The sequence below is a fragment of the Coffea arabica genome, chromosome 9e (assembly GCF_036785885.1).
Source record: "Coffea arabica cultivar ET-39 chromosome 9e, Coffea Arabica ET-39 HiFi, whole genome shotgun sequence".
Taxonomy (NCBI): Eukaryota; Viridiplantae; Streptophyta; class Magnoliopsida; order Gentianales; family Rubiaceae; genus Coffea; species Coffea arabica.
The window spans coordinates 37436923-37541761 of record NC_092327.1 but is presented as its reverse complement, the minus strand read 5'-3'; the positions used below and the strand labels follow the sequence as shown (position 1 = coordinate 37541761).

Sequence of the window (104839 nt, the reverse complement as noted above, 5' to 3'; positions counted from 1 at the left end):
ATTTTCAGGCTTGCCCAGAAGCATCCTGTTATTCAAATTAAAATATTAATTATAAAAAGTAAAATCTTTGCAACATTTACTAAAAGGACATCAATTAACCCATCTTATTTTGTAATAAAAAGATGGCTTCAGAGTTCAAATTATTATTTTACTGAATGAAATAAAAAAGTAAAGTTAAAGACAGTGACAAAATATTCATCCAATCAAACAAGAAAATTTCACGAAGAAATGCCATTGAAGTTGGCAATATAAAACTACATCCTCTAATAAACCATCAAAAAGTCAGAAAATTTGATTTATTGATGTCCTTGATGTCCTTTAAGGATCATCATCATTACAAAGAACTAAAAAATAGCTATATTACCAGTGGGAATAATGTAAATTACCTAGCAACAAGCACTCCTACCAAACCTGTGTGAATTCAATTTTCGTAAATATCCCCATTTTTTGTTTAAACAATTTGCTAGATGGGATTCCAGTAGCTGGCTCGTGGCCCTTTGGGTATTTGACCGGTTCATTCTGTCGTCTCTCAAATGATTGTTGCGACAAGAAGTGGTGCTCCCGTTACTGTCTGTACAACGATGTTTACGGCTCAGTTCTGGTGGTAAAATCTGCTTTACTTCGCCTCTTATGGCTTCGAACTAAAAGCAAGATTAATGAAGAAAGTAAGTTCCTTGATTATCAAAATGTCAAAGAAAGAATGAGATGAAGAAAGTTAATAACTTTCTCAGACTTGAACTTTTGTGCTAAACACACACTCACGCACACGCACTCTGACAGCTCCAACATCTTATATTCTCATTTCTCCCTCATAAAAAATATGCACATTGCAAGAGGTCAGAAATTGATCACAGCTTAAGAAAGCATTTATATGTTAAGAATCAGAGTTTACAACAGAAAGATCATGTTAGAAAATGAAAGAAATTACCTCTTGAAGCAGCAGATCAACGAACATATGAACCTCTCTTGGCTCCTTGTGCTATCATAAAAGGAGAAGCTCAAAACATTAGCCAAACTTATGAAGGGTATAGATTTTGAACTATTCACTGCAAAAATTTTACAGAATTAACTAACCTTAACCCAGTTTGGTGTTGTAAACTTCGTCCGCAACAGAACTGATATCTTTTGAGTTCTTAACCTTACATACTGAAAGAAAAAAATAAAGTACTTAATGGCTACTTTTTACATCAGATTCAGAAATTTATATTTACTTTAAGCAAGGATTCCACTTCCATCTTCCATTCTCTTAGGCAAGATATGGCCTCAAAGGATCTGATTGTGTCCATAATCTAGTGAGCTAGGGTAATAGTCCTCCAAAATTCACTACACAAATGTGAAAAGTAGAGATTTTGCATGTAGAAACTAAAGTTTTGAATGAGAACAAGAAATTTGGCTTCTTTGAAATAATAATATGAGATAGATTTTGAGTCTCGAATCTAGCGAGCTAGGCTAATAGCCCTCCAAATTTCACTACACAAATGTAACAATTTTGCACATAGAAAGTGAGTTTTTGAGCAAGAACAAGCAGTGCAAAAGATGATCCAAAAATCCATACATGGTCCAAGCACTTCTCCCCAGCTACCCGGAAGGTGCGACAAATCACTGCAGGGATGAAAGCAGGGCCATACTCGTAACCCCGAGCACCACCAGAAGAAAAGGAAGAAGCTATTTCTTGACACCGTTAAAGATAGAATTTTTTAGAAAGTTTTCAGAATCTAATGGACATTACATATTCTCTAGTAGAATGCAGAAACAAACACAATAAAAACACAGAACAGAAAGTGACCTCGGTAATTCTTGGGATAGCACTTTGCTCAATGAAAAGAGATAGTTGAGCGAGCAGAAGAACAATCCCAGGAAGGACCTTTTCTCCTTGCACTCCCTGCGTCAAACTTAGATCTTGGCTACTTGACTTACTCTTGCCTGAAAGAAAAAGGAATCACTCATTGAGTTTTCTGAAGAATTCTTGAAATCCTTCTTGTACCCAGTGAATAGTTAAGTCTCTCAACTTCAATGATAGTTCAAGTTTTTCATCAAGAAGCTGACGGAAATCCTGAAATATGAAATCCATGGAAAAGACTGAGAACTAATCAAGAAGAACATAACAGGTAATCTTCCATTCAACGGAATCAGTATCATGCATTGCAGAATAAAGAACGAAGCCTCCTTTGCCACCCAAAAAAGAGAAACATGTCAAGAATTATGCAAATACGAACTTATGGGACATGTTAAGCAACAACAATTGGTCACTGCCTACACAGTGTAGGACATCAATAGACTTCAAGATGTGGCTTTACAATATTGCAAGCATATTCATTACAATAAGCAATTCATTTAACACAAATCAACTAAGCATCAATACAAAATAAGTTTGTCTTCCTACATATGACAAAAGTTGTTCCTCGTGATGCATAAATCCCTAAACTTGTTAAACTTAATGAGTTTGAATCAATGTAATCTGGGTAGGAACACATTACCAGCATATGGCATTCATAAAATAGTGAATTGTATTTTATACAAAGAGAATCCACATTGTAGCATTTCTGTTTTCTCCTCATAATTGGCAATTGATGGCAGGATTTGTGGTTGTTCAAGCTAGCAGGTGAAGGTATATTTACTTAAAAAATGGAACAACAAAACCTACTCCTCACCCCTACCTACAACACACACATACAAGCACAAAGGGGGAAAACAAAAAGAAACAGAGTTTCACAATGAAGTATAGCAGCACAGGCATTCATGAAAACAACCTTGATCATTACCCGCCATCCTCGAAACAATCTTAGTTATTGATGTCCTACAACACTCTGTAGGCAGTGACATCAAGAGACTTCAACCTTGTTACACAGTGTAGGGGCAAGCAGAAAATGTAGAAAATCAGAGCATAGGCATTCTAGAAGACAACCTTGTTCATTACCCCTCATCCCTGCCCCTCCTATTCCTTTTGATCCCCATATTTTAAAATTTTATTGAGAGACTTTCAAAGGAAATATGACATGCAATTTCAGAAGTCCTGGCTTTACCGAAAGCCACAAGCTACCAGCTCTTATCAGCAAGACATTCATACAGCCTTGAATCTGCTATACAAATTTTTCATACATTATTCCCAAATTTTTAAGCTGTTTTTTAACTGGCTAGGTTGACATTGCCAACCAAAATAAAGTTCCAACAAAAGGCAAACTACAAATTACCTAAGAAAACAACTTAATTTACTCTCCTTGCCACTACTGAGTTGATAAACAAAAAGAAAAGTAAATTATCAATAAGGTTGACAAATAAACAAAAACTAAAAAAACAAAAACAAGACATATCTCTAGAAAAAGGGAACAAGTAAAGCTACAAGCCAAACAGCAAATGTACAAGCAATAACATGTCTGAGTTGAATTCTGCAAAAAAAGAAATTGAGCTTAAGGTTCTGGCAATGTATGATTCTCAAATAGAGAACTCAAAACAATAAAAATGGAGCAAGTAAAACAAGTAAAAGAAAATAACTTTGGATCTAGAGGAAATAGGATGCCGTCACAAATTGTCACCCTTCACTTTTTTAAAGACCAATAACAAGATAAAGAGAGCAGAAAGTTACAGTAAGTTACAATGAAAAAAAATCTGTTCACAAAAAAAAAAGGAAATTAAAACATATCGTCAAGGCTTATTGAAGAAAAGTAGCATCCATTATCTTTTCTTCGTTTATCTAAGAAAGACTAAGAATAAGCAATGCTGGCAATAGCAAATTTATTAGGGGGACAAAAACGAAGAAGACAAAACCTTGGATCTACACTAAACAGATTAACATAGTCGAGACCAGCATGAACAATATTGGATTTTCTCATATTATAGTTGAAGAAAGAAACGAGTAAAAAAAAACACCATATTATCACAACCAAATAACCCAAAAAAATGAAAGGGCAAGAAACTAACTGTAATTCCTCCTTCAGTGGCCTTCCTTGTATTTTTTTACCTGAGATAATCACACAAAAATTCCATAAGAACAAAATAATCATAGTCAAAAAAGTCACGAGAAAAATAAACATCATGTGAGTTTTTTTACCTGGCGGGTTCTGTAGAGATTGAGGATACCAGATAATAACATGCAAACCTTAAACTTGCACCCTGAAACAAACATGAAAAAAATCAGTCAAAATAAAGGAAAATTTTAAAACTAAAAAATGCCGAGATCAGCGGGGAGAAAATAAATCAGATAAGAAAGATCTCCAAGGTAATTATATACAAATAAAGAGAAAAATAACTGAGAGAAAATATAAACTTTTCTGCGTAGAAAGAGGGAAAAATCATAAGTTTATGAGGAAAAGGGATGGATAAAAATCAGAAACGGAAAAAGAAAAATCAAACGTGAGCAGTTGAGCAAACAAGATCGACCAAATCTTCAAGGTTCTCCTATTTCAGGATAAGAAGGAGACAAAACGGAAAAAAACAGAGAGAATAAAAATGTGGGTTTTAAGTGTCATTTTTTTGAATAATCTTTAAAAGAGGGGAAGAGGGGAAAAATGAAGAAGAAAGAGAGAATAGAAGCTGTGTGCCGTTATTCTGTTTCTTTTCTTAGGAAATCCATGGAAGGAATGGAGGAGAGAAAGGAACCAGAGAGGCAAGAGACAAAATGGCTCGGAGAAGAAGAGATACAGTAAGCGGCGTAAATGAATTCTCAACAACCCTATCAATCCAACGAGGAGGCGAAATCTACAGAAGAGAAAGACTAAAGAATGGATAGGACTGAGTGGTCATCTCAAGTCCATTGCTTCTAGCAAAAGTCATAGATGATTGATTGATTAAGAAAGGAAAAGGAGAAACAAAGGGGAGAAGACGTCTGGAATGGTTGGGGTTGGTGGAGCTTTCTAGTGAAGAGTCTGAAGATCATTGCATGAAAGAATGAAAGAAAGAGCAAAAAAGGTCACGTGCAGGACATGTTCAAGGGAACCAAACTTGCCACCAATCACCGTGCGCTACGTCACCATCCAGCCAATCCCATGGCGCCACGCGGAGGACGACCACGTCCGACGTGGACACCGGGCTTCCGTCCTTAGTCTATATGGTTAATAATAATAATAAGTAGTCTTCCGGTCCCCATCCATTTCAAGGGTTCTCAGGAATAGTCAACTAAGGTCTGTTAATCTCTATTTGGATTTTAGCACAAAATAACCTTTTTTTTAGATGAAGACAAAAGTATTTACCCAAAAAAAAATCACAAGTAAAATTAAAAGAAATTGGATGTGCTATGTTGCAAAGAGCCTAAGCATCACCAAATGGAAATTTAGAAACTACCCTCTTACTCTTTGTTGTCCCTAAGTAAAACAAAATATTTTATGTTATTGTAACATGCATAAATATTCTCATATTGAATTTAGATTTTTCACCTTATTTACACACACTGATCTGCTTACATCATCAACACATTTTTCAATCACCTTTTTATCTCATATACATCACATCCAAAAAGTACTACAGTATTTTTTCATAAAATTATCTCAAATAATTTACTATCCAAACACATATGTAAAATAACACTTACTTGGTAAATGGTACTATATAAGTTGCTAATGTTTACATGAGTAAATGGTGCATAGATTTTGTCACATATCACTAATTAGCAAATATTTTATTCTCTACCGCAAATATGTGAGATTCCTAGTATCCGCATGCAAGTTGTTTATTTTAAAAGGAAAAAAAAAAAGGTGAAAAGAAAGTGGGATATTTATTCTATGTGGAAACGAAGAGATTTGGATTCTTGCTTTAATTTAAAAACTTTATCTTTAAGTTCCATTTAACTCCCAAATGGAGATGCAAAGGAACTTATGTGATTACTATTTTTTTAATTACTTTATTTATTTATTTGCAGAATCTAAAAAAAAATAATTCTTTTTCTCTTCTACATCCAGAGACCAAAATTTCCAGACTAAACATATGGCGAAAAGGGGAAAAAATAAAAGAAAAACATTAATCACATCTCAGTTTTTATTACTTGCACCCTTACTATTTATTAAATCATATAATATATATATTTTATCATATAATCTAATAAATAAAAATTATATTTTATTTGATCATATAGTTTAATAAATAAAAATCATATAATAAAAATAGTGAGAGTGCGAGTAATAAAAAGAAAGTGTAATTAACAATTTTCAAATTATAAAACATCGGGAAATCTGAAAGATGTACAAGAGACATGACAACGGCATATGCACCCTTTGTCAGTTTGTCCATCACAAAAAATTGAATAAGTGGAGAATAATCGTGGCGCATATCACCTTTTCTATTTTCTTATATATTCTGTTCGCCAATTTTGATTAGAATAAAAAATAAAAAGTCAAAAACCCAATCCCTCAGAATTAGACGTCCCCCTCCCAGGTACCATCTCCCAGCTCCTAGCCTCTGCCTCTCTCTTCATTTCCTCTCCCCAGCTGCCGAAGAGGAAGAGCATAGCATCAAAACTCACAAGAATCATGCAGATCTTCGTCAAAACCCTAACCGGAAAAACTATAACTCTCGAAGTCGAGAGCAGCGACACCATCGACAATGTCAAGGCTAAGATTCAGGTCCATCTATGATTCTCCTTATCTCTTTCTTCATATGCGTTTGCACTTCTTTTTTCTTTTTAATTTTTATTTTGGATATTGTTTATTCTCAGTTTTATCGGCGATTCTATCATTCTATGCGAGATTATCAATTTGTGCTTCGTACGTGTTATCTTTTTTTTTTCCTTCTTCAATTTTTTTGTCTAAATAGATATCGGCGGTGTTGCATGCTTATCTGACTGTTGATGAAATTAATGTGGATTGACTTTGTTATGCGGCTGGAGAAGCTTTAGTGGAGTTATGGAAGATTCTGAGGATTATGATGCATCTTAAATTTCCTGTTTATTTTATCTTGCACTGAAAAGTTTAGGGAAAAGCTGTTATGAGACTTTTTTTTTTTTTTTTAACTATGATTTGTATAAATTCCTTCCGAAATTTATTTTATGTGTTGGGGTCGGACAGTTTTTAGCTTGCCCCGGAGCTGTCTTCTAGTTTTGTGTCTAGTCTGATGTCTTTAGATTTGGAAATTATGGGGCTCTTGATGTTTGTTTAAAGACTTTTTGGGCTTGCTTTTGCGTGGATAATGATGGATGTACTGATCTTATTTATGAAGTTTCCCTTGCTTCATGATGATACGTAGGGAAAAATTGTGTGATGGTCTTGCCTTGATCAACATTAAATTGCATGGAAAATGTGGCACTTGAAATACGTTATTTACGTGGTCGTTGACATCGCAGCTTTGGATCTTTGTATTCTATGAAATTGAGTGCAGGAACATAGTGCCTTTTAACTGTTATTGATAGGAAAAGCATTTTCACTATGATACCATCTATTTTTTAAGCTGATCTTTTGACACACTAGAGTAAAAAAGAGGTGAACTCATTTGAAGAGGTCTAAAATGGTAATTTTTGTGCTGCTACCAGGAGAAAGAGGGTATCCCCCCCGACCAGCAGAGGCTGATTTTTGCTGGAAAGCAGTTAGAGGATGGACGTACTTTGGCCGATTACAATATTCAGAAAGAATCTACCCTTCATTTGGTTTTGAGGCTCAGAGGAGGAACTATGATTAAGGTGAAGACTCTTACTGGGAAGGAAATTGAAATTGATATTGAACCAACTGATACCATTGACCGAATTAAGGAACGAGTGGAAGAGAAGGAAGGAATTCCCCCGGTGCAGCAGAGGTTTGCACTCTAACTCTCTAGTATAACATGGTTTCTAGTCACTTTTGTTCTAAATCTGTTCTTGACTTGATAAATTCCGCATCTGTCTTGGCAATAAATTAATGGCAAAAAATTTTTAATTTCCTGCCAGAGTGTGCTTTTCTATATTTTGATAAACTTTGTGTTTCTCAATGTTCCCGGTTGCTATTTTAACTGTTTATATGGAATCATTTGTGATGCTGTTGCCACTCTCAGTTTGTGGATTGTGCATTGTTTGGGTTAAATATTAAGCAAATACTTGGGCGAACCCAGTCTATGTTCCCACATATAGACCCTGTGGTGTTTATAGCCACGTCATCCCTCTCAACTAGGGTTAGCACATTTCCCTTTCATACATGTTTTCTTTTTGCCTTCCACAATGAATGATTGTGATAAATGAGAAAGGACAGCAAAAAGAGAAAAAAAAAGAAATAGCGAACCCTATGTTTCCCGAATCAAAAGTAAGTCTCTTGCTCTTCAAAGTTCAAATGACTTTTTCTGAAATTGGGCTCGAACTGGACGATCCACAGAATCCCAGTAAAGAAAAAGCTTGTCTAATGGAGAAGATTAATTATTGTGAGGACAGAGTAAAAGTTTTGAAAGATAGATAAAGGGACAAAATTCTCAAAATGAGGATCATTTCAGAAGATCGGGTAAGTTTTGCATAAGAAAAATACTTCACATGCAATTAGTACTTAATTCCTTTTTAGAAGAACTCCTAAATCTTGGCCAAAACATCAAATTTGTTCCACTCCCTCAAGAATCCTCTGCTTTAAACATGGCAGAGAGGCAGTGGGTCAAGGGTGAAGATTCCCATGATGGCAATGATAATGAGATCCCTTGCTGTAAATAAAATTACTTCCAGCAATTACAAGATTACAAGAGTAGAGATGGGCATTGAGAAAGGGTGGAAGAAAAGTTGAGACTCATCAGACAACGAGGAGGAGAATGAGACTTGAGAAGAGACACGAAGATGATCTAAGGTATAGGCGGCGCAATGTTCTTCGGCTTGGGCTCTGGCTCCAGCTCTAGACTTTGCTGCGCCAGCCGCAAATTGTTGTAAACGAACTCTTGACTGTGAGAAAATTCTATTGGCACTGAGGACAACTCGCTTAAGAGCGGATGGGCCATGCCTGATACCAGTGGCCGGCGACAAACTGTCTGGCATCAAAATTCTCTGCCTTACATTTTGAGAGAAAATTGAGGCAATGTTAAACCTTGGCTAACTAGCCGGCATAAAGAAATTAATTTTGACCATTAATAATGCAAGAGAGTGACATGGCTCCTTAGACACCACAGGGTCTATAAGTGCGCGGTCATAGATCGGGTTCATCCAAGATTTTGCCTATATATTAGTATTTGCATTTTACATGTTTTTATACATGTATGGGTGCGTGTGTGCGTAATCTCATGTAAGATGGGTTAAAGCTTTGAAATCTAAGACTGGGCATATTGAGCGTTTATAAGGTTTTTGGGTGCTATTAGAAAGTTAATTTGACATTTTTGACAATAACAAGGGTAAGATCTCTGGGGATAAAGGCGCATCGGCGGTAGCTAGAATTTTAGGGGTTTATGATGGAGTTGAACATGTGAAAAAGGCTCAGAGAGGACAAGATGTGGATATAGAACCTTTGATAGATGCAAGAGCTTGAATCCTGGGTGCGATTAGTGTAAAATCTTAGATATAAAAAGTGCAAGAGCCGAAACAGTTCTTTTCTTGAATCCTGGGTGCCATTAGTGCAAAACTTGCAGGACCTCTGCATTGCAAGTCTTTGAAGTAAAATTTGGCCCTAGAGTATTAATGTTTGAATATTTATTCTGTTTGAATTTATTCATGAAGCAGACTTAAGTAGCATATCTTTTTTGACTTTTTCTTTCTTGTATTGATTGAAATCTGGAAGTTTTGCTTGTACTACTGTGGTGCCGCAGGCTCATTTATGCTGGCAAGCAGCTTGGGGATGACAAAACAGCAAAAGATTACAATATTGAGGGTGGTTCTGTTCTTCATCTTGTACTTGCTCTGAGAGGTGGTGCTTTTTAAATTGCAAATTTGCCAGTTCAGCCCTTGTTAAATGCCATAATGCTCATCAAGTACTATGAATCTGAATTGAATTTGTGGCACTAGAAAATTGTGCTTCAAGATTTTCAGTTAATGTGTTAGTTGTGCTCCTAGTTTGATTGCATTAGTACTCTCTCTCTCTCTCTCTCTCTCAAGCGCGCACACACTCAAGCGACAAATGGTCCTGGTTTAGCTTGTATTCTCTTAAAAATTTTAGAAAAGTTAGGAGAACAATACTCTCGTCATGGCTGTCCAGATGAAAGTATTGTGCTGACTGCAAATCTATTTAAATCGATCTGCGAAATGAACCTTTAATTGTTCTGAACAAGGTTCATAATATTGAACGAGCAACAAATGATTACTCGCTAAGGTTCTGAACAATTGTTCTGAACAGGGTGTTGTGATGTACACCATTAAGAAAGTCTCTAATCTACCGAACTCTCTAACACCTCAGATGGAAAGGATGCCTAAATTAGTTTAATGCTATAATTATCTATCGACTAGTTAATGTCAATCATGCAGTTTAATCCAAAAGGAAAAAGCCTTGATGGTGATTAGCATAGTTGGTCAAGCCTTTCACTATTTGCTGCTCAATCCATCTGTTGGCGCTATTGAGCGGATGGAAAGCATTCCAGGTAAGGGATGAGGGGCTTGGGAACTCCAGAGCACAATCCACCGCCAGATCTGAGCTGAGCTTGGTTAGATCTGGATCATCTGATTAAAAAATAAAAAATAGTTTAGAAAATTTAAATTGCCCAGATCTGAGACGCGAAGCCCCTGATTCCCAAGAATGTATGCTTGTCTATGTTGGAGCGCAGAGCAGATTGTAACAGGGGGTGCAAAGCCTAATGCTATTATGAAGGGATCTGTGCGGGCTATAGAGTTGTTATGCTTTAACATTCGTTTCTGTCAAGGAACTAGATATCATACCAGGGTTGATACCTTGTAACTATTTGGTTCTCATTTCACAACCAAACTTCATCTCTTTACAGAGAAATGTATTATTTGTGTTTGAGATGTCAATTGCTCCATCAAATTCATTCCACTCCTGAATCTGTAAAATTAATGAAAGCGAAAACTGCAGCATAATGTACTCCCATGAAGAGATACGGACTTCTTGATATCATGCTGTCTACAAGCAACTGACATGCATCAGAAGAGAGTCAAATCTATCATTGGCAGAAACAGCAAACTAGTGTAACAAATGAAAGGCAAGTCCAGATTAATGATAAACACAACGCCAAATGCTGAAATGTAATTTGAAGGTCGGATCAAATCATCATATCATGGCTATGGATCCAAAATCTTGATGGTGCTAATGTTCATGGGATTCATGTAAAATGTTGAGCCATTGAACATCTGCTGCACAATCAACCTGTTGGCCCTTTCAGTTGGATGAAAAGCATCCCAGAATACATATGTGTCTCTGTTGGGGCACAAGTTGGAAAAAGGTGTGCAAAGTCCAATCCCATTATAAGGGCCTTGTCCACAACATGCTATCTTAGCTGTCTCAAAACCTGTCCATTCACCATTTGACATCCATTTGTTAAGCTGCAGAACTATATATCTTAGAGAGAACAATGGCAATAGTTTTATATTCCAATTGATTTAAGTTACCAAATGCTTGAGGGTTGGCAATGAAATCCATGTGTGCTCGATTGGTGTTTGCAGCAACAAAGACATCACTGCCTATCTCTTTGTTTAGTCCAGTGAGCATTTCGGCTAGTTGGGGATTGAAAAGTGATGCGGCAGTTTGCAGTTCATCTGCACATTCACCATTGCTGCTCCGCATGGCTAATTCTGCTGGGACACATCCCAATGGTCCTGTTCCCGTCACTATTACCCTTTCCGCTCCTACTTCATGTAGTCTCTGCATGTAATATTTCCCAAATTTTTTTAATTAAAAAAAAAAAGATTTTTGCTTGTACAATCTACCAAAAAGCACAAAGAGTTCGAGAAAAAAAAAGGTGCTGTTATTTTGTTTGAAATCGTGAGTGCGAGAAACAAAGAAAAGTGGAAAAGTAAAGGCTGCATTTACCTGTAAAATTTTTCGATATTCAGAGATGAGGTAATTACAGTAGTCTTGGAGATTGAATTGCTGAGACCTTGGAGAGTAAGGTATCAAGTAATAGTTGTTGACGAAATCGTTGCCACCCAAAGTGATCAGAACAAGGGACTCCTTGACGAGTTTCGTAGCATTTTCAGCTCCAATTTGATCGCTCAGTCGCTTCTGGTACTGCAGAAAGTATGCTATTTGATCGTACATCCCAATGATATTAATCTGCAAATGCAGAAATTCCATCAAGTTTTTAGTTTCCTAGCCAGATTAGGGCTTTACGAAACAGTCGAGAGAAAAACATAATGGGACATGTCGGCTAGTTTCAAGAGGCTAGGCATGCTCTATGATGGCGAAGAATAACGGACATGAAAGCGATAATAGTTTTCAAGAAACACACACACACACAAAGGTCAAGGACCCATCCAATATTTGTCGAATACAAAATACTATGAGGATCCAAAGTCTGAAACAAAGAATATTTAAAAATGAAATAAAAAACATAAAAATTAGGATATTAATGGATCGACAACTGTCCAAGCGGTAGCTTACAAATTGGACTCCAGTGTCATTAAGGATGCCGACTCCAGCAGAGGCAAAGTTAGCCCCATGAAGCAGCTTATCCCCAGAAAGCTCCGGACTCAAGTATGGCAATGTTGCTTCCAAGCCATAGTATTGACCTGAAACGAAAAGAAAAAGAAAAAAAAAAACTACCAACTGCTAATTAAATTGCACCAGATGGACAAAGAACAGAAAAATTTAACCCCTACTTCATGCGTATGATCATAATTAAATCTTCTGTCATAAATTTATCTATTTGTCTGCATGCATGGATCTATTTTGTGTGTGTGTAGTTTCCTCATTCAAGAAGTACAGATATAGGCACGCTATACTAAAAATTTAATTGCTAACTGAATGAATGGAATAACAAAATCATGAACAACCGGAATTTTCACTAATCCAATGCAATGAGATGATAAAATTTTGGTGGAGGTGGAGACAGGTTCTCAAAATTAAGAATCGAGTTTAGAAACGGTGATGATACATAAACAGCAAATTTTAGTCAAGAATCACGTAAAGGAAATATAAGTGAAAGCTGATCAACCTATCAAGTCAGGGAGGTTATAGCCATTTGAGAAACGACCGGTGGGACTGTGCGTCGGAAAATCAATTCCATACGGTGGTGTGTCGGCGCGAGCAGTGGTGACCAAGTAGTTGTTGTTTCCATTATCGACCAAAGAATCACCGAACACAAAAAATGCCCGAGCTTCTGCTTGAGGAATTATTTTTGCACTGCCCAGTACTAATGAAAGGAGGACCAGCATTGTACCCAATGGAGCCATAACTCTTGAAAATTCTTTCTAGAGCAATGCTGCTGCTAATTTTTTTCCCTGATAGCTAGTAATTAACCCTGTAGAAAAGAAGAGCAAAATTTTGCTATTGCTTGGAGGAAGAAGACAGGGGGTGTCTGAAGAGGCTGGGGATAGAGATGTATTTATATATACACGTCCACAAGGTTGGGTGAAGGGGTTGGGTAATGCGGTCAATGGCTTTGATTCAAGAGAACAAATTCCTGGTGGTGATACTGATACCAGAGAGAAGACTTCCACCAAGGCACGTAACAATATTTAATTTGTACAGTTGTTTGTGAATATATATTGTTAGTAGGATGCAGTATTGCAATCATAATTGGCTTTGGTTTGTAGTGGTAAAAAGCAAAGCTCTTTCGAAATTGGATTCATACCGTACGTCTTCCTTACTTGCTTTTGCTGATAATAACGAAGGGAAAATGGATCCTCAGACTTACTTGGGGCTTGATCAGCACAAGTAATTGTCCCATTTGTCTTTCCATTCTTGCTTCAATTTACAATAAAGATGTATTTATAGGAGCATTTACTCTCTACTTAGGAGCGATTTAGAGGAGGAAAATGTATTGTAGCAAATGGCTAAAGTATGCAGAAGGAAAAGAAAAAATTAATGTCAACAAAATAAATATGGAAGGGTAATCTCATCTTGACCTAGTTAAGAGTGCAGATTATGTATCTGGATCTGATAATGTAAAAGTAAGAACTAATTAAGCTCTTTGCTTCTCGAATTCAACACTTAGTAAATGGCTAAAGTAAAAAATGGCTCAATAGATTGCCCAACTATATTTGTATGAATTCAATTACAAGAACATCAAGAGCTTCTTGTACACACACACACTCACTTAGTAGGTTGACAATGCAGACTTGGATATGTGCATCATTAATAGCTTCCTAAACTGTTTCCTTCTTTGCTTGAAAAAGATCAGAAGCATTTATTCAGAAAATTCCATGGCATTGATTGCTGGTTGATATACATGACCGAATTTTCTTTCATCCAAGTTCCAACACACAGCTAGCTCTCTACTGATAGAAAGAAAAAGAAAAAGAAAATCTTTTATATTACTGAAAATTACTCTCAAGTGACGCAGCAGCTACGCTCACATGACATTTGAAGATTAGTTTTTTTTTTTTTTTTTTTTTAGTCAAGTGAATTTGAAGTACAAAGTACTAATGTAGAGTTACTAATGGCTGGTGAGTAAAAATAAAAGCCTAAGCTACAAAAGTGCTTTGGGATGGACTGGAGATCATCGTGGTTAAAGACAATAACTAACATAGAGAGACAGAAAATTCTTCAAAGTAATCAATTTATTGGAAAATTATGAAAAAAAACTCCATATTTCACATTGGAAAAGACGTGTTTACGTGTAACGCACACAATAAATATTTGGCAAGAAAGTTGGATAATTTTTTTTAAACACTGTCAGTACATAATTTTTATTACATTAGTGGGTTTAAATTATGTCGCATAATATAAATATAAATTTGAATTTTAAATCATGAGCACGTGACACACATCCAAAGTTGCTAGTATAAAAAAATCACTATATTAAAAGGTAATTCAAGAAAGTTTTACTGAAGGTGAAAGTCTATGTGGGCTTATGTTGGAATCATTAAGCCGATAACTTTTTTGTCATAAAGAAGCGAGATGGGAATAGAGGCTAGTTGTCAAAAAATTTGAAGAAAAAGACGTTCCTTAAAGTTAGTCCAAATTGATCCCTGAAAGCTATCACTTAAATATGTGCTCATTACTGTTCGTTTAACAGAGGTAGAACACAAGAAAGTTTGAAAAAGTGATGGTATCAATTACCGAAGTGCCAATAATTAAGTATGCCATAAAAGAGAAACCCTATACATATATATATACACACACATATATACATATATATGTATGTATATGCACAGGGTGATGTGTGTATAAACAAATACATCATATATACTAAATAAAAAATCACATTTAAGTAGATGAATATGTTTTGCTTAAGTCGAGATTTAGAATGTGAAATTCTTAAATGAATGCCAAACTCAAGTTTCTCCAACACAAATGAAGCATGTATGATGTATGGGAACGCTTACCTTCTGATTTCTTGGAAGCTAGATGTCATAAAATGGTTGCTTTGCTTTGCCAAGGAAAAGAAGGACTGCTACCAGATGAAATGCAAAAAGCAAAATTTGGGGGCCTCTTTAAGCAGAAAAGAGGCCCCAAAATAAAAAAAAAAAAATTTAGAACTGTTTTTGCTCCCACCGAAAATTTTTTCTGGTTGTGTTATTCTTACCTGGATGGCGGCAATGCATAAGCCATCACCAAGAAACCAGTCAATGACGAACCCTAGAGCAATTCCGTATAAAGATGCACTAATATCACAGGCTATAATCCTTGGTTGCAATGCCATGAAAAGCCCTGTAAGAATCCCACCAAAAATTTGGATTTAGAACTAGCAGGAGAGATCTTGATCACCAATAAAATCTGAGAGTTTTGTAGGACAATTTGAGTCGTTCTCAGTTCTGACCCATGCTAATTAAACATGGCTAGACCAGCCCCGGCTTTTGACATGATCAGGATTGATCCTTCAAGAATTTCCGGCATTTGAAAATGCCACCTTGATAAGCATTTCATCAATCGTTATGATCAGTACCCATATGGAACCGAAATTAAAATTTTTTTAAAAAAATGTTGCATCTGCCTGTGCATACGAATATCTTCTTTGTGCAAGTTCCACACCTGTTAGCAAGAAAGAGTCCATATGGGGCGAAGAACACAAGCACAAGCATTGGGATTCTTAGCAAGTTTAATGCAAACAATCTCATTTACAGACTTGAAGGACAGAGATTTGCACGCCATATTGGTTTTCGTGGTAGTTCCTTCCAAATCACTTTCTGCCTGTGAATCGCCATTCATGAACTTGCTTTTCAATTTGATTGATTTCAAGCGGAGTATGTGAATGATCACCACTGATGGACTTGGAAATCAATGCATCGGAGACTGCATGTCTCAATTCTAGCGTAAATAGCAGAGTAGTGAACGACAAGGGAGCTTGAACTGGAAATGACTGAAGAACAAGATCGTGTCCTTCGTCTCCATTTCAATAGTGGTACTGTCCAAGGCAAGCCATAGTTGGCAACTGTTTTTGAAACTAGAGTAGAGGAAACCAAATAATTAACTGGGAGGCGCCTTTCAATCTCGATTCAGCAATATTAACAGATTTCAAGATATGAAGATAAATGGACACACATGATGGGAAAGGGTCAATCCCAGCCGGCTGGTCCATAGATAGGAAAGTACAGGGTGAATTCCAACATTTATCTCAAATTACAGGGAAGCATTTAGCTTCCAAGAAAGTTTTTTCACTAATAAGTTTCCTGAAATGCTGGAATCAGAGGACCACTAGAATCTTTAACTTATACTACTAATATTCATGTCTAGACTAGTTACTAGTATAGTACTTCGCCATGCTCCTACAATATGGATGGTATATTACCCATCTGTTAATCATGGAATTGACTACTTATCCTAGCTCCTCCGCCATAAATAAATTAAGACTCGGAGCCTTAATTTTTTAAGAGTGCACAAATCACCCCTATGCTACTGATTCCGTAATTGCGCATGCATTACAAATAATGATGTTAAAAAAAATGAAAAAGCTTACGGAGTAAAAGTAGCACTGAAAAATAAATCAAACTACTCGATACTCAAATTGCGTTCAAGTCCGTTCGAGTTTTGTTCATCAACTAATTAAATCTTACATTTGATATATTTTCAAATTCGGCTCGAGTTTAGTTCGATTAGCATATATGTAAAATTTACATGTAAAAAGTACAATCTGTCGGAGTTATACTCGATAAAAACTCATTTGAATTTAATTCGAGAAGTAAACAAGTCAAATTAAACAAAATTTTAAATTCGTTAAAATAATCAAGTTTGAATAGTAGGATGTTGGATTCATCTATACTCGTTTCCGTCCTAAGAAAAAGCGAATTATCCCTCTAGCTATTGGGTGGGCTTTTAGGCCCAAACTGTAAGCAAAAGAAACTCTGAGTGGCTTCAACGAAACCCATTAAGGGAGAAATTGGCGGTCAAACCGCGCTCAAGCCCACCAAAACAGGCCGCTCAAATTAATCCACTGGTTGTTGGCATATATGAATCCAAATATTGTCAAGAAAATATATATTTTTCCCCCCTCTGGTCTTGACAAATCATGCAAGTAATTATATGTCCCAAATCGCAGTTCACACAAAATAGAGTCCGCTAAGAAACCAAAAAAATTATCATCGCTGTCAAGAATATTCAAACATTCTGACACAGATTCTGCTTATATACAGGCTAATAAAAGATTAGTCCACCAAATTAAGCATAATTATCTCCTAATCACCCCTATGATTGTAAATGGCAAAATCTTAATAAAGTTTGATAAACTAACTCAGCCCATTAGTAATACAAACGTTAATTCGTTACCAACACACACACACACATACATATACATACATACATACATATATATATATATATATATATTTCTTCTGCAATTCTCAACTGCATGGCCTTGTGCAATTCATTATAGCTAACTGCATGTATTCTGTTATTTCTCCTCTTCATAGTTTTAAACAGCTAAGGTTGTGTAAGCAGGAATTACTGTCTTCAACACCATCCAACTAACTGTTCTTTTCTCTTGAACCAATATTAATTTTCTCCTCTACCTCTCTTCAATGTGTCCCATAGACCTCTTCAATTAGTACCTGAGATTCCATTTACACCTTTCTGGCATTCTCATTAGGATCATGGAACTTTCAATGACAGGAAACCATAATATTGTGCTGTCAATTGGGCACTATTATTAAATCAGTTGGAGGCCATTCCTTTGCATGTGCTGGTACATTCTAACTTTCCTTTTTTTAAAAATATTTTTCTTAAAATTCTGGATTGGTTGATTACTATAACCAATTTTTTTATATTAATTTTTTTTTGTGTAAGTGGAAGATCCTGAATTCAGCACCTTTCACTTACATTCCCTTCCCCGATACCATCCAACCTATTTCTTTCCCTAGTTAGTAGTACTAGAAGGAATCAGGTTGAGAAAAATTAGGATGGAAGAAAAGAAAAAGGGAAAAAGCAAAATATTGAATTAGAGAGTTAAAATTGATGGAAGAAAAAGTGACTGTATAAATCAGTTGATTGTTGCGATATCTCTCCGTGGGTCAACAGTGTATTAATTATAAAGAAAAAATTGAAGGGAAAAAAACAAAGATGAAGAAAAAAGAGGGAGATAAGGGTTGAATGCAGAGGCAGAAAGAGGAAGAAGAGAAGAATTGGGAGGGGAGCTATTTATGACTTTTGACTAACCAAACTACAGTAACATCTCTTTCTTTTAATATACAAAGGTAGATATTCAACTTTCACTCTCAACCACAGTGTTAAAAAAAAAACCAGTGTTAATTAATGAATTTATGAGTCAGGGCTATTTTATATCAATTTATTACTTCATTAATGTAGAATTTTCAAAATTACACTCCAATGTTGTGATATACCACTATAGTAACTGGTAAAAAATAGAAAAAGGAAAAGAAAAACAGCATACACAGCCACAGGTGCTCTGACTAAACAAAACAAACCACAGGAGACAGAACATTGTAATAATTCAGTTTTAGGTCCTGCTGGTGTCCATTGCCAGTGCAGCACTGAGATTCATTGGTTGCATGTATTGGGGGGAGCCTGAGAATATCTGCTGAACAATGATCCTGTTGGCCCTCTCTGAGGGATGGAATGGATCCCAGAATGCATAGATGTCTCTGTTGGGGCACAAGTTGGATAAGGGTGTGCAAAGGCCAATGCCATTGTATGGACCTTGTCCACAACATGCTATCTTTGATGTAACAAATCCTGCAAAAATTTGTCAGATCAGAGATATATTATACGCCATTGCTGTTCTCTTCAATTTACTCTTCTGTTTATAACTAGATATGGCTACCAATCTTCTCGGTAGAAGGTAATGCTACAAACTGTGTTAGTTAATGTCCATGGGCAAGATTTTAGGCCACCCTTTCTTTTTTACCCTCAAGAGGGACCAATTTAGTAAATCTCGTAAAGGCTAGGAGGAGTATTGCCATCAATGTGTGATACCTCCCTACCATATTTTATCCAAGTGGTCCTCGATTATTTCCCATACTTGCCATAAATGTCTGGCAATTCTTTAGCCTTGGCAATCATGTTTACCATTAGCTGGCTCTATTTCAAGTGGTTGAGAATTTAACTCTCTCATAAAGTTGCCTGAACCAGAGAAGCACGTACTGCAAGATGTAACTGAGAGGTACTAATGCTTATATTATTGAGTTTTGACTTACCAAATGCCTGAGGATTAGAGACAAAGTCCATGTGCATTGCCATGGTATTTGCAGCCATAAACACATTAGATCCAAGTTCACTGTTTATATCACTTATCAGTTGTGCCAATTGTGGGTTGAACAAAGAAGCAGCATGTTGCAATTCAGCTGAGCATTCACCATTTCTACTTCTCTGGGCCAATTCAGCTGGTACACAACCTATTGGACCTGTACCTGTTACAATGACCTTCCTGGATCCCAATTCATACAGCCTCTGCACAATGGTGAAGTTAAAATGGCTTTATGGGTCTCTCAAATATGAAAACCAAACTATAATATTCTAGTAGTACATAATTCATTCATTTTGGATCTTGATAGGTGGGGTGCAGAAAAATACGAGTCCACAATCCATCTTTTGTGAACAATAACAAATAATAATAGCTCCATAATTTCCAGCCTTTCTCTCCGTCACTTTTTCCTGTTTCCCATAAGAAACATGCATGTACTGCTACGAATAGGGAAAGAGCCCTTTCAAGTTTTAATATAAATTCTCATCCACCGGTCAATTTTTATGGTCAAGTAAAAGCTCATCAAAATGCCTCTGTCCCACAGTTGCCTGCACCAACTTGGCATGCATTTTATGACCATTCAACAACTGCCACAACATTCACGTTTGCATGAACTTAAATTCTACTGAAATATGGTGCAATAGTAAGCTAGCTAAAGTCAGGAAGCTTCAATTGTTCTAGTCAATGCTAGGGCTATTGCCATTCCGCCCTGTGAAATAACCTTATTATGCCCCCAAATAGAGGGAACTGCCAAAAGTAGAGCAAAAGAAGTTACCATCAGAATTTTGCGATACTCGGAAATGAGATAGCGGACGTAATCAGGCAGGGCAAATTGGCGGGATCGTGCTGAAAAGGGCACCAAATAGTAGTTGTTGACGAAATCATTACCACCAAGAGTGATGAGAACGAGTCCTTGATTAATAAGTTGTGTGGTCTGTGCTTCTCCAATAAGGCTACCCACTCGGGTCTGGAATTGTTGGTAATACTCCAACTGCTTGGTAATGCGGATTATGTTCATCTGCAGAACGCAGAGAAGTAGTTAATTTTGTTTCTTTCCTTGTCTTTACACCAAGCCATAGTAAATACACATTATCAGTTCCAGAGAGGGAAAAAAGAAAAAGAAAGGGTTCCAAATCAGCTGATTTGTCCCACAACTAGACGTACAAATTGAAAGCCAGTGTCATTAAGGATTCCGACTCCTGCAGAAGCAAAGTTGGCACCATTAAGCAGCTGCTGCCCCGTATTCTCTGGAGCTAAATACGGCAACGGGGATTGCATGCCCATTCGCTCACCTAAATATGCATAATGTGTCAACATTATTCAACATATGTAGTGGTAATACAGTACGTAATTAGTACGTACCATGCAATAAATTTCTAACGTACCATCAATTGCCAGTATTGCTAACAAAAGAAGGGAAATTTCATACCCCATTAAACATCTAAGGTACCATACTTGTTCTTTACGATACCTTAGAGGTGCCTCTCTGAATGACATACAATAGTGAATAATCAATCAAGTAGAAGCTCAAGTAGTACGTACTAATGATATCAGGTATATTCAGGCCATTTGAGAAACGGCCAGTCGGGCGGTGAGTCGGATAGTCAATGCCATAGGGCGGTGCATCGGCGCGGGCACTGGTGAGCAAATAGTTGTTGTTGCCATTGTCAACTAGGGAGTCACCGAAAATGAAAAATGCTCGGGCATCAGCTCGAGGGGTTATTGAGGCAACACCCAGTACTAGTAGCAAAGCTACAAAAATGGATGAGCTGAACGAGAACGATTGCCTCATTGTTGGATGGAAAATGTCCTGCAAAGAAATGGCGACTAGCTTTGCAGAAGAAGCTGATAGAATGCAGTAGTTGCAGTGAGCTGGTTGCAGTGGTGAAGGTTGGGGGGATTTATATAATATTAGTTCTGCTTGAGAGATCATTGAACCCTCATAAATTGCTCGTCTACCAGTACTGGTGGAGGAGTAGGACTTGAACTCAAGGACCACTGAAACAGGAAATGGAGCTATTGGCACTTGGCAGCAATCAATATGCCTTTCTACAGCCCAAGAAATAATGCACCTTTTAAACATTTACCAATTTGATTGAAAGAAAAAGGAATAGTTGAGTTACTCTGTTAATCAATCTTGCCAAATAATTACTTGTGTTGTTTGGGAGTTTGTCCTTTTAAATTATAAGATCTACTCCTTAAAAAAAAAAAAAAAAAAGGTTACGTGGAAGAATGGGAAATTGACAGTTGAATTCCGTCATGAATGTCAAAATAGTATATATGCTTATTTTGATCACAAAATCTGACCAATTTGAGTCTACTCTATATAAACAAGAATTTCAAGCTGTTGTAAACTGTACACTTTTACCACTTGATACGTTAATTAAAAAGCAGTCATTTTTGTGTTGATATTAATTGTATTTTATGTATTGGGATAAGATAAGGGAAACCGGCAAAGCAAACTTCCCTTTTATTACTACTTCTTTTAACCTTAAATCTTTTAGTTTTGAAATCTTAATTTATCTCCAGAAGTCGGATTAATTATATTCTTTATTACTTTGCAAAAATTTTTAAAAAATTAGCCACAGTTAGAACCTCTAAAATTGGACAATTGTGGTTCTCCAAGCAACCAAAAAAAAGGTGCAAGTTAAAAAAAAATAGTCAGTTTTAGAAGCAAAAAAAAAAAAAAAAGACACAGAGAGAGAGAGAGAGCAACAAGTTGCCAGTCAAACCAGTTACATCAAGTTGACACAAACCCTATGTGTGTTTTTTTTGAACCTAGCAAAGCCCTTTTGTTGTTTGTTCCAATCCCTGCTGGTTGAATCATTAGGCTGCTTTCCTTGTCGTTATGAGTCAGTTTAATTGTTGAATCATTACGCTGCAGCCCTATGTTTGTTGTGACTAATCAGTTTTCGAGGGTGATCGATTATTGAAAGAAAAACTATTAGATTGAGGCACTGACGGAGAACTTGCATGTGTTTGATTTGGCCAAAAACGACCCTCTAATTAAACGTGGTTTTCAGAGAAAATTGAAAAGCTTTCCTGATTAACACGTCTGATTTGCTACTACAAAGTCTTTTTCCAAGATCTTCAGATTTGCTAGTAACACTGGCCAATGATTTGCTGATTCAGTGTCCCTAACAAATCTTAATCAGCAAACAAAAGGGAAGCCAATGATTGTCTATACTGTATTACAGATTGTTCTGGTCTGACAGGAGGAAACAACATTATGATTTCTTTTTTTTGATAAAACAGAAGCTAATATTATTAATGAATTAGTTGGAGATCGTCTAATACGATACGATTTGCTTGACGAAAAAAACTGCACTAATGGCAAAAAATATATAGAAAAATACAAGGGAGGGTGATAATTATTAGTAAATAAATATATATATATGGTAGGTTATGTGAATTTTAAATGTGTTAACGGCCACTAGAAAAATACTACAACAATTTTGGAGTACAGTAATTTCATGATTGGACTACTAATTGTCCCATAAATCTAGAAGCATTATATTACAGCAATTTTGGAGTACATGAATTTCATGTTTGGACTCTTAATTGTCCCATAAGTCTAGAAGCATTATATTTTCAGAAAATTGTGTCGATTTCAAATAATTCGGACTTTTTTATTTTTTGATAAAGGGTTTTTATAATGAGTGCATTTTAGGCACACATTAATACATCTAAAATTCACCTAACCTACCATATATATATATATATATATATATATATATACACACACACACATATACTAACAATTATTACATTCCTTTGCATTTATATACTTTTTTCTATTTAATCTTTTCTACCCTCCATTGTATTTATTTACTTTTTCTAATTAATCTTGCATTTCCAAAGATACGATACCTGAAATATATTTTAACGATTGCTCACCTGTTAGAAAGACCCTTTGATTAAAAAAAAGTGTGACGGTAAATGTTCTACTTTAATAGTAGTATTTGGTGAACATGCACCTTAAATATTAAAAACAAAAAAGTATGTGACAAAACTATATCAAAAGTAGTACGAATTCCTATGCCTCCCACTATTCAAAAGTAGTACAATTGGAACCAAAACGAAATTACTTTACTGCTGATATGCTTAGATGTCAGTTGATCATTAAGCTAACGATATCAAGGGTAAACAGGAGGATTTCTTATAGGTCACAGTGAAATGCAATAAATAACGTAGTTTATTGTTTTTTAATAGCAAAATTTGAGTCAAAATACGAAAAATACTTTGTGGTTCAGCACAGATTTAAGAAGAAATTATTGAGCTAGACAAGGGGAGACTTGAGAGCAATGATGCCATGTGATTAAAATAAATGAGGTGGGGTAGTATTCCAGCTACTCAATTTGAGGGCCTATTCCATATTTAATCATATCATCTCCTCCTAATCTTATCATACATCTACAAAATCCTAAGCAATTCAATTCCTTCAACTACCACATGTCCATGGTTTAAGCTCAGTGGTGAGTTTAAAGTTTTATACCATTGCGAGCAATATAACCATTGTTATGTCGTTAGAACTTGGGTTAATTCCACTTTGTACCCTCTAAACTTCAAAATGGGACACTTAAGTCCCTAAAACTTATAAATTGGGATACTTAAGTCCCTAAACTTATAAAATGGGACACTTCGACCACCAACGGCATTCAGGATTCTGTCAATAATTTTCCTTAATTGGGAAGTATTATAAGTTTAGGGACTTAAGTGTCCCATTTTGAAGTTTAGGGACTGAAGTGGGTAATCGTCCAAAGTTTGGGGGACAAAGTGGAATTAACCATTAGAACTTTCATTTACACTATCTGGGATGGAATGTTAAATTATGCCTAAACCTAAATAGATCCCACATGCTAAGAAATTAAATACACTAGGACATTGGAGTTTAAAATACTAGCAAGATAGTTTAGATGAGATCAAGTTTAGTATCCTCAAAAATTAAATGGAAAACACATGTAAAGGAAGCAATTAAAATTGGGTTTACAAGTATTACACGGCGAAATTATCTGTGTGGTACGTAATACTACTATCATTCTTTGAGAAAGAAATATTCCATTTTAAGAAAGTAGGCAGAATTATCTTTAAAAAGGTTTATAAAGAAGTTGAGCATATAACATCAGAGACGTACTTTCCAGCCAATGTAAGCAAAGTAATTTCTATTACCCGCATCCATTTCCTTTTTTGGCATTTTTTTTACAAAAAAAAAATAAACTTTTACTGATGGAACTTACCATTTTCGTTCCAAATTAACGGACAAGAAAAACTGAACAAAAAGCAATAAATGCATGAGTTTGTTTGGATAGGAGTTTATTTGAGATAATTATTGTAGCATTTTTTGTGATGCGATATATGTGAGATAAAAAGGTGATTGAGATTTGTGAAGCAAATTATTTTTTTCAAATCATGTCAATCCAAACACACTCATTAATGTCTTTTCACCCTCTATGTAGGCTTGATCGGTTAAGTTTGGAAATGCCATATCGTCAATTTTTGGCCATCAAGGTCGTTTTGCAGTTTGCGAGTGAAGTTAGGTGATAAGATAGGAGAAATTGTAAATAAGAGGTTTTATGTTCAAATTCTAAAAAAAAAAAAAAAAAAAATGGTGGTTTGCAATTCTCACCCAATCATTCAGGCTCTTAAATCCTCTTGTACTACAAGGGAATTGATATCACATGATTCGGGCCCTATTAAGTAGCAAGTACTTGAGTTGTTGCACCTGGTTGACGACAAAATGATTTGTATGAAAAGTCATAGTATCATTTTCAATTATAAACACCAAATGCCCTAATTATTTGTTCAAAGCTCAAAAAAGACCTACTCAATTTGTGTCTTCACTAATTAGTAATACTACTTTCACCTAATTAACGCACACAAGTTGCTAGCTAGCTTGGAATTTAACCGAAGCCATTTTGATCACTATGGCCGACAAAAAATGAATAGGATAGGCATAATTTGAAGTTCTGAACACAGAGATTGTCTGTTCTTGAAATTATGGATGAGTCTCCTTTTCCTGTTCTCCAAGAATAAATCACATGCTGCAATAAGTTATTGAAGTTTTGAGGTTTTCTACTCAAAAGTAGCGCTACTGAGAAATTTTGACCCTTCTTCCAACCATACCTAGCTAGTTTGGAATTCTATTAGCAAGCCACAAAATAAGACACAATTATTATACTACGTACCCAACTTCTTTACATGTCCAAACGGCTTTCGTTTTCATTATCTGCACTAACAAAACTATTACAACATAAAATTAAGACGAAATTGTACATATATCTTGATTGCAAGAACTTCGTACGTGAACACAATGATGCTTGGGAAAAAGTACCACTTTGCTTTTGTATGCTTTTTTTAAAAAAAATGAATTCATGATCAAGGGAACTAGCTAGTGGCTCACTGCTAAGTTGTACATGGATATGATTATCTTTCTAAGGTAATTTTCGATGGAAAAGGGAAGAAATGAATGAGTCCCTATACCAATCAATAACCAACGACTAAAACAGCTAGATGTATATGATAAATCCAAAAAAAAATATCTGAGTAAATGAAAAGGAAAGCTAAAGAGAAGACATTAATTCAGCATAGTTGCCGGCAATTCAATAACTGTCAATGTTCGTTGATCATTTACTCACCAACTCATACTCAACTGGCCATGGAGTTTTGATTGCAGTATATATAATGCAATGAATGGGTAGATAGGGTCTCGATCGCTCTCTCATGCAAATGGCAGAGGAATAGAAGACCATAATTAGATTCATATTTTCATTCTTTCTTTCCGTTTTCGGGTTGAAGTTTGCACATCCATGTCTTTTTTTCTGAATTTGGGAACCCCAAAATATTTTAAATTTTTTTTGGTTTTTCAAAGAAATGAAATCAAACCTGTAAATCTTCTGTTACAGATGATAAGTATACTATGAAATTGTAAATTTAGTCTACTTGCTCAGTTTTGGCTAGTTGAATTTGTGTTTGTTGATTACAGATTGGTAAGTAGTAGCTTGGTTCTACTAGAGACCTGTTCCTGCTATAACATTCATTAGAAGTTAACAGTTTACCTAAAAAGAAAAAATGGTAAGCATATACTCTATAAAAATTTTCCATTTCTTCGACGAGTACTTGACCTGTGTCCTGCAGACGACTATTTATTAGAGGTTTAAAGCAAGTATGCCTGAGTTGGTGTGGGTAGAGAACTTTACGAACGCAACTACCCTAAGAACCCTAAGAGGGAGAGCTTTCTATTGATGAAAACATAAAAGTTTTGTAAAGACTTCGAAGCACTATGTCATGCATGATGTCCTATTCAATCAAAGGCAAACTACCTCTACGAAGTGACAAAATTAAAAAAAATAATATATATATATAAGATAGTATAGGGACGAATTGAATTTATAGATACATACGTAGAGTCCAACACAACAGGCACATGATACTTGAGAAGACACGTTACAATTGACGGGGGTACTTTTAACGGTTTTATTTAAGCAAATATGTGTGTTAAATTTAGGAAAAATAGTTTAAAATGTCTCTCGCATTTCATCAAATGAATTTTTTCATTCTTCACTTTTAAAATGAAAAATTTACGTCCCTTATAAAATCAAGTCGATAAAATTTAGTTCTAATTTAGATTTTCGACCACTTTTATCCTAAATCCATTAAGAGACCCACCCATGGTCATTTTTTAAGGGCAAAAATGGTTAGATTTTATTTATAGTTAAATAAATGACTTGATCCATATTTACGTTTACTCCTAAAAAAAAAGGATCTGACTTGAACCGTATTCATTTTTTCTTTAAAAAAATGGCATCTGACGCACAATCGATATTTATTTTTGCTACTAAAAAAGTAGAATCTAACTTTTTTGTACATAAAAAATGATTGTATGTGGATTATGCAGTAATTTCCGGTTAAAAAATAGTCAAAAATTTAGGTTGAGACCAAAGTTTACTAATTTAAATTTGTAAGGGACATAAAATTAATATTTAAAAAGTGAAGACGAAAAAATTCATTTGGCGAAATGTGACGAACTTTTTGAACGATTTCTCCTTAAATTCAACCAACAAATTTAGATTTGAAAACTAGTTAGTCAACCTCTTAATTAATTGTTAAGCAGTAGCCCAAGTGCAGTGAAGATGTTTTTAAGATTTTTCATTCCATTTTCATGTAAATAAGCCAAATATAAATTAATAATAGCTGTCATGCCTGGTATTTCTGGTGTTTGAATAAATTTTTTTAAAAGAAAATCTTCGAATTTACAACCACCTAGACTAATTAAAGACTACAAAATATCACGAATAATTTTTGTCTCCATAAATGCTATTTTTGTTGTGACTAAATTTGGGTGATAGGTCATTTTATCCAAGAGTGTTCTAACATGATGGAACTGACACGACCATGAATCGAATCACCATGCATAGTGGTGTATTGCACTATCTTTATTGCAAGGTTGGGGCCTTGATTCATCACTGGCAAAGCCAAGAAAGTGGCAATGACAGAAGCTTTATTTGGCAGCATAAACATGCATTTATTCAAGTTGTTCGGCCGACAACGTACAATTCAAACCGCAGGATGTAAATGTAAGAGCAATGCGCACACTCAAGTTGGTAGAGACTAATATTACGTTTTTGGGTTAAAAGGCCTTAAAATTTTTTTCCTGAAAGTAATATTTAAGTACAGTGTAAATTAGATGATGCATAAAAAAGGTTCATTTACATTATTATCATTTCCTTCTTTCTTAAAATATATTGTTACCACATCCTTATAACACTCATAATATATAAGATTTAGAAGTTTTTTGGTTCGGATTCTAGATTTGGTATCATAATTGAAATTAGAATTATAGACCCTACTAAAGCTACAAACGAATCGAACCGCTCGCAAGCGGCTCGAGTCCAAACTCGAGTCGAACTCAGTCAACATCGATCTCGAGTCGAGATCGAGTTGACCAAGTCGAATTCGAGTTCAAAAATACTAAACTCGTTAGTTCGCGAGCTGGCTCGAACTCGATTATATATATATTATTTTATTATTTTAATAGTAAAATTACATAAACATCTCTAATATTTTATTATTTATTAAGAAAAATAATTATTTTATTTATTTTTAAAAATAAAATAATTATTTTATTTTATTTTTTTAAACTCGAGCTCGAGTTTGACATTTTGAGCAACTCAAGCTCGAGCTCGAACTTTGTAAAATTATGTCAAGATTCGGCTGGTTTGCATCCCTAGACCCTACTATACGTTATAATAATTCCCTCTTATGGGTGTGGTTTGGAAGTGGGATGAGTTCCATTATATTAAAGAATTAATTGAATTGAAACCCAAGTCATACGTGGGGAATGATAAAAGATAAGACCTAATACTTTCATTCCCATCAAATAATTTATCTAGTGATTTATCAAACAATAAATATGAGTATCATTAACTCTAGCCCTCGTTCCTATCCCTCGTACCGATTTATCAAAGAGTCCCTTAATTAGTTTTTGCAGCAGAAAGTACACAGAATTTACACATAATGCAAAATCCAAAGTGGCCTCTCGTACATGCTACTCGTTTTCCTTTTCTGGGCTTTGATTAAAATTTTCTTAGAGTTGCATTTGAACTTTCATCAACAAAGATGTACATGGCACTAACACTTAGATGATCTAGGGGAAGGGGGAGTATGATGGGAAAGGGGGAGGGGGAGTATAATCGATGCTAACAGTTATATAACAGTTGTATAATCTACTCTAACCTAATTTATGGAAGTATAGTCGATGAAAAATCCTGTCGAGAGAAGCCACCCGAAGGTGACAGCCACAATTAAGTGACAAGTATGATGGAAGGCAAACCAAGACTTTAACCAACAGCCCAAGAGGCTGTTGGCTCCTTACGTGCATATCAGTTCAGCAGTTTCTGGCCAATTTAGCTTCAACTTCTGGACTTCTGGTAATGGACGCTACTTCCACGTGTACTTGCCAATGTCATTTTTTGACTCGTTAAAAGATATACGTACTAGTGACAGAATAAGAGATAGAACATTAGTTAGACAAATTTTTGGACGAATTATTTCCGTTTCTAGAGAACAAAATCGTGGGATTCATTTCCACATATGATATGCAAATCAACTGTATATCATGAAAGGGAGAGGGTTTCGCAATTGCTTTTGAATCAGTTCCATGGCTATAGGAGATGTGTGTGGGATATCAATTAAGACTATTTATTGCAGTTCATTTCAGGTTCAAGCAAAAAGTTTGAGTCATTTAAGTAGACTTACAGGCGAATTTCATTTATACCAATGTTTTGAAACTCGCATCAAGTAACGACTCAATCAAATTCAAGGGTTAGGGGTCAATGGTTGAATTAGGATAAAAAAAAAATCAAAGAACCAAATGACGTAATAATAATGCCATAATTATATCTCAATTATATGTAAAATAAAATAATATGAAAAAATTCCCTTAAGTTGGAATATTTAATGAGTTTATAACAGAGAAATGTCAATGGGTGGATTTACAGTTTCCTAAAACTAAAGGATCATAATAGAATATCAAAAAGTATTAAGATAGTAAAAGCAAATTGAATAAGATAAACCTGATCCCTTCCTTATACTTTCTCAGCCATTAGGCCCATCACTGTTGTTTCATATTTGACTTTCATTCATTCAAGGCTCACACAAACACACAAGCATGTGAATCCTCTCTCTCTATCCTCCCTTCTTTTCTTTTCTTTTCTTTTCTTTTTCTCCAAAACTTGATTTTAAAGCTGTTAAGAGCCTGGCAGCCATGGTAGATTGGTGATGGCAATCAGGCAAGTTGACGGGGGAAAAAAAAAGAGCAAAGAGTGAGAGTTCAACCGGAGTTTTGATCGAGTCATTTACCTTCCGGGTTTTAGCAACAACCCGGAGTGGTGGCATTGTCGGTTCAACTGACCGAATCAGTAGCTCTAGTTTGAGTTTAACAACACTAGACTTTATATGACTAAAGAAATTAGGACAATCATGTTAAGCAAAAAAATGGTACTCGGTACCTTAATACAAAGCATTTGCAATAAAACGCACTATATAGAAACGAAAATGATACTAAAGAAGTTTATTGGTTTGTTCTTGGCCTGCTCGGTTTGGATTGTAAATTATTTGAAATATTTTTACTGTAGCACTTTTTGTGATGTGATGTATGTGAGATAAAAAAGTAATTGGAAAGATAAAAAGGCGTGTTGGAAATTGTAATGATGATGTAAGCAAATAAATTTTGGCAAATAATCCTCAATCCAAACAAATCCGATCGCATTTCATTTTTTTTATAATAGCAGTTCTACAATCATTTTCATTATATAATTTTCATTCCTTGGAGTATATAATAAAAAAGATAGCAAGGGAGCCATTATGAAATAAATGGAGTGCAATTAATATTTCTTTGTTTTTTTCCTTCAAATGTCATGGTTGAGAAAACATTAGAAGAGAGAAATGTCATTTATCTCCAAGATTTAATTTAATTGATAGAAACATTAGTCCAGTAATCATGAATTTTCTGATTCGACCTTTCAATCTTCCCCTTTCTCTTTTCTCCCATTATAAAGGTAAGAGTCTCCCCTTGGACTAAAATAACAATGGTTATCTCATGCAAGATAACCTGAGCAAAGTACAAGCCCTCGACCTAGCAAAGACTTGCAAGTTATCTATCAACCAGGATTTCTTGACAATAGACTTTGTTTTCGTTTTATTCATTTCCAACCATGGCCACATTCAAAGCACAATAATTGAGAAAGGACTGTAGCATCTCTGTAAAAAGTTTGGCTAGGAAAATTAGACAAATTTACGAAAACTATGGGCCATTCGAAACAAAGGGCTTTAAAACCAAGTAAACCAGGATAAGGAATCAAAGTTGGTTTATCAAGGTGAACTTACGTTGAACCTGGGTCTTTATGTCGGTTACGGAGGCCCCATGTTGCAAGTCCCAACCCGGCCACATAATTACACGAGCACGATGCCAAGAGGCTTTTCTATAATATTGTTAACTGAAGCGCTAAGCTGGGATTGCATTATGCAATTTTAGACCAACACTCCTACTCACAAATACATGCATGGCTGGTTTGGATGGAAGAAAGACAAGAGAAGGATTCAAGAGAAAACGAGAGGAAAAAAAGGAACAGCAGAAATGGGATTGCTTGGGAGCAGGGCTGCAAATAAATCGAGCTGCTCGCGCTCAAAATATTAAATTCGTTAGCTCACGAGCCGGCTCGTGAGGTTGAGTATATATATATATATATTTTTTTTTTATTTTATTAGTAAAATTACATATATATTCTTAATATTTTATTATTTATTAAGAAAAAATATTATTTTATTTATTTATTTTTTAAATAAAATAATTATTTTTTATTTTTTCGAGCTCAAACTCGACTCGAGTTTTAAATTGTCAGCTAGTCGAGCTCGAGCTCGAGTTCGAGTTCGAGTTCAATAAAAATAAATTAAGGCTCGGCTCGATTAGGTCAAAATTCAACTCAACTCGACTCGGCTCGTTTGCTGCTCTACTTGGGAGGAATTATAACCCTTGTTGGATTTGGATAGGCTACAGATGTTCGCTTGGACATTGAAAATGCGTTCTTGTCTGTAAAATGGCTAAGCTAAACACTAACATTATGCTATATTTGATGCTACCGCTTTTGGAGATTTAGGATTTGCTTTTGCATCATGGAAAGCAATGTTGTTAATCTCGAACAGAATAGTGGCTCGGCTAAACTATTGACCCCGTTTGGCAAGTGAGTTTTTTGGATATTTGTTTAAAAGTTTACTGCAGTTTACTGTAAAAGTTTTTAAAATTTTTTTTTGAAATATGTTTTTTTTTTTTGAATATTTTGAAGTGTATAGTTTAAAATTTTTGAGAAGTTTTTTGAAATTACTATAGTTAAAGTTTTTAAAAAACTTGTAGCAAACAAACTTGGCAAAAAACTTGTCTGCCAAACAAGGCCATTGAGTCAGGTTTCAACTAATCGAATTGGTCGGATCGTTCTCCAAAACCCGCTGACATCAGTATGATATCATAACTATTTAATATTTCTATAAGTTTCAAAAATATTGAAATTAAGTTCTTGATTATATTCAGCCAACTATACAAAATGTTTCAAAAATATTAGATTTGCAAAAAAAATGAAAAACTAAATTAAAACAAGTTATGCAAGTTGGAATCATTGATGCTAAATTGATAAGATGATAGGAATGAAAATCATTTAGAGAAGCGAATGATATTTGTATTTACACTAGGCGTGTGGCTTTTTTTTGTTCCTATTAATAAATGAAAACTTTACAATTTAGATAATTTAAATTATATTTGAAAAAAATAGAAAAAAAATTTGAGAACCAGGTTATTAATTGAATTGGACCACTAGTTCGACCGATTTTTTGATGGTTTTAACTGATTTTTTGCCAAATCAGTTTGGAAAGAAAATTGATTCACAATCGATCGGTTCGATTCGATCCGGATCTAACAACACTGATGGAAAAGCACTTAGAAAATTTGTCTTAGACACATAATAGGGGAATGCCTCGTCGTGGCATGGATTAGCCGTGATGCCGCCATGTTGCATATATTGGCTCGACAGGTGGATAAGGTCAAAAGATATATACTACAAGGTTTTGGATATTAATTGTCATGCGTTTAAACAAGAATTGGAGTCAAATGGTATAGTGTGAAAAGTAGAAGAAGAATTCATAAACGTTCATAACCAGACCTATAAACGACTCTTCAAATGCTCTAATGTTAAAAAACATTCATAACGAGAGATAGATGTGGAAGCTGTTTTTTTTTTTTTTTTTTTTTTGGGGTTGTTTAAGAATTAAAATTTATATAGCTCATCTAATTATCATTTCCACTTTCCACGAAGCAACATCAAAGTCCATCGATCATCCAAACCAAAAAATTCAATGTATTTGAAACAGAATATTCTTGTCAAAATCATTCCATCACTACACCTCTCAAACCCATAGGATGGGAAAACATTGAAGGGAAGGACCAAAAAAAACCACACCAATCCACCCAAAGAATGAAAAACAAATCCAGCAGCCTTCGACCGTCCCGAAGAAGAGGCTAGAACAATTTTGTTGCAAAAAGGCCTCCGTTCGACACAGGAAAATTGCCCAAATAAAAAAGGAAGAAAGAGAAATCAATACCAGCAAAACACAAGCAAAAACTAAAGCATTTCTTCAGTCTTCATCAGAACGAATATTTCTACTTCTTTTTTTTTGTTTTTGGTTTTGCTGTTGATGAACGATATTACCCTACTAGCTAGTACTAGTCATATGTACACACTCCAACACACATTTATTATACACATACATGATGATTGAGGACAGTTTCCTATCAATTATGTACTAATTAGGAGGTCCGAGGAACTTGTAAACCACAGCATGATCAATCAATCCACCAACACTAATTCCACCATCATTTGACCAATGAAAACCATTATCAAATGGATATTCAGGCCAATTCAGAATCTGCTCCTCACCAAGCAGGCTGGGAGCGGGAGTTTCGTCAAAGGCAAACTCTCCATTTATATCCTTAAAAATGGACACTTCATCAAGAACAGAAGTCCCATTTTTCTTGTCTTCGAGTTCAGGAGATTGATGTTCATTGGTCAAGTCTTGGCCGTTTTTATACCCCGTATTATTGCTGTACGCTGCTGAAGCAACTGATGAACTACTGGGAGGGGATGGGGGTTGATCTTCTTCTGGTAAATTCAGCTTAGCACATTTGCCATAAAGCCTTTTGGCTGCGTCATCGTAGGCTCTGGCGGCTTCATAAGAGGTGTTGAAAGTGCCTAGCCAAACTCTTGCACCGTGATTTGGCTCACGAATTTCAGCTACCCATTTCCCCCAGGTTCTTTGCCTAACACCCCTGTAGGTGCAAAATGCATTTTCTGGCCCGCCTTTGCCTCTCATGCACCCTTTTCTTGAACCCCCAACGGTGATTTTCTTCATCGAAGTACTGATTGTTGCTTCTTTCTTGGGCTTTTTATCTACTGGAATTCCTACATTCACACCCTCATTCTCCACTCTTTCCATCATGCATGATTGTGACAAGGTTTATCTTTTTAGTGATATGAAAGGAGTTTTGGGCGGTGATATTTGCCTGTTTGGGATGCTTTATATTATACGAGGGAGGAAAGAATTGACCAAATTGATCGAATCCCAATTGATACTTGGTTTAGACGACATGTGTAACCTAGGAGGAGCTTGCTCGTCATGATACAACTGGGTAATATGACAAGTGGCACCATGTTGTGTCTGAGGCTGTCGAACATGAATGTTTAACTAGTTAACGAACCAAAAATCGAAGGAGTTCTTATCAAACTTGATTCAAATATCGAGTAGATTGTTTTATCTTTCACCTCTACTCCTATCTAGTTGAACAATTCATTTAACTAAAAGAGTTCACAAAAAAAACTATGTACAGAAAATTACGTTTAATAAGATGATGGATTATTGAACACCCCAAATCATTAAATCGGTTGTAGCAATCAGGAGGATGAATCGGGACAAGAGACCTGAGAGAGAGGGTTTTCGGCCCAAAATATCTTCTATCCTACTTTCTATCTCACATATTATTATATTGTCCCCTGGTGGAGAGCTCGTGGCAAAGCGGGATTGTGTTTTGTGGGATGATGCAGGAGGAACTATGGCTGCGTCCGAGCGTTCATGTGTCAAACTGCAACGAACGAGGGAGCCAGGTGTTGAATGGAAAGGCATATGGGATCTGCATGGATTTGTGTCTTCTTTTGTTATTTCTTGTGGCGACAAAACTACCACGATGCTAATTAGATCATAGTTGTTACGTGGTCATTAATGCATATGTATTCACTTCTTCTTGTAATCCCATTTCTTGTCCTTTCGCTCCAGGTCTTCTTTGGCATCTGATGGCGTTATCCCATTTAGTTTCAACAATTTGTTCAGATTCCAACAGCAACAGGTTCAAGCACAATTCTGGGAGCCAGTATTATATAAAGAGTAGTATTTATTACACTTATAACTGAGTCCGCTAGTTGATAGAGAGTAGTATTTATTTTTCTTGCAGAACCATTAAGTGCTTGCAGGAACTGGGATATACTTCCAAGTTCCAACCGTAGGTTACATACAGAGAACTCTGTAATCCTGGCTAGACATTTCGATTCAATGTATCTTGGCCAAGGACAGACTAGACTACTGATTGCTTAGACCATCAACTTCGTGCATCCGAAATGCAGATATTTGGAAATTGACTAGTTAATCTATGGGGATAATTTCAGAAACCACCTCTGAGGCTTCTGACAATTTCATCAGCCTCTCCTGAAGTTTGTAAAATTACACAACTTCTCCTGAGGTTAAGGTTTTGATAATAAAGTTAGTCCAATTAGAAAAAGTAACATTAAAAAAGTATTTTAAAGAGAGAAATGAAACTTTTATTTCATAAATACCTCTTATGCATGTACATAAGTCGTATTAGTAAAAGAATAAAAATAATTAATACTCAAATTTAACCACTCAAAAAGTTCACATTTAATAAATCATATATATATATAATAAAGTCGTATTCTCATTCTTATCGCTTCATGTTTTTTCTTTCCTACGTGGCTTAACGAGACGGCAAATAATTTCTTACGTGGCTTGCTCCTTTTTTGTTTGAATTTATATCAATTCTTATTTCCTATATTATATGATTGGTCCGATAAGATATATCAATTCTTAGTCCGATAAGAATTGTTTGTCCGATAAGATATATCAATCATACTAAGATATATCAATTCTTAGTCCGATGAGAATTGTTATCACTACAAGAAGTAGAAAAGTAACTAATTTCAATTAATAAATCATCTTTTCTTCGAAAAAAACAGTTATTTGGACGATTGTGGTTTATTTCCTATAAGAATTCTTAATATTATAGGATTCTTATTTTCTACCCAAAGTTATGTACTTTAAGCAACTTAAATCAAGATAAACCTACTTTTAATGTTCTTATCAATATCTCTTTATATCCTTATCAATTCTTATTTCTTATGCCTACACTACATATAACCTCTAATATATTGATTTCAAGCATCAAATTCATGGTTAGGTATTTTCAGTGCAAGCGGTTGGTACATTAAAGTATCGATTTTGAGTTTCTACTCCTCTTGATTATCAGGTTCATTTTCTTTCAATACATATTTTTTTAATAAAAGGCATGTTGATCTTTAATTGTAAGAGTTTAGTAACATATCTTGAATTTTTTTTTGTTTTATTTTCTGTTTGTTTTGTATGAAGACATAGGAATTGATTTAACATGCACATTTTCAGTCCCAAAATGTAATTGATTTAATGTTATATATTTTAATTGGTTCAAAGACCACTTTGGGTAAAATAAATTTTTTACTGTCCCAAGTAGATAACTCTAAATAATTGAGTGATAAAATTATGACACCTGCTCTTTGTAAGTAGAACATGACAAAACGAGCAAGATCCATTGAAAAATTATCAAATGGAATTTCCATCGAATTTCTTTAATTGGTCACATGCATTGAATCAGAAATAAGTTTTAAGGGAAACGCACATGCAGTCATGCACACGTCAGTACATTGAAATGGGTGCACCCGTTCTGTGGATAGCTTTGGAGTCTTTCTTTTGAATGATTAATGCGAAGATCAATCTTATGACATTGACTAAAACGGAATCCTATTGGGCCGTTTCAAATGCATGATAATTTTCATTTTATAAACATGTCAAAAAAATGAGAACAAACAATTGCTGAAGATTCAAGTTTACAAGATGAATGAAAAGTTTAAAAAGGATGCTACTATGCTAAGTAAAAACTAAATAAATAGTTGTTGATTCGGTAGACGAACAACTTCCTTGACTAACGAGGTTTTGCATGGATTGCCATTTTTTTTTTTCAAAAATTATGTATTTTTTTCGTAAATATTTTTTAATCAAATTTGCACCTCATATATATAAATTTTCATGGGTTTTGTTGTCCAAAATTTTTGTAATGAAATTATTTTCAGCGAGCCAAAAGATTCTTTTTAAAAAAAAATGTTCATCTTCAGATGTAAGAATTTTATGGACGTAAATGCTATTGTTGATTACGTCCCGTGTTGTTCTTAAATTTTTAATAATCAATTGACTAAGATATTTCTTCATGAAATTTGTGTCTTTAGCTATTATTACTGTTAGTTACTTTAGTTGAATTTTTTTTGCTATGTCTGACATTGCTGTTAAATATTCATATTATAAGCATTTGGCCTATGCCTCTTGAGTGATCATGAACTCAAAGGGGAAAATTTATTTTGGTTTCTTTTGCAAAATTTATGTATGTTGGTGTTCAAGGGTCAATGCAACAAAATTGTCATGGGCATAATATATAGTCAACTAAGTCTACCAATACAATTTACTATAAAATTATTACCCACTTTAATACATCAAATACCATAAATAGTGTGGCTAATTAAATCCTGCTTTGCTATCATGCAGTGATAATAGAAAATCAATAAATGCTGAGTTGCATGGACAAATCGAGGAGAATGTTCAAACAGAAGAAAAACAAAACAAGTTTCTGAAGAGTAGAATATTATTTTATACTATTTACTGCACTTTTTATTTATTTTCAAATTTTTGAATGTTATGGTATTGTTGAATGTTATTTTTTTCATTTTTGAATTATTATTCACTGAATTAGATGTTCAAATTTATATTATAAGAATACTTTATATTACAATGCGCACATAGTAATATACTTAAGACAAGTTATAATAGATTATACATTAAATTTGTATTTTATATCGACATTTTTATAAAATTGACTAAATAGTTTATTTTTTTTTCGACGATTCCAGTTCAACGAATGGGTACAAAACTAGTTAGACAATATAGATAAGTAACAAAACTACACTAATGATTATAAGATTCAACAAAAATCTTTTTTAACATAATATTTGGTGTGATTCTTGTAATTTTAAACAAAAAAAATTTCGAATTTTGCTCCATATGGTGCCCAAGTTGTTCTTCAAATCAATGACATGGCAGTTAGACAGATTAATTCGTGATCATTTTTCAAAATTTGGTTTATAATAGCAATATTTCACCAATCGACTAAGTTTATACCCTCTCTAACAAACTACTAGATCTTTTATGTACATGAAACTAGATCTAAACATCAAATTACTAGCTCTTTTGTGTACACACAACTAGGTGTTTTGATGTTAAACATGCAAGTAGGTTAATTCATTTGGATTACGTATAATTCTGTACCTAACTTGCCTAGGATTTTGATATGATTTTCTATTTTAATTTCTCTATCATTCTCTTTTTCATTATTGGAATGTTTTATGATGTCAAAATTTGAATTTTGCTTTAGACACGGTGTGTGCCAAAACATGTACGTTAGAGGTTAGAGGTTAAACAAAAATTCTTGAAGATTTGATTGTAAATTATGGTAGTATTGGAATAAAAAGTGTTTTTCAGTGACATCCCAAACTCTATACATCACTTTTATTTTGGGTTTTGAGGCATCATTTTAGAAAAGTTATCATTAAACTCTATGCATCACTTTTATCTTAGTTTAATTTCAAAAAAAAAAAATCTTAGCTTAAGGGATAATTTCAAAAAAAAAATTTCAAACAGATATATTTTGCCACAAGTACACATTCTATTTTCCACTATGCTACAAGGATGTAGGGAATATTGGCACTGTTTTTAAACTGGACCTGGCTGATTTGACCAGTTGAACTGAAAATCGACTTGTTCTCCTATCCGAGTTAGTATACAAAACAGGCTGAAAGAAAACTCGATCAAACCGGTCAAAAGACCAGTTTGATCGTGAACCGGTAAAACTCAAAGAATCCGGGTTATTTTGCTATTCTCTATTTTTGTTTAAATTTTAATTTTTTTTCTTGGACTTTTTATATTTTTCTAAATGACTAACAGTAACACATCAACTCTAAAAGCTGAAAATTTGGTCAAATTTTTAACAAATCTGAAATCAAACAAAAAAATAAAAGAAAACATGTATGAAAGGATGAGAAGAAAAGAGGAAGAGATCAAGAAATCCCATATGAGAAATGGTGAAAAGATCTAAAATAAAAAATGGTAGAAGGGAATATAAGAGAAAGAGAAGAGGAAGAGAGTATAGAAGAAATAAAAAGAAACCATTAGAAAAAGGGAAAAAAAAAAAGCACAAAGCAAACACATGATCTGGACACTGTTATGGGGAACTGGAAGGCGGAAAGCTTTGACGGCGAACTGGCAAAGAAGAAGCAACGAGAGGAAGAAACAAGAAGAATCCTTTATAAGTAAAATTTTTTTTTTATATTATACTTTGACCCCTCAATATTTTAAATAATCATAATTACACACATAGAATCCTTTTATTACTCATTTGCTGCCTTACTTTTTGCATTTTTACAATGATGCATATTTTCATTCTGGATTCATCATCTTATGGAATTAGAGATTCATTAATGTTATTATATCTAACTTAAAAAAGTTTCATCAAAGTACTTTGTATACTTTATCATTAATTTGGCCCCTTATTATCTAGGACATATAGGGAAAGATTGAAATCACTATGAGTACATATTTATTCTATTTATTTTATTTTATATAATTAAAACATATATTTATGACATCATCCAGTTCGACCCCGAGCTTAACCGATCGAATCCATTAACCCCTGACCTCTAAACTTTGCCGAGTCGTTATCGAGTCCGAGTTTCAAAACACAGAATATTGGTTCTTGGTTGAACACAGATATCAAGATCACTTACAACCTTCCTAACTTTCCTAGTCCTAGTAATAGCACTTACCAGTTTGATCGTAATTCCATGACATCTCTTGCAAGTTATTAATACACAATTGTTATGAGAATTCGAGCACAACTACAATTGGTGTGTTCCAGTATGATTGTTCCTCTGAATGAGAGAAGAAACTCTAAATAGGAGAAGAAACTGAGTGCTGCAACTGCCCAACCCATAAATAAGGCCCATGTTATGCTTCAATTTCTTGTGCTAAAATTCACTAAAAGAAGGAAAAGCTTTTAATTTTTTTTCTGGCAACGATAATAATTATATAATCTATTCTATCCTATTCTATATGGGAAGGAGAGTCTAAGGAGACTTGTGTGTTAGGGACTAGTAGGTATGCAGACCTAACTAAATCAAATGAGTGCTTTGACACCACCGTTGGATTTTTTTTTCACTATAAGTGGAGTTTGAACCCTCACCTACAACCCAGTGAGGGACTTAAGTCCTTCCCTGGTGGTCACTAACCCAAACTCAATGGTTAGGAAAAACTTTGGGTAAAATATATTAAACCCCCTTGTGGTTTGGGTTATTGTCATAAAATCTCCTTATTGTTTGAAAACTCCCATATAAACTCCTTGTGCTTTGGACTTCTTTGGAAAATGGATGGAAATCATCCAAATTGACGGAAAGACGTAAAATTCCAATGCTAACCCCGTTTTCAAAATGTACCAATAGTTAATTTAGGATTTAGCTATTATTTTACTAAATTTCTTAATTCATTTGAGAACAAAAAGTAAACTAAGGAGCTAAATTGAAATTTTAAAAAGATTTCATCTTCTCCAACCTACCTTCCTTCACGCTGCAAACACTAATGCCTTTTCCATTGTCATCATCTCTAGGTTCAACCATCAATCATTTATACCAGGCCTCTTTTTTTTTGCATTTTTCTTCCTTTTCCTTTTCCTTTTCTTTTCTTCCTTCATACTAAAATGGATCAAATCAAATTAATATCAACACCAAGAATCTCAATACTAAATTAAGCAGAAATCGCTCAAATTAAAGTCAACTTGTATTAGATTTGGACAATGAGAAATCAAAATTCAACTAAAACCCACAAAATTTCTTCACGAAAATCACTAGATCAAAAATGTCTACACATTAAAATTCACTACTTTAAGAATTACCCCCGATAACCCATTTCACATGTTCATATAAACTTTGCCGGCAGTGGCTTCGCTGAAAGCTCCGGGAACACCTTGGTGGGCAATATGGAGCTTCAAGCCACGCATCGGAGTTGGAGAGGCGTCTGCAATGGTGAGTGGCTTGGGCAGATTGTCTATCGAAATGAGATCTAGACTGGCCTTGTGGTAGTTGACGGACTTGGCGATGCGACCCACACCATGAAATCTAAGCAGTAGTGTCGATGGCAACAGAAGCAAAGCAAAATTGGTGGTGGCGGTGGATGAGGACGAAGGGGAAAGGGATCACCTGAAGGCTATGAGATGGTGGTGTCTGGCTTCAAGAATCGAGTGAATTGTATGTTTAAGGGAGATTTTGAGTTGGTGAGAGAAATTCAAGTCCAATTTGAGGGGGTTTATCAAAGGTCATGGAGCTTTGGGTTTCTACTTGTAGTTGCACTAGAAGGGAAAGGAGAAAAAATGAAAAAAACAAGAAGAAAAAGAAGAAGGAAGGAAAGAAGAAAAAAAGAAAAGTAAGATTAACAAAGGTTGGTGTTGATTTTGCTTCTATTTTTCTACTCCAGATGGTTCAGAAGAAAGAAAAAAAGGAAGAACAAGGAAAAAAAGAAAAGAAAAGAAAATGTAAAATTACCACATTACCCTTGATGTATTGTTATCACACTCGCTTGTCAAGCGTATGTAATTCACTTTCCGTCAAATTGGACGATTTCCGTTCGTTGCTCAAATTAGTCCAAACTAGGAGGGGGTTTTTTTGGAGATTTTTAAACAATGAGGAGGCTTTATGACAATAACCCAAATCACAAGGGGGTTTTATATATTTTACCCAAAAACTTATAAAGTGAAGCAGTAAGTCCAAAATAGCAGTTTCAAAACGTCATGTGATACAAACGCATCATCTTTTTCGGACACAAGCGGCTTTATGTTATCCATATGTTTTAGCGGTTTTATATCATCCATTTTGTTGTGGATTCGATTCGATGACATCTTCTCAACCTTACATAATTAGCATCCATTATGCCATCTACCATTCAACATCAGCAAACTCCTCAATAGTAAAAATTTCCTCAAAAAGTACTCCATGTTGATTTTTGCTAACGTTCGGTCCTCGTTCTCATTTTTGAGAATGATGTCTCTTACATTAGTCATATCCTAATTTTGTGCTTTAATGGCCAACCATTCATGGTTGAATGACTCAGAGTTCCACAATAATAAACAAAATTGAGATAGTAACAGTATGAGGATCGTAACCAGGTTTATCGACTGCTTGAAGCTGGTGATATAATTGATCAATGGGTTGATCCAGATTAGTGAAAATTCAGAATAGATTTTGGATTTGAATTCCATTGACTTGGTTTGGAAGGATTTCGAGTTGGGTTATCATTGTTTTGTAGGTTGTTAGATTATAAATAGGACGAGGACAATTTGGTTGTTTTGTGGGTTAGTCTTAGGCTATAAATAGAAGGGATAATTTCGGAAACCTCCCCTGAGATTTCTAATAATTTCACTTGGCTTTCCTAAGGTTTCAACAATTACACCTACCTCTCTTGTCCATTTAAAATGACAATAATAACCTTAATATTTTTAATAAAACTCTCTTATTGCCTTGTTTATGCAGAGGATGGATTTTATAATTTTTTTTTACCATTTTTCTTCTTATTCATTTCTCTTATATTTTATTAGAAGTATAGAAGAACTATCAATGTTGTCCCCAATACATATCCAAATTAAATGTTAAACTAGTAATATTTTTTTTATAACTTTTAATATCCTCCAATTTTTTTGTAGCTCTTTTTTTTTGGGTATCAAAATCAAGGATAAGTCAACAATGATTAAAAACAAATGGCCCAAAATCATTACCAAATTATGATAGTTCCACCACTAAACTAGTCCATAAATTTTATTCAAAAAATAGTTCATAAACTTTAAAAGAAACAAAATAGCACTTTTTTTTCTATCTTAAAAAGAATTTATATTTCCAGTAAAGCACTATGAAAAATACTCTATTATAGCAAAAGATTTATTATTATAGTTGATTATTAAATAACAAATATTAGCACGAAAAACTTGATACTCTTTTTGTTTAGAAGAACAAATTGAACTTTGTAAAATAAAGGCATTTTAGGGTATTCATTAAATTTTTTACTCTATTTTAAAGTTGGGTTACCAAAGTGTCAAATCAAGGGAAGCAAGAGTATTTTCTAAAATATCAAGGGAACTAAGTTAAATAGTAAGAAACCTCAAGGGAGGTTTCTGAAATTATCTCCAAATAGAATGAGAACCATTTGGAGAGGTGGATTAAAGGGTTGGAAATAGTTGTAGGGTATTCAAATAATTTGATTGGAGCAAAGAGATTGGGTAGTGGTGTGGTAAATGGGTGAGGCTTTAGATAGTATTGGAAAGCGATGAATATGTGTAATAGTATAATTATAAATCTCTTCTTTCCCTTCCTTGCTTCCTTCATCCATTATAAACATCTACAACATATCTCAATTTGCTTCTTTACTTTAAACTTTTTGTAACATTTGAAACCCATTTCAAAAAATATAATATTAAAAACTCGTTTTGGGAGAGAGAATAAAATTTCATTCCAAATTTAACCTTTTCTTGTGATTTCTTAATTGTCATAACACACTAAATTTATCTCTTAATTTTTGTTAATTGATAGATATTAGTTCTTTAATAAATTAAAAGTTGAGAACAAGATAAAAAAGTCTTTAGTAGTTTTTTGTGTCATTGGTTCAAATAAAAAATATTAGATTACTTGAAATTATGAATGATTTACAATATTCTTTAAAATAACTTGCAATAGATTATAACTATGAGAATACATTTTTGCACCAGTTTAAAAACAATACAAACAAGTTTATATATAACTTTTAGCATATTGTATCTTTTTACTTTTCAAGCCACCGATTTGGGTTCTTCAACCCAAATCGCTTGTGTGTGGATTCTTCAATCTAGACTTAAGTTCCATGAGGGTCTTGTCCTGTCATCAATTGGCTGGACGTGGGTTCTCTGTGGATCCCGCTTAGGTTTAATAGGGGTTAATTTTTGAGTGTTTCTAATCTAATTGTGTGTGTGTGTTTCTACCGTTTCTGGGAAAAAAAACCACCGATTTGGAAAAAAATTAGAAAATTCAAAAATATGTAAAAGATTTATAAAACATCTTAAATTAACTCAAAACACTTGGTAACTTGCAAAAACTTCAAATAAAATTTCAAATATTAACTTTTGATATTTAAAATATTTTTCCAGCTAGAATAAATCTTCATACCTTTTGTTTTTGTTTTTCATTTGTTATTAATATACTCATCATTTTGGTAATAAAAGTAAGACAACAAAACGGCAAATTTGGAATGAGATCATATTTATCTCTCCCAGAATAAATTTTTTAATGTTATATTTTAAAATGCGTTGTAAATGATACAAAAAAAGTCTAAAGTAAGAGAAGAAGGCAAGTAAGATTTTTTTAATTTCAAAGATACCAAGTAAAACTGTGAGAAACATCAGGGGGGATTTTTGAAATTATCTCTAATATTTAATGATCTTTAAGATGGTTGACTAGAACATAATCTGATCTAATTTTGCTGCAATCTTCTTTCCTTAGGAAGATGTAGAAAATATTCATTACTATCGACTTCAAAAACACTTTCGTTTTTGAAATGCTTGGCATTGAGAATTCGACTTAACAACTAGTACTTTTCATTGAATTACAAGAGCTTCCAATTAAAATGACAAATGTAGTCACTTCATTTGTTTTAAACACAATAGCAAATCTTTGAGAATTGGATCAAAATATATAAGTGTCAAATAAGCTCAGAAAAATGTATTAACAGAAGTTAAAAGTACAAAAAAGCATGGGACTCGGTTTATCGGTGCACATGAAATTAGTCCTGCAATTTAATTTATGTCAAGAAATTAAAGTACCACATTACTAGCAGAAAGTACTACTACAAACCGATTTCAAGCCACCACGCCCCTAATATAACCACATTTGACTCTACCGGCCGAACCCGCCACAAGTCTTCCCCAAAGATGAACCCGCCACCTCCTTTCCCTCCTTTTCACCCTCTGCCGCCACCTCCCCCACCTTTCACCACCACCGCAGCTCCCGACCTCCCCACCGCCCTCTCCAATCTCACTTCTCTCCTCCACAACACTCAAGCCACCCTAAACTCCCTCTCTTCTCTCCTGCCATCTTCACCTCCATCCGCCGCCCTAATCCCTTGCCCTTTTAACACTAACCACCGCCTTCCCGCTTCCTCCACCTTCTCGCACTACCTCTCTTGCCCCTCCTCCCTGAGCCCCCTGGACCCCCAAGCTCTCCTTCACTCTCTGAACTACCCCAAAACCCTCCATTCTTCGTCGGAGAACTCCTTCACCCAGCCCCTCCAGAATCCTAGCTCTACCGAACTCTGCTTTTCGCTAGAAAACTATTTGAATTCACCTCAAGAAAGTCATTTTTATTCTAATTGTCCTGGGGCAGTTGTCATTACTCCTTATAAATATGATTTTTCATCCTCTCCACCTCCTATGCTCACATTGCCCGGGTTTTTATCCGCGGAATGTGCTAATTTTACACACGCTAATGGGCGTTTAGATGATAAGGGTTTTGATGTGTGGCCCATTAGGCTTCTCCCTTCGGAGATTTGGGCTGTTAGGAATGAAATTGAGGCTTGGGTTGGTTATCCTAGCTCGTATTCATATAGAGTGCTTATATGTATTTTGAGGTCGTGGAAGAGTAATTTGTCATTTTTGCACCCATGGATTATCGCGAATTCACCCAAATATGGCGTGGTTATTGATTTGGCAATGGTCCCTCATATACTCTTATTGTTTAGGTTTTGTTTGAAAGCTGTCACTAGGGAAGCTATTGGTTTTTTGGATTCTTTAATTAGTAGCAAAAGGGAGGATAAGATTCATTGTCCGGTTTTAAGTAAAGTAATGATGTGGTTAGGGTCCCAACTTGCTCTGTTGTATGGTGAAACTAATGGAAAGTTTTTGGCTATTGACATGTTCAAACAATGTGTTTTGGATTCAGCATTGAGCTCTTCATTTTTCCCTGTGGCAGAGATATCCAATGAATCCGCTAAATTGAATGAACTGGATGATAAACTTGAAGGGCCAGTTGAAAAGTGTGGGAAGAATGAGAGAAATAGCATGGTGCATGAGACTGTTCAAAGCAGCATGATTTTTGCTTCCCAGGTAGCTGCTGCTGTTGCTTCATTGTACGAGAGGTCTTGGCTTGAAGAGAAAATTAAGATGTTAAGGGATACACGGCCACTTACTGCATATCAACGGTATGCTGCTGTGAATTTGCTTGAAATAATTAGCTTTTCTATTTTGTCAAACTTATGATGCTGGAGCTGTAAATGTGTTAGAGTGTTGGTTAATTTGGACCATGGCTGTAGATGTGTGTTTTAGCTACTTAAGATTTTGCTGTATTTGCTGGTTCTTTGCCTCTTTCTCGAATATATAACTAGGAAATTACATGGTTTATTTACTTGGGAGGTGGCAGACAGTTATTCACTTTGGTTATTCAAATGGGTTATTTATTTTGGTTGTTTTTGATAGACGTATTTGTCAAGTGAGACACCATGGAAATTTGTTAGCACTTAGTAGCTAATGGATCTTGACGTTAGGCGGAAAGAGGCTTGAGAACCTTTGTTCTTGACTTGATGTTTCTTAAAATCCTTGAGACTTGACTTTGTAGCGGAACTATTTTCAATTCTTTCAGATCTCAAATTTTCTCTTGGTAGTTTATGATTGTGGTGATAGAAAATATTGTTGTATGATTAGATAACTACTTTGTAGAAGCTGTCTATATAGTTGCTAATTTGTGCCCTGTGGTTTTTACAGTATGTGCTAGTAAATACTGTAAATTTCATTCCAATTTTCATTTTATTTCATCATCTTCTTCTTTTTTCTTTGTGTCTTCTTTGAATGAATCTATTCATAGAACTGCATATGGAAGCTTCTTAAGGAGCTGATTTGTTTTGTAGAGCTGTAGAACATGAACACATATCTAGGAGAGCTGATGAGGAGCTGCTGAAACGTTCTGACTATAGACCTGTAATTGAACATGATGGGGTACTCTGGCAACAGGCACATAGCGAGGTAAGTTGGCTAAATGAGCCTATCAGTTAACATAACTGTGGTAGATTGAATTTAAATTGTTTTAAGTTGCAACTATAGTAATATAAATATTGACAAGTGAAGGATGAATCTTTCAGAATTAAAAGATGAATTTCAAATAACATATTGTCTTTGATGGCCAAGACAACTTCTTTTGCATATGGAACCTCATTTTAGTTTATCTCATGAAAAACTTTAAGCATAGGAGTTCTGTTTTAAATGAAATTTTGAATCCATTTGGGAGTCTGATAATTTTTGTGCTGTTATTTGCATTATTCTTTGTTCTGGGAGTGGGAAGTGACTTTTTTTTTTTTTTTTTTTCAAATACTGCTTTTTCTCAAGTCAAATTTAGAAAATTTTCAACTTGACTACAAATGATGCTGCAATATCCCTTAAGCCCCGCGCATTTTATTGGTTCTTCCCTACTGGTGATGAGGCAAGTTAAATTTATCTTTTAAAACAAAAAGTTTGCTAACCATTTGGATTTCTGCTGGTACTTTGGCAAAGAGTGTCATGGCAACATGATGCCTTTCTGTGTGTGCTTATTGATAACAAGCTATTCTGTTCTTTATATGCATTCTTCTTCTTAATATTCTCAGTATATATGCAGGAGCCAAATAGAGTAAAAACAAGAGAAGAGTTGCTGGCTGAGGAAAGAGATTATAAACGACGTAGAATGTCTTACCGTGGCAAAAAGATGAAACGAACAACAACGCAGGTAAAACACAGTTTAGGTCCAGCATGATGGTAGTTTTGGTTTAGATTTCTTTGATAAAATATCTTAGATAGACTCTTTTGTCATTACATGATGCATTTTGAGGCTCACTACCTCCCTCATTAAAAGTCTATGGAGATCCTGGTGTTCATGACCTGAGGGTTAATGTTTACAATCCTTTAGCAGGATTTAATTAATATTTCCAAACATTCCTCGTTTGAATTGAAATCGTCAATCAAGTTAGTTTGTGTTGTAGTTATTGCATTATCATTAATGGAAAATTGATAGGTTCCTCGTTTGAATTGAAACCGTCAATCAAGTTCGTTTGTGTTGTAGTTACTGCATTATCCTTAATGAACAATTGATAGGTTTGTCTTTGTGAGCTTAAGTTATTCTACTAGGGTGGCTTATGCGTGTTGACATGACACAGACTGTGATGGTTGCTTTTCTACTTGTACTGCCTTCTTGGTGGTGTTTCTTTTTACAGTATTCCATTTGCACGCATTCCATCTTTGACGATGCCAAATTGGTTATCCTTCCTTCAGGTGATGAGAGATATAATAGATGAATTCATGGATAAAATTAAGCAAGCCAGTGGTCATAGTTTTCCAAAAGACGGTGAAAACACAGAAGCAAGGGCTTTCGAAGGTTCTTCTCTGCACAACAGTTCTTCAGATGCTCTTAAGCCTAGGAAAAGTGAAACAAAACTTGAGCTGATCGGAAATGAACAACATGTTTATGGAGCATCTTTACATTCTAATCATGCTCATGGATCCATACATTCTGAAGATAAGTATATTGAACATTATAAGCAACACAAACGTACTTCTCAGCGGCATGGTGAAAGTTTAGATGACAACAGAAGTACTAAAAGGTCAAGACATGACAGAAAGAGTTATTCCAGAAGCCCAGATCGACAGCGAAGTGGCTACCATTTGCATGGTTATACAAGGAATAGAGGGAGCCGAGATGATCCTGAAAGTTCTAGGGCAGCTATCTCCAGAAGCTCAGATACAAGTCGCAGCAAGTCAACTGAGCGAAAGACTCGCCGAAGAGAGGATGATGGGCGTAATTCAGAACTTAGAAATAGAGACAAAAGGAAGAAGCACAATGATATCACATCAGGTTCAGAGTTTGAGGACAGATATAATCCCTTGGAATCGCATGATGATTATGATGATGATGCTTAAACCTTGCAGCTATTTTATTGATTCACATCTGCAATGCTTGGATAATTTGAAGCAGTTCAATGTCTTCCATGATGGCTTTCCTGAACTATCTTTGAGATATTGAGTGGCTCTCTTGGTATTTTGGTAAGTTATTGTTAACAAAAGATAATTTCCTGTTTAGTGTTTCAGGCAGCCAGTTAGATTTTTCATTTCCTCTTTGGCTTTTCAATGATGGGGCAGTACGATTTCTGACAGGTGTTGCAGTTTATCCACTCCTGTATCCTCTTCTGTATCCTTAGTTGTTAAAAGCTTTCTGGACATCAATTTTCTTCTGAATGCATGGCTTTAGTTTTTCCACATGCATTAAAGCAAATATTGTATTTCCTTGCTTCTTGGTCTATGCGTTCTGTTCATTTGTGCGTGCTTATCTGTCATATCTATTTATCTCAGTATGATATGCTTCTGTTATTGCGAATTTGGCTAATTACAGGTTGGCAATATCTTTAGTTGGATGAAAAGGTGCAGAGTATTGTGTGCGCTATGAATGTGTAGCATTAGCATGCTGGTTTCTGAGGTTTGCAGGGGAAGAAAGTGAGGTCTTTCTTCTAAGCAAGCAAAGCTTGCATGGTTTGCGCTACTTGTTTATCGTTGTCTTGCCATCCTTGATTGGTTGCATGATGTTTACCAGCCTTGTTGTATTTACTGCAAAGATCTTGATTGTATATTTAAAAGTTCTGAGCCTCATTTAGATCCTTAGGTTACATAGGCTGAGTCCTCGTTTTTTATTTTTTTTAGTTAAATTGTTTTGGTTTATATTCATTCCAATCCGAGGGATAATTGACAAAGCGACTTGATTACTAAGGGACGTGTATATTCACAACTGTGGTGCTCTTAAGAAAATCCTGTGTCTCAGCAGCCCTTCACGCCAAAATATGAACGAACTAAGCCATATTCTTTCCCCTCTTTTTTGACTTCTAAATCTCTAATTCTGTGAACGATCTGATGCAACTGATAAGCCTTCCAAATCTTGTACAATCTGGAAAATATCCGTTCTCATGGTAGTCTCAATGGATGGAGTAACATTCTTCCTCAATTAACCAAACCAGTCATCTCCCTCCTCCTCCTCCTCCTCGCTCGTCTGTTGCGCTGTTTCATCTTCAATAAACCTCGGAACCTCCTCGGACTCTGCATTCCTCTGATCTTGCCTTCTTCTTTCCTCTCTGATGTTTTGACAAGAACGATGACCACTGCTTCTCCACAGCTATATAAATAATAATCCTTGAGGGCATTGTAAAGTGTGCAGGCACACCAGTGGTTGAGTCCCTTGAAACTGTCATGGTACACAAAAAGATATTCAGTTTTCTGTAGTAGACAAGCAAACTGGGGAGTGGTAAATGCAATTTTCATATTCTCCCTCAATAGCACGATCCGACACCCCAAATATCAACAAATTATCCTCCTCCAACCATAAATTATCCACCATTCGCTGGCTTACCTCTTTTGGCCCACAGGCAGCTCCTGCGAATGCCGGCGTTAGAGGGATGAGGAGGATATCGTGCAGCGACGCTTGAGCTGATTCAGTTCCCTGCCCCTCTCAGAAAGCTTATCTGAGCCATAGATTATTGGAAGTAGAACTCTTATGTGTATTAATGTTCAACGTTCCTGAATGGAATAAAAAAAAATTCTGCATGTATTTATTGTACAGAATCTGTGTAGCATTAATAGCTTTCTTTGCACAGATCAAGATGGAACCGTTGCGCAAATAGATGATCTAATTAAAGTTTGGCGAATTCAGATATAAATCAAAGAATAAAACATATTCCCGAGAAAGAGTTAATCAAGAAGAACCAAATCTAGTTAGTTTGTGTTTCAAGTGCATGCATGCACGCCAAGAAGTTGACCGACACAGACACTTGTTCATTCTGTATCAGTATCACTTCTGGTAGCATCACGTAGAGCTCGAATTCACAGTTCCAAGGAAGAATTACACAACGCAATCAATCAATCATATGCAGGCACATTAATTAACACGTCAATAGAACATTAGGTTATATACTCATAATTATGTAATATGCATGTGTAAGTGGTGAGATCCAATATTTCAAGTAGGACTGCAAACAAATTGAGCCACTCGCGAGCGGCTCGAGTCGAGTATGAGCTCGAACTCAAGCTCAAAATATTAAGTTCCGGCTCGCGAGCTCGAGTATATATATATAATATATATATATTATTTTAAGTATATTTTTTTTTATTTTTTATTTTAAGTATATATATTTTTTTTATTTTTTAATTTTAATAGTAAAATTACATATATATCCTTAATATTTTATTATTTATTAAGAAAAAAAATTTTATTTTATTTATTTTTTAAAAAATGAAATAATTATTATTTTTTATTTTTTTCGAGCTTGAGCTCGACTCGAATCAAGTCGAGCTCGAGCTCTAACTTGAAATTGTCAGCTCGTCGAGCTCGAGCTCGAGTTCGAGTTCAATGAAATTATGTCGAAACTCGACTCGGCTCGGCTCGTTTGCAGTCCTAATTTCAAGTGTTTCGGTGTCATATGTAAATTCGAATACAAATCCAAAGATCAAGACACCTGCAATTTGAGAATAATAAACAGTAATAACTGCACGTTACAATTGATGGTTCAAATGGGGTCGTAGTTCAGCCCCAATCCATGCCATCTATTTACATTGGATGGCTAGATCGGGCCGAGCAAATGTACCCTTGTTCGAGTCATAAAAAACACAGTGCACTAGCCGATCTTATAGATATATATATCGGTTTGGCGTCTCACAAAAAGGTGAGCTTCACAATGAGGTCCATAATTCTGCTTCTATGGTAGAAGTCTTGGTGTGACAGTAGGAGGATCTGTAAATTCAATGGTGGAAAATGGTGCTTGTGAATTGTGACTAATTAATTTGGAGAGAAAGGTGTAAGAATACACACACCTAACACCATTTAAATTTAAAGAGGAGGAGGAGGAGGAGTAAGCCCCACGATAAGGTCCACATCTACGAAAGGACAAGACCCAAGCTATAACTAAAAGTGCACCAGTATTGTAGGACCTGTATAGTTAATGGCGTTTCTGACTGATTGGGAGTTCACTTCGTGGATTGCTGCCGCCCAAGTTGGAGGAGGATGGGGGTTTTCTGGTTCAATCTCCAATGAGAATGATTGGGCAGCTTTGGAAAGGCAGCATCAAAAAATTGCAAAAATCGTCCACTGATGCTGATGATGATAGGTAGAATCTTCTTAGCATCAAGAGACAGCAAAATACCTTTTTTGCTTCTGACACTGGTGTCCACTCTGTCTGGCGCTGTGAACTGTCTTTTTTCTAAATTCTGCTTATCTGCTACGTGTAAGCCCTGTGTTAAAGTTGGAAGAAGTCGGGAGATGTCACCATCTCCGAGAAGACTAATGTCCATATAAGCACGTGTAGAGCTGCACCCCAACGCAACGAAAATAGTAAACTCTTGCCTTGTTCTATTATCACCACGTTTGCTTGTCGATCTATCTAATATCTGTCTGTTGCTGTAGTTTGATTTCTATTCTCAGATGATCATTAAGCTTAATTAACCTCCTGGAGGTCGACAAGAACAAAAGGCAACGAGGGACGGGGATTTCCTCCCCATCACTTTGATACCGAAATTGAGAGGAGAATTGAGATGACATCCATCGTTTGTAATAGAGGGCGAAGTTATTAGTCATTGAATCCAGGATGTGTCCGTAGATTGTAAACATTCGTTGTTTGTTTGTTCAGCACTACTTATTATCATAGCGCATCAGATTGATTTAGGTCACATCAATCAGTCGCATCATATCTATCTTTTTTGGACATCTCAAATCTATTCCGTATACGTACAGGAACTAAATCTACTCGATACAATTCGAGTCCAAGGTGTTTGTCGAGGTTGCAGATTGATTTAGGTCACATCAATCAGTCGCATCATATCTATCTTTTTTGGACATCTCAAATCTATTCCGTATACGTACAGGAACTAAATCTATTCGATACAATTCGAATCCAAGGTATTTGTCGAGGTTGCAGATTGATTTAGGTCACATCAATCAGTCGCATCATATCTTTTTTAGACATCTCAAATCTATTCCGTATATGTACACAAACTAAATCTACTCGATACAATTCGAGTCCAAAGTATCTGTCGAGGTTGCAGTTTGGGTCCCACATCTAGTATAATTAAGGTTTCGTTTGAGCATTTTTCTTTTGCGATTTCTGAAAAATATTCTATATACATATTTCTAGCCACATTTTTATTTCATATACATAACATATTAAAAAAAAATTTATAAATTTTATTTCTAAACTAGTGTTATATACACACACGCATACATGCAAGAAGTGAAGTTTAAATTTGAATTAAAATTACATGCCATGCATCCATACTCGGTTAGCACATACACTAACTTCAGCGCGTACAGCATTAAGTCAGTAGCGGATCTAAAGTTGGTTAGACGTTAAAATGAGAAGCCGTCCTAGAACCGAATGTTACACGCGTTTGGAAACCAAAATAACTTTTTAATTATATAAGCCGAGTACCAAATCAGGGTCAGTTGGGGTTGGTTGCGTTACAGGCGTAGCGACAATATAATAATTTGTATCACGCGGCATGGGTCGCTCCCTCATTCGCGGACGTCCGTTCACCACCGTCACGAAAGGACGCATGCCATTGCCAAGTGCCAATTGCCGTGCATAGGGATTTCGTTCGTCCATCTGATTCTGTGTCCTTCTTTGTTGAGTTTCTCTTTTACATGGTCAATCGAGCAATTTAAATTAGAACAAGGCCGATCTTCACACTTTTAGTAACCACCAAGCTTTGGCTCAATGCCCGCTAAAAAAAAATGATTTTATCTCTCTTTAAATTGTAGGTCGTAAGTTCGAATCTCATTTATAGCGAAAAATTTCTTTTGTCCAGTCGAATCTATATACTTGCTAATCCTTTTTTTTTTTTCCTAAAATATGATAGATTAGGTTATAGAAATAAATTCAAAAGAGATGTCAAAACATCCATTTAGGTTATAGAATAAGATAGATTAAATTATGGTTGCAAAGGAGGGGGTTCAAACCTCACATGCTTTGAAAAAAATTTAAAAGAGATGGCAGAGCAGCCTTCTAGTTTAATCAAATCTGCATACTTACCAATCCATTGTATAGTCTCTTTATCCTCCTCCTCCCTGTAGAATAAAATAGATTAGGTTATAAGTCTCTTGTACAGGTTCTTTAGACTCCTCCTTCCTGTAGAATAAATAGATTGGATTATAAAAATATTATCGTTGTGCGGAAGAGGAGGGTTTGAACCTTACCTACTTTGAATTTACTTTGAAAAAAATTCAAGGAGGTGTAAAGGAAGCCTATTAATCCATCGAATCTATATATTTGTTAGTATCTTATACAGTCTCTTTAAACTTCACCTCCAACCCTTTATACAGGTTCTTTAGATTCTCTCTTTCTGTAAAATATGATATATTAGGTTATAAGAATGTTATCATTACAATTAAAAATATATATATATATATATCTTGACAGCTCTGCTAAGGATGATGGTAATATAATATGCTAGTAATCCTCTCGTTTCATGTGGCTTTCTCATGGAATATAAGTTTGGCCAATTTCGTGTTTGCTTCATTTTATGATTACAAAAAGTGTCACTTCAAAGTACTTTTGTTTGTCTTCCACTCACATTATGACTCCCATGATGATTCTTTGACTCACATCCGAGTAAGGATGACAAATTTCAGCCATGGGATTTCCGCAAGAAGTTGTTTTTAAGAACAGTAAGAACATGACAAAGATCCAATTTCGTAATCATTCATTTTTTTTTTTGCTAAATTTAAAAAGAAAGGAATTTTGTCTTTGCTATCCATTTCGAGTTACTAATTCATATTACTTTCAATAATTGGAAGGGAAACAAAAAAAAAAATTGTAAGCCACTAAATATGCTCTGTGTTGAAAGGTTAATTTGTGCTCTAGAATTATTAGAAAAGGACAGCACCATTCAGTAGTATTGTAGCTTTCAAGTCCATGCATATAAAATATGAAAAGAAGACAATAATATAGAGGCACATCCTTTTCTACGTTTCCTAAAATTACATTAGTGTTAAGAGACATAAAAGAAGCATAATATCCAGTTTTCATGATAAAAGAAATTTTATCATTCAATTGTTTGGATAGGGTATTATTTGAAATAATTACTGTAGCACTTTTTGTGATGTGATGTATGTGAGATAAAAAGGTAATTGGGAAGATAAAAAGTTGTATTGAAAATTGTAATGGTGATGTCAGCAAATATATTTGACCAAATAATCTGCTGTCCAAACAAATATTTATCCACGAAAGCTTTTTTTTAATTCATAAAAAAAACAAAAAATGAAAAAGAAAGAGGGGGTAGGAGGGCAGTCTTCTTCCTTTGATAATGAGAGTGAGGTATAGGACTGGGGTATGGTCACTTTTTTATTCTTTAATTCTTCAATCAAATAGTAGACAATTAGTAAAGTTAACAGACCAATTTTTGACCAATCAAATCCCATGATGACCACTACATTAGTCTAGAACTTCTCATTAAAAAAAAAAACTCTCAGCAAGAAATTGACTCGTATAATCCAATTATCATGCACTAAAATAACCAATCAACTGTTGAACAATCCACTTCTGAGTTAAAATGTTCAAATTAATTACCAATGCCTTGAAGAGATGCAATTAAGGTATATGACTCAGTCAATTGATATTACATTTCTTTGCTTCACATGACATGATAGTAACATTTGTCATATAAAAAGGAGATTTTGGAGCTGGTTACTGTGGATGTTGCATGGTAGTAAATGATATCTTGTAGTTGTAGATAGCTTTGTATGTACTGAGCAATGCCAATTTAATAATGAACCCTTTTTTTAGAGTAATACATATCATTACCATCTGATTTAGCCAATTTAATATCACATTTTTTTTTATAAAAAAAAGGGCTTAACAGATATGTGCTTACTTAGACACTCTTTAAGAGAGACCTCAGTTTTATTTATTTATTTATTTTTGGTAGAGGAATGCTTAATTGAAGAGAGTGTCCAAATGGAAGAATACGATAAATGCAGGTTGCAAGTTAATTCTTTTAGGAATCTGTAATTCATTTGAAAAAAAAATCTAAATGGAGACGGTACAATTATTGTAACTAGCTATTGAGACACATTCGATGCATGTGCAACTTGTCAAAAAATATTTTTAATTGAAAGAATCACAAAAATAGTGCAAGCAAATATAACTATTTTATGTAATATGTAATAAAAAAAAGTGTATTATACAAAAATATGTACAATTGAAAATAAAATTTAAAAAAAAAACCATCTGTAAGGGACAACGTGAGAATTGGAGGAAGATAGTTTACAAAAAAAACTGGATGTAATTTAAGTATGAGTATCCACTGACCATCCGTTAGAAAAATCTTTAGAAAAAAAGAATAAAAAATGCATCTAATGGGTGGTTCATTTATCAAAAGGTTTTGTTCATAAATGTAAATGTTAACATCATAAGATAATTATATCGTGTGTAATTTACCAATAACATTATTATTAACCTTTACAAGAACCCACCACCACTTCACCCAGGGCCATAGCAATTTTATATACACTTTATATTAGGACTGTCAGTGGGATCGGACCAATCCGAGTTCGGCTCGTTTGGGCCGAAAAATGTCCGATGAGTTCGAGCTTTTAATGAGTTAATCTAAGGTTGAGTCTAAAAAATAAGCCCGAATTAAATATGAGTCGAACTTGAATCTCATTAGGCTCACACCTGATATAGGTCCGGCCCGATTTATATAATATTTATATTTTGATATTACGTATAATTATATATCCAAATATATTATTACTAAATACTAAATATATACATATTACAAAATACAAAAATACATCTGAAAACTCTTCTACGAGCTTTCTTGAGAGATAATATTAGTAATACATAACTGAATCTCCAACTTTTTTTATTGGTTGATTTCTTTTTGATCTATAAATACAAATCATCAAGCATGTTTGGATTCAAATCACAACACTATAAAGAAGTTCCAACTTTTGAAAATGTATTAACTTATGACTGCATGTTTTATTATTATTTTTCATGTATTTTGAACGAATTAGATATAAATATTGTTGAAAATTTTTTGGTTTATATACTTTTTAAGAACTATTACTTGTTCATGTTTAGTTTTAATGTTATAGTTTTATAAATGTTAAATTAGTTTTACAACTTAATAGTTATAGTAATTATATTCAGAAAATTCAGGTGTAATAAGTGAAATTGGGCTAAACTCAAATAAGACTCACAACCTAAATATTACGTGAGTTGAATAGGAGTTTCACATTTATTAATCTAAAACTCATAACTCAAAACTCAAAAATATTACAAATTAAATGAGTTGAATTCGAACTTACGAAAGTCCGGCTCATTAGGCCGGATTGACAGGTCTACTTTATACAGCAGCAAGAGCCGATTCAGATGAATGTAAACTCATAATGCATTTTTCACCGCTCACCAAATCATTCACTAATTAGTAATTAATTTGGGGTTATCCCCCAACCAGAGATTATCTGTCTATTAATAGAAATGTACACCTTCCTTTAGAAACCTTGTTCCCCTGTTTATTCTACCGACACATGGTGAAGAGTAAAAGTCAAGTAGGAATAATAGTCGTATTTGTTTCGTAATTCCCCGAGTAAAGTCCAGGAGGCGCCGACGACCTCATCCCATCGAGCCATCTCCACAATTTCAAAATCCACCAACAAAAGGGGTTCTTTTATAAAAGACGACAAAGCAAGAAAAGAGAGTATGGAAGAAGAACTAGTTGTTGTTGTCCTAGTAGAGTAGGCTTATGCTGGGCACCACCAACTTTCTTCTTCTTGTTTATTCTTGAATTCCAACTGCAGTTTCCATTCTTCTTTTTGCTTAAATCCCTGTTCCCAATTTGTATTTTCATATTTTGTGGTGTAGATAAGATGGCCAAGACAACAACAGAAAAAGGGGCGGTTTTGGAAGTAAAAACTACAGCAGAACAGCTCAAGAGGGAACTGCAGATATTGGTACAGAGTATTGTGGAAGAAGATGATTATGCATTGGAAGCCGCTGATCGTGCCATGCAGGCTCTGTCTTGTTTGAAAGAATTGAAGCTGAAGCATTCCAACCCACAAAGCCTTTTGCTTACTCTTCCACCTCCTGAATTTAGATGTCCTCTTTCTGGACAACTCATGATTGACCCTGTTGTCATAGCCTCTGGCCAGGTTGGTAGATTCCCTATTAATCTTCTGTTCAAGATTGAAACTTTTTCTTGGTGTCTTTGATATTTCTTGAAACTTTTTCTTGGTGTCTTTGATATTTCTGTCTTTTCATTCAATTTTCTTGTTAATTCTCCCCTTTTCTTGTGATTATTTGGTGTTCAAAGGTTCAAAATTCTCTTTTTTCTTGTCAATGCCAGTGTCTTCTTCTTTGATTCTGAGATAACTAGAAATGTATAAAGTAATCAACCAACAAAAACTTATTTCTTCTAGTAAGACTCTTGCGGATCATTGGTCACCACTTGTGCCTTGTCTGCAGGATATTAAGTGTTTGATTAAAATTTCATGTTTTAAAGACTTTCAATAGCTTTCACCGTTCTGGCAAAAGAACGTACAGGTTTGTGACCAAGTGTAAATAGTTAATTAATTAGTGAACAGTGACATGAGGTTGGGGTTATGCACTTCTTTATTAAAGTACGGTTGATGTGACAATGGAGGAAAATCTGATAGGGTTATGCCTCTTTTTTTTTTTTTTTTAAATAATTGTCTTGTTAAAGTCTCGTAGATCATGAAGTAAACATGGACCAACAAAACCAGTGGCGCAGAAATATCTGTGGTCATCCCCCAGAAGTCTTTTTTTTTTTTTTTTTTGGAGTCATCCCCTAGAAGTTGTTGAACAGATGCAAAGGGCACATTTTCCTTTCCATGCATTATTGTAGTAGTGTAGGTCCATGAACATTGTGACCTTACTGGCAGAATTTTCTAGGCTGGCGAAATTTTCAAAAAGTCAGGTTGAATCCTTTCAGTGATGTTTGAATTTGATGAAAGTAAATTTTCAATTATTACCGATTATGCATTGTGAATAGTCAGAAGCTAAGCAAATTTGTTGGGATAGGAAAAGTTAAAATTGCGGGTCAAATTGAATTTCGTCACTGTAGTTCAGCAATTGGATTTCCAGATTTTAGGCTGTGCTGAAATGTTGTGTCATTTTCAAGAGAACCAACATTTGTGATCTGTTCTGCAGACGTTTGATCGGCCATTCATCCAAAACTGGCTGAATGAGGGAAATCGGACCTGCCCTCAAACAGAACAAGTTCTTTCGCATATGATTCTGGTTCCTAATGTCCTGCTCAAGGATATGATTTCTAGATGGAGCAGAGAACATGGAATTCAGCTTCCTACCCCTGTACAAGATGTTGATGAAGAAAAAGCAATTGCAAATGCTGATCGAGGACGTTTGAGTTCGCTGCTTGAGAAACTTTCCTCGTCTGCTGTTTCTGATCAGAAGATTGCTGCAAAAGAGATTAGGCAACTAACAAAGCGGTCGCCATCTTTCCGAGTTCTTTTTGGGGAGATTACTAATGCCATTTCCTATTTGATTGAACCACTTGCATCAGGGAAGCCTGATATTGATCCTGATTTAGAAGAGGATTTGATCACAACAATTTTGAATCTGTCAATACTTGACACTAACAAAAAGTTATTTGCTGAGAATCCAGCAGGGATTCCTCTTCTTATTGAGGCCCTCAAATTTGAAAGGATTGAGACAAGGAGCAATGCTGCTGCAGCTCTTTTCACCCTATCAGCCATTGATTCAAATAAATACATGATTGGCGAATTGGGCGCTCTCAAGCCTTTGATTGAGCTTCTGGAAGAAGGACATCCACCAGCAATGAAGGATGCAGCTTCAGCAATCTTCAGTTTATGCGTTGTTCTTGAGAACAAGAGTAGGGCGGTGTCTGATGGAGCAGTTGGGGTCATTATGAAGAAGATCGTTGACCATTTGCTCATGGATGAGCTCTTGGCTATTCTTGCAATGCTGGCCAGCCATCAGAAGGCGATTGAGGAGATGGCGGAACTCGGTGCGCTGTCTTTCCTGCTCAATGTCATCAGGGAGAAAACAAGCGAACGCAACAAAGAGAACTGCATTGCAATCCTCTATACAATGTGTTTTTACGACAGAGCAAAATTGAGAGAGATCAGAAAAGAGGAGGATGCAAATGGGACTATTTCTCAGCTTGCACTGAATGGAACTTCCAGAGCCAAAAGGAAGGCGCTCGGCCTTCTTGAGCGAATAAATCGATATGCTGCCATTTCCAACACTGCTTGAAATAGATCTTCTTAGGCCATTGTACATTCCTTTCACCCATCGTAAGTAACCATGCTTCATTCTATACCTACACCTATCATAAGTTTTGTGTAAACTATACAAATAAATTCACCTTAGTTTCCTATCCATTTTAGAAAGTCCCGTACCTTGCTGTTTTCACTGCGCCATGTGCATACAGGAATGTGGGAAACTGTAGATCCCCCATATGACAATTCTTTCATGGGACTTAACATGACATGCACAGTGTTTCTTGATTTTGTCATATTGCTTCATTAATCACATTGCTGGTCTAACATTTACAGCAATAGGATAGAATTTGCAAGAATGAAGGATATTTCTCCTCCACCCTATTTGGTCTTGGGCATTTGAATCAATTTGGTAGAGAATCAAATCAACGTCTCTTCTATAGTGCTGCCAGAATCGCTCCAATAAAGCAATTGTGCTTTAACTGCTCTGATCACGCGGAATTTTGTCTGGGTTCACTTAACTGCTGATGATGCTATCGCACCTAATTTCACTTGGCTTTTTGATATAAGCTCACAAATCCATCTATAGATTGATACAGAAGCTAGCTTACAGTGGAATGACAAATTGAGGGAACGTTGTACCTACATTCATGTCATAGAGATGGTAATCTTGTTTTGTGTCTGAGGTTGGTTTTAGGTGGAAGTGGAATCATTTTCAAAGACAGAAGTTTTTACTTTTGGACTTTTGCAAAAGCCTCCAAATATCATCAATACTGACCAATGGAAAATAATAATAATATGTGTTTAAAAGGGAGAATAATTCCGGTTAGAAAGCATCCCCTGTTGGCTTTAACTATGTAAAGTACCAAATCCAGCACAAAAACAAGGAGAATAACATTTGTACAGTTTCTGTGAAGGTTTTTTTTTTGTTAAATTTTTTTATCTTTTGTTCTTGGTGAGAAAGGAGGAGGATAAGGTAGCCTTTTAGAAAGGCATGATAGAATAATGGGAGCAGCCAAGTGCTCAAGTGCCCTTTTTTTTTCTTCCTCTGTGTGTGTGTGTGTGATGTAAATAGCTACTACATAAAGAAAACAAGCCTTTTCTTGTTTCTACTACTTGCTTTTGGTTGGGTGGTCCTTAATAAGCGGAATCCTTCTAGGAATTTGACAAGCAATACCTATTTTTTTAAGATATGATTAGGACATTTTGGGAGTACTTTTGAAAATGCTTTTCATCATAGCAATCAAACTATAGCAAGCCCTTGAAATTATTTGCTAGAACATGGATTGATTATATATACTAGGTGGTGAAAATTTTATTAGCACTACCATGGCCCTCTCATAACTGCAAAAAAATAATAATAATAATAAAAAGATGGGACCATGAGATTTTTTTTTTTTTTTTGGCAATAGTAAAAAAAATTTCGTGGATTCAAGTATTCTAACAACACCTTCAACCATTTCTCACATTAAACTTTGTGCTTTGTCGAGGATTTGGAGTAAAAAAGAGAGCAAAGTTAAAGAAACAAGAACCTACGTTACCATGGGGATTAGGCAATATTTTCATGGTTATCTCCATGTTAAACAAGCTCATATTCTTTTACTGCAGGCCAACTCAGTCCTCTCTTATCAATAACTTTTTTTGACATTTTATGACTCCTATATTCTTCCCCAAAAAAAAAAAAAAAAAGGAAAGTGTCTCTTTCTTGGCAATGCTAGAAGATGTTTATGATTTTTTTTTCTTTTGGTCAAAAAGATTTTTATAGTGTTGAGATGGAGGAATGAGGCCCAGGGAGGGACAGGCCCAAAAGAGGGATCTTCGAACCAGTCGTACTATAACTAGGGCTGTCAATTGGGTCATCTGTGCCAGATTTTGATATGCATAGACTCAACTCATATAGTTAGCAAAACATTCGGATTTTGGGTCATGAGTTTCGGGCTGATATTTGTAAAACTCATACTTAATTCATAATACATTCGAACTTTGAGCCTAATGCAGATTTAATCCAAAACTCATTTATTACTCCTTAATTTTCTTAATATAATTACCGTAACTATTAAATAGTAAAGTTAATTTACAATCTACAATATTATAATTACACATAAATCACTAGAAAACTCATTCAAAGTACATTACATATTGAAAAATAATACATTTATAATTATATCCATTAGGGTGTGTGTATATACATATACACACATCAATAATATAAATAATATATAAATAAGGGGCAAGATTTTAATGTAGTTGACCTATAAAGGTCCAAACCCGATTCATATTCAATCAAGCCTCGTATCTAGATTCATGCTCTGTCTGACCTGGAATTATAATAGGCCTCGCCTCTTTTCTTTTGTGCCGAATAAGCCGAGTTCGTGTCGGCCCAACCCTATTAAAATCTCTAACTGCAAATTAATTATAGACGCTATATACGGGATGGGTGGGATTTCAAAGCTTGCAATTTGATTCCCAAAAAAGGAAAAAAGAGCTTTTAATTTGATCTCAAGGACAAATTAACCTTCACTTTCAAGAACAGAAGTGGACAAATTTGTACAGAGCATGACCCCAAAATCATACTACTGTTTTGGCATTTATGTGACAGAACAAGCAAGTTTGGTCATTGCGATTGCGCTCCATTTTGGTGAGATTTTGTGGCCATCATCCCGTAGGGATACAACACCTGGCTACAAATTTCAGAGGCTCTAATTCACGACAGCATTAGAAGTTGGTATCCAGCGAACATGACCCCCCCCCCCCCCCCCCCCCCAAAAAAAAAAAGAAAGATACATATCTTAGAGCGGGTTCATAAATGATCTGGGGTTAGCAAATCCCTAACATGTTCACCAAATCTCAGGGTTATGATGATAGCTTCAACAGACAAGTTCCAAGAAACATTTTTGAAAAACCCAAGAAATTTGAACCTTGTTCGAATTGTAATCTTTTATAAAAAAAAATTTATTTTTTTCATGAATAGCTTTCTCAATCATTTCTTTACCTCGCAAAAGTGAATTCAGCTCAACAAGTTAGACATTACTTTAGACATTTTGCACACTCAACACTCAACTAAGTTTGCCTCAAGAGTTGCCGGCTTTTGGGGTTAAATTTGGGATTAGATTTAATTAACTAACTTCAAAAGTCTGATAAAAAAAAAACTAATTTTGTCCAAGTAAATTTGGTCCTCCTGCAAAGTTGAAGAAGGGTCCAACTTGAGAAATCAAAGCTTCCTACAAATGCAATGCTCTGGAAATGAGAATTCACGTGGAAGTTGTACCCATTAAGATAATGAGTCAAGATGTACCAAACTATTCAGAGCAAAGTCATAAAAGAGATGGGAAAAACTTTCAATTCTTGCACCACTTTTTGCGTAGAAAGGTTTTGTCAAATGGGCAGTGACCAGTGAGTGAGCCACCGACTCTGCGTTTTAACTGACGAGATGAAGGAAGCACAGTGTCCACAGTGTCCCATTCCCAGCTGCCGTTGGAAATGGAAACTAGTAAATATAGAGACAGCTAAATTAACCAACCCACAAGGAAAGGAGTCAAGGGCCACGTTCTGGCGCAGCGGAAATCAAGGGAAATGACTCTGTTTTTCGACATGGAAGGAATGGGGATGGGCACAGCATTCCTTCCTTCCTTCCTTCCACGGTCTGTGCATTCGTCAACGACAGCTAACCCATGAGAAGTGGCTTTACCTTATAATTTACTCCATGAAATGGAAATCTGGGTAATCCCGAAGTTGACTTTGATGTCCAAGTTCGGCTCCATTCCATCCTTAGTCCAGTCTTATAGTCTACACCTACCATTGACTATGAATACTGTTGTTCTTTTGGCTGTGTTTGGAAGTTCTTGCCAACACTTGGAATGTCTGGTTCTCGAGTCTGAATCGATGCCATTAATTAATAACTGGGAATCTTGACTTTAATTATACTTTGATTCCAAAGTTTTTTTTTACAAGTTTAATTGTATTCTTTAACTCCCTTAAACAATTGCTTATTTTGTGATTTGTGAACTAAAAGTATCTTTCATTATGCAGTAATGTTTGGATAAATTGTAGTTTTTCGTAAAAATATATTTTTCGTGAACACATTTTTTTTTTTAATTTTATATACATCAATTCGTTACGATATATTTTTTCTTTTACTAAAACTTCTAAAAATAGCAATCAAAACGGTAAAAGTCTTATTAGATGTTTATGGGCAACAACAACTTATGACTGTGGAGATTTCAGATTACTAAATGTTTATGGTACATTGATGGCCATGTAGAACTCGTGTGTTTAGTTGGTCCAATTTACAAGATGACCATTCATATATGAAATTGAACATGTCTTCTTGTTGAACTATAACAAACTAAGCTATAAACAAGCCTTTGTCCACCCGCGATTGGCAATGGCGGTCGACGGTGGGGCGAGACTGAGGAGGAAGAGCAGTGGCAGGGTAGGGGAGAAAGAAAATGAGAAAGAAAAAGAAAAAAGAAAATTTTACCAATTTTAATAAGTAAATTTATTAATCCTACAATAACTTACAATAAAATTTTAATTTTAAACAAAAAAATCTTAATTTTAGACAAATATGAAAAGAACTCATATGCCACATAGTAGATTATTAATTCCACGTTACAATAGTCAATTTCTGGTTTGAACAGCACATGCACTCTTTGTACTTATCTAGCAGTATTTTAATCCGACATAATAAAACATATAGAAGCAAATTTTAAGACTTGGGCACTAGATCTAAAGACCCTTTTGTTGACTTTTGGCATTTCATCATTTTCATACTTCAGCGAAAATGTCCCAATTTTCAACACCAAGAAAATGACCAGACCCCACCGCTGCCCGCACGGCACCAAACCCCACCAGGCACCAGCACAGTGGCATTGCATTGCTTGCTTCTTGCACTAGAATATCCCCCTCTTTTCATTCATTTACTCTGCTCTCTCCCTGAAGTGTTCTTGCTCTCTTCTGCTGAGATTTCCATCACAAGATCATGGAATATTTCGTAAGTCCACCTTTATTCCTTGAAGTATAACTTTCTTTTCCTACTCTTTTCTTTTTTAATTTTTTTTGGGTTGTCCATGGATTTATATTAGTTGTATGGAATGTACTCTGATTATAGGAGGGAAAGAGAAGTGGGCAAATTCCGGCATTTGGAAACTGGGATAGTGCAAATGAGCTGCCAATAACTCAGTACTTCGAGAATGCTAGGCAGGCTGGCTTGGTCCGTTGTAATGCTTCTGCTTTAACTACTGATAATCAGCATCAATATTGCAATCCATACATGACCAGTGCTCGTGCTAGTGGCGGTGGCGGTTATCCAATTGATCTTTGTGCTGCTGATTCTCAGAAGCCTTCTGTTCGTCTTGTTGCTGTTCCTCCCAGAAGGGTAATTTTCGCTTGACTTGTAGCAGCATATTATGTTGTTTATGAAGTTTTATTTTACTCATTTATTTTGTTTTTCTACTGCTTTGGCAACTACCAAATGTGAAATCCCAAAAGATAAAATCACAATACTAGTCAATGACTTAATGGCTAGTCGGTGCTTATGCTAGCTAATCTTTTGGTTTTGGTGGTGCTAATTAGATGTCCCATATTGCCTGTCAATGATTTGCCAAGACACATTGATGTTATTGATGTTCGTAGTGCATTTTGATGGATCCTTTCTTGGATGGATACTTAGTTATAATTAGTAGTAGTGGTGATTGTAGTAGGGTCACAAAAACAATGCGGGTTCATGCTCTTAACAGAACCTTTAGTGATGACAAATGCCTCTGCTCCATCTATGATCTAACCTGGAAATAGGACAACAGAACGTTAAGTGAGGGGAAAATTGATACCCCATCAGAAAGGCACATCAGTTCTAGGTTTGTAGTCTTCCCAAATGCTCAACGTATGTCCCTGTTTAGTGTGTGTGTGCGTGTTTTTTTTTTTTTACCAACATGTTTTCCAGAAAAGATATTGGATGTAGTCAGTCAAGTAACGAGTCTTTTTTCTGTTGGTAAACCATACTTCATATTCTAAAGTGAGTCAATTGATGACTGAGTCAGTCTTATTTGGAATATTGCAGTTGTTTAAAGAAAGCTTTTACTTTTACGTAAAATTTTATCAAAGAATTTAAAGGAAATTACAGGACAAGACAATAAATAGGAACAGTAGCGTATATGGTTCATCATTGATTATTCAGAAAGGCCATGTACTACTAGTACCTACTACCTACTGGTGGGGTTGTGTTGTACTTTCATTCATGTCTACGTGACGGAAGGTGGTATGGGGTTACAGAAAATGTCACTGCTGATGAGAAAAGATTGTGAAATCCAATGGTTGCAGATAGCAGCAGGAGGAGGAGGAGGGGGAGCAGTTAATAATAATAATGGTCAGGGGCAGGGCAATGGTAGGAGGAGGAGATGCGGGTGCCCCCCGCAAGCAAAGGAGCAACACAGGATTAAACAACAAGAAGTTCAGTTCAAGGTTTATGACGTTGTGGACGTGAAGCAACAACAGATGCCCAGAGGAGGAGGCCCAAGACCCCGAACCAGAAGTCAGCAGCTTTTCTATTATAATCATAATAATAATTTTGATCAGAATCAGAAAAAGCAGCACTTGCCAAAGCATTATGCTGCTGCTGCTGCTGCCGATGGGAACCCCATTCTCCCGCATCATAGGCCTAGTACAACTGCTGCTGCTACTGCTGTTGCTGCCACTGCTGTTAATGTAAAACCAGTGGACGAAGATCTGTACAAGATTCCTCCAGAGCTACTTCTCCAAACCTCCAAGAGGGTGCGTCCTCTTCCCCCACAACTACAAGTCATTTTTGACCTTCTTGCATTTGGTTAACCACGTAGTAAATGTGATATAATTATACTTGGTATAACATTCCTTGCAACTAGGATTTCATCTAGCAGTGAACTTTGGATATGGTAAAAAAGTGACTTTTGCAAAGTTATCCATTCCTTTTGATCCTTGAAGTATGGAGAAACTTTAATTGGTTATTCAGAGTGATACTCTGCAAGCAAATTGATGACTAACCTGCGGATTCTTGTAATGTATGCAGAAAAAAATGCTGGGATTCTTTTCCAAATGCCTTGCTCCTCCTTGCAAGGCATGAGTTTAGAGCTTCAACTGAAGGTGGTAACCTTGAGTGCATAACTATTCTAATCTAAGTCGATTCAAGCAAAAAAGATTGTATAGATGCTATCGTTTCCAACTGGCTGCCTTCTGCCCTTGAAGAGGCAGTGTGCATCCATTTGCTCATGTCATCAAAGGAAATTTACAGGCTCCTTGTTACTGTGCTTGTCAATTTATTTGTTTGAATCAATGAAACTTTTGTGGCAATGGCGTGGCATATTATGCGAGAGGAGAACGCCTTATCCCATATTTTCTTGAATCTGTAGCCTGCGGGGGGTGCAAAGGAACACATCAAAGAATGTTAATTTTGTCGACTTGGCTACAGAATTAGTGAGATTTATACTCAGCTTTAGCATTCTTAGCTAGTGTACATTCCCTTAATGGTTTGTGGTCTTTCTCATGGATGTTTAATTATTTCATCTTAAATGTGAGCACTGTTTTATAGGCGAAACAATTGCATGTTTCAGAAAGACTTCTTCTTGTTTTTTTTTTCAAGAGATGGTTTCATCCTAAACGTGAGCACACTGATTTAAAAAGAATTAGATATCAAACACTCTGGAATAAACATAGAAGAAAAAAAGCAATTTTTTTTTTTTGAAAGAAATAATAAGCATAGAAAAGGGAGCAAAAAAAAGTTGGAGATCAAGAAATCCAAATAGTACCACAACAGCTTTGATCCCTTGAAGCTGGAAAACAAATAAATTTACCCAGAAACTCAAGGATTAACAGACAGCTCGAATGGGCTCAATGTTTTGAGATTTTGGGCTCAAATGCCAAGAACAACTTGTGGGCTTGAAATAAAAAGAAAGAAAAAGGCCATTGGAAATACCAAGAACTGATGGTTGTGAAGCTAGAATGTAAAATCCGTCCAGGAATCTAGCTCCAAGTCGAAATGTACGGCCCTTGTGCCTTAATGGATTCTCATTTGCGTGTTATGACATTACTGTTAAGGGCTTGGGGCAGGATGGTTTTCAGATCCATCTTTCCCTAATACTATATAATACTTTTAGAATATTTTGTAATTCTATGCGAATTTATTGTACATCTTTGCGATAAAGGTACGATGTTTTATTACTGTTCGTGTGGATTTCATATATAATAATTATATCTCTGTTATTAAATTTTTCAAGTAATTCACATAAAATTACTTCTTTTTTAAAAAATGTTACACCATTCAGTGATAGCCGTCTGTGCCTTTGGTCCAACTTTAAAATGGCCGAAATTTGGATTTGTTAAGGTGCCACTCACAAAATACAGATGAAGTGATGATGACCATCCCAAATCCTATCCCCTTTTCTTTTAGCAAATTACTTGAATAGCCATTGAACTTTACGAATAGTCAAGATTTGGTCATTCAACTATTAATAGTATGTTTTTGTTCACTGAACTATCAAAAAGTATAAATTTTAGGCAATTTCATCTGATTTCACCATTATCAGATATAAGGCTTCGGATGATTCATGAAACATAATATTAATAGCTAGATATGACAAAATTAATGATAAAATGACTCAAAATATACAATTTTTATTAGTTTAGTGGGTACAAACATACTATTAATAGTTGAGCCATCAAAACTAAAATATTCAAAAAATTTAGTGGTTACCCGAATAATTCGTTCCTTTTTTTAAAAGAAAAATAAGAGAAATGATGAGATTTATGATGCGAGAAGCAAGGGAGGGAGGTTGAAATCGGTGCTCTAAATCTCAAAACTTCAATATTATCCGCTTAAGTAGTAGCGACATTCTAAATCTTCCCTTAAAAAAAAAAATCCTCCTTGAAGGCTTAACTTTGAATACTAAATTTTGAAAAAAGGAAAAAAAAAAATCCCCTTGGAAGCTCAACTTTAAATACTAAATTTTGAAACTTTTGAAAGAGAATATTTTTTTTTTTCAAACTTAAGACTTACTAAAAGTTTGTATGATGAAGTTAGTCTAATACATTTTGTAACCATTTCTAAAACCCAACCTAATCGAAACATCACAAGGTTTTTAATTCGAATTTCAAGTTATTTCACTTTTTGCTTCTTATGTTTGGGGTCTTTCCCTAATAGAATATAAATTTCATGACAAATTAAATCCATTTTCTCCTTTCTTTTCTTTCACTCAACCGATTTGCATCAGATGCATGTTTGTAATGGCGTAAAAAATAAGGAAGAATCTTTGCTGTTGAAATTAAACCATTATTATTGTACTTTCTTGTAGAATTTTTGCTCTATCTTTGCCCCTTTCCCTTCTTCTCCACGCTCTTCTTCAACATATACCCAAACACCCAAAAGAAAAAAAAAGGGCTTGCTTTGGAAGGTGTAACTTGGTAAAGTGGACTCCGACAGTAGCGTGTAGTCTTCTGCTACTATGGCGGCCTATATCCCTCCCCATAAGAGGCATTCAAGAGGAGGTGGCAGCAGCAGCAGCTCGGCAATCAACCCGTCTCCATCTCTGACTCCTGAGTCTTTATCTCCACACTTCAAACGGGGGTTGAATCTCAGGTCATCATTCTCAGACAAGAAGAAGAACAACAGGGACAGAGGCAAAGGAGGAGGAGGAGGAGGAGGCCAGAAGATCATCTACGACCAGAATGCAGTTTCTAAGTGGTTCCCAGTTGGCTTGGCCGCTTCTTCTGGTGATGATACAGATAATAATGATACTAATTTCATGTCCCTGACTCGGCTCCAGCCCATTTCTGTGGAATCCTTCCAGAGAAAATCCGGCGAAAAGCCTCTTTCTTTGGTACTCAATCATGATCGCGTAAAGGGTCCGTTCTGAAATATTCTGAAATGGCTGAATTTTGCTCTTTGTCCTGATTTTTTTTTTTTAATCTATCGAAGTGATCAGTAATATTTTCATTTTTGAGCTTTGCTGGTTGTACAATATATGATGCATGAGGTACCACATGCACGAAAATGGGTTCCTTTTTTCCGCACCTTTAGCAAGTGAATATCGTATCTTCTTATGTTTGGTAACTGGATGTGAAATCTAAGTTCTTTTTGTTGGATATTTTTATGCGCTGTAGAATGTAGTGAAGAGAGAAGCGTGTTTATGGAGAACCCCTGGCTGTTTGCAGCTGAAACTGTGATGCAAGACTTGCTTTCGGCTTTTCAAAGAGTTCAAAATGAAGTGGAGGATAATAAACTTGAAGAAGTCAAGCCAACCCTGGTAGCTCGCTTTGGACAAATTTTGTTTCATGGGTTGGTAATCCTAAATTTTATATTAATCGTCACTCATTATTAGCTTATTGCGGCCCAAATTGCTTTGTTACCATTGGTTTTCGGTGATAGAATGTTCTTATGTAATGGACTGAATGAAGAACCACTGACCTTTCAGTCGATTCTTAGCTTGTCTGTTAATCTTAGTGTGCAAAGCTTGAATATTATCACTTCCGTGTTATTCCTTTTGTAGATGCCCTATTGACCCTGTTTGTGCTAGATGTTTATTTTGATCTATGTGATTGAGCTAGATGTTTTTTGGCTGTATTATTGATGACACAACTGATCTTAAAATTCTATTTTTTTTTTCCAGCAGGGGAGGGGTGGGGGACAGGGAAATTGGAACCCAGGACCTCTAATTCCTGACCTTAGCCACTGAATGACACAGAAACAGTTGGGTTACAGCCATTAAAATAGGCAACCAAATAGACACCCTGCTTGTTAGATTATCGCCTGGTTGACTTTCTTGGGACTTAATCAAATGCATGGTTGACATCGTTAACCGAAGTTTTTAATTTTGTAAGCTTAGTCAAATTCTTTGTCAGGATAATAGGAAGACATGTGATCTATTGCATGCACCTCTCGTGCCTGAAGGAGGAATGTGACATTTTCTAAAATGCATGTACTTCAGGGGTCAATCTACTTTGCCAGAAAGCAGTTTAAGACAATTGAAGAGATCATTCTACACAAGTGTTTCTGCGTCATATATGGAATATATAGTCAATGATGTTGTCCCAAAGTGTATGTTTGATTTTGAGGAGGAAAAGGAGATATACCATATAAAGGTACAGGTTCACTATCTTACATGGCTACTTTGAAATATATTTATTCTCTGATTTCTATTCCTATCTTCTTTAGCTCTCTGATAACATGAAGCCAGACTCAACTATCTCATGCAAATGTACCTTGGCAAAGGATCGTGAAAAGCTTGAATTCTACAAGGTCGGTATCTGGTGCTACTTGATTCAACATAAATACTATGTGTATGTCTAAATCTTGTCTCAATTACACAACACCTAGTTTATTGCTGTGCATGCAATAATTGGGTATCACCTCAATGTTGATTTCCCTTTTTTGTCCTTTTCCCACTTCCGGTTGCTGGGAGATGGGTCTTAGTTGTTCTTACTCTATTTTAAGTACTGTAACAGTTGACCTTCTTCAGCATAGCCTGTTGAAGCTTTTACTGATATTTATGCATTTTTTCCTGTAGATTGAGTGGAACCAAGTGCGACATCTAGTTGTGGATATGTCCTGCCTTGACAAGGACCTAGATCTGAGGCTGATGCTGTGCACCAAGAGAATTATAAAAACTTTAACTGTAAGTTGTTTCTTCAGAAAATGATATGAGTTTGATATGTTTATGTTGGCAATGCTTGGCTAGTCCAACTTGATTCAGCATATAATTGGGTGGAAAAGATTTCAGCATACAGTGACTTCTTACATTTTCCTCTCCATCTGCTTTTGGTTCTTTCATCAGAGACCTTCTCCAGATGTAAAAATAAAATTGTTAATGATACATTTAATTATACTTAATACGAAGGCCTTTAATGGCCTTCAGAAGAGCGTGACTATAGGAAGTCAGATGAGTGGTAGCATGAGGTGCAATTTTACTTGCCATTCTTTTTCTTAAACAAAATTTGGTGCCTCTACCAAGAATTATAGAATATATATATATATATATATATATATATATATATATAGTATAAGTGGTTCATGGACTTGGTATCAGACCCTTTTATCAATCTAATTATGTGTTTCCAGGACAATGAGATCGAGTGCATAAAAAGTCTGATTGGTTCTGCCATTCTGGACCCAGAAGTAAAGGGTGGTTTAAGATGGCCCTTGGGAATGGACTCTTCAGGAGATAGATATGCTGTTGTTGGAGTTTGGCATGTAAATGCTAAATCATTTAGGAATTCATCAATTAGGCTTAAGGTTCGGCATGCAGATCGATTTGATTTTAGAACTTCATCTGGGGAGGTTTCAAGAGAAGTGGCTATGAAGATGAAAGGAATTGTATCAAATTTGCCAGTAAGTCTTTTTCTGATGGCGACTATGTTGTGATCTACTGACTGCTTGTTACTGTTGTCAGGTTCTATAATATTTTGTCTGTTTCAATGTCATTTGAACAGATGCTAATTGATTGAAAGAGTTACTTGGAATTGTTTTGTATTAAAAAACTAAAAACTGAAGTTAATGAGATTTTAGGACAGAAAATTCTAGGGGTTTCATGTTGAATAGTTGTGGGTACTGTGACAAGGCAGGGACTTGACTTTAATTGTGGAATGCATTAAGCATCATTTTTGGACAATGCTTGGACTTGGTATGATGTGGTCTTGGCTGTTCCCAAGTTAACAAATTTAGCTAGCATAGCCCAATGTGTTTTGACTTGATATTCATGCCTTAAAACACTCTTATTACTTTTGTTGACAGTAGACAATGCTTTATAATTGGTGAATGAACCATTTTGAGTAATTTATGCTAAAATAGAAGTAATGGTGTAATCATTTTGTTGTATAACTTAGATTTTTGTTTTTGGACATCTGATGATTCAATGTGTAGAATACCTTCTTCTAATCTATTGTCATTCATATCTGCCCCAAACCCCTAATGCCCTGTTACATTGCCCCTATCTCCCCATTTTTACCTTTTCCTCCTTCCCATCTTTTCTCTTCTTAGACGCATAAGATAAGAAGAAACATAATCAGAGGCCTCCAAAGATCTGCTCACCTGGATATAGACATAAAGAAAGAGAAAGCTATCATGATGAAAATAAAGGTGAGATGCTTGGAGATAACTTACGAGGAGGATATATGAGTATTTAGGTGATCAAGCTTGGACACCTTATCTGAAAGTCCCTCTGGACCTGTCATTTCCTGGCATCTCCTGCGAGCAACATCTTTGCGAAAGAGACCAGTTTTACTTTCTCATTTGACAATCAGAACTATGGTTGGATAGTTGTGTTAAAGCTTCTGTTCAAACAATTTGAATTCATGAGGAGTTCCATCACTAGAGTGGCATCTTATTAATTACAAAGGGAGAGAAGCGACTTAGCTTAGAGACTAATGAAAACAAGCCCAGCCTCCTAATTATACAAAATTAAGTGGGCATTGATATTAGTGTATGCAATGATTTTTTCTTGTCCTGCTACTCCTCTTCTTTCCTCCTACTTTGCACTTTGGCAGCTGGTACTGGAAAATAAATGTCCTCCTCCTGGATTTGTGCTGCAGTAATTTTCCATTTAATTTAAATATTACTATGTGGACTAAATTTTCTAAGATATGTTCTCTGTGCTTCAAATCTTAAATTATCTGTTAGTTAGACAAGAAATCTCAATCCTTGGTATGTTTCTTTCTTTTGAAGTACTCTTCCTGTTGGCCTTTCTTGATGGTTTTGTGCTTGTTTCCTGGCCCTTTTTACTGACCAGATGTGGTTTGGAACTCTTTTACTATGCAGGAGCAGACAAAGCAAGATGACCTGTTACATGAAATGCTTAGTAGTAACCTGAAGTTGATATGGGAAAACTGCTTGTGCTTCTCGTCAATACCCTGAACCAAGTTTCCTTTCTTCAAAAATTTTTCATGTAAATATTTTCTTGGTCAGACCAGGCTGTTAGCATGGGAATAGTGAAAGTATAGCTTGGAGGAAGGATGGAGGGAATGTAAGTGAGAGGTCCTGGGTTTGAGATCTCTCATCTACACTTAAAAAAAAACATTTACAGCTTAAGTGTTTATGTTTGTGAAATGAAAACTGTAACTATTTGACATGTACACACCCAAAAAAAAAAAAAATAGTTATGATAACTTATCCAACATTTGTGCCAAGAATTTCACAAATAAAAGTTTGAGCAAAACGTGCATGTAAAAAGAGAGAGAATTTAGCCATGATAACTCTGAGAAAATGTGAGGTTGTGACGAGGGGGAGCATGAGAGGGAACTAAACAGCATAATAGGTCTAATAATAATGCAAGCCATATGAAGTAGTATGTAACTGGTCAACAAACCCTTAGGGCTGCTTAGAATACATGTTTGCACGCTCAAAATTGGTAAGTTTTCCAATCAAAAGAAGAAAAGCTAGAGAATTCTTCTCTAGCCAACGAGATTAATTAGCCCTAAAAGGTGAAGAAATTAAGCTTATGTTTCTTCTCCTTTCGAGGCCAAAGCACTCCAGAATAGAATAAGGGCCAGCTCAAAAATTGACATCTTTAATGCATTGCATTGCCTTTGAAAGAATCAGCAAAAAATGCTTCGGAGAACAAAGTGTAATATAGAGGTGTATGGTAGCTATACAGTAGAAAATGGTTTCATCAGCAGAATCTATATCATGATTCATGAGCATTTCATTTCTCCATCAAACTACCTTAGCTTCCTAATTGGTAGTGATCGTCCAAACAGTTTTTCAACCTCGCTTGCTTCCATTTTAAGTGCGTCCAAAACATCCATCTCTTCCTTGCTAAGCTCCCTTAGGAAGAATTCCTCGTCTTTTTTGAGCTCTTTAAATCCTTCAGTCAGCCTCTCAAACAAGGTCATCTCAGTGTCCTTCACCTTCTCAACCTCACCCTCTATCTCCCCTTCTATCTCTTCAACCTCCTTTACGATTGTCCTTTCTCCTTCTTCCACTGTCTTTTCCAATCTCTCGACAAGGGGAGGTTCAGGTCCGCAAGTGTTGTCTGTCCTGATGAACTTACTGAAATCACGCCCTATGCTTTTCGCTGCTCTTTGTAGTTCAGGTACAATGCTTTCAGGCAAAACTGCACTTCTTGTGTAGACGACAGCACCACCATACCCATCCCACGCATCATTCCTGCCTCTGTAGTACACAAATACGTAGTCATCTGGTTTGTTTTCAATCTTAGAGGACAAAATGTACCTGCAAAGAGCATTGACAGCAGATTGCTCAGGTTTGAGCACGCGAGTAGATACTAAACGATTAACTAGTTATGCTTTAAATTCAAAGCAAATTGTACAAATCACTAGAAAACCTGACAAAACCTCTAAATCCTTCCAGCCAGAAAACAATGAAAGAGGACCAACTGTAAATTTTGGCCCTAAATCTATTAATGAAGGAACCACTGACAAGGAAGTTATTGACATATTTTTCTCTATAGGAAATGCTGCATAATGATAAAAAAAAAAAAAAATCATAATCGGTACATCTTTTTGCCTGCAAGCTGTATAAAGAGAAATATCAGTAAGATCTCACACTCAGTGGAGAAGTACAGAGAGTGATATACCAGTCATCTTGATAGTGAAGATACTCGTTATCATGATTGTAGAGTATTCCTGGATATTTTGGATCTTGCACAAATCTCTGCAGGGCAGAACGAGTGAAGAATCCAGTGTCTGGAGTTCGTATTCGCCATGTCAAATTTCCAACAAGCTTCCCTGATTCTGTGTGAAACTCATGTAGTTGGCAATCAAAGGTATCAAAAGTGGGATTTAAGCCACTACTTATATACCACTTCCCACTAAAATCTTGAATGTCAAAGTTCTTAACTAGAACAGCAGGATCAGGAGCTGGAAATTCACCCACATCTGATTTTCGGGGTACACATTTCTTTCGTGAGACTGCACACTCGTTAAATTCGTCAACTACACTGTTCTGAAATAAATCACCACATTTGATCTGCAAAAAGGAAAAGGTCATTGCTAGTAGAATTCCATGCAAGAATGAGGCACGCAAGCAGGAATAGGGAAGAGGTGTGGAATAGACCTGGCATTCAGTCTCATCAGGTCTATTGTTACAGGTCTGAAGACAAGCAACATTAGCTGCACATGATGGATTTGCAATACACTTCGCAAGCTCTATCCTACAAACATCAAAATCACCATTAAGACAGAACCAGAATATGCTTCAGGGTGTAGCTTGTCTGCAGCTCCTTATAACAGTTCCCATTCCTCTCTGATAGACAGATAGTCAGGGTTGATGTCAACATGATCTTTCTGAAACTCCATCTGCCATTTATATTTAGTTTACCGTGGTTGTGCAGCCTGTGCTTATCAACTGGAGTTGTTCTTTTAGACTAACTGAATACTAATGATATAAAGCCACTGACATCATACTTGAAAAGTCAAAACTATAGTATTCTGGTCTTCAAGTTCACGTGAAAATTAGGGCATTTTTTTCTTGTGATATTAAGTTCTGACAAATTTTTTTAGACAGACAATAAGTGGCTTCATTGCAATGAAAAGGAAGATGATGCCCATGAGCAGCAATGTGTATCAGGACCAGAGATATGCTTGTGCACCTTTTTAACCCCTTTCTTTTGATATGATGTAAGTACAGGTTTTAGGGCCAAAAGTTCTCTTCTCAAATAAACAAGTAAAATTGATATGCTTTTGCACCCTTTTAACCCCTTTCTTTTGATATGATGTAAGTAGAGGTTTTAGGGCTGAAAGTTCTCTTCAAATGCTTGCTCATGCATTTGAAGGAAACAGGGAAAAAAAAGAATTTGAAAAATGAAAGAGACTGGGGGTGCAGGCCACATGTTAGGTACCCAAAATGAAGACATGAGATGAAAACATTTCTCGACGAGTATCGTGGAAGTGACATTACAAGCCAAGAAGGTGGATGGCGACGGTAAAGATTTAGTAAGGCAGCAAGATAGAAAGATAAAGCTCCAGGACCCTTACAGCATGGTACATGCCATACCTGCATTCCTTCAATAAGCAAGTACAAGTTTTTAGAGCATCTACAGCGTCAGCCTTCGGAATAATCAACAAGGCAAATATCAACAAGACAGCCACTTTAGTGGACTGACTCCATTCTTTCCAAGTAATCAACAATGCTTCCTTCAAAATCCCAATTCCCTCTTTTACCTACAAGATAAAATTTTAAGAAAACATACAAGGGAAAAGGAGGAAGCACTTTTTCTCAGATAAACAACATTCAAAGGAAAAACAAATCATAATTCACAAAACCACGTAGAGCGCCGAAGAGAATTCACCTCAGGCATTCTTCTGCAGGTGCTATGATTTGAAACCTTGATTCCATTCAAGAACAGTCTTGTGCATTTTGAACCCAAGCTCAAACATATTCTAGGAGCTCTTTGCAATTGAATATATCGTGATCCCCATCTTTTGGACCACATTTTCACGCTAAATAAAGTATTTTGAGGACGAGCACCACCATTGCTACATCTTCCACCAATACGGTGTTGCGATCTAATATAAAAACGAATGCCCTCATCATTTGAGTGAAAAGCTGAATGCAAAGCAGAAGCCATGCTTCAAGGTGATGGCCGCAAACTTTACCCTGAATATAATGCCAAATGAATCAAAATACCTCTTCTTAATGGTAACTGTATCTAGACTAAGTTAGTCCAGATATGCCGAGAAAAAATTCAAGAAATGACAAGTAATCTATACTACTGCAGCCATCCATCAACCAATTCCCATTTCAGAACAGAGAGGGAAAAAAAAAAAGAAGTCTTCCTTTAAATGTCTTGTGGGAGGGGGAGAGATTCCCATAGCATGAAAACGGGGATACCGGAATCCCACATCATGGTTCTTCATTTTGAGCATAATTTATCGAATTGACTCACCAAATTTAAAATAATGCTATGAATAAATGAAATTCCATAAGAAAATAGCTCCAAAGGGGGAAAAAATCTAATCAACCAAATCCTTCTCTTAGTATGATTCTAATCTACCAAGTCCAACAACATACCACAAAGTTAGCTCCAAAAACGGGCAATTGAACAAAAAGCTCTAATAATAGTTCATTTCAGATCGAAAACGGAACAAATGACAATGCACTTACATAAGTTAGCATTTGTATCAACATGCAACAATTGAAAGACAAGAATTTAGAGGCATAGTAATATATAAACATATGGAACAATGGGTAGCTTCGAACAGATGTATCTTGCATTTGTACGCAAGATTTATGCGAAAGGAGAAAGCCCCAACCTCGTTAAGAACGGGGGATGGAGACGCAGCTGCTCATCAAAACCTGTAAGAGAAGAGTGCAATAAGTGGACAAAAGCAGCAGCAGCAGCAAAATGCAAAATAAAGGAGGGCAGCAGCAGCAGCCAGCAGCAAGGCAACGTGGGAAACTTGAAAAGGAGTTAGTAAAACGTTTGGATAAATGATTTTGTGATGGTAAGCGTTGCAACGTTAGTGTCCGTTAATGCTTTGGCGGGTGGGATCAGACGTCAGAACTAAAGTTGTAAACGAATCCAACCGCTCGCGATCGGTTCGAGTACGAAATCGTGTGAAGCTCGATCAATATTGAATTCAAGTCAAACTCGAGCGGATCAAGTCGAACTCGAACTCAAAAATATCAAACTCTTTAGCTCGCGAGAGGTTCGCAAGTTCGATTATATATTTTTTTATTTTTTATTTTAATAATAAAATTACATATATATTTTTAATATTTTATTATTTTTTAAAATAAAATTTTTATTTTTTTATTTTTTAAAAATAAAATAAAATATTTTATTTTTTTAAGAGCTAGAACTCGACTTAATTAAGCCAAAGTTCAAATTTCGAGCTCGTTTGCACTCCTAATCAGAACTACTACAGCCCGGTCACGGGACTTGAGCCCTCACAAGTTTCTTTCTTTTTTTATTTTGTTCCGAACGTGAACCCTTTATGCCTATGCCTATACTTACACTTGCTCCTGTATTACGAGGGAAAGGAAACAGGCTCAACGAGGCCATTGAGAACTCGAAAAGTACCATTTTGCTTCATTTGGAGATAAGAACTGATGATTTTAACTTTTGTTACACTGTATTCTAAATTTTTTGTTACATCATCTTACATCTTATTTATGCCTGGACAAATTTGTAAAAAAACAAACTTGTGAGGCCCTGGACAAGTGGCAAGAGGGTGACTATTGTCTCAAACAATAAAAGGCATATTATTGATAAATTATAAGGTCAAGACAAAATCATATAATTCTGACAAAACATTAATATATATAGAGTTCACACGAGAATATAATAATATCAAATAGTTATCAGATTGTACAAGTAGTGTATAGTGTAAGAGTTACATGATCCACAAACCGATTTAGTGACGACATGCTCCTGCCCTTTTCCTGCCACTATTATCTAAAATCAATAAATTGGGCCAGTTGCTCCAACCGGTTATTTGATCCTTCTATTCTACTTTAATTTCAAGGCGGCCCTCTAAAGTTTTTTTGAGTAGTAATAAATTTCAATTGAGCCCTTACAAGTAATAAATTTTTGAGTAGTTATTCATCTTATCTAGCCTAATGTTCTCTCAAGCATGCAACATTTGGGGAGAATTGGTTTGAGTGACAAGACGAGAGAGATTGTAAGTAGAAGATCTCCTGAGTTCAAGATTTTTCACTTAATTATTTTTTTTTTTGCATTTCTATCTCTTTTTAGCCATGAGAGGTAGTGAAGCACTTTTATTTCGAAAAGCGAACATTATTAAATATGTGTTTGTAGTTAAAAATTCGTATTTTGGAGGGAATGAATTCAAAGATTTTCATTTTTACGAAATTCATTTCTAATCTCCCATGCTAAAATGAACATATGCCTAAAAGATTTTTGATTTGTGTGCAATAATAGGAAGGGATTAAAAAGGTTTATAGGCCTTGTTTGGATTGCGATTTTCCGTCGGAAAATTATGTCGTTTTCCGTGATCACATTTCCCTATTATCTTTTTTCCTCACATATATCAAATCGCTACAGTAATTTTTTCATGAAAAATCATGAAAAATGCAATCCAAACACAACCGTCCGGTGTTGATTGGATTGAACGTGGACGTAAGAAACAGAGCCCTGCAGAAAACTTTCCTACAATATTGTTTAGCCCAACACTCTGCTAGACACTGAAATATCATCTTTCGAGAAAGATTGATGTAAACCGTGATTTAATTACATGTTTGTACCATTTGCATTAAAATTTTTTGTTGAATATAAATAAATATAAGCAACTATGATAAATCTATTATTGGTTGGCAATTCATTGCTTATTTTATAAAATATAAATCGTTGAGGTATTTGTCATTAGTGCTGTGCTGTGCTGCCAAAAGCAAAAGCCAAGACAACGAAAATCTCAAGGCTGCATGGGCTGTAAATCACCAAGCAAGAACCACGAGAGCAGGTAGAATATGCTGAAATTCTTCGATTTTAATGAGAAACTTCACTGGTGAGTATATATATATATATATGTGATGAGATTTTGCAACTTTCCCTAACCAGAATTTCCTATTCTTGCCTTGCCACAGCAAGTTTTCGATTGTCTCCTTCAGAAACAGTTGATCAGTGCTATTGATAGAGTCCTTAGAAACCATTGTCGCCAAGCAGAATATGCTGAAATCAACATTTGATTCAGCCAAGGCGCTCTCCATCCTATTCGTTTTCGGTGTCTACTTTCTTCAGACTGCTTCATCACCCCCGCCAGGAGATGCAGGTCCTTTTGTCAGTACTTTTTTCCTCTTTTTTTTTTTTTTTCTATTATAACCTAGCTATGATTCTAGTAGTATTTCTTTTTGCATGGATTCCATATTACCATACTATTGCTGCTTCTGAAAAAATTTTATCAACATGGCCTGAAAATGAAGTTAAACTGAAAGAATGCACTAGCTAGGATAAAGATGCATTTAGCTGCCTATCTCTGCAAATCTTGAAACTGACAGCAAGAACATTCTTTTCACATGGAGAGAATGGCATCTGTTTCATTGTAAATTTCGATAAATATACACATATGTTGTTTTTAACTGTTTACTGCTTCCACTGTGCTTCCCCTTCCCCCAACCCAAAACAAAAAACAAGCCAAACCAACCTCCAATATTTGTTTATTTTGGGTAATCAACTGCTGCAATAAATTCAAGTTCTTCAGCATCAGAACTAAAATTTGAGAAATTCTTTTAATATTTATATGAAGTTCATTTGCAACTAACTGTATCATCGGCGTATGCAGCTTGTGGACTGAACTTCACTTCCATTCCTTATGAACCAAGTGGTGAATGCATCAGTGGCATCAATGAAAAGACTAGCGACTGGGATGGCGTTCCCTCGTCAATTTGCTGTAGGAATGCCCTTAATACGTTGACACGAGCACTAGCCAGGCAGGCAACTACTACTGGGGATGGAAATATTTTTATCGATGGAGAAAGATGGAAAAACTGTAACGATCCCTTTCACCAGCAGCAATCTGTTTCTGTTCAAGCATGTGGATTCGACGATCTCTTCTATGGAAGCAGTCAATGCTCCAGCCTTAAATTGTCATCTATTACACAAAATTCGAGTTTTCAAGCTGCCTTCCATCAGTGTGCTTCATTCAATCCTTCATTCGATAATTTCTGCGGCAATTGCACAAATGCATTAATAACTGCAACAAATCAGTTCCTGGATCAGCTATATGCACGAGACAATAATACCGAAAAAGTCATCTGCGGAGTTGCTCTGATCGTAGCAGTTGTAGCAGGAGAAATAGACAATGAATCTCAAATTAAAGATTTCTACCGGTGTTTGCCTGCTTTGATAGGTGAGGCTATTACATAACCTTTTTTTTTTTTACCACTTTCGCATTATGATTTATTCATCAAGGATGTCTATGAAAGCTAAAATCTCGTAATTGGCAAAGATAGCTATCATTTTTGTTGGAGAGTTCTTAACATTTGGACATCTGCAAATATGTTACAGTACACTATGCTCTTAGCAAACAAAATCTGCTCTTGCCTTCATTCCTGCTTTACAATCTCTTAAAATTAATACATTTGTTTGTTTGCAGAATCAGGCCGCTACATTAAAATAAAATGTAAGTCCTTGTAACTCTTTTATTAAGTCGTTACCATTCTACAATTTAAACGATCCTCATCTAAATCGTAGACTTTATCATAATTAGCTTCTCTCGCAAGAGCACTTCTGGCTGTCCTTTTGGCTACCACTGGGCTGATCCTGATCATTACTCTGATAAAGTATGTAACCAAGAGCAAGAGGCAAGAGAAAAAACGAGTTCGGGCCAAAGATATTGTTGCATGGTCAGCCCTCTACAGCTTCTCTAAAGCCGAGATTGAGAATGCCATGAACTATGGTAATGAAAAAGAGTGCCTTGGACGTGGGAGTGCTGGGGTGGTTTACAAAGGAATTCTACCGAGTGGACAAGTGGTGGCGATTAAGCACGTACATAAGAGTAACACCTCAGACTCTTTCACTAGGGAAATTGAAGGCCTTTCAAGAGTTCGGCATCCGAACCTAGTTTGCCTATTTGGTTGTTGCATGGAAGATGGTGAGCAGTACTTAGTCTATGAATACTGTTCAGCTGGGAATCTTGCTCAGCATCTCCTAAGTACGTTATTTCCTCTTTTTCTCCCCAAGTTATTTTTCAACAGCCTTTGAAAATGCTCGCTCTCTTTTTAAGGCAGATAGATGCTAATTAATACAACTTGAAGACAATGAAAAGCATTTCCAAGGCATTATTTTTTCTGGAAATTCCCTTCTTTTCAAATAATTTGGCTTTTTTTGATCATGTTTTATTATTTCCTGCATCCATCTTCAGAGAAAGAAACTGTCCTACAGTGGGAAAGGAGAGTTAAGATCCTCCGGGACTGTGCCCTTGCACTCAGATATCTCCATCATTATGTAGACGGATGCATCGTTCACAGAGATATTAAGGTAATCACATGAAATTGTTTGACAAATCTAATCATCGACTTGACACAGGTTTTCAGCCTGAGAAACTGAAACTGACTGACATCACTTCCTCCTTAACAATTGTTTCCATCAAACCGTATGTTGAGTATTAATCAGCCTTGGAGGGAAATAATATTGATTTTCTTTCACAGTGAAACATTTTAATCACGAACCACTGAGAACAGAAAAGTACAAGGAATACGCCATTTAACTAATCTCTTGTCGCCAGGAAAAACTTGGAAATTAATTTTCTATCTACTCTCTAGCTAGAACCTTGCAAACGCTCTTCCTACTCTGATTTTTTATTTTTCCCTTGGTAAATTGATAGCTTACGAACATTCTTTTAACTGAGAATATGGAACCAAAGCTCTCCGATTTTGGGCTGGCAAGAGTTCTGGGAATGGAGGAGAGCAAAGTATTTACAGATGTTCGGGGAACTATAGGCTATATGGACCCTGAATACATGAGTAATGCCAAATTGACTTGTGCTAGTGACATCTATAGTTTCGGCATTGTTGCTCTGCAAGTTCTCTCAGGACAGAAAGTAATTGAGCTGGATCTAGATGCCAGAGACCAGTTAACTAGAAAGGTATCTTCTTGACGTCCCAAAAATGACAATTAACAAGAATAGTATACATGTTACAACGTATGACAAATGAGATCTATGCAGGCAAAGGATGTCAGCATGGGAAAACGTCCACTGAAAGATATTGAAGACCCAACCCTGGAGGGTAACCTGAATGCTGTTGATTTTGAATCCATACTGCAAATTGCAGTACTATGCGTTGCAAAATCAAGCGATGGCCGCCCATCGATAGATATTGTATTCGAGGAATTGGACAAGGCATGGAAAAACACAATGGCGGACAGGGTTGGTCTTTCTATCATTAGATGTAGTGCAACGTACATAATCAACTTGTAGAGATGCAAACTAATTAAATTTTTTGCCTTTTGTTCCACTGCAGAGGGCTAAAAGTTTTGTAACACAACGATCAAGGTCAGTAGAGGTACTGCCACTTTGAGACCCAAATCTTGGAGATGGAATTCCATGCAAGACTTGTGAGAAGCTTTGTTCAGAGTTTTCATACCACAAGAAAGCTAATGACAAAGACAATGGTGTTATACAACAAAGTAAATCCAATCCAGAGAAGATGCCGATGATCACAAGATAAAGATACCTAGTTGTGAATCCCACGTAGTTTTTTAATGGTCTAAGGGTTTTTCTATATAAAAAAAATGCAAGCAGAAAATCGAAGGAATAAAATAAAGAGTTTTTCTAACGGCTGATCAATGGCCACTCGTTAACGCACCTAAATCTCTTTCAATCTACCATCTATATACACAATAGAACAACTACTACCATTCTTTGCATTTATACATTTTTCCTAATTAATATTATTTTTTTTAAATCTAACATTGAAATATACATGTGTCCAATGAGACTGACCCATAAAATAAATACTCGTCATGTAAAAGAAGAAATAAATAACTCATAATATTATTTTAAATTTTTTGAATAGGTGTCTATTGAACACTTGTTAGTATATTTAAAATTCACTTAAACTGTCATGTATACACATATACTAATAATTATTACTCTTTTTTGCATTTGTATACTTTCTTTATTTAATCTTATCTACACTCTCTTGTATTTATTTACTTTTCCTAATTAATCTTACATTTCAAGAAATATGACACCTAACGAGTACCCTTTCCAATGGGTACTTGTTAGATAGACTCTTACTGTTGATATATGAAATAATGGAAGAAAAGCTCTTTTTTGACACTTGTAGACTCCCATACTTGCTCAAGAAAATTCTCTAACTAGCTTCCTAATTGACTAAGAAATCACTTACATAAGAAATTACCGAATAAAGCACCCACAATTTCATAAATAACATAACTACTAAAAGCCTGATCCTAAATTATATTACTAAATGATTAAATAAAAAAAACTCTTAAACTTAGATTTATTTGCTAACAAAAAGGTCTAAATAACTGAGGCAAAAGCCAATTCAATTTCATTATCAATACCACAAAAAAACAAAACTACATCCTAATTGGTCCAAAAAAAAAAAAATCTTTTCTGAGGAAGCACCTGAAGGGAAGGGGACAACCATTCTTTCCAATACAACACAACAAAAAAATCAGTCAATAGGCTAGTCTCACACTTGTTCCTAACTAATAATCACATCTTCAAATCGGCTGAGGAGATTACAGATTAGGCCCTTAAAACAAAAACAAAAGCAGTACATCTTATCTTTTAAGATCGATCCGAAGCTTTAATTTTTCACTTAACCAGAAGTGGACATATATTAATTACCTGCATTTGTGTTGATGAATTTTCCTTTGTTCTTGATGATTACTTCAAGTTCCAATGCCAAAAAAAGTAAAAAGTAACCTCTCAATGCCAACCTTGGTAGTACAGGAAGAGGGAAACTTGCAAATAATCTAGTAACAACTTGTTATCCTCTGGCGTTTCCTAGGAAAGATTAACAACAAAACAAAAAAAAAAAATTATAAATTCAACGGAGGAAACAAAGATAGTACTACATATTAAGAGATGAAGACAAATGACCCATTTAGGTACAAAAAAATCTCCCGATGTTTACGATGGCAGAAAATTCCCAGTTCACTGAAACTACTGCACTGCTCCCAGAAAATTCCTTTGTATAGCCATTTACCACTTCGTCCTTCCCCTTTTAAAAATTACTCCACACAACATTTTCATGTGAAGTGTGGCTGTGTTTCACCAGCAAATTACTGGAAGTAATTGATCACAAGCCTATGGACAAATCAAATTGAGGAAGTTGCAGATATTCTGATGGAAGTTTGGGGTAAATTCTTACAGAAGTTGACTGTTCGAGTGTAAATTTTTATATTTTATATATATAAAACTCGCCAATTCTTTAAAACAAAAAAATTTGGAAATTTGGGGTTTTGTTCTTGGATGTCTCCCGCAAAAGAGTATATGAATATTGGTTTCTTTCAGGGAGGAGGCATATTCTCTGCTTTTGAAGAACCACGCCTTTAAGCCTTGTAAACATGAAGGCTTTTTCAAAGCCGTTGAAGACGTGAAACTATATATTAAATCTCCGACAATCCCTCAAAAACGACTTTAATATATTCGTATTCCATTTTATCCTCAAAATAGCAAGCTACTAAGGAAAAAGCTACAGTCCAGCAAACGTTGTACTAGTATGTAAGGAGCCGAAAGGAAAAAAAATGAAGCTTAAGTGGAATTCACAGTTTTAACTTCTGTCCGAAATGGAAAATCCATATATACACGGAAGATATGCAGCGTAGTAAAACCTAGCAAAATTTTGTGGACTGCAGCACTTGTCAATTTGTGTCTTCTTTCATCTTCACATTTCATCGCAAGTCCCTCTTGACAAGCACCTAATCACCTGAGCCTGTTTCTTGGTTGGTCCCCAGCCTCAACATTTCGCTTTGCTCTTAGAGAGAGAGGCTGCTTATGCTGTTATGCACTCCTAAACTTGTAGACTATCCAGGGCACTGGCATCTTCATTCTCTAAGCTAGTTTCACGTTTGGAGATGATGTTCATAAATGTCCTCGTAGCCCGGCCGACAGCATGAGAAGTCTTTTGGGCTGCTCCAGCAAAAACTGGTTGCAGAGAGATATCTGGCAGGTTTGCTCTCTCCTCAATCATTGCTGTTCAGAGAAAGAGCAAGTGAGAGAGCATTGAAAATAATCAAACTCCAGTAAAATCAAAAGGCAAAAGAGCAAAACCCTACACATCGTCTGTTCTCGAGCAAGAGAACCAATTTGTCGAATTCCAGCGTTTGCTGCTTGCACGGCTTGAGCAGATTTGCTAACCCCATCAGTTATCTCTTGGCTAAGCATCAAATGAAAAATGCAGGAATTGTCATCACCACAGCTTAAGCAGAATTAACAGAAACACAAAAAGGGACCAAAAAAAGAAAAAAAAAAAAAAAAAAAAAGAGGACACACACTAGGAAAGAAAAAATTGAAAAAACAAAAGGAAAGAAACACCAATAGTATCATGGACATGACAAAGTAAATGACTGGCCAGAGCAGCAGTATTAACCACTGTAACTTACTTCCATAAATATTACCATGTATATCAGGTGCAATATTCACACACTAATTGCATTAGGAAAATGTCAAATTTTTCTCCGTCTCATATAACTTCTATTCCATATATATCTACGTGATGTGGACCCTGATTTATGAGTACCAGGAAAAAATCAACAAGAGACAGGCAGTAGGGGCCAACTTCTAATTTCTGGACATTATTCATGCATCTAAATGTTGAGTTCCTCCAAGGAAAATAAACAGAAGAGATATCAGAACCGCAGGGACCAAGCTCAACCAGTAAAAAACATCAGAGTACTCCCACCAACTTCCAAACCAGACAAAAACTAAAATTTCCAAAATTACATGCTTGTACAGGTAACAATGGGATCAAACTCTTTTTTCCACAAACCAGCAGCGAGTTAGCAATTATGCTTCTTTTATTTGCAGAAAAACACAGTATGCATTTTTGGCTGCCTTTACGATGTGGTAGGATTGGAGAATTTCATAACAGCATAATTGCCTGTAGTATATACCATAGAAAAAAGTTTGTATTTAACTAAAAACCATTTAACTGAGTACCCACCAGTAACAAAAAAAATCAAAAAATAAAAAACAGACTAAACCAAAGTGAATCTCTGAAGAATAAATGGTAAGTTAAGCCATTGAACTTTGCTAATATAAGATAAAAATCATGAATTCTGGGTAGAGTAGATAATACAAGCCGGTGGCTATAATTAAGGAGATGGAAACCGATTTGACCGAAAAGGATAATGATTTGTGGGTTAATCCAAATGATAGGTGGCACATTAGGTTCATCAAGAGTATGAATAAAAACATCCATCCTACAACAAGTGCCTATCTAATACTAATCCTTCTTTTACATGCTTTTCTTGCATCATAGATTCTTAGGTAGAATGATTAATCTCCACTTACAAGAAAGCATAAAGAGGCTAACTTCAAATCATAAAGCAGAAAAAGCATGCGACAACAGGTGTCAGAATGTGTAGAAGCAGGAAGATTCCATAAATGAAGATCTAGCATGGCAAGAGTATATAATATTGTAAAGGCCACAAGTAATACCCAGTGAACAATTAGACATGCCAAAAACCACCAACAAAAATTGAAAGGAAATGTCACAGAGACCTAATACCACTAATTAGAAATGCAGACTAAAGAATTTTGTGATTGTCGGTGGCAATTGAGGCAATTTTGCTTGTGTTCTTCCCTCTAGTAGATCTTCTGTCAATATCAAAGGCATGACAGCAAAACTTGCTACAATATTTATACAACAAAAAGCGATCCAGTGGTTCAGAGGCATTACTAATTATCTATACAATAAATCACTAGTGTGTAGGCCTCCATGTGACATGAAGAAACAGAGATGATAGCAAACCATAGATTCTGAAACTCTTTTAGAGACGTGTTTTTAGAATGTGTTGCATTGTGTTTCAAAATCTTTGATATGGTTGTCTTTTAACTAACATGCAGTAGACAAATATAAAGTTTTTTAGTACTCGGATTTTTTTTTTTTTTTTTAGTGTAGATGGGAGGTCTCGAACCCGGGACCTCTCACTTACACTCCCTCCCCCCTTACCACCCAACCCATCACCTAGCTTGGACTTCTTTTCTCATCTCTTTTCTTTAAATTTCTTTGCTCTATTTTTTCCTTTTCCATGCAATGAAGTGTCTAGACGTTTAATTGTGAAGTCAACTCCAAACTTCATGGAGACTTCAAGAAGACCGTACATTACAAAGAAGACCATTAGAGGTTGGGCAATTAATGCAAGTATGCAATTTTGATGAAGAAGAACTGCACATAAAACTAAAGAAGCCCACTACAGGTTGGACAATTTTTGCAGGTGTGTAATTTGGAGGCTTCAGCGCTGATGCTGTCCATGTTACTATTCATGGCACTCTGGCACCACTCACTGGCACTCTTCCTTTCACTATGACTAGATCACCAGAATCCTCTGGGATCTCAATCCTAGTCTATTTTGTATAAAATTTGATATGGGCATGGAAAAAGCAACATTAACAATGTGATGGGTTGTGGCAAACTCTATTATGTTGTCTAGCATTTTGTTGGATGGTGTATTCAAGGGAAATGCTAATTAAAATCAGGGACAAGAGTCAATCTTATACAATCCTATTGAAGTTAATTGTCCTTTGTTCCATCGTTGGAGGACTTATCTTCAATCCAGCCATGGAACAAAGGACAACCAACTGCAACATGATTGTATAGGATGGACTCTTTGCACTTGATGAAAAAAATTTAAGTGAGCCTTATCACTCCTGGCCATCTCAAAGTCAATGAATAGTTGATTGATTTGTTCACATAGTCTTGAGAAAATGTTAGGCATTAAGGATGAATAGTCTTGAGAAAAGGTTAGGATCAATATTAAATGTAAGAGGAATGCTGAAGGACTAGTACATGCCCTATGGGCCTAAAATCTATAATGTCACTTATTTCAGAACTGTAGTATCAATCACGTATCTTCACAACATTGTATCTAATCCCTATCTAACAATAAGGGATGAAAGGCTATCAATGACCTTTCAATAGTTATAGCCTCACTGCACCAATCTCATCCAAAACTGATTTGAATTCATCTCAAATACATCCTACACTTTCTCTGAGTCCATCCGAACTGCATATAGATCTTAGTTATTATCCCTTCCTTTCCACTACTCTCCTTGCCAGGTCTCTTCTTTAGTCAAAAATCATTAATTGGTCTTCTTGAATGTTGTCCCAAGCACAATCAAATAATCAGATATCTACATAATGTTTTGTGGTAAGACTCATTTTAACACCACTCTATGTCCAACTTCGCCAAATAGCTTGACATCTACTTTCTTCATATAAATGGTTTACAATGCTTTGCCCCAATAATAAGGACTCACATAATTTCTGTAACTCGCTTGCCTCTAGGTTGATGGGTTATTTCAGGTTCAGCATTCAAGATTCAACAAAATATTTTATTGCAAGCCACGTTCGAACAATATATATATATATATATATATATATATATATATATCAATGAAGAGAATTTCTATTGTCCTAGGGAGGTGTAAGCATCTGCTACTACAACTTCAGCATTCTTAAGTAATCTCTGTCTCAAAAAGAAAAATGCCAATATAATAGCCCTGTTACCAATGGTGTTCATGGGTATAGAAAATTACTCAGCATATTGTCCCACTCATAGATCATTATTTCTTAGATCATAAAAGCAAATGTTTGCATTACTTCTTGTTTGAGACCACATAGTAAGTGGTGCTAGCTCGGTCTTACAGTCTTGGAGCAACAAAGCATTACTATCAGTACAACACATACATAGTGTTGGTGCAACAAAGCATTACAATCGCTACAACACATTCATCATCTTGGCACAACAAAGCAGTATCATCACTGCAACACATATAGTTGAAGAATTGAACCTTGTACCTCAAGTCCCTCAATTCGTAGGTGAGATCACTGATCTCCAAGCTGGTAAGCCTAATAGCAGCCATTGTGCTAGGGGTCTCTTGACGAGCAGTATCAGCCAGTTTTGCAACAGAAATTGCTGCCCTACGCATGGCCTAGAACACAAGAGACAAGAACTAAGCATTTCATCCACACTCTTTTTAACAGAGAATCCATGTTGACAAACTTCTACTTCACTCAGAACCATCAGCACCTCCTGACCCCAACATATGGAATAAAATTAAAGCTTTGGCCTCAGTTTAAAGAACTAAACAGTTTGTCAATCAAAAAAGTTTACTTTTTCCTTTATTTAATCTAGAAAATGTTCAGAGGAGTATCACCTAATAATGATGACTGATAGAAAAGTTTACTTTTTCCTTTATTTAATCTAGAAAATGTTCAAAGGAGTATCACCTAATAGTGATGACTGAACTTTTCTATCACTATTACATTTTCCAACTCCGTGTAAAAGCTGCTTGAGACTTCTCAAGCTCTTTCAATCACCCATGTCAAAATGTTAGCCAAACCAAAGATAGAAACACAAAATAACACCTAGGAAGTCTAATGGAGCATCAGAAATGAGATAACATTACTTACAGACAAGGTGGGAATTGCTGCAGCAAGAAAGCCTACCAGTGATGCAGTCGTCTGCAATGGAACAAGTTAAGCAATGTTTGATGCGCAAATAAATCAACAAAATCGTGAGGCACTTGTAGGTCCTGAATACATTGTCTGATTTAAGTCGAAAAGTTATAAATATTTAATTTCAAAATAACATTCCATCTGCTTATTTTTTGCATTATCAAAAGATAATTCATTCCAAAGCTATCTGGAACGCATAAATTGAATTCTTAATTACTAAAAGGAACGACCAGACCAGCTTCCAAAATTGAATTTTCCTGATAATTGTTCAAACATCGTTTATCAGTTTATATAAACATTTCATGATTGATTTTGCCATAGTTGATTCTAAACGAATCTAAATCCCAGGGGGAAAAGTAATCAGAACCCTGGAAGAGACTTATTTCACACACATATACGTTTCATGCTTCAACCACATTTTGTTTGAGGTCATAAATCATACCAAAATATGAACATGAAAAAAAAAAATTGCTTCAACCCAAAAATCAAAATTAGAAGTCCATGCATGCAGGGATTCCTAAATTTCAGAAGCTGTTGAAATTTACCAACAAATTAATACTAGTATGAACAAATACTTTGCATTTCAGCTCAATTGGAACACAATTTCAAAATACAAGGGGGGAAAAACTCATCAGAAACCTGATTAGGAGTCCATGCATGCATGAATCATGAATTTCAGAAGCTCTTGAGATTTACCAACAAATTAATATTAGTATGAACCTGCATTTCAGCTCAGTTTGGAACAAAATTTCGAAACAAAAGGGGCAAAAACCGAAACTTGGGAAACGGGGTGGAATACCGTGACAGCGATGAAGAGCAAGAGAGAGAAGGCCTGATCGCTTGTGCTCAACTTGGGAAATCCAAAATTTGACGGACCCACCAAGGGGCTTCCGACTTGTTCAACATGGATTTGAGTTTCGGATTCCTCAGAAAAGCTGACGTTCCGGGACTGATTGGGAGCGGCGGAATGGACAACTGGAGACGGCTCAGACGAGGCAACAGTGACGAAATGGCAAAAGGGTTTGAATTTATAGGGGCAAAGGAATGAACTTGGAGAAGAGGGCTTGAGGTTGATGGGATTGAATAGCTTTGATGACTTTGATTTGAGGTGAAGAGGAAGAAGAGTCTGAGCAGAGTAGGCGGAGACTGAACTGGGTTTCATCACACCCATTCTCACTCTCACAGTTCCCTCAGCTAATTTCTTTCTAGGTAGCTCCGAAAGAGTACTGGGAAAATGTTGTCGTTAGTGGGAAGGAGTGTACGCATCTCTATGCACTTGGTACAACAGATTCATGGAGTGACAAACGTTCGATTGGCACCCTTCCACATTTCACTATTCTGTTTTCACCCCTTTAAGTTTTGCTGACTGTATCCATTTTGTTGTTTATTAAGATTGTACTTCAATGGATTCAGATGCTGCAAGCCATAGTATGTAATTTGCGGAAGTTAGAATTGTTGATTTGAAACCTATTTTGTTCATTGTTTTTGTTCTTGCTTATTAATAAATTCTTACTTATTCGTGATATTAAGAGCTAACGTATTGCGATTCATTCACTAAAAATTTGATTCTTGTGTTAAGCTAGTTTGTTTGGACTGAGTTTATTTGGTTTGCAAAATTTATTCTCACAAATCCCAGCCACCTTTTTATCTTCTCAATCACCTTTTCATCTCACATACATCACATCACAAAAAGTGCTACAGTAAATATCTCAAATAAATCATCCAAATTCTTACTTACGCGAGATGTTAGGAGCCAATGTATCGTGATTCAATTGCTAAGGATTTGGCTCTTGAACTAGGAGCACGTAGATTCGAGTCACTCAGTTTATGAATGCTTTTATTTTTTCTTTCTCATGGCAAACGAATGTAGTATTGAACTTGTTTAGAGAATGCATACGCTTCTGCTTCTCTTTCCAGGTATCGAACTTCCACTTTTCTCATAGCATAGATCAGGTCACACAATTATTAGTTCGCAAACTGATTAGACTTAAAACAATGCAAGTCCGAGCATATGTTTTTAAATGCTGATCCTGCGCATATAATCCATTGATGCTGCTTTGAGTGCACATCCCATATTACTCAAGCAAATCGTTTACTGCAATGAATATCAGGTGCTGAGATGATGCTATTTGCGCTGTGCTAGAAGCAGAACAGGCCTCCCTAGTATTAGGACCCAAGTTGATTACTCTAAGGGCAAGTGGGATGTCATTGTGCGATGCAAGAAGCAGGACAGGCCCTGTATGATCCGATGGTGATTTAATCCCCGTCAGTTCCCCGTAACCCTGTTGGGTCACCCTTTCTAGTATAGGCTAGATTAGGATTAAGATTAAGAGTGGATGTAGATGGTCACAAGAGAAAAAAAAGAAAGCAGGACAGGCGTCCTAGTATTAGGACCCAAGCTTACTACGTTGATGGCAAGTGGGATGTCATTCGGCCGTTCGACATCCAAAATTAATACTACACTGCAAGCAGTATTTGATCCGTCAATGCAGCCCAGAAGGAAGTCTAGGTGATTACCTTCTTTTAAGTATGTTTCACTGTTTTGTTATGTACTTTAATCTTTTGTACTTTGCTCTCAGTTTGGGGTCAAGGATTTTCTTGGTGGGGGATCAAGGATGCACTTATTTTGCTTCAGAGAAAAGTGTGCTGTATCGGCTCTTCATAGAGCCCTACCTCCCCGTTTGGAGGGAGGTTAAAGCTTCAAACTCGCATTTTGTTTCCTGTGATCACTAAAACACAGTAGGTAATCATAAGAATCAAAAGCATTTGAGCATCCAAATTCAATATATACAATTTTCTAACAAAGTTTGGATCTTATCAAAAGATTTGTCGATGGGAATTGGTTCGAGTTCAGAGGAGAGTTTGCGCCAATTCCAGTTTTGAACTACCAGAGACTTGTTTCATGACCTGCAACTGAGCTCTGAACCCCATCCCACCTTAAGGTGAAGAGCAGGTGTAACTCCATCACAAATGAGGCGGAATTTATAACTACACCGATTGTGTTTAAAGTTTGGACTTTGAAGCTGAAGAGAAAAGAATAAGAAAGCATCCGCCAATATCTAATCATCCAGAGTTCGAGGGGTCAAGAATTACACAGGAAGACGTGAAACGAAAAAAATTATATTCATCCCAAAATTTTCAATCTTTTTTCTCCAAATGTGCAAGTCTTTAACTTCCACTATTGATACTCATATACATCTGAAGAATTAACAAGGTGGGTGATATAAGAAGAATGACAAAGATTCAACCGTTGTTTGATCTTAAGCAAGATGGGCTTCTAAGTTTGGAGTCCTGGAGACATCCTTGGAAGAAAACAACATTCTGACAGCCTGATAAATATCTCAACGTGATCCAAAACATGAAATCAAAGTATTACAAAATTCTAACATCTGAACTTCTGAAGTTATCTTGAGAAATACAAAATCAGTGACAAGCTTTAAGCCAGCAATCTTTGGAGCTGCTCACGAATTCTGTTTAATAGGAAAACGGCAATAATCTTTGCCACATGAGCTAAAAATAGCCATATAATGTTATAATGATGCGATACAACGTGGGGTGCCTATGGGCAGCAGAGAGAATGGCGCTAGAAGGGGAAGATTGATTATAGCACAGCAGCAGCAGAGAAGGGTGCTGGAAGGGGGAAATTGAATTTAAGGATGCAAACAGGGTAATAGAGGCAACAAAACTACAGAAAAGTTAAAAAGCAATGCCAGAATATGCACCAACTCTAGATCGGCAGCACCAACTACGAACAATTTCATAATGACCATCATTTGGGCCTAACCTCAATCCCTTGAACAATCAGACCGCGCTTCCAGTTGCCCCCTTTTACTTCTGTCAAGGCCATCTCCATATCAACATCTTCTCCTCCCTTTATAAAAATCTCCCCCAACTTAACTTCCATCCACCCATCACTTCTCTGCTTGGAAGTCTGTGCATCCCTGTCCGCAGGCCTAACCTCCCGCCATCTCATTGTTGCAGTTTGGCGATGGCCAAACCTCCCTCTTTGCCTTCTTGGCATATCTTGCTGCCTGTGTGTCTCAGGGTCCAGATGAACCATCTTTTTTTGACCTTCTTGTCCACTCATTCCTACTTCACCCTCTGCAGGTACGTGATCAAAACCAAAGGCATCATTCCATATGAAAACAAGATAACTGGCATAGGTAGTATCTGGTGACAGCAAGGAAGTTTTTATCTTGCCCCGAATTTCAAGCCAACAGACATCGAGAAGCTCCGCCGCTTCAGTGAACCTGAGTTTTAACATATCCATTTCAGCCAATTATATCCGCAATCAATAAAGAAAACAACCGGTATTATCTCCATACACTATTTACACAACCAAAGCACCCAAAGTACCTAGACATAGGTAGGGGAATCCATTGCCAATAACACGGCGTATCACCCCACACAATTGTGAGGTCCCTTGCAGCCAACATGTAACATTTCTTTCCACTGGATTTCTCCAATGAGAAGCTCTGAACAGTATCAATAAAAACCATTTAGGTACGTGCACGATAAATTACAGTAATAAAGTGAAAACATACCATAACATAAAACATGCAGAATTGAATCAACCATAACCAAGATCAGCCCAAATGGAATAATGAATCAGCCAGCCAGAAATTGCACGCCTGCACATTACCAACCTTGGACACCTAGAGAGGCTCACATACCACACCAGTAAACAACGTTCCCATCTGATCCTAAATTGTTTACATTGTCTGCATGGCCTACAAAAATCCCTACTAAAGTCTAAAGCTTCCCTCGAGAATTCATCACACAAATGAATGTTGTTAACAATAATAATCATCACCAATATTATAATTATTATTGTTATTACAGAGGGTCGGTAAGTAAGGTTCCTAATTTTCTGTTCTGAAGCATCCATCCACTAACCTGGCAAAATCATAGTATTGAACAAATCGAAAAGCAACTCTTCACCAACCCACAGCAGATACCAGAATTCCAAAAGTTTTCAGCAAATTCGTTACCCCAAATAATCAAAACAACAAAACTTAGCATAAGTAATTCATTCTAATGCTACCTTCACCAAATTTAAGAAAGCCAAGAACAAACTTTTGACTGCAGAGTGCAGATACCAAGATTCTCATATAAAAAAAAATTGAAACAAAAAAAAAAGAACACTCTTGACTTGTCCAAAATTTTCCATCAAAACAAAGTAATCCACTCCCACATTCCAACGCAAAGAAACAAAATGTCAAGGAGAAAAACAGTAGTGTAAACATAATCGAAAAGAAAAAGTGTACCTTGGTCCCATTGTCAATCAAAATGGGATTATCGCAAAGATGAAGATACAATTGTTTCTTGGACGTATATAAGCGCAACGGTTGAATCCCCTGCTCTGATCGGCTAAGAATATCACGATAATCTGGGGGCAAAAACCTCTCCCAGACGTCGTCGGATTGTGCAGCAGAGCAAAACGTGGAGCTGACCGAGGATAACCTGCATGCATCTCTGGGACTGGTTAGAGATAAGGTGTAGGCAATGCAGCCTTCGGGTAAAGCGTTGAAATGGTCATTCTTCTCAACAGCCATGGTCACCTTCTTTGTTTTACATTTTTTCTCTGTTTTTTTTTTCCGCTTATTGAGAGTAACTATTGCTACCCTGCTAATTGATGGAAGCGCGGGAATCGAGGAGTGGAGGATGAGGGTATTTTATTTCGATTGGGTAGAGATTAATTCAATTTAGCATTTTAATTTAATAAATTATTCACTTTTAATACAGTAACACTTAAATTTAATAAGCTATTCACTCTTAATGTAGAATACGTTCAAAATATTAAAATTTTAGCATTTAACAATTTAATAATTTAACAAATTCAAATTTTAATTTTATCAAACGCACGTTAAGAGTAGTTGCCACTAACCACTAAAATGAAATGAACAACTTCTGTAAGATAATTTAGGAGGTGTTTGGTGGATGGGTTTCAATTTCATTTATACTCAATACATAATCTTTATTTGAACTTGGTTGGAATAATTAATGGATTTTCATAGACCCGTGAATTTCTTAATTAACTACTAGAAATTGAGATTTCACTTATCTATTATTGTAAAGTAACAAAACACTTTATGAGTTTTTATCAGATTTATTATTATAGCACGCCCTCTCCCATCCGGGCCATCCCAAATCCGCCCCGTTGCCATTTATAGTTACAAACTATCGTGGTGTAATCTTGGTGGCAAAGTTAATGACCTTTTGGTAGAAACAAATGCAAGCGAAATATATTTGAGATAATTTCACTATCCAAACAAACCTACAAGAGCCCGTTTGGATTGCTATTTTCTGGAATTTTTTCAAATGTACTGTAATAATTTGATGTATATAAGATAAAAATATGATTGAAAAATGAATTTGCGGAAAATGTAAGCATTTTTTTTTTTTTTTAGAACAATGGCAACCCAAAAGTTTCTAGTGCATTGTGTGAAAGTATATTGGTTGTACCTTAGGAAGTTATTTTTTCTCTCCTCTGGCACTAGTATAGCCGCATTTATATTATGGTTTGGGTTGTTTCAATTTGGCCGGTTTATTGCATTTAGACCAAACTGATTACTGATTAGAGCAAGAAAATGCATTTTCTTAGGTTCTAAGTTAAGCTTTATAGAGTTGATAACTATACACCTGGCATCGATCAGAAGAAAATATGCTCTGAAAGCGTGTAAGAATTTTAACTCTCGACTTAATTATGCTCTGAATTTTGCGCCTCTGAACCTGCAATGATTTGCAGCTTGCACCCGAAATTATCGGCTTTAGGAGGTAACCATTTTCTACTCCTAATTTAAACCACATCAGTCGCATTGGTTGATATCTCATCCGGCATTTGCAATAAAGCCCACTAAAAAAAGGCAGTTAATTTAAAGCACATTAGCCATATTTAATGTTTGCAGGTAGGTAATTAGTATCAAAATGAAAATCATGAAAAATTGATGAATACCCTGAATTATAGTACTAGTATAGAGCTTTTAAATTGCATTGGGGCACTTTCAATCTGTCTTGTCAAGCTACTACCAAAAGATGAATCATTCCCAAGATCCCAGCAGTCAGTGAATCTAAAGAAGGATTGGGTTGCATCTTTGGACTGAATCTTCAAAGTGTGCAGACCATTCCTTTTAGGAACAAAGTTAGGAGTCCTGTAAGCCGAATAAAGCATCTCAGCTTGGCACTAGGCCAGATGAAGACATCAACAATGAAGTCTCAGAACCCAGCCAGAATCCTAACAATCTATATATACAAGTATTGCTTATATTGTTACTCAATAAAGGTGGATAAACCAAATAGATTCCAGTGAAAATCAACACTAAAAGAACTCATCCGAAAGAATAGAATTATTCACAAGCTTTTAAGTCAGAAGCTCTGAAGAGCAGCTTGACCAATTCAATTTCATAGAAGAACAACAATGCTTGCAGCCTAACAGGCTGAAAGCCGCGTATTCTAATAGCTAATACAACACATGCACAACCTGGGGTTGCAGAGGCGCAGCCCAGAAGGGTGATGGAAGGTGAAAACATACAAGAACTGAAATGAAAATTGGGTAGTAAAGGTTCTATAATAACATCGTTTGATCATTTTCCCTCCTTGGGCCTAATCTCAATCCCTTCAACAATCAAACCACTCTTCCAGTTGCCCCCCTTGACTTCCATCAAGCTCATCTCCAGATCCACATCTTGCCCTTCCTTTATGAAAATCTCCCCCAATTCGACTTCCATCCATCCATCCCCTCGCTGCCTGGGATTCTGCACATCCTGATCTGCATGCAAAGTCTCTTGGTATATCATCCTTCCAGCCAGGTGGTGGCCAAACAGCCCTCTTCGCCACCTTGGCATGATCTGGTGCCGTGGTCTTTGTGCTCCGTCAGGATCCAAATGAACTGCCTGTTTTTTCCCTTCTTGACCACTAATTCCTACTTCAGCTTCTGCAGGTTGATACTCAAAGCCATATATTCTAGATTTCGATGTGAAAACAAGATAAGCTGCATAGTTTGTCTCCGGTGACAGCATGCTAGTTCTTATCTTGCCCCGAATTTCAAGCCAACAGACATCAAGAAGCTCAGCCACCACACTGAACCTGAATTTAACATATCAATAAAAGTCAATTACCTGCGAAAATTCCAACTAAGGAAACCACAAATCTTATCTGTATCTACTTTTTTCAAGAAGTGTTGGTAGGAAAAGATTCAAGTACCTGGACTCAGGTAAGGGGATCCATTTCCAATACCTCGGGGTATCACTCCACACAATTGTGAGGTCCCTTGCAGCCAACATGTAGCATTTCTTTCCGCTAGATTTCTCCAATGAGAAGCTCTGAACGATGTTAACAGAAAGTATTAAGGAACTTGCAATCATTTCGAAAAACAAAACGTTCTAATACAGAGTTAAAATGACCGATTAATTTATAAAGATGCAGAGTGAATCAACCAGAAACAAGATCAAGCCAAGTCGTCCAAGATAAATCAGCCAGCCAAAATTTGCACAACCGCACAACACCATCTTGATGAAATTAGACTATATAGACACCTTTATCCAAATTATTCATCTTGCAACATTTCTCATCAAAAGTCTATCCAAATAGACAAATTAACAAACAATTGAGGTTTCCTATTTTCGTGGCAGAATAATAATGCTAGAATAATAATTAATAAAAAAAATGCAACTTTAAGTTGTAAACAACTGACAACTCAGCTTGGAAGTTCCACCTTCCAAAATACAGATACCAAAACTTAAAGAAGAACTAATAAAGGATAAACCAGAGATCCTCAACTTTCCACCAAAGATGCAAAATTTATCCACAAATCCCATAAACACAGATAATTAACATAAAAAATATCAGTTAAACTGTTACATCCCACATTCTTAATCGCTCACCAAACAAAATCAAGAAATGAAGAACAAATTCTCGAAGGACAAAAAATTGGACCAAAAGATTACCTTGGATCCACCGTCAATCAAGACGGGTTTATCACAAAGATGGAGATACAATTGTTTCATGGAAATAGCCGACCGCAATAGTTCAATCCCCTCGGCTGATCGGCAGAGGACATCACGGTAATCAGCCGGAAAGAACCGCTCCCAGACTTCGTCGCATAGAGCTGCGGAGCGAAAGGTGGAGGCCACCAACGATAGCCTGCATGCGTCACGTGGACTCGTGAGAGACAAGGCGATGGCTATGCAGCCTTCGGGCAATGCATAGAGATCAATGCCGCCGTTTGATTCGTTCTTCATCTCCACCGCCATAGGGAGGGGTCTGCTGCTTGTATTTTGCCTTCTTTCTCTGGTATTTTTTGCTTAGCGAGGAAGTATTTTCTTATCTGCAAAATTGCTGGATATGAGGAGATCAGAAGAGAGGAAGTTAATTTATAGATGAGTATACCCGCCGAAACTGGAGGGAGATACGAATCGTGGTGTGTGGGTTGGGGGGGGGGGGGGGGGGATGTTTGATAGGTGGCAGAGCGAAAAGTTTACTGATGAGACGTGGAAACTTGAATTTTATGTATTAATCGATTTTTCCCCCATTAAGGAAGATAAAGAAAAATGTTGGGTCAACTTAAATTTGATCAACATCAAAGTTTAGTCGAACTTGAACTTGAATTCTATTTTAATAATAAAATTACATATATAATTTTAATATTTTATTATTTATCAAAAAAATTATTATTTTATTTTTTAAAATAAAATAATTATTATTTTATTTTTTTAAACTCGTGCTCGACTCAACTTGAATTTGAAGTCGAATTTGAATTCAAACTTGATAAAAATAAGGCGAGACTCAATAGTCCAAAATTCGACTCGACTCGTATAGACCTTATGACTAATTGAGTAATCTTCTATTTGTAAATGATTATGACTTTATAAGCACTTCTTTCCCTCACAAATTTGTTGATGGATTTTAAACGTGTATTTTAAGAAGATCAAGAAAATAAGTAGTGGTAAAGTTAAGAAGTTGTATGAACAAAGTTTTATTCCCCATATCTCTCTCTCTCTCTCTCTCTCTCTCTCTCTCTCTCTCTCTCTCTCTCTCTCTCTCTCTCTGTATAGTGGAAAGTTTTAAACTTGAGATCTTTCACTTACACTCTTTTATTCCTTCATTTTTGCCCTTTACTCTCATTTGTTTTCTTTATTAGAACTTACCCAATATAGTCAATCTTGAAAGAAAATGTTAATTTCATACCATAAAAAAGAATGTAATCAACGAGTCGCTCTTGAAATATATATATGGATAAAAAATAAAAAAATCCCTTGTGATAAATCTAATATACAGAAAAACCCTCAGTGGTTTCAAAATGTACAACACGACACCCTATATTTTGAACTAAATTGTAAAGGTGACGGAATCCGTTAAACTTAACGGAAATGAACGAAATGACCAAAATGCCCTGATATAATTAAACAAAAGATAGTCCAAAAAAATCATTTGTTTTATTTTTTAGATAGAGTGAATTGAAGGTTAAGGGGTAGAATAGGTATATTTGTTAAAATTAGGTATAAAAATTTTTTTTAGATTCCAATAAGTCATTTCCATTAAGTTTAACCGATTTGGTCACCTTTACAATTTAGTTCAAAGCATGAGGTATCATTTTGTATGTTTTGAAACCATAAGGGGGCTTTTCTGTGTATTAAATTTACTACAGAGTTCTTTTTTTGTTTTTTTACTCTATATATATACATATTTATCAATTTTTTTGTGTATAGGTAATTATATTCATTTTTTGAATATATATACTCACACAGTCACGCTTATATGAATTTTTTTATTTTGAGTAAGTATTTAATGTTTGGGTGACTGATCAACGGCTTTTCAACATCTTCACTGCTAATTAGGCTAAGTTTTGAGTCGGTAGGAACTAACGAAACCTTAGCCCATTTTCAACATCTTCACATTAAATTAGGTTTTGAGTCGGTATGAACTAGAGAAACCTTAGCCCTTAAGAAATATTTACTCTCCATGCATATCTGTCAAATATTTGTTTCATAGTATTCCTTTTTTTTTTTGGCTAAAAAGATATAAAACAAATTAAAAAAAGATGAATAAAGCGAAAAAGGGTCAAACTTTCACCTTGTTATAGGATCCTCTGACTCGGAAAGCTAACTGTTGATGGCATGAGGCCCCTAAAAGCTCCACAGACATCTTTAGTAGTTGGCTTTAAAGGAAACTTGAACAAGTTCCATGCGCTCCACGTCAAATCCATACATATTTAATGCATACTAACTTATATCGGATCCTTCTTCATTGAATAATTTTTTTTTCGCCACTAGCCATTTGGTCCAGTGGTCATCACCATTAAAGGTGATGCTGGAGGTCAGGGGTTCAATCCCTGCCTCTCACAAATTTGCCACAATTTGTGGCGGAACCTCCTCCCCCTCCCCTTAGACTAGGCTAGATTAGGTTATAGGACATCTATCGTTTCGAAAAAAAAGAATACTTTTTTTTCTCTTGTATTCTCTTTCTTGTATACTTTTATTAGTTGTATTTTGGTTTCTTAACGGGATGATCACTATTTCACTTCTGGAACTTCAGGATTAATTTGGTGACAAGAGAAACAATTAGTAGTATTACTTTTCAAAGTAGATGCATTTTCATTTCTACGGTTGCTTTTATAAAATTTGGCTGTAGCGCTTTTCTTTTTTGCTTCTGGATTTGGATTAAAACCAGACGAAGTAGGTTTACGTGCAACACAATGCTATGGGAAATCTATCTACGCAGGAGGAATATGCAGAAGGAATCAAAGCAACTGGGGTGGAATTTTGAACAGTATATCATCTTCTTGCATCTCATCGTTCGTTTCCTGGATATGATTGCATCTTTTAATTCTTAGTGGTGGAATCAATACTTACGATCATAGATCAACAACGATACAACCAATACTACTAACACACAAATAGTAAGATGAAAACAAATATCAATTAGAACAGATTCTTATTTAGTGATACTTAAAAATCCAAAACCTCTAAATTTTATGGGATTATAGTTACTTTATTTGAAGTGTAGTTATGTGGCTGTTGGTTTGTGTGTTTGGCGTTAGCTCTTATAGTTGAGTAGTTGTAGGATTTTGTATTGCTTTTGTGTTTGTATTACTTCATTCTGATTTTAATTCAAGTATGCCTTGGAAAAACTAAATAGTCATCACTACCATAGTTATTAAAATCAACCCGGGCATCAACCTAACAAGAGGATCAAGTTGGCGGGTCACTGGTTGAATCGTTGTGTCACACTATATAATAAAAAAATATATAATATAATTGAATAAACATATAAATTATAATATAAGTACAAAAATTCTTAGATATTAATAAGCCATAACCTATTCATGTTTCATAGTTCATACACACAAGCCATGCATATATGTATTCTTTAGTTCATGAATTCATATTGATATTATACACAAACATAAATGGCAAATCTAAGTATCAAAAAAAGAAATAAATCCTAATTCCCAAATTCCTTTTCAATTTTTCTCATCCAATTGTTAAAAAGACGACAATGCCCATGTTGATGTGTCTATTCAAATCAAAAAATTGGATAAAAAAGTAATTTCAAAAAAATTTTCAAAACCCACTGGGTTCATCAAAAACCGTGGGGTTTAGCGAGTCATCGGTTCAACCGTCTGGGTCAAACAGTTCAAAGCAAGTCATCTGCAACTACGATTCAATTGCTAAATCGGCCCGATTCCATGATGGGTCCACCGATTTGACCAATTCAACCGTCGGATCGGATCAAATTTAATAACTACGATCACTACGCTCATTTTTCCACTGCAATGAAAAGATCATGAGGATTCAGTAGGCAGTCATAGGTGAATGATACGGGCAAATTCCAAATATCATATTTTCCTTTATATTTT

The 104839-nt window shown here is 35.8% G+C and overlaps 13 protein-coding genes and 1 long non-coding RNA gene across 20 annotated transcripts; 6 read left to right on the top strand and 8 right to left on the bottom strand.

Moving 5' to 3' along the window:
• Nucleotides 1-267: 267 nt before the first annotated feature.
• LOC113703539 (uncharacterized) lies at nucleotides 268-4775 on the bottom strand. 5 transcript variants are annotated; one of them, XR_011821455.1, is made up of 9 exons: nucleotides 4639-4775; nucleotides 4049-4110; nucleotides 3919-3958; nucleotides 2010-2053; nucleotides 1787-1923; nucleotides 1556-1671; nucleotides 1075-1146; nucleotides 929-979; nucleotides 268-641 (listed from the first exon to the last, which is right to left on the bottom strand). It is a non-coding gene; the product is annotated as an uncharacterized lncRNA (long non-coding RNA). The 5 variants fall into 5 exon arrangements; XR_011821454.1 differs by having other exon boundaries at nucleotides 4613-4751; XR_011821453.1 differs by lacking the exon at nucleotides 1556-1671.
• Nucleotides 4776-6318: 1543 nt separating this feature from the next.
• On the top strand, nucleotides 6319-9914 carry LOC140014754 (ubiquitin-NEDD8-like protein RUB2). Its single transcript, XM_072066008.1, has 3 exons — nucleotides 6319-6551; nucleotides 7454-7713; nucleotides 9661-9914. The coding sequence occupies exons 1-3, from the start codon at nucleotides 6459-6461 to the stop codon at nucleotides 9770-9772; spliced, it is 465 nt and encodes a 154-aa protein (XP_071922109.1). The 5' UTR covers nucleotides 6319-6458; the 3' UTR covers nucleotides 9773-9914.
• Nucleotides 9915-10869: 955 nt separating this feature from the next.
• On the bottom strand, nucleotides 10870-13316 carry LOC113709722 (GDSL esterase/lipase At5g33370). The gene is made up of 5 exons (XM_027232568.2): nucleotides 12952-13316; nucleotides 12399-12526; nucleotides 11829-12071; nucleotides 11408-11660; nucleotides 10870-11307 (listed from the first exon to the last, which is right to left on the bottom strand). Exons 1-5 carry the CDS (start codon nucleotides 13187-13189, stop codon nucleotides 11081-11083), a joined length of 1089 nt encoding a protein of 362 aa, XP_027088369.2. The 5' UTR covers nucleotides 13190-13316; the 3' UTR covers nucleotides 10870-11080.
• Nucleotides 13317-18666: 5350 nt separating this feature from the next.
• On the bottom strand, nucleotides 18667-21712 carry LOC140014864 (GDSL esterase/lipase At5g33370-like). Its single transcript, XM_072066491.1, has 5 exons — nucleotides 21136-21712; nucleotides 20758-20885; nucleotides 20369-20611; nucleotides 19547-19799; nucleotides 18667-19085 (listed from the first exon to the last, which is right to left on the bottom strand). The coding sequence occupies exons 1-5, from the start codon at nucleotides 21674-21676 to the stop codon at nucleotides 18850-18852; spliced, it is 1401 nt and encodes a 466-aa protein (XP_071922592.1). The 5' UTR covers nucleotides 21677-21712; the 3' UTR covers nucleotides 18667-18849.
• Nucleotides 21713-33777: 12065 nt separating this feature from the next.
• LOC113709218 (uncharacterized) lies at nucleotides 33778-35139 on the bottom strand. The gene has a single exon (XM_027231925.2). It carries the CDS (start codon nucleotides 34630-34632, stop codon nucleotides 33940-33942), a length of 693 nt encoding a protein of 230 aa, XP_027087726.2. The 5' UTR covers nucleotides 34633-35139; the 3' UTR covers nucleotides 33778-33939.
• Nucleotides 35140-45483: 10344 nt separating this feature from the next.
• LOC113710387 (U11/U12 small nuclear ribonucleoprotein 48 kDa protein) lies at nucleotides 45484-50292 on the top strand. The gene is made up of 5 exons (XM_027233359.2): nucleotides 45484-46812; nucleotides 47515-47629; nucleotides 48258-48365; nucleotides 48908-49675; nucleotides 49787-50292. The coding sequence occupies exons 1-4, from the start codon at nucleotides 45548-45550 to the stop codon at nucleotides 49550-49552; spliced, it is 2133 nt and encodes a 710-aa protein (XP_027089160.2). The 5' UTR covers nucleotides 45484-45547; the 3' UTR covers nucleotides 49553-49675; nucleotides 49787-50292.
• Nucleotides 50293-58097: 7805 nt separating this feature from the next.
• On the top strand, nucleotides 58098-61200 carry LOC113710366 (U-box domain-containing protein 9-like). Of its 2 annotated transcripts, XM_027233326.2 has the most exons (3): nucleotides 58098-58366; nucleotides 58531-58817; nucleotides 59836-61200. In XM_027233326.2, exons 2-3 carry the CDS (start codon nucleotides 58536-58538, stop codon nucleotides 60919-60921), a joined length of 1368 nt encoding a protein of 455 aa, XP_027089127.2. In that variant the 5' UTR covers nucleotides 58098-58366; nucleotides 58531-58535; the 3' UTR covers nucleotides 60922-61200. The 2 variants fall into 2 exon arrangements, with proteins under 2 accessions (XP_027089127.2, XP_027089126.2); XM_027233325.2 differs by having other exon boundaries at nucleotides 58100-58817.
• Nucleotides 61201-65741: 4541 nt separating this feature from the next.
• On the top strand, nucleotides 65742-68175 carry LOC113710559 (uncharacterized). The gene is made up of 4 exons (XM_027233630.2): nucleotides 65742-65880; nucleotides 65998-66264; nucleotides 67206-67655; nucleotides 67930-68175. Exons 1-4 carry the CDS (start codon nucleotides 65869-65871, stop codon nucleotides 67981-67983), a joined length of 783 nt encoding a protein of 260 aa, XP_027089431.2. The 5' UTR covers nucleotides 65742-65868; the 3' UTR covers nucleotides 67984-68175.
• A 2034-nt stretch (nucleotides 68176-70209) lies between these two features.
• On the top strand, nucleotides 70210-74974 carry LOC140014555 (uncharacterized). 2 transcript variants are annotated; one of them, XM_072065599.1, is made up of 7 exons: nucleotides 70212-70757; nucleotides 71016-71190; nucleotides 71840-71993; nucleotides 72067-72150; nucleotides 72419-72526; nucleotides 72970-73239; nucleotides 74665-74974. In XM_072065599.1, exons 1-7 carry the CDS (start codon nucleotides 70358-70360, stop codon nucleotides 74758-74760), a joined length of 1287 nt encoding a protein of 428 aa, XP_071921700.1. In that variant the 5' UTR covers nucleotides 70212-70357; the 3' UTR covers nucleotides 74761-74974. The 2 variants fall into 2 exon arrangements, with proteins under 2 accessions (XP_071921701.1, XP_071921700.1); XM_072065600.1 differs by lacking the exon at nucleotides 72970-73239 and having other exon boundaries at nucleotides 70210-70757.
• Nucleotides 74975-75403: 429 nt separating this feature from the next.
• Nucleotides 75404-79256, bottom strand: LOC140014554 (violaxanthin de-epoxidase, chloroplastic-like). Its single transcript, XM_072065598.1, has 6 exons — nucleotides 79119-79256; nucleotides 78155-78462; nucleotides 77860-78026; nucleotides 76921-77017; nucleotides 76442-76833; nucleotides 75404-76077 (listed from the first exon to the last, which is right to left on the bottom strand). Exons 2-6 carry the CDS (start codon nucleotides 78431-78433, stop codon nucleotides 75564-75566), a joined length of 1449 nt encoding a protein of 482 aa, XP_071921699.1. The 5' UTR covers nucleotides 78434-78462; nucleotides 79119-79256; the 3' UTR covers nucleotides 75404-75563.
• A 2132-nt stretch (nucleotides 79257-81388) lies between these two features.
• On the top strand, nucleotides 81389-85136 carry LOC140014847 (probable receptor-like protein kinase At2g42960). Its single transcript, XM_072066423.1, has 8 exons — nucleotides 81389-81596; nucleotides 82107-82673; nucleotides 82920-82946; nucleotides 83034-83477; nucleotides 83688-83803; nucleotides 84150-84410; nucleotides 84492-84692; nucleotides 84787-85136. Exons 1-8 carry the CDS (start codon nucleotides 81494-81496, stop codon nucleotides 84841-84843), a joined length of 1776 nt encoding a protein of 591 aa, XP_071922524.1. The 5' UTR covers nucleotides 81389-81493; the 3' UTR covers nucleotides 84844-85136.
• A 1786-nt stretch (nucleotides 85137-86922) lies between these two features.
• On the bottom strand, nucleotides 86923-93241 carry LOC140014817 (uncharacterized). The gene is made up of 5 exons (XM_072066316.1): nucleotides 92783-93241; nucleotides 91939-91989; nucleotides 91324-91457; nucleotides 87578-87678; nucleotides 86923-87494 (listed from the first exon to the last, which is right to left on the bottom strand). The coding sequence occupies exons 1-5, from the start codon at nucleotides 93152-93154 to the stop codon at nucleotides 87313-87315; spliced, it is 840 nt and encodes a 279-aa protein (XP_071922417.1). The 5' UTR covers nucleotides 93155-93241; the 3' UTR covers nucleotides 86923-87312.
• Nucleotides 93242-95418: 2177 nt separating this feature from the next.
• On the bottom strand, nucleotides 95419-97614 carry LOC140014791 (F-box protein PP2-B10-like). The gene is made up of 3 exons (XM_072066221.1): nucleotides 97251-97614; nucleotides 96340-96458; nucleotides 95419-96233 (listed from the first exon to the last, which is right to left on the bottom strand). The coding sequence occupies exons 1-3, from the start codon at nucleotides 97536-97538 to the stop codon at nucleotides 95753-95755; spliced, it is 888 nt and encodes a 295-aa protein (XP_071922322.1). The 5' UTR covers nucleotides 97539-97614; the 3' UTR covers nucleotides 95419-95752.
• Nucleotides 97615-99329: 1715 nt separating this feature from the next.
• LOC140014757 (putative F-box protein PP2-B12) lies at nucleotides 99330-101495 on the bottom strand. The gene is made up of 3 exons (XM_072066029.1): nucleotides 100929-101495; nucleotides 100186-100304; nucleotides 99330-100068 (listed from the first exon to the last, which is right to left on the bottom strand). The coding sequence occupies exons 1-3, from the start codon at nucleotides 101232-101234 to the stop codon at nucleotides 99567-99569; spliced, it is 927 nt and encodes a 308-aa protein (XP_071922130.1). The 5' UTR covers nucleotides 101235-101495; the 3' UTR covers nucleotides 99330-99566.
• Between the last annotated feature and the right edge of the window lie 3344 nt (nucleotides 101496-104839).

Coding starts and splice junctions, on each gene's coding strand:
- LOC140014864 (XM_072066491.1), bottom strand. CDS start 21,676: ATGTTTAAAAGGTGCATTATTTCTTGGGCTGTAGAAAGGCATATTGAT. Junction 20,886..21,135: donor GAATATACCTGATATCATTA/GTACGTACTACT, acceptor ATGCATATTTAG/GTGAGCGAATGGGCATGCAA. Junction 20,612..20,757: donor ATGACACTGGCTTTCAATTT/GTACGTCTAGTT, acceptor TGCGTTCTGCAG/ATGAACATAATCCGCATTAC.
- LOC140014754 (XM_072066008.1), top strand. CDS start 6,459: ATGCAGATCTTCGTCAAAACCCTAACCGGAAAAACTATAACTCTCGAA. Junction 6,552..7,453: donor ATGTCAAGGCTAAGATTCAG/GTCCATCTATGA, acceptor TGCTGCTACCAG/GAGAAAGAGGGTATCCCCCC. Junction 7,714..9,660: donor ATTCCCCCGGTGCAGCAGAG/GTTTGCACTCTA, acceptor GTGGTGCCGCAG/GCTCATTTATGCTGGCAAGC.
- LOC113709218 (XM_027231925.2), bottom strand. CDS start 34,632: ATGATGGAAAGAGTGGAGAATGAGGGTGTGAATGTAGGAATTCCAGTA.
- LOC140014791 (XM_072066221.1), bottom strand. CDS start 97,538: ATGGCTGTTGAGAAGAATGACCATTTCAACGCTTTACCCGAAGGCTGC. Junction 96,459..97,250: donor TGATTGACAATGGGACCAAG/GTACACTTTTTC, acceptor GATACTGTTCAG/AGCTTCTCATTGGAGAAATC. Junction 96,234..96,339: donor ATTCCCCTACCTATGTCTAG/GTACTTTGGGTG, acceptor GTTAAAACTCAG/GTTCACTGAAGCGGCGGAGC.
- LOC140014757 (XM_072066029.1), bottom strand. CDS start 101,234: ATGGCGGTGGAGATGAAGAACGAATCAAACGGCGGCATTGATCTCTAT. Junction 100,305..100,928: donor TGATTGACGGTGGATCCAAG/GTAATCTTTTGG, acceptor AACATCGTTCAG/AGCTTCTCATTGGAGAAATC. Junction 100,069..100,185: donor ATCCCCTTACCTGAGTCCAG/GTACTTGAATCT, acceptor TGTTAAATTCAG/GTTCAGTGTGGTGGCTGAGC.
- LOC113710559 (XM_027233630.2), top strand. Junction 66,265..67,205: donor TTGCTGTTCCTCCCAGAAGG/GTAATTTTCGCT, acceptor CAATGGTTGCAG/ATAGCAGCAGGAGGAGGAGG. Junction 67,656..67,929: donor TTCTCCAAACCTCCAAGAGG/GTGCGTCCTCTT, acceptor TAATGTATGCAG/AAAAAAATGCTGGGATTCTT.
- LOC140014817 (XM_072066316.1), bottom strand. CDS start 93,154: ATGGGTGTGATGAAACCCAGTTCAGTCTCCGCCTACTCTGCTCAGACT. Junction 91,458..91,938: donor CAGCAATTCCCACCTTGTCT/GTAAGTAATGTT, acceptor CTTGTGTTCTAG/GCCATGCGTAGGGCAGCAAT. Junction 87,495..87,577: donor TGCTCGAGAACAGACGATGT/GTAGGGTTTTGC, acceptor TTCTCTGAACAG/CAATGATTGAGGAGAGAGCA.
- LOC140014847 (XM_072066423.1), top strand. CDS start 81,494: ATGCTGAAATCAACATTTGATTCAGCCAAGGCGCTCTCCATCCTATTC. Junction 83,804..84,149: donor TCGTTCACAGAGATATTAAG/GTAATCACATGA, acceptor GTAAATTGATAG/CTTACGAACATTCTTTTAAC. Junction 84,693..84,786: donor AAAACACAATGGCGGACAGG/GTTGGTCTTTCT, acceptor GTTCCACTGCAG/AGGGCTAAAAGTTTTGTAAC.
- LOC113710387 (XM_027233359.2), top strand. CDS start 45,548: ATGAACCCGCCACCTCCTTTCCCTCCTTTTCACCCTCTGCCGCCACCT. Junction 47,630..48,257: donor GGCAACAGGCACATAGCGAG/GTAAGTTGGCTA, acceptor GTATATATGCAG/GAGCCAAATAGAGTAAAAAC. Junction 48,366..48,907: donor TGAAACGAACAACAACGCAG/GTAAAACACAGT, acceptor TCCTTCCTTCAG/GTGATGAGAGATATAATAGA.
- LOC140014555 (XM_072065599.1), top strand. CDS start 70,358: ATGGCGGCCTATATCCCTCCCCATAAGAGGCATTCAAGAGGAGGTGGC. Junction 70,758..71,015: donor CAATCATGATCGCGTAAAGG/GTCCGTTCTGAA, acceptor TATGCGCTGTAG/AATGTAGTGAAGAGAGAAGC. Junction 71,191..71,839: donor GGACAAATTTTGTTTCATGG/GTTGGTAATCCT, acceptor CATGTACTTCAG/GGGTCAATCTACTTTGCCAG.
- LOC140014554 (XM_072065598.1), bottom strand. CDS start 78,433: ATGGCTTCTGCTTTGCATTCAGCTTTTCACTCAAATGATGAGGGCATT. Junction 77,018..77,859: donor TGCTTATTGAAGGAATGCAG/GTATGGCATGTA, acceptor TGATGTTTGTAG/GATAGAGCTTGCGAAGTGTA. Junction 76,834..76,920: donor CTGATGAGACTGAATGCCAG/GTCTATTCCACA, acceptor TCCTTTTTGCAG/ATCAAATGTGGTGATTTATT.
- LOC113710366 (XM_027233326.2), top strand. CDS start 58,536: ATGGCCAAGACAACAACAGAAAAAGGGGCGGTTTTGGAAGTAAAAACT. Junction 58,818..59,835: donor TTGTCATAGCCTCTGGCCAG/GTTGGTAGATTC, acceptor TCTGTTCTGCAG/ACGTTTGATCGGCCATTCAT.
- LOC113709722 (XM_027232568.2), bottom strand. CDS start 13,189: ATGGCTCCATTGGGTACAATGCTGGTCCTCCTTTCATTAGTACTGGGC. Junction 12,072..12,398: donor ATGACACTGGAGTCCAATTT/GTAAGCTACCGC, acceptor CTGCATTTGCAG/ATTAATATCATTGGGATGTA. Junction 11,661..11,828: donor AATATCGAAAAATTTTACAG/GTAAATGCAGCC, acceptor TATTACATGCAG/AGACTACATGAAGTAGGAGC.